The sequence below is a fragment of the Caloenas nicobarica genome, chromosome 2 (genome assembly GCF_036013445.1).
Source record: "Caloenas nicobarica isolate bCalNic1 chromosome 2, bCalNic1.hap1, whole genome shotgun sequence".
In the NCBI taxonomy this organism is placed as follows: domain Eukaryota; kingdom Metazoa; phylum Chordata; class Aves; order Columbiformes; family Columbidae; genus Caloenas; species Caloenas nicobarica.
In genome coordinates this window covers 86,302,543-86,436,863 of record NC_088246.1, presented here as the reverse complement: position 1 = coordinate 86,436,863, position 134,321 = coordinate 86,302,543, and the positions used below count along the sequence as shown (strand labels likewise).

The 134,321-nt window shown below is 40.0% G+C and overlaps 3 protein-coding genes across 8 annotated transcripts in view; all 3 read right to left on the bottom strand.

Annotated features, from left to right (window-relative positions):
- Positions 1–36,248: 36,248 nt before the first annotated feature.
- On the bottom strand, positions 36,249–46,279 carry ZNF622 (zinc finger protein 622). 2 transcript variants are annotated; one of them, XM_065628769.1, is made up of 7 exons: positions 46,169–46,279; positions 42,861–43,469; positions 40,786–41,040; positions 39,877–40,039; positions 38,967–39,079; positions 37,862–38,005; positions 36,249–37,253 (listed from the first exon to the last, which is right to left on the bottom strand). In XM_065628769.1, exons 2-7 carry the CDS (start codon positions 43,465–43,467, stop codon positions 37,126–37,128), a joined length of 1,410 nt encoding a protein of 469 aa, XP_065484841.1. In that variant the 5' UTR covers positions 43,468–43,469; positions 46,169–46,279; the 3' UTR covers positions 36,249–37,125. The 2 variants fall into 2 exon arrangements, with proteins under 2 accessions (XP_065484841.1, XP_065484842.1); XM_065628770.1 differs by having other exon boundaries at positions 46,173–46,279.
- A 906-nt stretch (positions 46,280–47,185) lies between these two features.
- On the bottom strand, positions 47,186–117,533 carry RETREG1 (reticulophagy regulator 1). 5 transcript variants are annotated; one of them, XM_065627325.1, is made up of 9 exons: positions 117,245–117,533; positions 101,739–101,845; positions 99,901–99,931; positions 60,172–60,298; positions 58,289–58,373; positions 57,616–57,753; positions 55,753–55,817; positions 54,490–54,616; positions 47,186–51,532 (listed from the first exon to the last, which is right to left on the bottom strand). In XM_065627325.1, exons 1-9 carry the CDS (start codon positions 117,484–117,486, stop codon positions 51,021–51,023), a joined length of 1,434 nt encoding a protein of 477 aa, XP_065483397.1. In that variant the 5' UTR covers positions 117,487–117,533; the 3' UTR covers positions 47,186–51,020. The 5 variants fall into 5 exon arrangements, with proteins under 5 accessions (XP_065483397.1, XP_065483400.1, XP_065483402.1 ...); XM_065627328.1 differs by lacking the exons at positions 99,901–99,931; positions 101,739–101,845; positions 117,245–117,533 and adding an exon at positions 79,991–80,078; XM_065627330.1 differs by lacking the exons at positions 99,901–99,931; positions 101,739–101,845; positions 117,245–117,533 and adding an exon at positions 76,313–76,468.
- A 14,883-nt stretch (positions 117,534–132,416) lies between these two features.
- MYO10 (myosin X) overlaps positions 132,417–134,321 on the bottom strand; it is a 159,504-nt gene continuing 157,599 nt past the window's right edge. The window contains exons 40-41 of the mRNA XM_065627669.1: positions 134,144–134,321; positions 132,417–133,860 (exon numbers count right to left, since the gene is read on the bottom strand). The exon at positions 134,144–134,321 is cut by the window's right edge and continues 14 nt beyond it. Coding sequence (XP_065483741.1) covers positions 133,750–133,860; positions 134,144–134,321 — 289 coding nt within the window. The 3' untranslated portion in view covers positions 132,417–133,749. The remainder of the gene's footprint in view (positions 133,861–134,143) is intronic.

The window sequence follows — 134,321 nt, the reverse complement described above, 5'->3', positions numbered from 1 at the left end:
ACAGAACTGTTGGAAAAGTGCCAGAGAATGGCACTGAATTAAAAAGGAATGAGATAAGAATGTAAAAAAAAAAAAAAGAAGAAGAATGGAAGCTATGTTGGCTATGGAAAGGGTGTGGGATATTCTTCATACCTCCTAACGATGGTCCTAAATGAGTCCTGACTGACACTCATATGTCCTACAATTCTGAATGTCAGCTTTGGTGATGATACCTGTGCAAGTGTGCGAGTCTTTTTACTACAAGCCTTTCTGCAAGTGTATAGCTGAGACTAACAAATTTTGCAGCTCTCTGCTTCCCGACAGCCCTGCTCAGCTACCACCTGTGTAGCCTGGCCAGGGGCTGTAGGAGAGACAACTCCACTAGCAGCTGGTGGGCAGACACAGAGCTTACCCACTACACCACCTACTTGTACATTTTTCCAGTCCTAAAATTATATTTGGCCCTTTGAAGGCAACCGCAAGACTGATGTAGCCCCGCTGAAAATGAGTTTGATACCCCTACGCTACACAGTTCCCACTCCACAGCAGAAGAAATAAATATGAACTGAAAATAAGAGGGGCACAGCACCACTGATTTCCCTTGTCTTCTGGTTTTGGTATGTTTTACAGGTTGCATTTTGTTATGTAAAAAGCACAACTCATTACGGTTTGCAGCCAGCTGATTTGTCTGCCTTGTTCTTTTCCTTTCCTTCCAGAAATTATTAAAGGCACACAAAACTATGAATGCTTTCCCCCAACAATTATACCAAAAATCCCCCTCAAATTATTAAATTGGCATTATCCTCTTTGGCAAATATTGGAAAAGAACAAATACTACAAGAGCTGGCTATGTAGCGTGCTATGCAATCAAGTAAGCAAGGATAGAGACTAACATAATATATGAGCATTTTTTCAAGTAGAGATTAGCATTCTCCATGTCTGAGAAGTTCAGAAATGCAGCAGAAAGAATAAGATATCAAGAGTATAATTTTCCTGGGCAAAGCACATACAATTGCAGTGGATTATTCGTTAAAATCATTGTACCTGGCACAGAAATGAACACATATGGCATTGCAAATTCCCCTTGCCCCTCAAATCCTAGTGCAATATTATTTATATGAGTACTTCTGGTTGTACAAATTACTCTGTCGATTTCCAGAGCTTTCACCATATGGAAAGAGTCACTTATAACTTTACAGATGTTGCACAGAGCACAGATGGCCACACACACAAAAACGGTGTTTGTAACATTTACATACCAGGTACTTTGGAAACATCACCATCTTGCCTTTAACCTTTAAAATATGTGCTCTAGTATCACTGTGCAGCTACCAAGAGTGTAATTAAATTTTCTGTGTGTCTTACAGTATTACAATAAGACTTTGAAACCTCTGATAGAAAATAGGAACACAATATGTTTTATTTCATAGCTTTTATCCTACAAGATAGTCACAATACTTACTTATATCTTGTTGCAACAAGATGGAAAGTGTCACAGTTTATTCAAGCACATACATGCCTCACCTCTTCATCATCTTGGTGATATTTTCTTTACCAGTGAGTCTTATATGAAAACTGATGAACCTGCCCCTATAAGGTCTGAGCAGTTTATTCTCAGTCCCATTCAAGGGCTCAGACAGAGGGTGTAAATATCCTGTCACGTTCCCAGCAGACTTTGAACATCCTGTTCTCTCAATGGCAGCTGTTATCAGCATGTTTGATGTGCCCCAGTCTGTGAGTAAATGAACCTCATTGTAGCTCCACAGACCTCCACCACCATCAGACAGCTGGCTGACTTACTACTGCTAATTAGCCTCACTAGCTGAGTGGTCAGTGCCAAGGGAAGTACGGCACCTTTGTGTTCTAGGACACATACCCAACTGGCTGACAAAATTTCAGCACTGTTAAAAATTACCTTTTACAATTTATGGAGAATGGGTGGCATTTCAGATAATGAAAAGAGTAAACGTTGCAAGTTTTAAAAAGAAAGGAAGTAAATGAGGCCAGTCAGCAAAGCTTCTGTTTCTGGAAACAGAAGCAGTGGAACAAGTAGCTAGAGGGACTTCTTGGAGGATAACAAGGAGAGAGTAAAAAAATAATGCCACTTTGTTGTGAGAATAGATTTTATGAGAATAATCCACTTTCCTTCTACGATGGGTAACAAATGATGCAGACAAAGGAAAAGCAATTGCAATCTTATTTCTTGACTTCAGAAAGGCTTTTGATGCTGTTGTTCATGACTTTCTCCTTAGCAAATTAGAAAACATTATGTAGATGAGTCTACAAGAGAACAGACACAACCCACATTGGAAAAGCCGATACTAAACACCTCTCAAGACAGTGGCACTCTCATTAACAGAGCTTTTAAGTAACAAACTAGAAAATAAGTATATTGAAAAAAAAACACAAGTAAGAAGCTAAATATCACCATTTTAACTGGTTGTTCTGGTACTCAGGGACCTGGGCAAATACATCTCAGACTCTCTTAAAGGTTCATTTAGCTTAATGCTCTGACTCTAACCATGAGAAACAAGGCAAATATAAACTAATGTACAGTCTCTGTACATGCCTTTTTTGCAGTTTCCCAGTTTCTGTTAGCTGGTTTTTCAGGCTGGAGGTTACATCTAGAGCTAATATCTCCTAATGCATTAATGAATTTTCCAAGTGTCTAATCAACCTGCTTGTAGTTTTTGACTGACAGCATGCAGAATTATTGCAATCTACAGGTTAGTCATGTGTGAAAAAGTATTTCCTTTTGTTTAATTTTAAACCTGTTGCCTACTCCTTTCACTGAAGTAATTTAAACCTTATCATGCACAGTGAGTAATAGAGGTGTGACTTACCTCAGGCAGAGGTGCTGGCATTGCTGCTACTTACCCCAGACTGGCAAAGAGAGAACATCCTTTGTGTTGTGTTTGTTCAACCTTTCAAGAAATGTTAGGGCACACCTGATGGCAAATGTCACAGTATCAGCTAAAATTGTCCTTAATTTTTCAGCCTCATTCTTTGCATTTCTTAATCTTGTGTCTCACAAATTAAAGTTCTACCCATCTGCAACACAGGTAGTTCACCTGTTGACTAGAGCAGCTTATCTAATGGAATCAGAAGTAGCAAGGAGGATCTGTTGTTCATTGTTCATTTCATGGTAGAAATTAGAGAATATCAGATGAAAGTAGGAGTAACGGTTTCAGAGCAAAAAAAAGGCAGCGGTTCTTCACACCAAGTATTTGCACTGGTGGTGGAGCGCCTTCCTGCAGGATTTTGCAGACACTAAAGCTTTCACACTGGTTTAAGAAAGGATGAGTCTATTCATAGGAGAGAAATCTCTTGAGGATAACTAAATACACAAGAGCCACAGTTGTCTTTAGGGGTCCCTAACTCTCAAATGGTGGGAGGTTGAAAGTAATACTAAAAAGTATCATAAAAGCTTGTCCAGTTCTTATCCCCTTCACAAAGCATCTGCACGTGATCATTAGCAGAGAGAGTCCTGGGCTAGAAGGACCTTTGGTCTGACCCTAAATGTCTGTTGCTGTTCCTGCAAATCGGTACAGAAGTATAAAGTAGCATGAAAATAAATCTATATGCTATTATTTTCTGTAACAACCTTGCTGTTACAGTGATGAGGCATGTGAGTCCTGCCCCCACAAATCCCAGACATGACCACTGACAGACACAGTGGTTGTTTCTGTGCCTGTGGGACTAAACGCACTCCACAGCGTGACTCACAGTCTTGGTCTAGTGCTCGTTCAGATCGAGGTTTTTGCTGGTGTGTGCTGCATCTGCCTTCCTGCCTGCATTCTAGGGTCTTTGCAAAGGAAAGGTATCACCCATGGCTCATCCTCATACAGAACCAGGCTGTTCCTGAGGAGTTCACCTGGTGTATCCTTCCCACATTGTCAGCACCAGTCTGTGAGTTGATGTAACCACTGCTTACCACATACAACAACATAGTCTTGTTGGTTGCATTAGCTAGAAAATGCAGGTATCTTGCAGTGTGTGGTGGGTTGACCTTGGCTGGACACCAAGTGCCCACCAAAGCTGCTCTATCACTTTCTTCCTCAGCTGGACAGGAGAGAGAAAATATAATGGGTTGAGGTAAGGACAGGGAGATCACTCACCATTTACTGTCACAGGCAAAACAGACTCAATTTGGAGAAATTAGTTTAATTTGTTACCAATCAAATCACAGTGGGAAAATGAGAAATAAAACCAAATCTTAAAAACACCTTCCTAGGTTCCACTTTACTCCCAGTTTTCTCTACCTCCTCCCCCCAGCAGCGCAGGGGGATGGGGAATGGGGTTTGCAGTCAGTTCATCACACATTGTCTTTGCTGCTCCTTCCTCCTCAGGGGGTGATTCCTCAGAGTCTTCCCCTGCTCCAGTGTGGGGGGCATCTCCCATGGGAAACAGTCCTTCACAAACTTATCCAACATGGGTCCCTCCCACATGCTGCAATTCTTCATGAACTGCTCCAATGTGAGTCCCTTCCACGGGGTGCAGCCCTTCAGGAACAGACTGCTCCAGCCTAGGTCCCCATGGGATCACAAGTCCTGCCAGCAAACCTGCTCCAGCATGGGCTTATTTCTCCAGGGGACCACAGGTCCTGCCAGAAGCCAAATCCAGTGTGGGCTTCCCACTGGGTCACAGTCTCCTTCTTCAGGCATCCACCTGCTCCAGTGTAGAGTCCTCCCTGGGCTGCAGGTGGAGATCTGCTCCAGCATGGACCTCCATGGGCTGCAGGGGACAGCCGTCCTCACCATGATCTGCACCACGGGCTGCAGGGGAACCTCTGCTCTGGTGTCTGGGGCATGTCCTCCCCCTTCTTCTTCACTGGCCTTTGTGTCTGCAGAGCTGTTTCTCTCACATATTCTCACTTCTCTCTCTGGCTGCAGTTTCACAGTTGTTCTTTTTTGCTTGGTTGGTTTCTTTCACCACTTCTTAAATATGTTATCCCAGAGGTGCTGGAACCATCACTGATGAGCTCAGCTTTGACCAGTGGTGGGTCTGTCTTGGAGGCGGCTGGCATTGGCTCTATGGGACATGGGGGAAGCTTCTGGCAGCTTCTCACTGAAGTCATCCCTGCAACCCCCACTGCCAAAACCTTGCCAGGCAAACCCAATACACAGTGTAGATGTATCCATAGTTTTTGCTTGCCACAAATAGTTTTGCCACACCTATGAGCATGTTAATATTTCTCTTTACATTTATTCTATCTTGGCTTCATTGTATGTCTAGATTAAACATAATCAATGTATTGTGCAATTGCACAAACAACTCTGTACATCCCCTGGAAATATATTGTACTGCAGTGTTAAGCTGGTGTACAAAAGAGAGAATATGCTACTGTATATTATAATTTCTTGCAAAGTAATTTCAGCGGAGTTGTACAATAGACTTCGAGACAAGCCTTAGCCCAGTGTTTTGCTCCTGTGCCTAATCTATGTGAGGCAGCTATTCACATCAGTAATGCTCTGCCAGAGGCTGAAATCAATCAATGCACTGCCATAAACTTTGAATTAGAGCTATACGTGGCCCTGTTTATATTTGCTATAGCTTTTAGCTAAAGTACTAACAAACCAACATTGTAATATCAAACTTTCATGTTCCAGAAATTCCTTCCTGCTTGCAAGAATATGTTATAATAACCATAACAACATTTAATAATGCATAACTAATCTTTATTTCTTTTTAAGGAGCCAAATTTTGCCACTATTTCGATGAGTAGCTCCTTCTCTAACAATGGTCCTCTTTGGTTTCATTTTCATATTTTTGTATGGTAATACTGATAGAAAAAATTTGGCTCAACAGGCATAGGAATATCAGAACCCGGACTGCTATGATCAGTAAGAAACCCAGGCTCATTAGAAAAAAAAAATTAAATCAAGATTTCATATCAAGATAGAGTTTCTCTAATGCTCATGTACACTGAAAATCTAAACGTAACTGACATTAAGAAAAATTGAAGTTTGCATTTTTCCCACACCCTTAGGCACCACGGTTTTGTGGAAGGGTCCCTTATAGGCAGAAGTGTTTTTCCTGCGTACATTACCTGGCTGCTTGGAGCGCTGTGGATCCTGCTTTGTTGGATGGACACCCAGTTCTAGGGCGTTACACCACTGAGTTTCACAACATCATGTATTTCAGCCTAGTGGCCTGAAATCATTAAAAAGACATTACATTAATTGTTTTGGATCAGCCCTCCTTGTTAATTATCATCTGACTAAACCAGGACTATCCATGTAAGAGTTGGCAGAATCCGCTTTACGCAGCTCCTGCAGCACTAACCCTTTGAAGACTGCTGTTGTCAAAAGTTGTTCGCAGACAACATGGAATAACCCAGCGACAAATGATGGATGAACGCCAGCTGACAGAAAGTATCAGTAATTTTTTATTCCAGTCTTTGAACCATGTGTTAATTGCAAAAAGATGTGTAAGATTGGTGAAAACGTGGAAAATACAGTCTGCTGGGCTATTCTGTACACTGATAAAATCTATATAGAACTAAGACATATGTCTTCATTTAATCTTATAATTGCCAAAGGCAGTTCGTGGGCCCTCTCCAATTCACTTCTCTCCAAAATTCATGGGCTGCAAAACCTTCACTGGCATGTTTTCTGTTCTGCCAGTTAGTGAAAGACTTTCAGAACCTTCTTGTTGTGACTAGCAGTATCATCTCATGTTACACCAAAGGTACAACATTTATTAAAGCTAGAAGAATGTACTGTGAAATTATATCCTAATTGAAATACAGATCTTGTTATGTCAAAGTTCAAGGATGAGTTCGTCCTATTTGGCATGTTTATATCAAGAGAATTGGATTTAAAGCTACCATTCTGACCAGAGAGTTTTACACAGGCAGTAATGACTAAGGTAAACTTGGTCTGCACCCTGTACTCATAACTCTTTCACCAAGTTCTCTCCCAAATGTAGCAATAGTGGAAATAAGTATGGAAATGAAAATCAAATGCTTTTACCAGACATCTAGGCCTAAACTGATCAGAATAAGGTGCAAAGTAGTGAAAGTCTGCAGCAAAATTTCTTTTCACATTCCTGAAAAAATTTTAAAAATTCATTTTCTCCTCCCCTTTTACTCCTCTTAATCATCTCATTGAAATAAGTCTTCTCACGTCTTTGTAGAACCTTTTAATGAAACCTTTATGTCATTGACCCTTTGAAATCTAGTATTGTTAAATATGTTTTCAGCTCAGCATGAAGTGGCTGCCTTGAAGGCTTCTGGGACTGGTTTTGCTTTTTTATCTTCAGTACAACTAGTGCAACACTGGGGGTTTTTTAATGAAAATAAAATCTTGTATCTGTCTCATCCTGTCTTCAAGGTCTACAAGCTGCTGTCACCTTCTCCTTCAAGTAGTGCTTCTACAGCATGACCCACAAGTCTTTCCTTTCTCTGGCACTTGCTGTTCCCTTTATTACACTCCCATAATTAAAATAGTGAGGAAATGGCAAGCATAAAGGCAGTGAGCTGCAGGAGATCACTCAAGCATCAAGACAGTGCTGTTTGGGAAGGTACAGAGAAGTGGTGTCTGATCTCATTGAAAGACCCGCATGAAAGAATATGGTTTAGCAATAGGCTTGGTGGGCAGGATCTATCCCGTTCTTTATATCTGCTCTTTGGAGCTACTGGCAGTTGTCATAATCTCTCCCAGGATCCTTCTCTTTTCATTCTCACTGCTAGAGCCAGACCACTTAGTGTCTCAAACACACAGACATTCACGCAGTGCTAGATCTCCTCCTCCCTCCCATTCTGCCTCCATCCATGGTCCCTCAAGCAGAAGTCGCCTGTTCAAACGAGACGGTAGACAAGGGGCTAACTGGGTCAGTCTGGCCTGTGATCCTCAAAGAATCACAGAATGGCTGAGGCGTGAAATGACCTCTGGAGGTCATTTGGTCCAACTCCTCCTGCTCAAGCAGGGCCACCTACAGCCGGTTGCCCAAGGTTGTATCTGGATGGCTTTTTAATATCCCCAAGGATGGAGATGCCACAACTTCTCTGGGCAGCCCGTGCCAGCACTCAGGTACCCTCACAGTAAAAAAGTGTTTCCTGATGTTCAAAAGGGACTTCCCGTGTTTCATCATGTTCCTGTTGCCTCTGGTCCTGTCACTGGGCACCACTGAAGAGAGAGCCTGGTTCCATCCTCTTTGCACCCTCCCTTCAGGTACTTATATACATTAATACAATCATCATAGAATCATAGAATCATTTTGGTTGGAAGAGACCCTCAGGATCATCGAGTCCAATCATAACCTAACTCTAGCACTAAGCCATGTCCCTAAGAACCTCGTTAAATGACTTTTAAACACCTCCAGGGATGGTGACTCCACCACTTCCCTGGGCAGCCTGTTCCACTGCTTCACCACCCTCTCTGTGAAGAATTTTTTCCTAATATCCAATCTAAACCGCCCCTGGCGCAACCTGAGGCCATTTCCTCTTGACCTATCACTTGCTACTTGGGAGAAGAGACCAACACCCTCCATGCTACAACCTCCTTGAAAGGAGGTAGTTGTAGACAGCAATAAGGTCTCCCCTCAGCCTCCGTTTCTCCAGACTAAACAGCCCAACTTCCCTCAACCGCTCTCATCGGACTTGTGCTCCAGGCCCCTCACCAGCTTCATCACTCTTCTCTGCACCCTCTCCAGTGCCTCAACATCCTTCTTGTGATGAGGGGCCCAAAGCTGAACACAGTGTTGGATATGGGGCCTCACCAGCTCCGAGTACAGTGGCACAATCACTTCCCTAGTCCAGCTGGCCACACTACTCCTGATACAAGCCAGGATGCTGTTGGTCTTTTTGGCCACCTGGGCACACTGCTGGCTCACATTCAGCTGGCTGTCAATCAACACCCCCAAATCCCTCTCTGCCAGGCAGCTTTCCAGACACTCTTCCCCAAGCCTGTAGCGCTGTCTGGAGTTGTTGTGACCCAAGTGCAGGACCCGGCACTTGGCCTTGTTAAACCTCGTACAATTGGCCTCAGCCCAAATCCCTCTCTGAGCCTTCTCTTTTCCAGGCTGAGTAGTCCCAGTTCTCTCAACTTCTCTGCATAGGAGAGATGGCCCAGTCCCTTTGTCATTTTCATGGCCCTTCATTGGATTCTCTCTAGTATGTCTATGTACCTCTTGTACTGAGTAGCCCAGAGATGGACACAGCGCTCCAGGTGTCGCCTCACCAGTGCTGAGTAGAGGGGAAGGATTAGATCCCTTGACCTGCTGGCAATGCTTTGCCTAATACAGCCCAGGATACCATTAGCTGCTTTTTTGGCAAGGTCACATTGCTGGCTGGTGCTCAACCTGGTGCCCACCAGCATCCCCAAGTGCTTTTTCTGCAAAACTGCTTTCCAGCTGGGTGGCCCCCAGCATATACTGATGCATGGGTTGTTCCTCCCAGGTGCAGGACTTTGCAATTCTCCTTGTTGAACCTCGTGATGTTCATGTCTGCCCATTCCTCCAGCCTGCCCAGGTCCCTCTGGATGGCAGCATGACCCTCTGGTGTGTCAGCTGCTTCTCCCAGTTTGTGTCATCAGCAAAACTGCTGAGGGTACAATCTGAGAGTATGCTCTCCTGGGTACTCCTCAGCTTATCCAGGGAAATATCAGAGTCCTTGAAACTGTGATCCCTGGCTTACATGCAATTTTTCAGCTGCTTTGATCAATAGTTATCCTTCCCCATATTACAGCTCAGTAAATCCTGACCATGTTCCCTCAAATGGAGAAAGAAATTGTATTCTTTTCTACTATACTCTCTTTTTTTTTAATCCAGTTTCTTTAAAATGCATTAAAAGACTTGTAGTTACAAAAATATGGACAGGAACTTATACATATAACTATGTAAAAGTGCTCTCTGAGACAAGCAAGAGTAGTTTATAAAAGCTTGAAAGACAATATTAGAGCCTCTGCTAAATCTCTGCAATTTCAGTATTTGTAAGATTACAAGAATAACTGTAGTGATGGTGAAAATTAGTAAACCATATAATAATTGCTTTGTATTTGCTGTATGTTACCCTGCTTAATTTAGTCTGGGAGTAACACATACCCTTCTGCTAAGCCCAGCTATAGGGAGAGATGCTTAATATTTTTCTCAGAACAAAGCTTTGGAGAGGGGATATGTGTTCAGAAATGAAAATCAATATTATTAGTTTAAGTTCTGTAACTTTCTCTGCTATTTGGCTTTAAATTGCCACAATTTACTGAGAAAATAAAAGCATATGTGGCTTCCTCAGCTTTTCTTCCAACTTTTCCTCATCCAAAGGGAGAAACACAGCCATCACAATCAGTTTACCCACATCCCCAGACGTGGCATCATCCTGCCAGGAAACAAACCATTTCAGATGAATTATAAGTGATCCCATAGTTCAGATAATAAAATCTCAAGTACTTTAAGTACTCCAACAGCAGTAGGAAGAAGCAGGAAGCAGTGCGATGAATAACTCCATCTGAATGTGACTCTGATGGAGCTGGTCACTCAGACACCCTGAAAAGTAGATTTTTTATTGTTAGCAATGAAACTGCTTACAAAGTACGGAGAAAGACCACCATACAGAAAGTAGTTGCTTCAAGCGGGATGAGATTAAATTAATCTAGTTTGTAAGTTATTCATTATAACCCATTTTCTCAGCTCAAACTATGGTTTTTATTAGTACTTCTTGTTAAATCTATTAGAATATTGAGATGCTGAGTGCAGCACAGAGGGGAAGCAATATGTCTGGTTTTGTTTGTAAAATAAATGCTTTCCAAAGCTCTGTGTGTGAATCCTGGAAAAGAATGGCTTTGATTTTCCCTTGAGAAATAGGCTGAAGCATTTTTGTCAATAGATGTCCTTTTCAGATAGAAACCTAATTCATTCTGGCCCTGCTGAATGGTTTCGGAGCCATGCACCCTGGCAGCAATAATACCGTCAGCTTTACTCTGATATTAAATTCACACTTGAGGAGCTGTAGATGATGAATTTCAGATTTCTCTAACCCCTGATGCTCTTTTCAGATTTTGAGTAAACTAAAGCAAAAGCTGCTTGCTGAAGGAAGTTGATAAAGAGTCTGTCGAGAAGGGTCTGAGCCTTGGGTCACAGAGTAAAACATTAAATATTTATATATTTATATAGGCATTGTATCAACTCATCTATAGGTAGCACAATGGCCTTCCTTTAGGCCAGCTTAAATCAGATATTTTAACTCTCTTTCCTTTTAGGTCTGTATGTGTACTACATTATATACGTAGTTCAGAAATCCTCAAAGAGAACTTAGGTTAGGGTCAACTAAATAAACCAAGGAGGGATCTGGCAGTCCGAGGACAGGACAACTAAGACATTCAAGTAAACTTCAGTTTTAATCCTAAACTTCAGAAAAACAGTATCTTTCTCCAGTCTGGTATGCACTGATCTCAGTGAGGGGGATGGAAGGGAGGCAAATTCTGTGCCTTGCATGTTTATGAAACATCTCGAACATTTAAACAAGAAGATGTGCCTGTCCAAGATGCAAGCATGATTGCTTTACACAGTGGCCTTGAGCTCTGCATTTGCTTTTCTGGAGAGAGCATCAGAATGAAAGCCCAGTGGTCAAAGGCTTGAGATCTGCATAAGAACCAGCATGGAGAGCACAGCATTCAGCTCTGGTGAGGAGTCAGGAGAGCGAATAAGGGAAAATTCTGGCACAAATGGCTCAAGCACAATTCAGAAACAGAGGCTTTTCCCACAGAAGCATTTCTATCCTGTTTGATGTTTTTTTCTTGTGCATATTGGCGTGGCACTACTTGCCTGTATGCAGCTTTCCTAGCTCAGCTGGCATAATTTCTCTCTCTTGAGCATAACTAAGTTATGAAAACAGAGGTAAGGTTATGTGTTTTGCCATTCACCAAGGAAAACAGAAAGAAAAGACATATTGAGAATATACGGTCACCTTACAGTCCTGCTCAGCAACATGTTTTTTTTCCCTTCTCGATATGAGCCAAAAACTCTCCCAAACCTTTACAATGTCTGTGTACACCAGACATTTCTTCAGAACTGAGCTTTGCAATTTATCAGTGGGGAATGAACTTCCTAGCTTTGCCTCACCTTAGGAACATGGCTGGATCTCAAGCGGGTTCTACTCAAAGGTTTTACTTCCCCCCTTAGGCCTCTTTCTTTTCCTAGAGCTATACTCCATTCGTGATTTACTGGACTCAGCACTTAGGCAGTGTACACATACACTTTAAAGACCTTACAATGAACGGTAAAAAAATGTTAGTAGGTTTCAGATTGCCAATTAAGTCTAAATTAAATAACCTTATAATATTCACTATTTAATAAGGCCTGTTCAAGAGAAGATTAAAATAAATATGACAACATCATTTCAGCACGATCACGGAGATAATTATATGATTTGTTTCAGTTTTGAGGAAATTCGACTCAGTGGGAGAATAAAAAAATTCCTCAACCGTAAAAACCAGCTGTAGCACTAAAACACGGATGATAAAATTGATTCCCAAAAAAAAAAAAACCCACATAAGTGTGTGAGGAGATGTTTCTTTGGAGTTTATGGAGGAAAGGTTGTAAACCTGTGAAGACTGGTCTTTATTTGCATATCAGAAGTCCTCAGAAACTATCCCCTTTGAACCTGAAATAAACAGAGTGGATGCTTCACATCAGCCTCTGGGCATCAGTCTTCACATCTGTCCTTTTACAGTACTCGGTCCACACTATGATGCTACCTCACAAATCCAGCCACCAGAGACACAAACCCATTGTGTTTGTACTCATTTTAGCCCTAACATCATAAAATCTGGCTCGTCACCAGAGTGTCAGAAATACTTGGAAGTACTGTCGGGAGATGCAATGCTTAGTTGTATTACACATTAAAATGGAAAACACTGCAATTCATTCAACAGAAAGTAGAAAGTACATAGAGAAGACTTTCCTCAAAGCACCAGATTCAGGTAACCCCAAGCTAACCCCAAGCACTGAAGAAAGCTGAGGCATGCTCAGTTGCCTAAACCTGTGTCTTAAACCAGCTAGCAGGCAGGTTCTCCCTACACCACAGACATAAAGATTCTGCAAAGAGTGTAAAAGTTTCCTATTGCACTGCAGGCAAGAGGCGAGGGAAGCTCAGAACCAGGCACACACGCAAATGCTGTATTTGCCAATGCCAATCCAAGTCTTTACTACGCCCAATAGGAAAATGATGCAAGCGAAAAAAAAAATCACAAAAGAAACAAACAGAAAAGGTTCCTGTAGGCTGAGATGCCCCCAAGCAGCACCAAATGTAGGGAAGCTTCAGAACAAGCTTCATGCTTGAGTGCACAGGCTTGTCACTGGTATTTGTAGCACTCAGACATGAAAAAAAAAAGAAAAAAAAAAAAGAAAAAAAGAGATTTCCTATCACTGAAATCATTCTTATGCACGGATGTTTGAGGCACTCCTAAAAAACAAGATGTATAGGTATCCTGGGTTAAACTGCTGAAATGCAGCATTCCAGGATTAAACATCAGCACCGCACAGTAATAAGGAGCACAAAACCGCTGCATCGTAGCTCCTGCTGCGCATTTTACAACACAATTGCTCATTCACTCTCCTCAGCCTGACTAGAGACAGAAATGGAGCAGCATCAGGACAATACTTACTCAACAGCTGTCTCTTGTTTTGTGGTTTTCTCCCTCTCCACATTTTAGCAGCATGTGGTTGTTTCTATTATTTCCTGATCTGAGTCCTCTCTGCATGTAGAGATGCTGCTAATGGCTAATTGTATTCATGAAATTCTAGCAGGGAATGCATTTCAGCATGAAATATACTGTATATCCTGCATTTATTCTTAATCAGGAAGCTCAGCTTCTAAGGAAGTGTACTGATATATATCCTTTCTTTTTATGTCTGGCACCTTACAAAAAAAAAGATTGGCAAGACCTCAGTCTTTACTAGATTGAGATTTTAACTCCTTCAGAGCTTTGTGTGAAGGAAAGATGAATCAGTTTGAGTAAGAAAGGTGTCCTCATCCTTCATGCTCTACATATGGAGAAGTCTAGTAGCCCTCTGAGGGTGGAATTTCAGAGCGATGTTACTTCTGGTTTCAAATGCAAGCAGGACTTTGAAAACGTAGATGTCACCAACCTACTCAAAACTGAAAGACCGTATCATAAAATTTCTTAATCTGCCAGCCAGGTTTCCTGATCATGAGAACTTCAGTTGCAACACTGCAGCTGATCCATATCTTTACATCTCTTGTGGTTTATGTATCCCTAGAGAGACACACATGAACTGAAGAAATCTATTTAGCTCCAAGTCAGGCCTTGTGAATCTCTCAAGAGGTGCTTAAAGCCCTCAAAAGTCAAAAAGCCACTGAAGTTTAGCAATTTCAGTGGAGCTATGCCATCATGTACTAGCTTGGGTGTAAATGCTGGGAGAAGCAGTTAACATTGTTTTTTGGACCTTCGGTAGCATGTCACACAGTTATTGAGAGGTTAGAAAAATATTTTTCTTAATGAAGTGGGTATCAGTGCAACCTGATAGTCCCTAACAAAGAATAAGGATCTAATACAGATTCTTCTGAAGTCATGGAGAAATCTGATATTGATTTCTGCGAACTTCACTTCAGACCCTCAGTTAGTGAAGAGTTAAAGAAAGGAAAAATTCAGATTTTTCTGTGGTGTGATGCAACGGTAGATCTGCAGGCATGCTGCATGCACCTACCTTTTCTTCCTCTTTTCTTGACTAAAATATTAAAAATAATTTGCAATTTGCAGAATTTACATCTGAGAGCATATTTTTTTCCTGCCACTATTAATTTAAGAGACTGGCAGATTTCTATCTGCAATATTTGCTTGAATCTTGTTTGGTTTTATATGGGTACAAGTCAGCAAGATTATGATCAACAAGTTGTCATATTCTGACATGGGCACAAACTGACCAAGTTAGAACCTGCTCTGTCATGATGGATTTGAGCAACTCTTAGAATGTGTCCTTTAACCCACTAAATTAGTCCAGTCATAAATGTTATGCTGAAAAACCTGAAGAGCCATGTTTACGTTTCTCAGAGAGGAAATCTCTTACTCCATGAGACCATGTATAGTGGCAGTCAGAAGGATTTCCAGGAAAATTGTTGTATATATGCCCGTTTTTCAAGTCTTTTAAAAAATTATAGAAAATGCTCTTTTCAAGCTTGTTTATATTAAATTTAAATTCCAAGCAAAATGTGTTGGGGAACAGTAAGTTTCTGCAGAATTACGCAGGCAAGTTGGGAAATGGCCTAGTTAGGACTGTAGTTCAGATCTGTAGTGTGTATGTCAATATACATGCAAGCTCACCTACGCGCACAGCTTTACGTATTATGCCCTTCAGTGCTGATCTGGAAATGCGAAGCAATCAGAAAGCATCTAGGACTGAGAAGCGGGGAGTTGGAACACACAGGGTTACAGTGGGCCACTTGGTCAGCCGAGAAGGTGCAGAAAGGACATCAAGACTCAGGCTGCCCCAGAAAGACCCCACACAGCTACCCTGGGGTCTTCCAACATTTAGAAAAAACTAACGAGAGATGTAGGAAGCAACGGTTACTTCCTAGCAGAGCTGAGCCATTGACTTTTGATTATCTAGTAGTGCTATTTCCACCAGACAATCTGCCATGCTTCAATAATACAGCCACCTCCAATATACACGATGAAGCGTTGCCATGAGCCCTTCTTAAGGCACAGACTTGGCGGGGTGAGCATATGGACAGTGCGAGTACTTGCACATAGTACAAACGGTTCTCCTCAGAGCTGCTCCTAAAACAAAACCACAGCTTCTAGATAATCTGTGTTTTGGCTGATAATCTTATTAGTATTTATGGGAATTGCTGTGTAAAGTTACACATGGTGTTCCTTGCCAAAGGATCAATTTAACGTTCTGCCCTTAAGGTGCATCAGTTGTCTGAATAGTTTCCTCTTTATAGATATGGGCAATATGAAACTGCATTTTCAGATATTCCTGGCTGGGATCCAGTCCAAGATTCACAAATACATTGATTCACAGAAGGAAATGAAGGAGATGTGGAGGAACAGGGGGAAGTACGAACCTGATCGTCTGTGTCAGATAGATTGAATCAGTCTTATGTTAGCGGCATTGGAGGGAATATATCAATCAAAGATATGCTTAAGAGATGGTTCTGAATCACTGAGCTCTGTTTCTAAGTAACCAGGAAGCTTATGTTGCTGGGATGTTTATCAACCTTTTAAAATTCTTCTTTAGAAATATGCTTATGATTGTGTCTACTACTCACCAGATTGGCACCTGTCAAAATGAATCTATCTTGGGCATTGAAGCAGGCTCCATTCTTCTCCCCATCTCATCATCTCCAAGCACCAGTTTCATCCCCTAATATTTCAGATGGATTAATCTACCCAGCGACTCTTCCTCAGGATCTTGAGTGCCATTTTTCACAATTTCCCCACCTGAAGTGGAATCACATTTAAGAACGGTGCCCAGCTTACGTGTCCCCACTGAGGCTAACTTACCATCCTCAATTTTCCCCTGTAAGTCTTTATCTCAGCTAAGGCAGGGAAAAGCCTGATATTCAGTCTGATTTCCTTGACTTGCACAGTGCCCACAAAGCTAAAACAGGAACAATAAAATTGACAAATTAACAAGAGAAGGAGAAACGCTGACACCTGCAAGATATTTGCAGGCAGGGGAGACTGTCATGAGCCATTAGACTGTAACCGGTCCAGGTACACCTGCTCAGAAACAGACATGTTTTTGTCAGATTTGATGATTCTTTCAGATATAAATCTTTGCTGTGTGATTTCAGTGGAATTTGTAGAGAAATTCTGCTAGACACCTGTCTGTTTTCCGCTGTTCTTCTGCCCAGCTCTGGGGTCGCCCTCCTTGTTGATGGACACTGGGAGAACGGAAATGCCTGTTTCTCAGCAACCCAAGATCCAGAGTGACCTTTGTGTCCATGACTCTGGGGTTTTCTTTCATAAAAGAAGACACATCATTTCATGAAGAGATATTGTTGATGTTCATCTCTGCACAGAACGATCCCAGATTTCACCATAACCCAGCTCCCCATCGGATGCAAAATTAATTCTCTCAGCTCAGCTCTCCATTGTGTCTCATGTTTAAGTCTTCAAAATGGGCTTAAAAAGCAGAATTTGGTCCTTAATGCTTAGAAAGTTGCAAGTGCACAGTCAACCCACTCAAGAACTTTGTATTAGTAAGGGAGAAAGATTAAAAAAAAAAAAAAAAGCCAGCTGTTGCTAAATGGTATGTGGAAAAATAAAATCTTTAAGATATGTTTGTGTGATACAACTGAGCTGTCTACAATATATACCACATGCTGCCTGACATGGTGCCAAGGTTTTAAAGAATCCTCTGAAAATTTAAGATGATGCTTTTCTTTTTTACTAATCCTTTTCTTGCTCATGTTTCATAGTGGATCAGGTAAAAAGGGTTTTCTAGCATCCTAATGAATGTTAGTGGTAAAGGAGTAATATAATGTCTTGTCCAAACACCTAATGCGTTTCGTGTTTATACTTGTAAAGGTAGATTTTATTCCAGATATTTTCTTTCTCCACAAGTATTTGCTCCTTTACATCTGTATTGATGTTGCCTAGCTAAAAAAAGATATCTTGCAGATGAACACATGCGTCTTTGTCCTCTGACTAGCCGTTGTTGCCACCAGAGCTGCATACCCACCCTCTGCTGGAAACTGAACCCTTTCCACCTTCTGGAAACCAAACTGTAATTAGACTTAATCTTGTGGCACTTCATCCACACTGCGGCTCCTGGAAGGAAAGAAATTGCTGTAGGATGGAAAGGGCAGGACAATGATAAACAGAAATACTTAGAAGCTCAAGGTCTGTCTTCAGCCAGATGAGCTCCAAATAGAAAATAACAGTGCTCTTCTTCTAGAAAATACATTACAACATTCTCTCTTTGGTCACAAAATGGCATGAGCACTGTTGTTAGATGTATCTGCAGTCAACTGGAATTAGCAGAATGGGAAGAGCTACTTAAATTCTGTGTACTGATTCCACAGCACCCCAGAAGCCACTGGAAAAGCGGGGGTGAGGGGGGGAGAAAAACTGTATGTGGGAGGGTGGCAAGGGAGAAAGAGAACTAGAAAAGTTAATTTTTTCACAAAGTGCTCTCATCCCTTGTTGGGTGTTACATTTCTGGCCTCTTGTTATTGACTTTCATGGATGTAAATGTGTACTTTCACGTGTTGCTGGAGGAGTCTGTCCTGCCTGTCAGTTTGAAGGAACTTCCTGCCTTGATGATGATGGGTACAGTGCAGCTTCTCATGGAGACTGCAAATATATATGTGGCAATTTCTCCATGTACTAACAAGCTCAGCCCAAGACATTTGAAACCTCTTTCTAAAATTGACAAAAATTTAGTACTTCACTAAATTGGCCACATTACCAATGAGAGGTACACCCTCTACAATATCTGAAAATGTTCTTAGGGTGAACAAGCACTGAGGTTATCAATGTTGCCTTCAACTAGCAGCACTACTGGGTGCAGAAATGCTTTCTGGGCTGTTTTCTTACTCACAGCCATCAGTTACAAAGGCATCCAGGCCACTCAGAAATTGATGTATATGTGTCAATGCAATGATAATGATAATAATTATGACAATGATGATGATGATGATAATAATAATAATAATAATAATTTGACATGGGCAGGCTATCGTAATGCTGCAAAGGCCATTTCTCCTATTGGAAGTCTAAAGGAAAAGACTGCCAAACCACCTGCCTTATTTCCCTGTAAGACACTTTGGTGCCATGGTGATAAATGCACAGAGAGGATCAAACATTGCTTTGCTATGAGATGAGAAATCAGAATCCTTTCAAGCAAGGGAAAAAAAATGTCCATATCATTAAAACACTTTAAAAGTGCAAGCATGTCTTTTCATTGCACAGCCTGACTGTGAAGTCCATTTACTATTATTTCTTGTTTTATTTGCCAGGATAACTTCCATAAAATCTATAGCTGCATTAAAAAAATATAATAATCATAAAAAGGCTGCTCTGCAATGGCAGCATATCAAGAACAATGGTCACAGGAAGAGCATTTAATAAAAGATCAGACAAATACCTTTGGTCTGGTCAGGCGTTTTAGCAGTTTCTCCAGGAAGACAGGCATCCTGGTGGAAGGAAAGATCTCTTGTCTCTGATGAGATTTGCCTTCCAGCTCATATTAGTGCCCTCTGGCAGCAAATACAATCTGTCAGGAAAGAGAACCTTTGAGGACAGGAAGAAGAAGGTGGTGGTAGTGGGTTTATTACTGGAAACAAACAGCTGGGTTTGTGGCAGCTGAGAGGACAGCATGGAAACTTGCTTGCTAAGCACCAAGGTATTGAAGGTTGGTGCCTAGGAAGGGTACAAGAATGAGCCAGGAGGTGTGTAGGTATGCTGGTACCAACAATAGGGAAGAGTAGGGAGATAAGCTGTAGTATAAGGTCTGGCTGTTAAGAACGAGACTGAAGCCCAAGACCTCTGTCCTGACTTTTCCTGAATACTTCTAGTTTCCTGGGAGAGACCCCAGGGACAGGTAGAGGTCCTGAGTGCCAGTGTGTGGGTAGAAAAGAGGGATTTGCACCTGTTAAGACCAGGAGACAGGAGTAACCTGTAAAGGATTCATGGACAACACCTTAACAGAAACAGATCTAGTTTGCTGGTGCAGAAAACGAGGGCTGAATGAGCTGATGGGCATGGAAAATTCTCTTTTTATAGCTGGCACACTCCTCAGAAGGGACGTGGTTAATGCTCATTGGGCCTCTGAAAAGGCCAGAAGGGAAATAAAAAGCATAATCACAACGAACAGAAAAAAATCAAGCTGCCTACAATGCCAATACTGAGAGACAGAGCAAGGACAGTACTCGCAAGTGCACTCACACCAACACTAGAAGTCTAAAAATGGCAAGGGGAGCCAGAATGCTTGGCACCAAATGGCAATCCTGATCAAACTGGCACCTTGGGGATGTAGTGGGAGGAAAATGGTTGATGGAAGCTCTGCCACACTACTCACTGTACAGGAATGATAGGGTGGGACACAGGGGTAGGGAAGTGACACTGCACATGAAGGACTATATGAGCTGTACTAGCAGAAATACATCGTAGGAAGGAGAGTCATTGTAGAATGCTCGTGGAATAAAATACTGTGGTGGTACTAACACCATGATCAGGATGATATTTACATTTAGGAAATGCTATTTCAGATCAGAAAACCTGAGAATTTATGACTGGCAACTGTAAAAGTCTTCAGTTACCTCTACACAAAGTGAATAAATGTAACATCAGGATGAGACACTGAATAAATAGTTTCAGAAAACACTTTAAGAACTTTTTCCTAGACTCCCCCAGGGGTGTGCGACCTAGTTCATGGCATATTAGTTAAAGGGCTGCTCTGCAATAGTACCCATAATGCTACTAGGTTTAACACTACAGTGGGAAAGAACAAGCCAAATAGAGTCAAGCTGTAGCTATTCAATTGCAAATAAGAGAGCTATGTAAAAATAAAGGAATTCATCAAACCTATAAAGACTGATTCAAATGCCTTCCAGTAGCCTGGAGACTGTCCAAAGATACTACACTATACTATATCAGAAACCCAAGTAAATGGTATAGCACGAGTGAAAAAGAGAACAATAAATACCCTGGACAGAAGCAGAAAATAGAAGAAAATAGGAAATAGAAAATACTCAGTAGAAAAGTCAGGTAGGTTACCATTGGAGAAGGGAAGTCAATACTTAAAAATGGAAATGCTCAAATGAGAACGAGAATGGCCATAAAGCAAGTCGGGTCAAATGTAAACAGGAAATTAAGAGGGATAAAAAAGAACTTGAAGAGCACCTTGGAACGGATGCTTATGCTGACAGCAAAAAAAGTTATGTAGATAAGCAAAGGCAGGAAGCACTAGGAATTGTGAGATGGCTGGATGATCAAGGTGTAAAAAGGACATTCAGCAATGAAAAAGCCATGGCAGAGAACTTCAGTTAATACTTTGCTTTTCTGTTTGCTGATGAAGATGGTGGGGAAATGCCTGCTCCCAGCCTGCCTCTGTGTAACAGATAGGTCAGAGAACCTAGCTTGATATTAGGTAAACCAACAGTAAGCATTAGATGAAATGAGTGAGTTAATGTTAACAAGTCATCAGGACAAGGTGGTGCTCACCTGGGAGTTCAGACCCCACACCTTGGCCAGCAATGCTGAACTGGCATTGCATGAGGTCTGCCAGGGTAAGTCCCACCTACAAATACAGCCCGGAGGAGGTTCTGGGAACCAGGAACTCATGACCCTCCCTCCCATCCCTGCTAAGAGGGACCCTGCCTTAGAAAATAAGATCTCAGAGCACTGGATGAACACAACCAGCTGGGCAAGATCCAGCATGGCTTCTGTAATGGGAAACCTCTGCACCAGCCTGCTGGGCCTCTGAGAGGGTGTCAATAAGCATGTGGACAAAGGAGATCCAGTCGGCCTCAAACTCTTGGATTTTCAAAAAGTCTTTTATAAGATTCCACATTGACGCTGTTTAAGGATGCAGAGCTGCCTTGAAAGAAAGCTCCTTCTGTGGATTTAAAGGATAGAAAGCAACAGGTTAGCTCAATGGTGACTTCTTAGGATGGACTACTGAAGGGCTTACCTAAGAACCAGTGCTGGGATCAGTTCTTTTCAAAGTTATCATCAGTTCTCTGGAAAAGGAACACTGAAATTTCCAAAATAATGAGAATCTTTCATGTAGCTAAATGCCAGCCTGATGATGAGGACCTTATAAACCGTGTGTGTGGGATGGGAGTGGGGACAGATGAGCTTCAGGGTAGATAAATATATGTTGAGGATCTAGGGGGGAAATAATCTAATCTACATGTACATGATGCTGAACTTGGAACCTGCAGTTATAACTTAAGGAGAATCCTGGAGTCATCACTGACAGTTCTCTGAAACTGGCTTTCGCTGGCTGCTGCACATTTAGCCAACAAAATGTGGGGAATCATCACGAAGGAACAAGACAGAAAGTCTACTTTTAGCCCTAATAAAGACTTTGCACAACCACAACCATCTTAAGTACTGCGTACAATCTTGTTTGCTGCATCTCAAGAAAGGGCATAGTAGAGTTGGAGAAGGTTTCGTGAAAATGAAGGGAATAAGGACCTGCCTTTGTAAGAAGACATTAACAGAGGCTGGGCCTTCACTTTGGAGATGAGGAGGTCACTCACAGAGAACCTCTGAAATGCCCACAGGCAGTGGTTGGAGGCCCACCGTATCAGTAAGCCTGAAGATCAACTCATGGACCATGAAGAGATACTAAAGGGAATAAACAGGCATGGCTCTTCAACACTGCTACAAAAAAAGTATGACTGCTGAGGAAATATGAGGAGAATGGATCATTGACATGACCAGGCCCACAGACTCTTGCTGAATAGTGGTGCCTATTGCCTCTGCTGGAGATAGTGTTCGGTTGGATGGGCCATTGGTCTGAGTAGACCTTCCACAACATTGTGGCTGCTACTAGAAACAGAATACTAGACTAAATGGAGTTTTGATCTGACCCAGTACAGATGTTTTTATGTTCCCAGAGAGCTCAAAAATTGAAAACAAACAAACAAAACAAAACAATATGCAAAAGCCCTTGTCCAGGTAAGACAGATCTGAACGAACCAAACTATTTCTTACTGGGGACTACCAGAAAGAAGCTCTGTGACTTGCTGCTCTGAAGAGATGAGCAACTGAAGAAAAGCTCAGCAGAGGTGAAAGTGCACTGCATTTGTGAGACTCCGGCTCTACAGCCAACTTCCCCGAGCACGGCCGGGTCAGCGGGCTGAGTCAAAAAACAGAGCAGCAGATGAAAACAGCTGTTGCCCCAATGTCATGAAGGACCCTGAGAAGAGTCAAACTTAACTTCATCAGAATCAGACAAGGGAGGATGTAACACCTTAGTCATCTGCTTATAAGACAATCATCACTATTCAACTGCTTCTAAGACAGACATTGGACACTGATGTAAAGGACTAAGGAGGGAGGAACCAGACTCACAGGTCTCTGATCTGCATTACAAGGTGTGAACAAAAAGACAGCCCTTGCCTTAGTGAGCATGAGTCTCAACCAGAAGACAACAAGGAGCAATACAGATGTGGAGGAATATAAGAAAACTGTAATCTAAGACAAGAGTTGTCCTGGGAAACCTACCCTTAGAAACCTTCCAACAATAGATCTGTTTTCACGGCCTTATGTCCTTGGAGATGTGAATTGAAGGTGCTTATAGGATAGAGCCTAAAGTACTGGGATGGGGGAAGGGAAGTCTGTGGTGAGCAGGTTCAGAGGAACCCACTTTCTTGAAAAGATGGCAAGAAAAGTGTATGAAGGAAATACACTTAAGAAACTGAGGCCAAAGATGACTGGAGCCTAGTGATAACTCCAGGCATGCAGGACATGAGGGAAGGAAGGCTGGCGAGAGTCTGGCAAGGTCAGCTTTAGCTGAATTGTCTATTCTCAGCCTGAGCTGGGAAAAGGGAAGGAAAACATTTATAGAAAGCTACATATATTTTAATACCCCTAAGCTTTTCCTAATACATGCGTTTGACCACCATCTTCCCATCTTCTTGACAGGTATTGACAACATGAATAACAACATGCAACTTGATATGTTGAGTAGGCTTGGAAGAAACTAAACTTACTGCCCCACTCAATCAAAAGGATACCTCCAGGATTTAACCTGTTTATTCAGCAGTTATCAAATAGATTTAGAGGAAGAACTGATGTGAAGGAGAACTGTACAGCTGGTGCAGGAAAGGAAATTATCTTAAGTGCAATTGCAGCAGTAGAGTAGTTGTATGATTTCAGAGGCAGGTGAGGAGCCTGTGTGAGATGCTTATTTTGGGGCAGGGTAAGCACACAAGTAGGAGACCTAAGGAGGAAAAGAGAATCAAGGTTATATAAAAAGCTTTCGCGCCGCTTATACAAACTCTCCCTCAGGTTTTTTGCTATACTCATGGAGCAGTGCTGCCAAAGGTTAAAGTCTTGAGGGTTTTAAAAGGTTTTCCATTAATTCTGTTCTGTCCTTCAGCATCTTGTGGAGTCTGGCCTTGTCTCAGAGATGATTGCCATTTCCAGTTATAAACTTGAGGACTTAGGAGGAAAGCTGGCAAAAGCAATGTAGTCCACTGTTACAGATTTTTTGGGGGTGTAGGGAAGGAAAAGAGTGGGGGCTGCTTCTTAAAGCTGAAGATTCATGACTGCCTCAACTCCAGGGAGAGCCTCAGTGGCTTTGGGATGCGGGGGAGAGAGGGACAGTTTATAAAAGCTCTTGCTTGTTTCTTTCCAGAGAAGCTTGGAAATACAATTCATATGCATCCTAGAGGTCCCTACTGGAGGAATGAGAGTTGGATTTGCCTCCTTTTGCTGTAGGGGAGGGTTTGGTATTCCAGAGAGTAGAGACTGAGATGTGCGATTCTTAAGAAAAGCTGCTTCTGTGACACCGGGGCCTCCTTTGTTTTTCATGGCTTTTTTCAGTGCCATGTAAAAAGAAAGAAGTTAATCCAACTTTGCATGAAAACATTTTTAAAGGGTTCTTGCAACTTTTCTGCTACATTTCCCTTTTATCCCAATTTAAAAAATGAAAAAAAGGATTTAGAGAGTGGAGAAGGTGGTACAGAGCTGCTGTTGCCACTGTGCACCTAGAACCAACCACCGTGAAGAGAGGGAACAGCACCAGAAACACCACTGGTCTGTGAAATGTCAGCTTTTATTAGTCTCTACAGTAATGTAAGAATGATTAAAGCAATCTTTTGTAGTCTGTCTTCTGAAAGGATTGAACCTTTTCCAGTGCTACAGGTATGTATTTTAAAGAATAAAAAGTTCAACAGGACAGATCAGTCCATTAAGACAAGAGCAGGGAGTTCTTCCCGTTTAAAAGGAAAACAATCAAAACCTGAAGTTTGGACTGATCACTCAAACTTCAGTACCAATGCACTTTAAGGTAGACTGTAGTGAGAAAATTAACATTCCTCTCGCTTTCCTTGGCTCTCCTTCAATTGCATATTAAGCCTGTGGGCTTGTAAAGAACAGACTTTCCACATACATCACATGTTATTCAGTATGTGAGACCGATTCTTCTGATTAACATATTAACTTTAGTTCCGTTGATCAATGATCATGTCTCTTGCTGTTCTGCATTACCTGTCACTTTCCCAGGGATGTTTTCTTGTCAAAATCAGCCACCGGTAAGCAAAATGTTGCTAAAATGCTGCAAAATGTCACTAAAATGCTGCAAAATGTCTTGGGCTTTTGTTCTTGACTTCAGTCCCGATCTCAGAAGAGAAGACTTCTCAGTGGGGTTGAGGGGATTTTCTGTAGATCCTAAGGATAACTAGGTCCTAGGCTGGATGGAGCCATTTCTCCAGTATTTCTTGGATTCCCCTCCCCAAAAGTCTTACATCTCTAGAAAAGATGCACAGGAAAAGCCAAGGTAGTGAACAAAGCTCTACTGCTGAGTATGGAGCCTGCTTATCTGCCCAGATGATGGAAGATGCTGTCAATGATTGTAAGTACAGCACATATGAAATGGCACTGGTAAAAGGGAACACCTAGTCACCAAGGCTACAACATTGTGCCTATTATGATAAAGTATTTAGCACAATTCCCATTCACAAATAATTCATGCTGATCAGCTGCATCAGTGTCACTCTTGATGTTATACATGCTGTTCTTCCTCTATTCAGTCATTAACTGCTTCAAGCTGGTTTAACCATGCTAATAATATGCAAAAAAAGTTTTTAGTTACATGGCTATCTTCTTAATATGAACATTTTCAAGTTATTATCACTTCCAGAATGTGGCTCCAAGTGAGATAAAAACTTGGGCTCATGAATATGGTTGATAAAGCTCTGTATGCTGATGAGCTGGGCTTCTGCATTTAGAAGCCAAATAAAAAGCAAGCCTAGGTGAATCAGCATATGCTGCACTACGGAGCTATCCAGATCTCATACAGTGACACTATTGACTCCTATTTAATCATCCAAGATGACAGTACCGAAAGGACATAAAAAGGAAAAAAGGGCATTCGTGAGCAGGCTACAAATCTAAAAGCTGCCGCAGTTGAGCTGGGAGGATGGGGAAGGTGTGCTGGACAGGGAGGCTGTATCGTTTCCTTTAAGATTACACAGGGTTTATGACTACTGGATTTGAACCATCATGTCCAGTTGGTTATTTCTCCAATCTTGCACATGGCTCTACTTGGAATGCAAAGACTAACCCTTGTTTTCTCTTGGCTGAAATTCCTAGGAGCCTGACATTCGGCTAAAGCCTAAGTGTGGTTGTGGACAAGCCGTAGGAGCAGAGTGGGGCAGATGGAGCCGCTATTTGTGAAACCAGGATGAGATGGGAGGAAGCAGCAGCGGGGGGCGCAGCCACACGGGTTCAGCCGCGCTGTGGGACCCTTTGTCACACGGGTGGGTGCCAGAGGCAGCGCATGAGCCACCGACTCACCGTGTTCCCCCGGCTCCCTGCAGGAAGCCTCAGCGCTTCCCACCCATATGGCGCCCGAGCTAACATTAGAAGCATTCGGCTTGCGGGAAGTGCCAGCTCAGGGAGACGGAACAAGCCTGCTCCTAACAAATGTGAAACTCTTCATCCACTTGCCCCCGCGTGCCATCTGCACGGTTCATCACCCATACGAGGCCAAGCTGGAAGTAGTGATGAGCAGCCCAGTGAAAGCAGAGAGAGCAGAGAGGAGACTCTGTCCCCAAGGGTCCTGCCAGCATCATTCGCCAGACTGGCATCATGACTGGTGTCGGTGTTTTCTGAAACACTTGTCTCAATACTACTTATTGAATATCAGTTTTCTGTTATGGTGGCAAATCATTTGGTCTGTCAGATGAGTGCTCCTACGTCCAGAGTAACACCAACATCTCAGCTGAAACGGGCAGCGTGACTGGCCACGTCTCTTTGCTAGGCAGAAATGCAATCACGTGGGTTGAACAAAGGTGAGGTGGTCTTTATCGCAGCTGGTTTTTTCCAGCCATGGGTCTTTCCTTTCATGTTTTGCCCCATTACCTCTTTTTACCTGCTTACCTCAGGGACCTCTGGGCAAATTCTCCCTTGTCAAAACATTTGCCCATGACTCAGTGTTGTTTCCAAGCACAGCTTCAGGAAAGTCAGATCTTTTATTTTCTGCTTTCAGGACAAAGAACTGAGACCCAAGAAGTCCAGCAGCAGCCAGCAGCCTCCCCTGGATTCTGCCACCATGTGTGTGATGCAGGTGCCCCGGTTGGAAGCAGAGGTGGGATTTCCTATGCAAGCCCATTAACTTCACAGGGTGCATCAGGTTAAGAGTATTTTCCCTCTCATGCAGACACTGCAGCGTAACAGGCTGTGATAGAAGCTGTCAAGGTACAAGAAGGTAACAAGCACAGAAGCTCTCACACTCCTGGTAAAACAGGCTGAGCTGCTTCCAGCCAGGTGGTTGTGGTTCACTTTGTGGTGGTTGACTTCTGGAGACAACTTATCCCCGCAACAGAAATGTTTTTGCTTTTTAACAGCTGTAGTACAGGTCACTGTACCACAAAGAGTAATAGTCTGCCCTGTCCTCTTGTTCCCGTTGTGGGTTATATTTGACTTCAAGGCAGGTTGTGCATTTGCTGTTGGTTGTGGACAGAAGCTGGTGTTTTCTGTGAGGCTGGTGAACTATCTCTGAAGTTTTTCACCTCTGGGCAAAACTAACAAGTTTTTGGATGTCAGAAAGCAGGTTCTGTCTCCAGGTGAGGCACTGTACTAAAATACGTAAGAGGCAAGCAACGGTTTGTCCCTCTTGAAGCCATTTCAAACGTACTGGGTCCTTGCAAAGATGAGTGTCTTCTGTAACTGAATAGACACGCTACACTGCTAGAAGTAAGCTTAGAGATCGCTACCCAAGGGACTGACCTGACAACGGAATCAGTAGGGTTTCTCCCATTTTAGAGTCTTCAAATACAGGGGTTACACAGACAACAGACGGCAAGAAGAAGAAAGCAATCAGGTGATAGCATGTCTCATGTTAACCAAAGGCACTGAGTAACTAAAATCCTGTTTGTAAATAATGCAAATTATGTTATGCCAGCCTCAAAGATCTGCTGGAGTTGGAGCCCTTCCAAAAAGCTAAGCTTTTGAGGAGAATACCCCCAGTGTTGTGTGGCCCTCCAAGCTGTGGAAGAGACCTTGGTCCCTACTGCAAGATTTATTTTTCCTTCTCTCTGGATACATTTACCTCTTTCTGGCTGTAACCTTGGATCTGTAGCTGCACTTCAGGCAGGACACGTCAAATAGGAAAATGAACAGGCGTGCAAGAATGCTGAGGCTTTTTGCAATATCATCATCTCGTTCAAAGAGGAAGACAGCCTTTCGAAACCTGCTGGATACTTGTTCATAAATTGATGCTGTTGTATTAATGAAGGAATTCCAGTCCAGTCTTCAATGGCTCCATAAAACAGCTAGTTATAGCACAGTACTAAGAAACCAAAAGCCTTGTGTACATGGTGACTAAGAAATAAGAGAAGCAAAGAAGTTAAAAAGGAACTAAATCAAATAAATTACCTCTACCTGAGAACCAGTCACGAATTCCATAGCTGGAAAATGCTGAAGTGACCACTGTTCATATTTTTCTGAAGCAGTTTAGTTTATAGGAATAGCTCACCTGCTTCTTCAATGGACTTACCATTAAGCAACTACTCTGTAAATATTACCCTCCAAAGATCCACTGGGACTCTTTTCCTGCAGGTTGCAAGCCTTTACACTTTCAGCACACAGGGGGCTTGAGCTGCACAAAATATCTTCCTCTTACCATACTACTTTTTTCTTTACCTCCAAACCCTTTAAGCTGTGCTGCAGATTCCGTTTTTGCGTTTGTTTTTCCTCTGATAACCTTGAGAGGTGCTGTTAGGCAACTAATGAATTAAAACAGGGAAGATAAAGATGCGTGTGTTCCTGAAAATATTCTCAAGAGAGTCCCTTTAAGATAGTAGCCCAGAGGAATGAATGCCTTTGTCATGCACACCTCAGGAGTATCCCAGATGTAACTGGTACACAATAAAACCCTGAGAAACAAGGATTTATTAAAAGACCAAGGTCTTAGCAAGGATGGAATGCTAATGAAGGAGGAAAGCACATCAACTACTCTTGTAGTGCTGCTTTTAGACAAAAACACAGAATGGGATCTAATCAAATATATCAAGGGAACCATTGCTGATTTATCTTCTTATGAAATTGTTTTGTGAGATGATTTGAAAAACCTATGGGAAAATGGTCCGTGAGAGCTACTGGCCATGCGGGCAGGTGGGGCACAGTTAGGCTGGATGCTCCTGACATGTGATCTAACATATTTGTATGATCCTCAGTCCTAGGCACGGCGACTTCTTGCACTTGCCCCTGGGCATCAGGCAACGTAGCCCATCAAAACAGGATTATTTCCTCACAATCAATGAGCCAGTAAAATATTATACGGAATAGCAGGGGATTTATTTATTCCCTCTGCTTGAATGATTTGCTGTTAATAGCTGCAGCTGTCACAGGTAGGAATATAAACGGGCTTGGAAGTTCACAAGCCTGCATGCTGGAATGCCTCGCTAAAGTGGGCATGGGAGAAGGTGAGCTGTGATCCGCTCCTGCTGACACAAACTGCAGGAAAAAAATCAACACGTAAAAAGGTATTTTTCTATTAGATTTCCTCTGGTTGTTAGCTGGAGTTATCAAAGGGCTTCTTTTACTTTACTTGGAGTTTGATCTCCTAACAGGGCTGGTGTCAGGGAACAAAGCACAGATTTGGGGCCATTCTACTGAGTTCTGGGAGCTTGATATGCCCTAGAAACAAGGTGACAGGAGCAGCAGCAAAGCAAGTGCACAGTGCAAGGGTATCTAACCATGAACAGGTGGATTTCCACACTATGCAATGCTTGGTCTGCTTGGTGACCTCCTAAGTCCAGGTGATCTTGCCATTGAGCCATGATAAATATTTTAGGTGGGCTGATTGCAGTTTCTGGCACTAATTTCCTGCACGCACGACCCTGAGTAACTTCGGTACACGCCTACAGCTTTGGCTGCAATCCCATCCAAAGTACCTCAGCTATTCTTAATGGCTGTACTGGGATCACTTATTGGAGCTATGCCACAGTACAGAAAAAAATGGATGATTCATGGGGCTGAAAGACCAAGTCATTGAAAATAAACCCTCAAAGGCATCTGGCCGATTTCTATATTTAACTGCCTAGTAACAAAGAATTTGAACAACCAGCCTATTAATTAAGAGATAGGTACCATCCTGCAAGCACTTAAATGTTCAAATCAGTTTGGGTCAGTTATCTGAAAAGCATCTGCTCTCAGGAGAGGGCTTTGCTTTGGATTTCAGCTGAAGATAGGTGCACAGACCCTCGGCCAAGGTGAGACATTGCATTAGATCTCTTGATTAGTTCTCGGTAGCTCCTTGCTAGAGAATTGTATGGCCTCAGCTGAGCCACCTGATCTTCTCTTTGTGCTCTGTAAATGGCTACAGGACTAAGCCATGATCATACTGCCCCTCCGCCTGCTATAAAATGCTGGTTTTCTGTCAGGAACTGTGTTGCAGAAAGAACCACAGTGACTCAGGTGTTGGCAAAGTTGAGGACACACTTAAGCACAAGATGCTCTCTCATGTAGCTATGGCAGGCATGGTTGAGTGAAGCAGAAAGTAAGTAAACAAAAATAGACTGTATAATGAACCGTAGCGCTTCTACCAACACCGGTCAGCCAATCTCTAAACCATTTGAGGATGATGGACAGAGCTCTGCACCTTCCAGGCCACTTTTCCCTTCTCTGTGGGACAATTAACCTTCTACTGGTGGGAAAGCAGATGCAGCTGGCAAGTGTCTTAGATTAAAGATGAAGAAAGATGACACCACTTACTAGGCACTTGGATGTGGGATCAACTTACCATATATCATAGTACAGGTTTATCCTGAGTCCGTGGCCAGTTTAAGGTAATTCCAGCTGGCATTGGTTAACACTTAGTGGAAAAAAAAAAACCCACTCTTGAAACAATTCTTCATCTGCTGTATTTGGAAAGTATGCACTTCATCAGTGTAGTTTTGTTAAAACATAGTAACTTGCGTTACAGGGTTTATTGAAATACCACGATCGTATGGAATTAAGGAAGCTGGGTATCACTGCACCTATGAAAGATGCCAGAAAATATCAGGATTTTGGAACACTTCAGTGAATATTTCATGAAGATTTTCAGTGCATATGTCATAAGCAAACACATAGTTGCCCTACCTGTTAAGGCATTAATGGTGGTTAGTGTAGCAGAATTGTGCAAGACCAAAGGCAGAACTTGCCCAGGAAAGCCAGATTGCTTTCACGTCTGCAAAGACTGGAAATTTAAGAACGGAAAGCCACCTAGGCCAGAAAAAAAAAAAAAAAGCCAACATATCTACAGATGACTGTACAAACTTTGCCAAGCCATTAACAGGCATTGGAAGGGGTAAGAAATGTGAAATTTTGTGTGGTGGGATTTGGTTGAAGTGGAGCAACGTAAGGCAAATCAGCCTTGAGGTTTACAAGCACACCCTCTTTTCTACCTTAAAAGAACCACAAATAACAGAGGAAACCATGAGAAGAACACCACATTTGGGCCTCAGCAGGTATTTGGGGCTGCACTTGTGTGTGTTGCCACACCTGTAGTGCGCTGCAGAGACTGAGATGCCCCCGGAGCACTGCAGCCCATGTACCACAGGGTGTGTGCTCAGGAAGGCTCCTTTCTCCTTCCCAGCTTCCTGGAAAATATGCCCAGAGCTGAGTGCTGGCCTGTCCTGCAGCACTTACACAATGTCTGAGGTGCTTGGCTTACACATTTGCTGTAGAAATGCAATTTCTATTGGTCTTGTGACTATTTATTGAGCCACTTGGTTTTGTAAACTTCTAGCAGGATCTTCCAGACATGCTTTAATTATTAATTTAAAAAAAAAAGTTCTCCTTGAGCTGGAAGAATAAAGAAAGGAGTGCTCCAATGATAAATGTATCTTGCTACAAATTTCATTTTGTAAAACATTAGGTTATTCTTTATGGTCTCTAGAGCTTGTAAGAAATGTAAAGGTTTTCTTCTTATCCCTCCTTAATCAAAAGCATTTGCTGCTGCTGCTAATTCAGGCCATTAAGTAATATTCAGGCTATTTACTAGTTCCCCCCCAGACCTGTTTCCTGAGGATCCTTCAAGAAAGGAATTTTAAGATATGAAGTCATCTGATGATGTGAATATGAACTTCTTCTGGGTCCTGGTACATGTTCACTTCTGTATATTAACACACAATGCAGGAGGAACAAACCCCTTACTTCCATACCCATGGTTCTTGAATTTACCACTGTAAATTCTCAGCAAAGATAAGGTTGAAAAAAAAAAAATCCTATAAAGTTGGAATCACAGAATCACAGAATCACAGAATGTTAGGGATTGGAAGGGACCTCAAAAGATCATCTAGTCCAATCCCCCTGCCAGAGCAGGAAAACTTAGGTGAGGTTACACAGGAAGGCGTCCAGGCGGGTTTTGAATGTCTCCAGAGAAGGAGAATCCACAACCTCCCTGGGCAGCCTGTTCCAGTGCTCTGTCACCCTCACTGAGAAGAAGTTTCTTCTCACATTTAAGTGGAACCTCTTGTGTTCCAGCTTGAACCCGTTACCCCTTGTCTTACTGTTGGTTGTCACTGAGAAGAGCCTAGCTCCATCCTCGTGACACCCGCCCTTTATATATTTATAAACATTAATGAGGTCACCCCTCAGTCTCCTCTTCTGCAAGCTAAAGAGACCCAGCTCCCTCAGCCTTTCCTCATAAGGGAGATGCTCCACTCCCAAGCAAATAAGACTTCAAAACAAGTGTAGTGAACAACAGAAAATGTCTTAATGTTAGACAACCCTTTTTCTTGCAGAGAACTCTACAAAGACATCATTTAAAAACCTCTTTAATGATCCCTTTTTGCTTTTGGGAAGAGTCACATAACTTTACACTGGGAAGCACTGATGACTTAGAGTAGCGTGATTCTGACTTGCTTCCTGCCTCAACTAGTACTTATTACTCTGCTTTCATTAACCAGTAGGAGTCAAAGTTTTTAAGATATATTTTTAATTTTCAATCAGATGTGCCCTAAAGCTTATCTCTAACCTCTCATCTGTTACAGATCATGATACTGAGCAGATGAGGCCCATTAGCACAGGATGCCTCAGTTTTAACAGATCAAAAATAACTCTCAACAACAGTAGCAAAGAACCTCATTCAGATGCCCCTCAAGCATCAGATGTTACCTGAGCAAATCACATTTCAGGCCCTCTACCTTGTGGAAACTGATTAGGGATCAATAATACATTCCTAAAGGAAGTGCTCACTTTAAATAGATCTTGCTGACTTGCAACTCTGTCATAGTAAGCTGTTAAGACGTTTTACTTATCTGACTTTGCCGTGTGTCTGTTACTCTACGGGCCATATGCTCCTCTCTCTTTCCCACCCCCTCCCTTCCCAATAATGGGTCCATGTTTTTCCCTCTAGTACCACTTGGGTTGCTTTTCGATAGCGTAAGTGCACAAAACAGAACTACTTCCAAAAGGAGATGGCAAATGTACTCTTATCAGCTTTGCCAACTCTTTCATTCTGCTGATTCATTCTGCAACGCCTGACGCAGCACCAGGACCACTTCAACATCCAGCTGTTACTGGATGGATGGGCAGGCAGAACTCCATCCCTATTCGAAACGGGAGACCTTCTCTGTGCTTCTTCACAGCCTTTCCTACTATGGATGCAGCAGCTTGAGAAGGGACCAGCTCCTCCTCCAGGAAAAGCACACCCACTGAATTACAACCACACCAGGAAATTCTTGCCCCAGAGTACTTACTATATGCAGACACTGTCTCAAATCTACATGGTTGCCTCTAGACTTTACTTTCTTCTCATTCTGATTGTAAGAGGCAGAAAACACAAGGTCAGAGCAGGGGAACACAAGCACAAGGCTAGGTCACACCTGGAAACATAGCTCCTTGATGGGAACCATCTTAATTTGCAATTCCTTTAGGAAACAAAAGACTGTCCCCAGCTATCCTTTGTACAGTCTTTAGGCTGAGGAGGAAGAGACTAAATTATAACACTGTGAAGCATATTTAATAACAATGCTCTCAGATGCTTTGACACAGCTGGAGTTACCTCCAAGCTGTGTAGACTGTAGCACTGCTGATGAACACTGTAGAGACAACCTGCATACTTGTCCCAGCCACCCTTTGCTAGCAATGCTCTCCCCAGACCTACAGAAAGATGCTAATAGCACTTCATCTCACAGAAGTCTAGTGCTAATCTTAACTCATGTTAGTGGTGACCTTTGCCTTCTCACCCTACCAGTATTCTGTATGAATGTACTCTTACTAGATTTTATTTATTCTCATAGTATACACAATTCTGGGAAGAGCTTTCCTATGCCCTCTGCTGGTTTTCCAAGGCACCCATTCTCTGCCTAGAGTTAAAACTTGTCCTTTAAAATAGCAGTAGGCTTCCCTACCTCTCCATTTTCTTCTGACTGAACTGCAGTAAGTAGTTCAGGACAGAATCAAAGGTGCACACTATACAAATGGCCTCCCTCAGCTTCTCTGTGGCTTCCCAAGTAACTACCAATTTTCATTTTTGTTTACATGCATTTATTTCTGAATTAAACAGTCCAGGAAATTCAGACAATCCCCATCTTTTCATAAGTAGCTGGCTTCTTTGAGCAAGTCTGCACAGGGAACAGTAATTTTCTTCGGTCGCCCCTTGACACTGAAGAGAGCAGCAAACTCCATGCACCTTCAGCCTGAACCTTACAGGCTTTAAGTTATTTGTCATTGGATCAATTACCTCTTTGTATTTCTGCCTTCACTGCCAAGACTAACCTACCTGCCTTAACACCTGTCCCTAAGACTTTGGCAACTATACATGATTATGCCCAAGACTTTTCCAGGACAATTGTCCTGTCTTTAAGGTAAGTTTCAGACATTCCATGACCATTTTCTGAAAGCTACAGGCTTAACATTGCTCTGATTCTCACTGCTAATACTGGTTTTCAAAGCCAGTGCCACCAGCTTCAAGCTAATACTATGGTTAAGAAGTCTAACTCTTCCACTTCTACATTTTGTGGCATTTCATTTTCCTCTATGTGTAAAGACAAAGTAAGTTGTCCACAAGCATAAGACCCTTTTATAATAATTTCTAACTTAAAAGATATAAACAGTTCCCAAGGGCCACATGCTGAGGTTTGACAAATACAAGCAAGCCATACCCTCAGTGCTAGGAAGCCATACCATAATTGCAACTTGGGCCAGGTTATGAGTGTAATAAAGGATATGATGTCTTAAGATTCACACAGCTTGTGTCACATAGCTGAGACGAGATCATTTACTTCCAACTTTGAGAGTAAAGCCCAATAACCCAGAGCAAACCCTCCAGAACAAATTCACACATGGGCTAGATGCAGCTATGGATACACAACGGTAGTAACTCTGCCTTGCCAGGAAAAAGCAGGTACTCATTCATCAACCTAACTTCAGTTTAAGATTTTGGATGCGAACACAGCCTTTCTTTAAAACTCTCTCTGCTTCAGTTTTCCCTTCACTCAAATCTGTACCTTTTTAAGGTATTCGTCACTTCATTTAGAATACTGTGTCAAATCTATAGCCTGCATTACTGATCAAGTTCTGTCTTCTCAGTAAAAGCAGGAACAACAAAAAAACTTCCAAGGCAGAACTTAGTAAAAAATAAAACCCACCAAACAGAAAAGCAAAACAGCATAGACAATCCACACAAGAATACACAGCATGCACCTCCATTGTGAAATGATCACTTTCCTAGGAGTTCTGTAAATATGTCGCTCCTTTAGAAACGCTGATATGCCAAAAGCACTACTTTTTCTGAACTTACATCTTAAGAGAGGCTTCAGCAGATTATTTTAAGCGGTCAAAACACAGTGCTAATTGACAAACTTTCCCCTATCACTCCCAGTGATATTACATGCACACCATTCACAGGAGAGGAAGAAAACTTACATTAAAGTGATGCCAATGAAAGCCACTACTAGGGAATCCAGAGTAATCCTAAAACATACAAGTGCAACTTGACCATACCCAGCTGCAGCTGCCTTCACAATGAACACACAGGCAGTGATCTTCTCATGGCGTACGCTCAGTGTTCAGCACACTACAGCTCGGGGCTTCATGAGCCAGCCTACACCTTTCTGTGGAACTGCTCACCTCCTTACATGAAGGTCAGAAGAACTGGTGAGGTCACGGAAGTGTTTAACATCTGCAACACTTGGACCAACACCAGAGCTGCTGCCTCAGCTCTTAACAGGCAAGTTTTCTCTCCAACTGCCTGTAACATTTCACATCTCCACTCCAGCCAACACATCTTGGGTCACTTTCCTTCAGCAAGATCAGACGAAACACCAGTACTCAACAGGAACAACAAAAGCTGACATCAACAGTAACTTCAGGGTTTTAATCAGGAAATCTTTAACAGATCATCAGAAATTTGTATCGACATTCATCTAAAAGTTACGGTAATTTTGAGCAGTTTTTTGGTTATAAAAATTCATTAAATTCAACATAAAACAATTACACTGTAAATTACTAATCCAGCCCTGAGCTGGAGCATAAAGCAAGTAGTCATCTTCTGAGGACAACATTAATCCCGGAATTATGTTTTCCATCAGTGCGTTTCTTCAAACGATCCCCACTTAACCTTCCCAGAATCTCCCGTCTCACATTTTCACCTCAACAGTGCCAGGCAGAAGTCCTAGACACCCAGCGAACTTACGTCTGGCACCACAAGTGAACACCTTCCATACAATCCATCTCAGGCTCTCAGATCCAGCATCCCCTCTTGGCCTCAACCACTTTGCAGAACTGCCCCACAGAAACAGACTGCACAAAGATGGGCAGCAAGACTATGCATGCATCTTTATTCATAGCCATGACTACTTTGCCACATATTCCATTTAAAATATTTTAAGTTAAGCCAACTATAATTTCACTGGAAGAGACAAACTCCCTGCTCTTCTCACAGACAGGAAGGCACACCAGCATACACATCCTCATTTGGTACGTCCATTTAATTAACAGAACCCTTGACTCAGAAACCATTAAATCCCCCTTCCCAAAACCAGTTGCATGAAGCAATCTTGAGAACTCAAAATCTGACTTGGGCCCGGAAATGCATCTGCTTTGTAGCATTGTTACTCATTCCTGTCTTGAGCATCCACTTTGACTTCATCCTCTGTAGGTACTGCATATCGCGCTTCTGAGCAAAGACTGCCCCTTCAAGGAGAGAGGAGGAAGAGAAACAGGGATAAATGTTTGTAAGATTACTTACTGCTTCAATGCAAACCAGCTAACCTGTCCACTTAAATCAGCAGTTAGCTGTATGTTCTCCTTCCCATACTGCCACACTTCTTTTCGCTTTTCTCTTGGGAAAGTCCAGTTCCCTCTATAGACACCCATGACTGTGATCAAGGGAAAAGGTTGTTTTGCATTCCAGTATGTGATTCTTTGATTTCAAAAGTCTGTATTGAGCACATCACTGCTCCCCAATTGAAAAAGACATTTTCTGTTACCTTATTAAAGAGCAAGAGCAGTGGTTTTGGCAGACAGAGAAAGGATTATTACTTTAGAAACCAACAAATCTTAGGAAGTCACCCAATATCACAAACATGAATGAACTGAAGGGCTGGCACGGAAGCTGCCATGGATTTTAGACACAAACAGCTTCCTGTAATTTATTCTGCTTGGCTGTCAGGAATGAAAGGGAACTGAAAGACAAACCGTTGCACAAAACCCCACGAATGTGAAACAAATTCAACCTATTTAATTGTAGCAATGACATTCTAGAACCTCCTCCTCTGCAAAAACCTCACATTGTCACTTACCTGTCTGACTTGTCCAGCCCAGAGCTCTGTACTGCTGCAACACCCGACCCACTGCTTTCTTATTTTTCGCAACAGCCACCGTTCTTGACAGACCAAACCGTTGCTTGTAGTATCTCATTAAAGAACGATGACCCACTCTTGCACCTGTTCAGAGGAGGGGTTATCTTATTATACATAACGAAGCAGCTTCTGAAATGCAGTAGCCAAGCATATTATGAAAACAGTGGAAAATCCCTGTGTGGAGACATACTTTTAAAAGGCCCAGAAATTAAAAACTTTAGGACTATTACAAACCCAATGTAATTCCTGTAAGAGCTACTGTGCTGCACTCTACCTTGCTTTTTTTTTTTTTTTTCAAAGAGTGCTGCTGCTCCAGGGAACCGCAGCTCACATAACAAAGAGGCAGTTATCAGAAAAGTTTAATTAGAGGAATCACGAGAGAGGCAATGTTGTTTCAAGTAACAAGGGTAACTTGCTGAAATTCAGGAAATCTTCTGTAACCACACAGTTGGCAGCACTTCCGAGAATGAAAGTGTTGGAGTCCCCTCATGCAAAAACACCGAAACAAAAAATTGCAAGCAAGGGTGTCATATGCTACACGAGGCAAGAGTAAAGTTGTTTAAATAAATCAATTTTACTGAACTAGTTTACTAAATTAGTTGCCAACTGCCAATCTGCAAAAAAACTGCAGTAGGTAACCTAAGTTATAGCCTCTTCAAGTTACACAAAAACAAGACATGGAAACTCTTGGAATATACCATGTGAGTCACATGTTAACAAAGATGTAAAGTGGGCAAAGGAATCCCCTGCCCCAGTCGACTAATACATTAATGCTGAAGAAGCTGAATTTAGAAAACAACAACAAAAAAAGAGTTCCCAGATTGTTTAACTACTGAAGTGTTTTGTATAAAATGACACACAGGTCTTTAGACTTGGTAGTGAAAGTAATGGAAGGTGAGGACGAAACCCCAGAGACACTTAGATGTAAAATAACTTTTTCCCTTCCCAAACAAAAACACTTACCATGATGACCTGTGCTTCAGGTAACAGCTGCAGCTATGAGAAATGCAGAGTAAGTACATTGTAACACAAATCCTACACCTACCTGAAGGAAGGATCAGCTCCATAGTGTCATCATCATAATCCAACTCTCTCTCTGCTGAGTGCTCTCCAGGCACCTCCACATCTTCCCCATCCTTGTGATCAGGGTAACTGCTCCTGTGGAAGAGTAGCAAGATGTGGTTTATACACAGCTACCCAGACCAACTACAAAAAAGAACTGCCATGCACAGCTACAGCAAGCCACAATCATTGTCACGTTTCACCTGCCTTGGTTTGAGAGTTCTTCCCAGTAGCATCCTGCCCTGAACAGAGGCTGAAGATGAGGACCACCCTTCCTCCACCCAGTTCTATAACCCACCATGGTTCTGCAGTGATTATGGTGAAAAGCCACCACCATGTAGCCCACCAGCTCTGCACAGCTACCAAACGAGCACTCCCAGAAGCTCCACTAAATCCAATTATCACTGTAACAGAATAGGGTGTATTTCTCCCCTAGGATGTATTTCTGACCAAAACAAACACAATTTAGGATAAATTACAGGAAGTGCGACAAGCAGCCTCTAAATCACAGCAGTCCTGTTTAACTCCAGCTACTTAAAAAAAAAAAAATCCACAGTAGGTATTAAGACTACAATCTGCCTAAAAGGTAATGGAAGAGACAGTTATGCCCTTTTATGATCTTTGCTGGTGCACTGAAATCTGTACTCAGTAACAGCAAACACACCAAACAGAATTCAAAACATTTTCATATAGGACTGGTATTAGTGATCACAGGAGAAGAAAACCAATCATGTTATGCTTACCTAGAAAAGTGGTAAACCAGCTACACAAAATAAGCACCAGAATCAGAAACAGGACTAAATTTTAAGAATTAATAATAGTTTCTGACGTAATGTTCAACAGTCCTTTTGTCTGTCTCCATCTGTGCTCCATTCAAAGAAAAGCATCCTCACCTGAAATCATAGAAGTCTGCAAACTCCAGAGCAGCATCTCCGTCTGTGAAGAGTTTGCAGTGGCTTTTGTCATTCATGTGAGCCTGTACTGCTTCTGTAGAGTAGAAGGATTTCCCTTTTTCATTGCACCAGATACAGATTTTTCCAACACCAACTTTCTCTCCTGCAGAAAACATTGACATTTACATTGGTCTGAACAGAGCCTCCCCAGTCAATAACTAACAATTCTGTGATGTAGCCTTCCCACCTTGAAGGTAGAGAGACCAAGGAAGAGCCTTGAGCCCCTCATTTCCAGAAAAGCCCTGCTGTTCCTATGCCTTGACCATATGGCTCTATCAGAGACAAGACTGCGTTTAAAAATTGCATAGGACAAAGTATGGATCATTATGTATTCTCAAAAAATTTCATACTTCGGACACAGTTTTCTCTTCAATACTCCAAAATTATTTAATTCCCATCATTAGCTGTACACTTCAAGAGTTATATTTTTTCTAGCTTTTAGCTCTCTCACAAGTACTGTAAACCAATGACACAAATACATGACTCATTAGTAGGATAAGACAGTTCATATGCACATACTAGTAATAGAGTTTTGTCCTAAATTTCATGTTAGCTGAACAACTTTCTCAACATTAGAGACCTCAACATATGAGACCTACAGAGTCCATGACCACATGTTTGCACAGCAGGTTTTCTCTCACTCTCTCTGGGAAGCCTGTGGTCATGTCCATGATCAAAATACTGAACTAGACAGCACTTGTTTTACACACACGCACAAAAAAAACCCCCAAAACCCAACAAAACACAAACACCTTTTAAGTCATATCCAAGTGAAAATAAGCAGTAAGAGCATATAATTATCTTGATTTAAAAAAAAAATTTTAAAAAAGAGAATAATTACAGGCATACCCAAGTATGCAATTAGTCCTCTGAGATCCACAAGGTACTCTATATCTGGAATGAAGAAACTGTGAACTTTTGTCATATGGGCCACATTTTTTGTGAGAGATCTTGAATGGTGAGGACAGAACAAGCAGTCCGTGACTGGTATGGCCCCAACAGCAGGAGCGCTTTCAGCTTCTGCCTGCTCCTCCTCTTCTTCTCCCACACTTTCCATCTCTTCTTCAGAGCCAATGTCTTCATCAGAATCCATATCTTCCCAGTCTTTCAAAGGAAGTTTAAAAAAAAAAAATTATATGATTACTTCTCCCAAGCAAAACAAGTCCCAATTAAGTTAGAAAAAGTTATCATAGCAATATTGCATTTTCTATTCTCAGAGCTAAGTGCCACACTGTCACTTCCAGGTGAAAGAATATACCATTGCCAGTAAAACACGTTTCTTTGTAATATGCACGGCAAAGCTCAAGTCTGCTCATAAAAAAAAAGTTGGTAGATTCAATATCCCCCTCCTCCATTTTTCTTAGCTATTAACACTTTATTGCTGTCTTGAAGCCTTAAACTTAATTCACCACAGGAACAGTTGCATGGCTCATTAAAAACAATTCAACTCTGTCAGAATCCTGAAAATACTCATTTGCAGCACTGAGGGAAAACACACTCCTGTTCACACATCCATCTTTAACAACAGAGGAGAACAAAGTCAACTGTCACAAATATACTATGTTATATGTTAGTATATACCAAGATATACTAACAATTTTACACATTTGCAAGACTACTGCAAAGCTTATTAATGGACCAGTAATCTGATTATACTGCTAGAAGGGTCCAGAAATGTTTTTTTAAGGAGTTCAGATCTGGGCAATGAGCATCTCCCAGTCCTCTACTGCTGCTGGTCCCCTTCCAACTGTGATGCCCAGAGTGTGAGAGAACAGGGAACACGGTGCTCCCCAGTGTTGTAGGCTGCTCGTTCGAGATCTTTGCTGTAGGATGTAGTTTAATAATTTTAACAGTCTGACATTGAATTAACAGGATGTGTGCAAAACATTCCTGGACAAACACTTAAAAGGAAAATTAACATTCGGAAACCTACCAAGATTTTAGCATTACAGTTTATGACTAACACATTAACACAAAACAGGTGCAACCTTGCTCCTTCTTTAGATGTTAAGATGCATGTTCAGAGGCATGTTTCTTCTACTATAGAATAGATTCCCTGCACTGCAACTGACATTTCTCCAGCATAAAACTGCTGTAACAGATGTAATAATGGTTTCAGTAATGAAGCTGGCACAGTAGGGTCCCACTTCATTCATACCTGCCCCCTTGCGGCAGTTTAACCACCCCATTCAACTGCTCCAACAGATGCGTTTGGAGCTGCGCTGTAAACTACAGAACTGAAAGCATCCAGGTTAAAAATAAGCCTTTTGCAGGAATTCTAAAGCTCTGGTCTTTTCAGTTGTCTACTTTGCAGGCTGACCTCCAACAAGGAGCTGCATGCACACAAGTGGTGAGGGTGAAGCAGCAGGAACAGGCAGTTGGGGAGGCAACTCTTAAGCCAATTTTACTATAGATGCCAACATGCTGAGAAGCTGTGCCACGAGTGTCAGCCTAAGGAGAAAACTTTCTCCTCTGCTCTTGATGGGCAGAGAAAAACAAAAACAAACTACTCTCATCTCCCATCAGAGCAGTAAAGTGATTCATGGGACAACAGCAAAAGATCATGATTGGATTTTTGTTCATCTATTTTTCAGAAGCAATTTCAGGGTAACCTGTTATGTTAGCCTCCCTTAAAGGAAACTTCTCCTGGAATTTTATGTGGGAAATAGTGCTCATATTAGTAACTGGGTAGAGGCAACCTTCACATGCATTAGTATTTTGTGCAGCTGGTAGTTCAGACACTAACACAGAGACCTTGACTGCAAGCTTAACTCCCTTGTTAAGCTGCAAATTTAATCAACAGGAAGACCTTTAATGACGTAAAATGCTGTACTACTACAGAAACAGAAGGAGGCTTTTACATAAAACCAACAACTACACAGCTTGCCCCAAGCTGTTTCTTGTCAGTATGCTTATTGCCTTACCTTCTTCCATATCTTCTTCTTCCTCTGCCTGTTGTTTGGCCAACTTCTTTGCTTGCTGTTCAAACCACTGTAGCCGTGGAGGTTTTTCCCATCGTTCTCTACTCTGTGGTAAGCTGGCACTTCCCATAGAAGCTGGAGAGCTACTTGCATCACTAGGAGGTAAAGGTGCCTTCTTTGGTGAGGAAGACGGCTGAGCTCTGATGGCTTGCTGAATAGCTGCGTTCATCTCGTCTTTGTTTACACTCTCTGGGGCCAGCCCCTTTTCCACGTTCTTTTCATTTAATATTTTCACCTTCTTGCTGACAGCTTGAACAGCTTTCTTCTCCAGCTCCAGGTGCTTCTTGGACTTCAAGTGATTCTCGTAGGCATTGAAGGTGGAGAATCTTTTGCTGCAAACTGTGCAGTAAGTGGCAGTGACTTTGTTCTGCTCCTCTGCTACTGCTCTCTGCGCTAGGACTCTCTCTTGGAAATTCTCAGCAGTGACAGGAGGCATGTCAGCAACCTTACGCTTCAGGTTGTATCTATGCCAGTCAGTTTTGTAATGGGCACGCTGAATGTCAGCATCCTTGAAAGCCACACGACAAGTAATACAAGTGTAGGTTGCCATTCCTAGAAAGTGGGGAAAAAAATAATAATCATGCTGACAAAGATAAGTAACAGCCACAAAAAACTCCAAATACACCAACGTGACAGTAGCCATGTAAGGCAGCATAAGACAGAGTTCTTGTACAGAATTAAGTTGAGTAAACACCAGCATTAGCAAACAGCACTAGAAGGAGCAAAATAAGAGAATATAAAAGACTTTGATCCTGTTATCAGAGATTACTCATACTACAGCAGCATCTGAGCACCCCAGCTCCGGACTCAGCACCCACTGTGCTTGTCATGGCTCAGACACATGAGGAGAGGGTTCCCAGCTGTAGCAGTGGTGCTTCCAAAGCTCAGCACTTTTTACTGAAGATCAGAAACTAAAGATTCTTATCACACTCATGTTCTGCCAACTACAGGCTTTTGAAGAGACTAGTGATTGCTCCAAAATAAGGGTAAAAGGGAAATCCTGCCTTCACGCTTGTTTTCCATTTTCCATAGCCTTATCGGATGACGAAAAAAAGTTACCGCATTTAAAAGTAAACCCCTCTCAGCTATTTTGGAGCAGTGCATATACTGTCAGTAACACTTTACCTCACAGAACTGTTAGTCTGGAGATGCAGTCAATCATGCCCAGAACTAGCGCTTGAAGCCAGTGCTGCCCCTGGTCTTCGTCCATTTCCCACCATGCAGATGAGCTGTGTTACTGGGGCTGTCACAGGACAACTGGAGGGCAGTGACCTGTCACTGATGCCATCCTTTCCAAAGCCACACATTTCCTTTCTTTTCAGGGCTCAATGAAACTTTTTTTTAAACAAAGTTGATGGACTCCCTCAAACACTCCATAAGTAAAGAGCAAAAAAAGCACGTTCTAAATGGAGACCACTAAAGCCACCTCTATCTTTTAACTAATTTTGAAAAACTACAGTTTAATCTGGAAAAAAAATAAAGAAATAATACTTCAGGAAGAGGCGGTCTGAAAGCAGGTAAACAGCAGCCTCTCCCAGAAGCTACCAACTGAGAGAAGCAGCGGTGAAAGACACAAATACATAGGCAAAGAGTTGAAAGGTCTTTTATGAAACACTCATTCCCCGGAGGAACCAGGCTCCTAATTAACTGCTGGTGCTATCTGTATTTCTATAGTGTCAGAAAATACATTAAGAGAAAATAACGGCTATACTATTTTATTTGAAATACTACAGGCGTCCATTCAGTATAAGAGATGCTTATTGTTTCCAAGGAAAATGTATTCTCTGCCCACTGAGAGATCTCAATTGCTCTCTGAAGCGTTTCCTCCCACCTGCAGAGCTTCCTATCCTTTCCCTGGCTCAAGAACATATTTTACTGCCATAAAACAATTGACACAAAGTCTCATCTGTTGTTAACCATTAACACCTTACGGAAACCTCAGGACAGAACAGTTTGATCCGGCCTATTACAGGTAGGCAGTAACTACACATTAGGTTACCCTGGGTGTGGTTAGCAGGTCGAGAGACGTTCTCCTCCCCCTCTGCTCTGCCCTGGTGAGACCGCATCTGGAATATTGTGTCCAGTTCTGGGCCCCTCAGTTCAAGAAGGACAGGGAACTGCTGCAGAGTCCAGCGCAGGGCAACGAAGATGATGAAGGGAGTGGAGCATCTCCCTTATGAGGAAAGGCTGAGGGAGCTGGGGCTCTTTAGCTTGGAGAAGAGGAGACTGAGGGGTGACCTCATTAATGTTTATAAATATGTAAAGGGTGAGTGTCACAAGGACGGAGCCAGGCTGCTCTCTGTGACAACCAATGATAGGACAAGGGGCAATGGGTTCAAACTGGAATACAGGAGGTTCCACTTAAATTTGAAAAGAAACTTCACAGTGAGGGTGCCAGAGCACTGGAACAGGCTGCCCAGGGAGGTTGTGGAGTCTCCTTCTCTGACGACATTCAAAACTCGCCTAGACGCCTTCCTGTGTAACCTCATCTAGGTGTTCCTGGTCCAGCAGGGGGATTGGACTAGATGATCTTTAGAGGTCCCTTCCAATCCCTAACATTCTGTATTTAAAAAAAAAAAAAAATTACCCCAAAACCAGATTAAAAAAGGTAGATAACTGAGAGGATCAAAACCCATAAGCCTTCATAGCTGACTAGTAAGTAGAGAAATAATGTCTACAATTCAAGGTCCATAAAGCAGAAGAAGCACCTGCAGAACCCCGCGTGGTGATGCCAACACCTGCCATTGTGCTTTCCCCCACCATTTGAACCCACAAAACCAAAGCACTGCGGGAGAGTCAGGAAAACAAACCCCAGACACTCAAAGGCCTTTGGCCCAAGACACGGCCGAGGCCTTCCAAAAAATGTGGTTCTCCCCACAGGGTCTCGATTATGGCTGATTTTACCTACTTGAACTTAAATTGAGCCGGTCCCCACGAGGCTGACACAAGACAGAAAGGCCTCACTGACAGGCGGCTGCTTATTACAGGGGCACCAGATGTGACAGCACAACTCAGATCCACGAAATAACACAAAATAAAGCACGGGACGTGGCGCAGGCGGAAGCCGCGAGCCCTCGGGCCCGTGACTCAGACCGGGCCCACAGGGAGACCAACCGGCACCCCGGGCCGCGCAGCCCACCCGCCGCGGCCTCGTCCTCCCCGCCACCCCCGCGGGAGCACAGCCGTGCCGTGCCGTGCCGGCCCGCCAAGCGCCCCGCCCGCCCCACCGCCAGGCCCCGGCGGACACGCACCTACCGCCCGTGGGGCGAAGGTTCTGCCGGCACCGCTGCCGGCGGAGGCCCGAACAGGAAGACGCCGCGCAGCACCAGGCAGGAAGGGAGCGGCCGCTTTTTCCGGCGAGGAGAGCCCGGCCCCTGTCGGCCCGGAGGCCCCGCGGAGCTCCGTGCCCGCCCCGCCCCGGCCGTGAGGCGGCACGGCCCCCGCCCCCCCCGCCCCGGGGCTGGGGCGTTGGTTCGGTGCGAGCTCCCGTCGGGCAGAGCGTGGGAGTCACAGCCTCGTAGAACAGTTTGGGTTGGAAGGGACCTTCAAAGCTCATCTAGTCCAACCCCCTGCAACGAGCAGGGACGTCTGCAACTAGATCAGGTTGCTCAGAGCCCCGTCCAGCCTGGCCTGGGATGTCTCCAGGGATGGGGCATCTACCACCTCTCTGGGCAACCTGGGCCAGAATTTTACCACCCTCATTGTAAAAAATTTCCTCCTCATGTCTAGCCTGAAACTCCTCTCCTTTAGTTTTTAAAACCATTACCACTTGTCTTATCACAACAGGCCCTACTTAAAAGTCTGTCCTCATCCTTCTTATAGACCCCTTTAAGTACCGAAAGGCCGCAATAAGGTCTACTCGGAGCCCTGTCTTCTCCAGGCTGAACATCCCCAACTCTCTCAGCCTGTCCTCACAGCAGAGCTGTTCCAGCCCTCTGATCATTTCTGTGGCCTCCTCTGGCCCCTCTCCAGCAGGTCCATGTCTCTCCTGCACTGAGGGCTCCAGAGCTGGACGCAGGACTCCAGGTGGGGTCTCACCAGAGCAGAGCAGAGGGGCAGAATCACCTCCCTCGACCTGCTGGCCACGCTCCTGCTGATGCAGCCCAAGACATGATTGGCCTCTGGGCTGCAAGTGCACATTGCCGGCTCATGTCCAATCTCTCATCCCCCAGCACCCCTGAGTCTTTCTCCTTCTCATCAATAAAGAGGTTTTTTGTTGTTGTTGTGGGTTTCTTTTTTCCCTATTTTGGGAACAAATTACTATTAGATACGGTGAAAGATAAAAACTAACACGTATTTATTAAATGGTTTTACAAACAATCAATATAATAATTCCATGTTTACAAAATAGTAATCAGGCTCGGTAAAGTGCTGCAAAATATTTTAAATAAAGACATTTTGTAATTTTCCAGTTTCTGGTTACCTGGACAGGCGGTGGTTACAGACTGTTACGCTGCTCGTGTGCTGAGAACAGACATGGAGACTACAGAGAGTTTGTTCAGAGGCTTAAACAGTCTGGAAAAAGTGCAAAACGAACAAAAAAACAAGTAAAACGAGTATTTCTTCAAAACCTATTACTTTGGGTTAAAATTATTTCCCCTCCTCTGCATAGAATATATTTTTTTTTCACAAACAAACTGAAGAATGGCAAGCAGATATGTAGTACGTACACATGAAAAGCCCCGTGTGCTAAAAATAGGTGCTTTTACACTGGATTTGGCACACCTAAAGCCACTGATCAAACGGCGATCACGTCCGTCACTCAGATGTACTAACAGAAGGGGAAATTTTCAGAGTACAAAGGACAGAACTGCGTCCCACAGGCGCTGTCCGAATACATGTTGCTTTCTTCCAGCAGGGGTGTGTGAAGAAGCCCCTGCGAGGCGAGGGAGGGCGAGCACTTCGACCGTGCCACCGCAAAAACGCGCGGCATCCTCCATTCCCTACCAGGTAAGAGCGCACCAGATAATGCCGGCAGCACCGATCCCACGCCGTGTTACCCCCCGGGCGCTTTCTCACATGTCCACACTCCAGTGACGCCCTCCGCACTGCCCATACTGCCTTAGACTGGACACTGCACGTAAGCAGGGTTTCCAGGGAACAAACGTGGGTTGCAAAGCTACGTGCTGCCTCATACTCACTGTTCTTCCTGCCCAGGTATGCAGCTTGGGAAGATGGGAAGGTGACAACAGTGCTTGGTAGGAAACACACTGTGGACCATTGTGACAGGAATTTTTAAGTAACTGCTCTTTTGTGGCAGCTGCTAGAATACAGCAAAATGAAGATTTCTTGAGGGATTTCCAACTGAAGGCAGCGTGGAAGTGATCTCACAAAGGAGACACATGTTTTCTTTGTGTTCTGCTGTCGAACTGCTGGCCGTGGAATGTGTGGTGTCCGAGCAAAGTGTTTCTTACATGCATTTATCTGGGAGGGAAGAGGTAATTTCCTGAAGAGAACTAAGCATCTTTCCACTACCTGAGGAAGAATATTAAATGTTACAGAATTACCTTCTTCCCATTACACAGTATTTAAGGGCTTGAATGTAATCGACTACCATGAGAACAGAAAAATAAAATTCTAAAGACACTCAAATAAGGAATTATGCCCCTAAACTTTAGTGATTTGCTTGTTCAAGTTTTGCTTTGTTTTTCTTTCTGGAAAAAAAAAAAAAAAAAATTGGCACTTGTGCTGGAAAAAAATCAATCTGTTTTTCTATCTTGAAACCAGAAAATGGATCATGTACAAAAAGTCAAAGAAGCTCCTCCAGCTCCTTTTCTTGCTTGATCTAATCTATTATTCTAGAAGAGCTCCCCTGTGTTACGTACTCTTATAGCCACAAGTACTCTCCATAAAACAACAATAAAGTGCACGCTGTTATAATGCCACCACCGACAGCCAGCTCGTCTGTCCCATCAATCCGCTGCTGAGAAGCCTGTGAAGGACGGACGGCTCCCTCCCGCCTCTCCCCATCCCGTAGCCTGGTTCCCCTCCCGGTGCCAGTGCTCCTCTACAAGGGAGCACGCAGGTGTTTGGGTGTCCTAAAACGTTTCATCAGCAACTTGGAAGTTGTTCTCTTCTAACTGTGTAGATCGTCCTAAACATGCAGCAAGGAAACAAGGCTCTTCACTCATCAGAGAAATTTAAGTGGCCTTTAAACTTAATGATTTCCCAGCAAAAGCATCTTTTATTTTTGTTTGTAGGTCGTGTGGTGGTTTTGGTTTTTGGTTTTTGTTTGTTTGTTTGTTTTCCAAATGCAAAGGACAGGCTGGGGGAAGCTAAAAAGGAAACTTAGATACCAATGCTGTGGGCCCGATATGGCTGTGGTTTTTTAATCATTTCCAGAAACTCGCTTTTAATGTGAAGATGATGTAATTTCAAAAGCTGCATCTTGTGGGATCTATATCCAGCATCCACTTACTTCGCAATGGATTTGATAATGAAGGCACAGGCTCACTTTTTTACCAGTAACGGACAGCAAACACAGTCAATAATGCATTACAGACACAAAAGCACAAGCAACAATAAAGCTAGTGTTAAAAATTCTCCCCATCTTTCCTTTCACTACACTGTTTTTGGCCATTTGCCTATTTTTTTTCACCTCAAAAGCAAAAAAAAAAAAAAAAAAAAGGAGTTAAATTTAAACACAGGTTTACCTACACATATATGTTGGTGAAAGATTTTTATAATCTGTTGCTGTACTTTCTGAGGGTCCTAGATGACAGTATTCACCTCTTCAAATGCCAGCAAATGGAAAATCACTTGAGTAGTAGTAGCAGCTGACATGGTCCCTCAACTTTGCTAACGGTTTATATCACATTAAAAAAAACCTAGCTTTACTTCTTCCTATTTCTTTGATTACTATTGCTTGGTATTGCAATTCAGTTTTGTCACAGGTGAACAAAAAAGCCCTAGAAAAAGTTAAATAAGTTACCTGCTTAAGACCCCAAGCCACAGACTCAGCATGTGTGGAGTTTAAACTGGCAAATAATTTAAACAAGCTCTTTTCTGTTTGTTTTAAATTACATGCCAAGTAGAAGATTCTGAGTGTCTTCTGTAGCAAATGACCTCACCAAAGACTTTTAAGTATCTTAATATATTCAGCTTGCTGCACAACTTTTGTTGCAAGTCATGGCAGCTGTGCTGGGGGAAAACAAAACAAAACCCACGGAATCTTGAATTAAGGAAGTGGCACCTAAAAAAGGCCTTTTCTTTCTTTCTTTACTTTTTTTTTTTAACCTCTAACCTCTATTCCAAACAATAACTACCCTCCCCTGCTCCCCAAAAGGTTGTTCAGTTTACATAATATTACCTCTTAAATATAAAAATGTGTTGGCTGACTTCACATAGGCAATACTGCCAAGGACCAGACTCTATCAAGGAACGCAGCAGGTGGTCAGTCAAACAGCATGCCACTTTACAACTCTACAAGCCTAAAACAGCAAAAAAACTTGGAAATGCATCACCATATCCAAAACAATTCAAAGGTTTTAAGTATGAAATCAAGTTCTTCAATAGTGTTGCACACATATTTAAACTAGGTTTGTGCTGGTTAATGTGTTTCATATATAGCAGATGCACTACACATAATGCTAACTGCAGGGATTCATACTTCCCGGTATGATTGACGGAGGTGAGATTTAGTTAATCTCATTGCAATCCTCTCATAACTTACTCTTGCTATGTGAATCATTAATTGTATTACATGGTTGGCAACCAGGAGTAAATAAACTGCCCATGTTGAAAACTTGGCTCAGGACCCCAAAATACATGGTTGGCAAAAAGATTAAAAAAAACCTCTCCCCCATCTCTTTTGAACAAGTGACCTTCAACACTCATCTGCAACCAAACAGTGGGTAGATAATTCATTTCCATGCTATTACATTGAGGTATAACTACCAGAAACATTAAGCTACCAGTATCAGCTGATATTTATCCAGTTAATTCACTCTGCATAAGGGAAATTATTACAACACATCTAAAGTGATAGTTAAAGCTTACAGCTCAGAATTTTCCTTTTTTTTCTTTTTTTTTTCTTTTTTGCATTTGATTTTTGCATGTGTTTTATGTTTTATTTCTTCTAGGTTACCAGCTGCAATTTCCAGGTTAATGACTTCCAAGCAGATTTGAAAGGAAGCCTGAAGATTTCTTCTTTTCCTGGGATTCTGCCTCTTGGCCTTGTGAAAGTCCCAATTCTTTCTCAATCTGCTCAAGCTCAGACTGGTCAAGCAGTTCAAAATCATCAGCTTCCTCCGTGTCTGTCTCCTCGCTCAAACTGGGCGCTGCATGTGAGGGAGCTTGCTGTGCGGACTGCAGCTGGTCTTTGATGGCCGCAGACACCGCAGCTGCGATGACGTCCCCAGCAATCCCGCTCATTAAATTAAAGGTTTGGTCACTGGTCAAAGGCAAGGAGAGCCCTGCAGTGGACGGTCTCTCTTTGCTCTGTCTGGAAGGATGATCCACCTGGAAATATGTTTGTTCGTTTTTTCGCTTTTGCTGGATGGGCACACCGATGCTTGAGTCATCGTCATCATTTGTTCCGGCACCATTTTCTAAAGAGGGAAATTCTGAAAGATCTCTAGCAAAAGCTTCTTCGTGATCGCTAGGTCGGTCTAAATCTGTTACAGGATAAACAGAAGGAAACAGCATTAGCAAACACAAAAGGCTTCCCCAACACAGCAGCCAAATGTGAAAATGCAATTAGTAAGCTTCCCTTCAAATACATTTACTAATCCAGAATGAAGGAGGCCTTCCATAGTCTTAATGGAGAGGAGCTTTGTGTTACGTCTAAAATAAAATGGTTTTGAGGTCATGAACCTACTACCACAAGTCACCTAGTATCACAACCTAACTCAGAAAGTTATTTGAGGACAATGTCTTTTTAAAATGGTATCCAGCTGTGTATGAAACAAGCCATGCAAATCTTCAGCACAGCCAGACCTAAATATACTAGCCACATGAAGTCATAAAATTTATAATGTCACAACAGGTCTTTAAACATTTTTCTTCACAATATATATAAATTACAAATATGTAAGTGTGTATGAACCTATGACAAACTTTTACAACACTTGTAGAATAAAAAGATAATGTTTAAATAAAAACGTAAAACCAAAGTAAAGATATAATTGATAACTTTTTCCCTTCTTGGTCAATGTTTGTATTAAATAGGAAACAGAAAATGGAAATTCTACAGATGACTAGGACAGTTTCACATTTTCAAGCAGAATGTAAATGAATAAAAATTAGATTTTAATGACTGCGTTAATGGCATGATATTTGTTATTATAAATGTGTAAAATATACTGACCATAGTACATGGCCTGTGGAAGAGGCCTAAATGAGCCTAAGGGAATATTTTGATCTAGTATTTGAGTGAGAAGGTAAAAAATAATCAGTTTGAACTTACTTTCTATGAAAACGAGCAATAAAAGCATTCGTAAGGGATAAGGAAATGAATCCTAACAATGTCTGGTACACCATTTTCTTCATTTTCTTTAGGAAAAACAGGCTGGGGAGGTAAGGAGGTATGAGGAGGTTGTGCTGTATGCAGAGTGGTGGCTCAAATGGACAGAGCTTTGAGAGGAGATGAGCCAGTCCTCAGATGCATCCCATCTGGTCTTGTTCTTGTGTGTATGTCCCATTTGCCGAAATGCTCCGCGGGGGAAGAAGAGTGGACGTTGTTTACTTTTCACTTGGCAAGGCCTCTAAGGCAGTTTCCCACATTACCCTTACAGCCAAGTCGGTGAGTGAATTGGGTAAGTGAACTGTAAGGTGGGTGGAAAATTGGCTGGACTGCCAGGGTCAAAGGGCTGTGGTCAGTGATACAAGGTCCAACTCGAGGCCACTTATTAGTGGTGTCTCTCAAAGGTACTGAAGCCAAGACTGTTCAATGTTTTTGTTAATGACTTAGATGACAGGATGGAGCACATTCTCAGCAAGTTCAAGGGCAGAAAGGAACTGCTCTGGGGCAGGCGTATTTGATATTCTGGAGGGCTGGGTGCCCTCGGAGGGAACAACAGGCTGGAGAAGTGAACAAGGCTGAAAAGGAACATTATGAAATTCAACAAAAGCAAATGTGAAGTCTTGCATCTGGGATGGAATAACCTGTGCAGCAGCACAGACTGGGGGCAATGAGACAGAAAGCAGCTTTCAAGAAAAAGACCTGTGGACAGCAGGTCAATGGTATGCCCTTGCAGCAAGGAAGGCCAACCATATACTGAGCTGTACTAGCAAGAGCTAAGACAGAAAGTCAATGGAAGGAATTTTCCCCCTCTATTAAGCACCTGAAAGTGCACATTTGGAGTACTTTATCCAGTTTTGACCTCTCCAGTACAAGAAAGACAATGAAAGACTGAAATGAGTCCCCTGGAGAGTCAGCATGGTTATTAGGGGTCTGGAGAACACGACATATGAGGAGATGCTGAGAGAATGGGCTTTGCTCAGCCTTAAGAGAAGGCAGCAAAGCGAGGAATCACATAGTTGTCTTTACCTAATGGGAAGGTATACGGAAGATAGGGCCTGACTCTTCTTAAAGGTGCACAGTGGAAGAATAAGAGTAAATTGACACAAGCTGGAACATGGGAAATTTTGACTCACTATAAGAAGAAACTTTTTTATCATGAGGGTGATCAAATATTGAAAAAGGCTGTCCAGGGAGCTTGCTGAATCTCTACCACTGAAGAAGCTCAAAATTCAAGTGGTCACGGCCCGGAGCAACTTGATCCAAGTTGAACATGCTTTGAATAGGAGGTTAGATTAGATGAACGACAATGGCTCATTCCAACTTACAACCCTGTGATTGTACAATGCTGTCTAGTTACAACTTGAAATATTAGCCAAATAATTTAAGTCACTAATTTGGCCTGTATAATGTTGTTAAGTAATATCACCCTACTAGTCATTTACAGCGAACTCTTCATAGAAGAGGAGAAATGCAAGATGAGCAGAACAACAAATCCACAGCTAAGATTACGCCACATTGCTGTTGCCCTTAATCTTTATTCAGGTGAAGTGAAAGCTTGGTCTGTGAAAAGTAAGAAGTTAAAGATCTGGCCAAGATCAAGATAAGTGCTGGAGAATCTTTTCCTAGTCTTAGTCTTCATGTCTCATTTAGGGTCATTGCTGGATGTCTTCATCAGCATTCTAGTAACCAAAACCTAATACCACTTTCTTTAATTGGCGGTTTAGCAATTGAAAGTATTCACTTTGTCTTCCTCAACTTTTATTTGTATAGCTTACCCACGAAAGAACTGGTACTAACTTAAAAGGTTTACTTGCTTAAAAGGTTTGGTGGAAAAGTGTGCTAAATCTGGCACTTATTGAGTATGTTGGTTTTACCCACCCCTATGTATTTATTTAGACACTTACTGCTATACTTTATTATTTCTAAGGTGAGGACAGCTCTTACACAAGATGTACCCAAAATTATACAAAACACTGGAATTAATTTTGAATTCATTTTAGGGGTGGGGAAAAACATCCCAAAAAACTTATGTCCTCAAATGTTCTAATAATTTTCAGGCAACTTACATGACTGCAATTCATCGATGAAATAAGTGAGACCATTACATACCATCAGATGTGTCTGTCTGTGGAGAATACCCCTCGGATAAATTAAAGGTCCCATTATCGGTCCAAGATACTTCTGATACATCTGTGTCAGACACTGACAGCTCTTTGGCAACAACTGCAGGACTAACCTAAATATAAAAAAGTCCCATACATGGTATTCTTATACTGAAAAAATTCACATGACAAGAAGCCAATGCTTAGATACTGAAAGAGCAGCCTCTTGCATGTCATAGCAATATAAATCATCTCTTATTTAAGCTTTAATTGTAGAAATATGAAAATAGGCATATACAATACTTAGAAGGGAAGCGGCACTCTTTGTAATAACTGAAAGCTGTATTATACTAAGGCAGCACAGAAAATTCTGATTTTTCATTCTGAAAATTATATCCTACTGTAATGAAAGCAGAATGAGCCTGCAAATACAAAATATGCATAAATGTAAAGAAATGCATAAACTTGGATCAAAAAACCCCCACCCATTATCTATCAGACAGTCAAAAAATAGCTAAATAAAAAATTTGTTATTTTTTACGAATCTATACAACAATTTAAATTATGTCAGCTAAAATTTTTTATCCCATGGGATATAACTTTTTTTTTCAGAACACAAAAACACTTTCAAAGCTATCACTGTCAAAGTCAGGCTCTATACACTACTGATCAAACACCGCATAAGAATTCCTATAAAACTGATTTTTTTTAATATGAACTAGTGTTATGATTATAATGGAAAATTATTAAGAATATTAAGAGAGAAAGAAGATATTAGAGTGTTCTCATACATGATTAGAAAGATATTTATAGATAATATACTGATTTACACTATTATTGAGAATGATCAGACAAGTGATTACAAAAGTATCTGACAAATTGTGTAGGTTTTCTATGAATGTTTCCCTTTTATATTTTAATTCGATACAAACTAACTGCAATTTCACAGTTGCAAATAAAACAGATGCCTTTGCTATTAAAGTCTAGTTTAATCACTTTACAGCCAGTACAAAATAAACACATTCTTAGTTTAGTAGGCCAAAGAAACCATTATCTTGGAGGCCTGCAGTTACAAATGCAGTACAAGTTAATTAGTATAACCCTAAAGATGGAGACTATGAATCACTTTTAAAGCACACTGCCTAGCTCAGGAACACAGCCTCCTGGGCAGATTGAAGTCTTCCACAGAAAACAGAGACAGTAGTCTAGATATTCTCTGTTATCTATACAGGTTTTAAAAGCAAGAGAGGGCCGACTGAAAAAAAGTCACCTTAGGACACAGGGCTGATATGTCTAATTCACTGTCATCTTCGGTGGGTTTTGTTTTTGCTGTTTCTGAAAGAAAAGAAAATATCTTTTACCCTACTCATGGCAACAGACTTTGAGGTTCAGTGTGCGTTCTCTGTCACGCAGCTTGTGTAGTGCAGCGAACTCTCACCTGTTGACACTGCATCATGTATGTAATATGCTACTAAGGTAAAGGAAAAAGGCTGATTGAAAGGCAGATATTTATCAAAATATATTGTGCAGCAGCTAAAGCAAAAGAGAGATTGTTGCTCTGGAAGATATTCCCACGCATTTATTTACTGAGTTTCAGAAGTCTCTGTTGCTCACCATAATATAATGTTCCCTGGCAATATATATCTATCTTTCAACCTGCACTGCAGGTACAATGCACAGTTGTAACATATCATTAAAGCAGGCAGTGTAGTTATCCCAGCACATTATTTTTACAGGAAAACATGCAATTTTCTGGATAATTGCATGTAATCTTCATTCACAAAAGCTTTCTTCTTTGCACCCTGCATTCGCAACATTTACATGCCAATACGCATACAAAGCATCCTCTGAAGTCTGGCAGAACATTGCTCCTTACAGATGAACAGAGACACAAATTTTGCCTCCTCTCTCTGTCTGAGAAGAGCCTCATGAATATTTTAAACCAACATAAGCTGAAAAACACAGTCATATTATTCTTGGTTGCCTATTTTTGCAACTTGCTATTTCCTCTCTTGTGCCAGCACGAGGGTTTGTGAACCATGTGGGGAACCCAAATGGCGAAGCAAGGTAGGGAACTTGTCTGGGTGACATTAAACCGGAGGGTCAGAGGCAGGAAAGAACAAACCTAACCCTCAACCATCTTCCCAGTGCTGGCTTATGAAATTTATGTAACAACGGTCTGATCTCTCTCTGCCAGTTTCACTTAAAAGTAGAACAAGGTAGAATAATACTTGAAAGAAAATTTTCAATGCATTATTCCTGTTTCCAACAACTACAGCATTATATGTAAGAGAAAGGGAAAATGCAGATGGTTCCTCTCATTGTGTCTAGGAACAGTACATTGTATGATGGGCTTTTATAAGAAATGCATGTTTTAAAGCAGATATGAATCCTACTGATGTAATACTAAGTAAAAAGGGCAGGCTACCTGCAAATCATGTGGCTACACCACAAAGGTTTAATTACCAAAACTGTAGCACACACGGAAAGCAAACTAAGCGTATAAATATTTTTCCTGAAAAGCTTTATTACTGAAAATCTCTAAATTTCCAGTGTTATAAATATTTTCAGGTGAGATGGCAATGTTTTGTTTTAAACTGATTTCTCTCCTTTCTAACTAAAAACTTTGATTAATTTGTTGCTACAGTCTTACTGCAGTTCTTAAATTCTTATTGAGTATTTGGGGAAGAAAATAAATTATTGTTGCTGTTGGGAGTGAAAAGAAGGCGGATGTAGGTGCTGGAAAAGAGCTCAGTCTCTTACTGAAAATGCTGTTATGTACTCTTTTTTTGTTCTTGAATGAGTCTCTCTCCTGGATAAGTTTGCCTTACCTAACAAGAGATAAGAATTGCATACTTTACAGTGAGTAGATTTTTCTGAAAACCTACAGGCAGTACATCTAATAAAGTATGAAGAGAACCATCAGTCTTGCCTTGTTTCCTTCCATGATTTTTTTTTTTACCATACTCAGACATCTGACATACATTATCACTCCTTATAAAGCTATGAACGGTTCAAAGCAAGAAATACCTTTACACTTGGCTTCACAGGACAAACCAAACTATCTGCAAGGTGAATGAAATTTTCTCTGCATGCTGAAATTCATTACTTGGGACTACACTTAATTACTCACCAGATCTCTCTTTTTTCTTCTGGTTGATATATTCCACTATTCCAAAATCTAGTTTCATCAGAAGAGTCTTAATTTTGTTGCACAATTTCTGTCCAAATTCATTGCACTTAAGGAAGGGACATAAAAAGGCACACAATACTGTGATAAAAATGAAGACAGAGAGAGAAATCGTATTGAAAAATTGCTTTATAAGAAGCTACTCGATAACAACTAAACAATGCATTAATGTAATATAACTACTAATTTTACATAATGCAATGACTTTTGCATAAAAAAGCACTCTGAAATGCCCATATCAAACAAACCGTTAATGTCAAATCCAGTTTCTAGGAGCCATTCCCACTTGTTGCAGAAAATACCACTGTATTAATACCAACTGACACCTTTTTTACTTCCAGTAAAGCACAATTGATGATCACTATATCATCTATCATTGTCTTGATTTAGTCTGATTTTCATATCTCTACCTGAGAAACGTGACTGTGCAACATTGTGACAGAATCAAGATGAAAAAACTTGTAAGCTGACTTCCATATGACACAAAACACTTGTCAGAACCTACATGTATATATGTATATATGTATGTATGTATGTGTGTATGTATAAATAAATAAATACTCTCTATACAGAAACCACATACATAAATCAAAATTGAAAAAGAGACTATACTTACACAGGACATAGGAGAGGACAACTCCAGGAATGTAACTTCCCAAGACAGTGAAAAATGTACATACACTGCAGACTAGCAGGCAAAACTGGCAAAAACATTTAAAATGGGCCATTAATACTTCCACTGTTTAAATATTTAGATCGTTTTGCAAAAGAAAAATGTTGCATGCTAAGTGAAATCTAGAATGTAGTGGAAAATGGAAGTTTGGTTTTTTAATTAGGAAATACTTCAACACATCTGGTGCAAATAAGCATCAAACAGTCCATTTTGGCTAATTAGGATGTACACCCTCTTATATTATAAAGATATGCTATTTTTATGCATTTACTGTAAAGATTTAACAAGCTCATGGTTATTGCTAGAAGTACTAGAAATTACTTCAACTTCATTACACAAAACAAGGCTAAACAGTTGATATGCAGGAAAAAAATGCAAATTACTAATTGAAATATTACAATACATACTTGCTGCACGTTTACAAAAGCAAAAAATCCTCCTGAGTAACAGTTCTCTCCCCTGCTGTGTTGCTTCATGAAACCATTTTCTTTCACATGCTGGCAAGCATTCTCTTCATGCTTGTAGGCTACTCTAGCATCCCCGCAACAACAAGACTGAGCTAAATTTTCAATATAAAACTTGAGATTAATTCTTTGCTGTGACTGAGACATATAGTGCATCTTTCACAACTGCACGATGCTGAATACAGAACTGATCTGTTGGAAGTTTACAGAAAGAACGCATTTGCTTTTGAATTGCAATAAAATGGTTCATTCAAAGAAATTTCGCACACAGCATCAGTGTCTAATTTGCTTGCAATTACAGCAGTAAAATAATGACATGGCTTAGAGAATGAGATCAGGAAAAGAAAGGAAAATGTGCTGTCAAAATTAGCTTTTCTACATCGGTATTAGATATATAATATCTTAATACACAGTTACTGTGTCACATTACTCCGTGACAAAATTATGTGATTGTGTATACTGATACCGCATTTCATTATCTCATTATACACCTACTTCTTTTAAATATAACTTTAATATCCTAAACATGCAACTTATTTTTGTATAATTTATTCATCTTTGAAATGTATTTCATCCGGATGCTCATCTGTATTTTTAGTCTAAACTAAAAATGAGTATGGTACTGCATACTTCCAATTTGCTAATTCTGAAGGGCCTGTTTGCATTAAAGATTTTATAGCAAAGTTAACTGAGATCAAGAGGGAAAAAACCTCCTAATCTCCATTTTAAATGTGTGTTTTTAGCGATACACAAATAAAAATGAAATCTACTACTGCCGTGATATACTTACGCGTTATTTATATTTTTATTTGGAAAAAAAAAGCTGCTTCACTTTTGGCGGGAACTACATAATAATCTTTTTCCTATTAGGAAAGCAGGAACATTACTCTTGCTTGCCTCTTCATGAACTGGGTTCTCAAGCTCAGTTTTTCCAGTGAAAAAACTACAAACAACTATATCTGTATAGAAGTAGCACAATAAAATACAAAGGATTCTCTTCTATCATTGAATACTTGTGCAGCTGTTTCTGAAAAGTACAATTACTTGGAAAAAATGCGTACGTTTAGGAACTGTGTACTTTTCCATTTTTTCAAGTTTTTAGTGAATTGTGATGTTTTAAATGACTGCAGAGGTTCCAGCAGCTGTAGGGGGAGGGACTGTACTGATATAAACTTTACTGGGGGCAGCCTTGCTCAGTGATGACCTACCTCTGTTCTGCATATGAAAAAGTTAGCAGAAACTCATGTCTGAATGTATCATAATGTGTATTCTCTTCCCCCCCTCCGCCTTTTTAAAAAAATAATCTATCTCACCTTTTTATTAAACAGTATCAAACTGTTAACCTTACTTGGGAGTGCTTACCTTGCCAGGGTTTTGTTCCTTGAAGTGGGACATTTCTTGAAGAAATACAAAGAAATTCATCAGTGTTTCTGAAATGCACTGATTTATTCTGGGTCTGTAGTCTTGCCTGGAATTGATGACTTTCCAGCTGAGTAAAACAAACAAAAATACCCAACAACTTTGGTTATAGCTCATATGAAAGTTGAAACTGGTTGAAAACATCATGTTGTAAAGCTACTGCCTCCAGCGACCCAATGGCTGCTGCTATGCTACAGAAACCTGTGTTTCCGCATATTTTATATTGGGCTAATTTTATCTTTTTTAATTAAAAAAAAAAATCATAGAATCATAGAATAGTTTGGGTTGGAAGGCACCTTCAAAGGTCATCTAGTCCAACCCCCTGCCATGAGCAGGGACATCTTCAACTAGATCAGGTTGCTCAGAGCCCCGTCCAGCCTGGCCTGGGATGTCTCCAGGGATGGGGCATCTACCACCTCTCTGGGCAACCTGGGCCAGTGTCTCACCACCTGCTCAGTAGTAGCAATTCTCAGTCCATACAACCAATTACAGAAGAAATTACTGCTTATTTACTCTGGCCATATGAAAACACTGAGTTCAAGGCACAGCTGTCATATAAATCAAGCAAGCCCAAACTTGTTTCTTATTTTTTTCTTAAAAATTATACCACAGTACTTTTCATTGCCGCAGGATGGCCATACATATTTATATGTTTAATGCATATAATCCTTGTACTTTTTCTTTTCTATTTTTTGTCTTGTTCTGCAAAGTCTGATGATCTGTAAGAGATTGTTATCCAACTTAGAAAAAAAGAAATGACTTTTGCAGTCAATGTTTACATTCATTTCCTTACTGAATTTTTATTTTTCTATTAAATTGAAACGACTGTTTCTAAAGCTTAGCTTATGACTGTACCAAAGAATTTGCTGAAAAACATGAGAACACATATGTATCTAATTTGGGGCTGATCAGTTTAGACAAGGTACTGTTTAAATGATCATATCATATACTTTTTTGGAGTAGACAAAACATCTACAACAAGGATGTTTTATGAAAAAAAAACAAATGAAAGGAAAAACATACATGGGCCAGTCAAAGTCAAATCAAACTGGTACAAAGTATGGATGTACCATGATGTAAATATTCAGAAGATGACTTTTACAGGGCTATCTTTTGCATAATTCAGTGCTCAGTACATACACTTTTGATCACAGTGAACGCAAGTAAGCCATAAACAATCTCATAGTCACTTTACTTGCATACATAATCTATTAAATGTCCAATACATCACTGCAATAATAGTAACATTTTGTCATAGGTGGGTCAAATTACAGGATAAATCAAAACCTACCCTATGATAAAAAGGGAATGTACAAGGGTCAGTGTGCAGCAATAAGGACGTAGACTGTCAGATCAAACTGCCAACTCATATTTCCAAATAATTACTCCTCTACTTATCTACTAAAACACCACAAGGCCCTGTTAGCAGTTCTTCTCGTTATTCAGAATACAAGTGCCCTCTGATAGTTCCCTGAGACAACTTAAATTTTAGCAAACATCAGCGATTGATGAGATTTTTGCTGTTTAAACTTCACCTTGTATGAACTTAATGTTCAAAGTAATATTGAAACATTTGCCATAATATTAAGAATAACAATATAAAGGTTGGGGGTTTTTTTGCAGTGAACAAAAGACTATAAAAAAAAATTATCATGACTTGTAAAAATACCTGTAGTGATTAGAGCTTCCACATTAATATTATCCTTGTTCAACAACTGATTGCCTAGTCATTTTAATTGGCACATATTGTAAAAGTTAAAAGCCATCATGAGTGCTCAGACTTCTCTCAGTTGAAAGCTGGTTAGTAGTTGCTTTTGTCTGTCTTCTCTACTGAGAACACACACATAACCTACCCTTGCTGTACTGTACTTTGTTAGCTATGATTTAATGTTCATTCTTACTAATAAGGCACCATTATGTTTTAGGGTATGAAGTTGTTTATGTCTCTTATGTCCTGATACAAGGAAAGCCATGAAGATCTCAAATTTTTGAATGTATGTTTGTATTTTTGTGAGCCATTAGTGATACTGATGCGCACGTACAACAGCCCTGATGTCCACAAGCTATCAAGACTCCTGGCTCAGGTGTTACTTTGGAGGTTTGTTCTCGTGACAGACAAAATGCTGCACATTTAAAATAAGAGTACTGCTTTTTAATTTCCTTAATACACAACATTTTTCAAAACGAATGTGGATCCCTATACAGCAAATTTAACCCTGCCAAAACAGGCTTATTTTTCTTCACAAATATTTTGTAGATTCCTTAGAATTAGTTCACAAACTTTCAGGAACCGACAAATCAAAAGTTGTTTTTTTTAAAAGTGCTTTAAAAAAATTGCTTCCTCATGTTATTTTTACTTTTTCAGTCTATAAAGCAAAAGTGTACAGTAATGTTTTTAAATGGGCATGAGTTCACACCCCACATGCACCAAGAACTGCAATGCAGATCTTTCTAGCAGGAACAACTGGTTTACTTACACAGCCCAAGGAGATAATGGTTGAAAGAAAATGGATTTGACTTCTGGAAGTGATTTACACATATAACTGCACTGGACTACAACAGATACATTGATTTTTCCTAAAAAGATATGCTTCTGACTTGCTTCTCTTTGCAGAGCTGGGGCTACATGCTGATAGTCCACTCAAAGTGAACTGATCTCTCACATGGCAGCGAGCAAGATATAATGACATAGCACTGGAGGGATGGTTATTAAAAGGGTCAAGTGGCTTAAATTAGGCAGAAGCTTTGATCTCTGAATCATGATAGCAAGTAAAATAATGTAGTCTGCACTGTTTATTACATTATAGCATCAAATGAAAAGTTGGGGATTACATTATCACCTCAGATTTCTGGTCACAGATTAATAACAAAACCAGGCAAATGATAGGTAACTATATATATAAATGTCTATTTCATTTTATTTTCCAACTATAAAAGACCTCTATTTATAACTTTTCAGTTGTATAACCCAAAAGATATGTCACTTCTATTTTACAAATGATGATAAAAAGAGAAAGTGAACTCAGAATTTCAAATCCAATGTCTCAGGAAAAAGAACACTATACTTAAGTTCTCCTTAAAATCTTTACCTTGCATTTCAGCCAAACCTCAGACAGCATGTCTGACATACAATTCAGCAAGGTCTAAAGCCCCTTTTTCTTACAATTACAAATTCTTGCTCTCATTTCTCCTGAACACACAGGATAAGAGGATTTGGGGCTGATGCTGAATTGTAGACTTTGGTCCAACTGCTGCCCACATTTAAATTTGTGAATTTTTACATACTTATATCTAAGCCAGGAATAAGTCTTTTCCTCCCACATATGTTATCCATTTTCATCCTACAGGGGAATGTTACACACCTTTTTCTTCTTTTGTACTGCAGACACATTGATTACTTGGAACCAGCTCTGCTAACATAATGGGGGTTAACTACCTTCTCCTGTTTTCAGACACATAGTCTGAGCAGCTTAATTTTTGTGAAAAAGTCAGGAATAATTTAGTCTAAAATGTCTAGTGAAACACACATGGAGAAACTTCATCTTTCTCTAGGCCTATATTCAGCTACTGTAGGGCAACTTCACCACGAGGTGGTGACACAGCCACATCAGTATCAGAGCAAGGTCTGGGAGCCACATCATACAGAACATAAATAGCATGCATGGGGGATTCATATGCAAACTATCAGATGCACAGTGAAGCGCACAACAGGACTTAAAAAAACCCTAGTATTTCACCCACAGTGTAAAACTACTTAAAGTTTAAAAGCCAAATTGTTGCCCTATTCCTGACTTTATTATACTATTTATAGTATTGTAGTAGTGTGATTTCCTCTTACATTACAGCTTTTGTAAACCATTCTGCAGCATTAATAATATGTATTTTAAGAGTAGCTTCTTTATTCTAGGCTTGAAAACTATATTATGACAGTATTCTGAATTACAACATCATTTTATAGGCTGTATTCCCATCCTTTATTTAAAATTTTTGACAATCATGATGGAACTTTGTGGAAGCCTGAAGAAAGAAAATGGATAGGCCTCAGGCCTACTATCAAAATAGAGCATTGAAATACATAGGACAATTGTAGATAGTTGGCTTACTAACTTCAAGTTAATTGCAAAAATGGAGGGGGAGGGGGGAAGATGAAAGCATAAACTACAATAATAATGCAAACTATTTTCATATTGGTAACTACCAACAGAAAGACAGTATGGGTTAAAGAGGAGGAGATACAATAAGGCACACCAGGATAACTACGAACAATTCAAAACGAACATGCAAATCATGCAGAAAAATTGCACATTTGCAGGGAAAGTTCTCTGGAGTTGCTTCTCTTGGTTGTTAATAATGCTTTCTTTTGCCAAGTTTAAAAGATGATGAAAGTATGAGCTGCAGTGCAGATAAAATGTATTGCAAAATGCTTTGGTGCTGTGGTTCATATGCGGTGCATTGACAAAGAAGCAGCCAAGCAAGAAGAGTGGATTGCACAGGCGAAGTTTGCTTCAAAACACTACAAACCCCCTATTAAGTTTGTCCTGCAAAAGAATACTTGGCAGTTTCTTGTAGGCCACAAGAAAACATGAGACACCTTTGTCACTTCTACTACAGCAACACTTTTCTATTTTACAAGGAACACCAGGGACTATTTTGAAGTCTTATTCTGATATTGGGTAACTAGTGGTGTAAGAAAGTCATCTTGCTGATCTTGCACATGCTGCTGCTTCTTGTTCACTAAATTGCCAGCCCCGGTAACATCTGTCCCTTGTCCCCAGAGCTCACTGGAGTGGCAGCGCTACCCAGAGGGGACAGCAACAGAGACCCTGGTGAAGGGGGAGTGAGAATGAAAGGGGGTACAATGTGTATTTGTACATATGCAAAGATAGAGAGGTTATGTTATGCCCTTGTAGAAACAGAGATAAACATTAAGCTTGCGTTAGATTAGAAGCTGACAGACACATAACAATGCACATCCCAGATGGATTTATTTTTCCATGATCACATTTAGAGACAAAAAGGAAAACAAGAAGATACATGAAGTGATGCAGATGATGAACATGGAGTGCACCACATCAGTTGACCAAGAAAATAAAAAAACTATTTCAGCATAATATTAGTGAAGTTACTTACAGTACCTTAATAAATTACTTAAATATGAACTCTATACTTCCTGCCAAAACAGCTTTTGGGACTCCTGTCCAGGTGCTTCTTTGATGATATAAGCAGCCAACTCTCTCTGAACACCCTCAAAGGGTTTTGTGCACAATTTAGAAAGAATAAAATTCTGTGCTCCTATCACTTATACTGAGTTAGATGTAAAGTACCACACCTCTATTCCAGAACTACTGTCAGTAAGACTGAAGGTGTTCAGAGAGAAAATTAATTATTCATATCCTTCTGACTACCTATGGCATTGTTTCTAAAACTGGGCGAATGTATAAACTGTTACTTAGTAGCTTCAAAAAAACCCCAAAAACCAAAAAACAAACACCACCCAAAAATGAAGAAAAAACAAACAAAACCAAAACAAACAAACAAAACAAACAAAACAAAAAGAAAAAAAAAGAAAAAAACAAACCACCAAACACAAAACCACCAACCACAACACCCTCCCGGCCCAGATGCTTCAACCCATCATAGTCACAAACTCCGGCCAGAAGAGTCAGTGGCATTACATTCTCTAAAAATGACTGATGGTGTCATGCTCTCATTTTGTATCTAGACATCTGTTCAAGTAAAGCCCCGTCACATTTCTCTCGTAAAGGTCAGTAGCTCTCATGTTACTGGTTTAAAGATCTCTTCGTGATGTGCTGGATTTTTTAAATTATGTGTACACAGTTTTATATGTATCTTCACGGAGATACACTACTCAGAACTGCAGCAGTGACAAAGTACACCATGATGTGGTGGATCTGAAGGATTGCACCTACATAAACAAAGAGTTAGTAATTACAGAGCTTCTAAACCTTCTCAATTTCCCAACTGTCACCACACACGCTTGAAACCTGTGCAGACTCTGTAATTTTAAGGGTAACTTAGAACTTACTAGTCAAGGTGGAAGAGCTGAAAGTTATACTCTCAAAGATATGTAAATCAAAATATAGGTAATGTGGCTATTTTGTAGTCTTTTTAAAAGTAATATTTAGAGTTTATAGAACTATACAGCTGTACAGGATATGGATATCTAAGGACAAACCTCATAGGCAACGAGGAAGTTAAGCATGAAACTTGAATAAATAAAATCAAGTGTGTAAACTGTTAGCAAAACCCAATCAGCAGAGATTTCACAGGTCTCTCCTGCGAGGAGAGCAATCACCACAACGCAGAAAGGAGTGAATATAATGATTCAGTTACCCTTCTTTGAAACAAATATTTTTATATCTGAAGACCTATGCAAAATATATTTTTTAAAATATGTCTTCTAAGTTATTCAGGTACGGAGATAACAGATACAAAATAGTATTTAGGAAAAAAAAGTTTGTGAAAAACTTTTTTTTTTTTTACATTTAAATTTCAGGTGACCACACACTCAAAATGATAGTAACCGTCCTTCTTTCTCTCCAAAATATAAAGTAGTGTAAAAAGCACATTTTGCAGTTAAGTATATTGAAGTCCCAATGGCAAAACCTCTAAAATCTACCACTGAACTAACTGTGTGGTAGAAAACAACGCAATATTGATTAGACTTATTGTAACACAATGTAACAAACTTGTGCATGTTATGTGCACTACATGGAAAGATGCAATAGCAAGCACCACTGAACTCACAGCATAGCATCTTAATGACCTTCGTGGCTAAATTAAAAGGTGATTATGTAGAATTGTGCTTTATCCTGTGCTACTTTTAGATGCTATGCAATCATTAAGTATACTAAAATAATTATATTTGTGTCATGTGGCTATGACCAAGTCAACAAGACTTGCAATTTAAATGAATCACTGGGGCACCATGTAAAATCCTGCTTGCTTCAGAGCCCCACGGAAGGATGCTGCATCACTGAAAGGACAAGGAACACAGGAAGCATCCACAAATACACTCTTCTCTCAAACTTGAGGGACAACCTTCATCTACAACCATTTTGCTACAAACTCTACAAAGCTTTTCTAACAGAAATCTCTCCAGCCTGTAGACATCCATATGCAATTTATTTCCCTTTGCTAATCTGTAGGTGCTGCAGAGCTTCAGGCTTTCACCACCACACAATATTGTGGCAAACATTCTTTAACCAATCACATTTGACATGCCTTCAATGTTAAGCCTTGGGCACAACTGGAATCTCTAAGATTTACAAAGTTAAACAGATTTTATTTCTAAATTGAAGCTGGAGAATGTAGTTATCAACCTTAAAGAGTAACTTACATTTCCCAATCCAAACATCTCCTTTAATTATCATCTCTCCTGTAGTTCAAATACATCATTTCTAAGACCTAAATGAATTCCGTAAATACCATGCAATGTTGCTTTTCAAGCTTTTAAAGTGTTTTCTTTCTTACGTCATCTATCTTCATTTGACATTCGAATTTTGTGCTTTTTATTAACAGTGAGTCGGTCCAATTTGCTGTTACTGTTTCTTTCAGGGGAAGGTGTGCAATAAAAAGCTGTGAAATCAGATGTATTTCAGATTTTTATTGAACTCTAACCCTAACCCCAAATCCTAACTCCTAACCCTAACCATGATGATTTTAATATATTACTTGTACAGTAATAGTACTGAAAAATATTATTGGTCAAGAAATAAAAGGGGCATTTGATGAGGTTGGATGGGTTTTTCTCAATGGACTGAACAGTAAACTGGTCAGGACATACGACTTTCAATAAAATATAATATGACAAATCTTTCATCCCTGACTCTATACACTTCTTGCACAGCGTGTTAAACTAAAGTCATAATGGTATTTTCTTCTCTTCAACTCATATGGAAACATTTTACCACTGGTGCTCTGCTAAACAATATCAATCCCATAAAAGAAGGTATTTGTTTCTTATATTACTAGTCAAGGATCAATTTCTGAAAATGAAAGCAATTCTGTTGTTATAAAAATACACTCCAGTGTTTTGCAAAGGGATAGGGGAACTCATCTGGTCCTACAGGTTGCTTAAAAAAAAACCTAAACAAAAGAAACAAACCCATTACTACCAGGATTTTATTTTGGAGGGAATGTGTTCATTTCTTCTACTCAAACATAGCATCAGTCATCTTATAAAGTCTTAATAAGGAACTGTATTGTCTTTCTTTAGCTCATCAGATACAAACTGGTTAACTCCCAACTTTTTTGAAGGTGATTCCAGTACACAAGTTCCCCGACACAGCAGAACATTCTAAAGGTCATTCAGCTTTTTGCTGAAAGTCCTGCTAAAATAAAATATACTCCAACTAATTTTGAGGCATTTCATTGTCCAACTCTTCTAGATAGACTCTTCTAAGGAAACCAACGGAGCAGCTCCCAGGGGAAACCCCTGCTTTGACCCGCACTGCTCTTGTCCAGCGCCCCTGCGGAGAACACCAGCTGCTGCAGCTCGAGGTCATTCAAAATGTGAAATGTGATCTGATAGTCAAGTGCTATTAGTTCAAAGTCATGACTCAGTCAATAAGCGTACGTTTCTTAAATGCTTCTTTGCATGAAAATTGAGTGTTTCAGCACCACATAAATACTATTACAGATTTGCTTTCTGTTTAGCAAAGACTATAATGCTATTACTATGTGCTCTTGTCTTTTTACCAAGACAGAACAAAGGTCAGGATCTTCCAAGTCAGCTTCCCATTTGTAACAAAAACTTGTGATACAAACCAGACGTTTATTACAATATTTTTGTTCAGAAAGATAACGAAGTCCTGTTTCTACCAATAGGAGCATGAAGTTCTGTTAACAGAACTTTAAACAGCTCTGCCCAGCTGTTGGAAGCAATTCTTTCACATTTATTTTGCTTCTGCAAAGACACCACTTTTAACCCTTTCTCACAAACTGAATTCATTTTCCTCCTTTGGTCTCCACATTCTTCAGCTGGGATACTCCTGGTTCAAGGCCTCTCAAAGTCAAACACCTAGGAAAGATGAGCTGAGCATTCCTGAGTTACAGAGCAGCTGCACAACAAAGGAAAAATGGATACTTTCAACTCACAAAAACATGCAAATGACTTTTTGTGTAACAGGGTAAGGTGGCTTTAAATCTGTCTGTGCAAAACTTCATCCTGATTCTTTGCGCCACGTTTTAATGTATTTAGTGTGAGCAGGAGATCGCTTACTTTGATGCATTACTGAGAGTTCCTGGCATGAGCTAACCACTCGTCGCCTACTTTTGTGCATTGAATTCAATCATAAAAACAAATCAAATACCTTCCACTTTATTAACTAATACTACCTGAAGAAACAAATATTTTTATATAATTACAAATCAGCATGCTTTGAGTAACTAAATAACACACAGATTTGACTTTAAACTGGATCTCCATTTTTCTAAGTCCAAGCACATACTGATGAAGGTCATGCAGTGCAAGACTGTAGTTCAGAAACAACTAGTTCAAAATAACGTAGCTTTCTCTACCATTTTTATTCAAGTCATAAAAGGTTCCTGCCTAACAGTTTAGTGCACCATCCTTTTCAATAATAGGCAAGTGACAGCAATTAGAATAACATTGTTCTGATAGAGGAAGCTAGACATTGGTATCTCTTTGAAGCACCTACAGCCAGATGCTTCTATCACTTCAGGACAGATTATTCACAGTATTTTTTATACATTCTTGACCATCATTAGGTTCCTTATGAGTTGCAATTTTTTTTTTTTTTTTTTAATAAATGATACCATCTTACACCAAAACTATGGGGGACCTGATGATAAAAAATACTAAGGGAAAATATTTTCCTTGTGCTAAACTGTTTTCAGTCCTTGACCTTCGACCACATCTTTCCTCACTGTTCTCGATCTGCTACTGCTCAGGATCATATGACAAAACAAAACACAAGTTATGAGTGGGTACCTAATCTTCACAACTCTTAGCTGTTTTGCCAAACTTACTAAGAAGTATTTGTGCATATGTTCATTTACTTATCATACATTTAAATTCACAGTATGACTCACAGACTATTGACCAATGCCACAACTTTAACTACGATGTTATAAACTCCATGAAATACACTTGTGATGCAATATTACATATTTTCTGAAGTAGGACATGAGCTCAAGACGGGAGAGGATCTAAGAACTATTTGTTTGCATCTGACAAGGAGCTACAAGGAGTGTAGTGTGCTTAGACTAGTCAGTGGACAAATCTCATTCTACAGCTTCTACAAAAATACCACTGCCCTCCTTTTTTAATAAATATAGCAGCAGCTTTGATTCAGTGTACCCTCAAAATTACCCCATTATTTGTGCAGGTACATTACTATCTCTTCTTTTGCAATTCTAAAATGCATTGCTCCAGTATAGTTCCCATATTACTCCAGTATAGCTCACATAGCTTCCCCTTCTATTCCCCCCTGTTTAACTTGGATGAAAATGTTCTGATGCTTTTTCATTTATTATTATGCTTTTTCAGGCTGTTGCTTTAGAAACGTTGACCCTTTTTGTTTAAAAACAAAACAAATTACTTTGATTCATAAAAAGAGAAGGCTTGGAATTTTAGGCCTAGTTATTACTTCTGTTTAACTGCCAAAGCTCACTACAAGCCTTTATAGAGAAAGGACTGTGAACAAAGGAACTTAGATACCACGGAGCTTGTATTTCTTGCATTCTTTTACACTGCTCCTTTTTTATTCCCCAAATCTGAATTTTGACTTTTTTTTTTTCCAAATTATTTTTCTTCTCAGCTGGTAAGATTTTCTCCCATCTTGATTAAAAAAAACAAAAACAAAACAAATACATTTTCAAGGAAAAATATAACCTTTACAAAATTGATTCAAAAGAAAGAAAAAGTGATTATGATCTGAAACCCTTTTTTTTTTTTTTTTTTTTAAGTGTCATGCACATTGCTGTTTTCCTGTACTGAAAAATATGCAATTTAACAAACTGAAGATCCAGCTAAACATTTTTAAATGGATAGCAGTTAACATTTTGATGGCTAGCAGTAATGAGTCGGCATTTCTTTAAAAATAAAAGAAAAAAATGCTACCTCCTACTACTAATACTTTTAATCTATGTCAAGCATAGGGCATAACTTAGATCCCTGCAAAAGGAAATGCGTAGGTGACCCCACCCTTGCAGAGACCCAATTATGCCACCGGGGGGCCCACTCACCCACACTCACCCCGACAAGGTGACCATACCTGAATATTCTGATCTACAATAGACAAACTGAAACGTCTTCTGTATTTCATTTAGCTTACAACACCACATTGACATGCACATTCGAAAAAACATCCACATAAATGTTCAAATTTAAATCTAACTAGAAAAAAACCAAATCCCAACCCAGGATGAAATGCTCACTTCTGATTCTTGTAATTTCTTAAATTTGCCTCTATATTCTGGCATCTTGTTAACTAACTTCAAAAAGAAGAAATTCTATTTCCACACACATGATTTTTTTTCCATATCAAATATTTTATGATCACCATTTTAGAGCCAAGATTTTGATTAGCATCAAGACAGTAAAAATCATAATTATGGAAAGACCATGTGGACTTGAGGAAATGTAAATTATAAACTCTGTCATAGCCAAATATCAATAACATCTACTTTTAAGAAAAAAATCTGTCTAGTTAGCTAAATTTAAATTAGTGCATTTATTTCACAAGAATGTGCTGGATCATATTTGAGAAAACAGTATTTCTTCAATTGTTGTTTAGATCCAACTGCTTTCTTCTTGTACTGGTCATGGGTTTTGTAAGCTACTTAAGATAAAAGCTGAACTTCAGAAAGACAGGCATACCTCAAAGGGACACAGTGCCCTATCTCACAGTAATGAGTTATGGTTCTGTCAGTTAACATGGCTCCAACTAAACTACTTGTCCCTCTGACATTTTCAAGCTTGTAAGTTGTCACACGGCTGGGAAAAGTGACCAGGTAGAAACCACCCAGTACTTTCTCCCCTTCAGCTTTAGCTTAAGAAACACCTCAGAGCTGTACTACTTAAACTCTCTGCAGACATTAAGATCTAATACTTCTCTCCCAAGAAGCCTTAGATTAACATTACAGGCAAACCCCTCAGGAATTTGATGAGCTGTTATACCACAGAGCAAACTGATTTTAGGCTGAGAACTCAGGAGCACACACAGATCAATCACACAAAGCCTCGGTCCGTCCCGCGCTGCAGAAGCCCATCAGAATCAACGTACGGTACCTTTCATCTTGTCCCAGATCTTCACTGTCTGGCATTTCAGATGGAAAAGGGAATTTTCTTTCTCTCTCTACCAATCTAGATAATCCAGGCAACAATCTTCTATCTGTTTTGTGTTTTGGAAGTGACCACCTGGGCCCCTGTCCTGTTCGCCGCAGAGAAGAGCACTCCTTGCTCGGAGAGCAAATGTTTACAGGACATCCTAAGTGCCCGCTGGTCTTGAATGAAGTTCAGAGCGTTTGGCTTTGATTGGCCGAGGCTATAAATAAACAGGTCGTGACTCACCTCACACACTATGACAGGGTGTTTGGTAGCAAGCACAGCCAAAAGCAAAACAGTTGTGTGTTGGTTTGTTTGTTTGTTTGTTTTTTCTTTTCGTCATGTGAGGGAGAATCACCACCAGTTAGTACATTTTATTTTTCTGCTTCCACTGGCAATCTTCCTTAACGTCTCCCATTTTCCTCAGGTCTAAATGAGCAGCAGCCAAAATGATAGGAAGCCAAATGACACAAACTGTGAAGTAACACACTTAAAAATACAAGAGCAAAGAGCTTACTGCAACTGTAAAAATATCCTTTTTTTACCTCCCCACAAAGTGTCAGTCATGAGCTGTCGGAAAAGCAAGAGTCTTCTCCATTGACTAAATTCAGACATAAAATAAAAACTTAGCAATTATTTTCAAATAAGGAATAGGAAAACCAGTTTTCAATTAAGATTAATGCATTTATAATATAATAATATATTATTATATTATAATATATTTATAATATATTATATAATTATAATATATAAAATAATATATAATATAATATATGTAATATATTGTATAAAATATAATATATAATATATAATATAATATAAAAATAATATAATTATAATATATTAATATATTATAATATAATAATATAAGATTAATGCAAAGATTAATAAATTTAAGTTCCAATTCCAAGCTTGTCTGCCACCAGCAGTCTCAGCTGTCATTGGGGTATCAGCAAATTCTACTGGAAGAGTCCTTGAAATGAAAGTATGCCAACAGGAGGAGGTTTTCTGCCAAAACACTTCTAATGCCTCTGTGAACAACCTGAAGTGAACCGACAAATTCACTTTCCTCATACTGCTTTTTGCTGTGTGCATGACAAGGATTCTGTCACTCCAGCCACACCAGCTACATCTCTATTAATTTTCAACACCCCAGCAACCTTATCTGTGCTGATGAAACTCTGTCACACAGCCTAAGACTCCAAGGATGACACATGTAGGTTGTTCAGCACCACTCCTTCATGTGGTTTCCTTCTTCCATTAAACAGCTTGACCTATTGTTCTTCATGTATTTTCAAACTAATATTACATCCAGAGATCTTCACATAGCAATCTTTTTTTCTAGGAGAGAAACCAGCAAGATTTAGACCCGCCTCTCCTGAATGAGATAGTAGGAACTGTCCTGGGGATGTCACATCTTTTAAAAAAAAAAAAAAAAAAAAAGTAAATCTGGAACAACAGGTATGCCGGATTAAAAAACAAGCATCCCATACCTTTCATTTGGTAAGATGTATTTGGTGCATTGTGGGTAATGCATCATTCACTGGAAAGCTGCTTAACTTTCAAAACTACAAAAGACTCCATCTTTTCTTCCTATTTTAATATAAAGTGCTTCAACATTACTAGTAAGATCTAGATAAAAATTGCATGATTTACATATACAGTGTGAGTACCTGAATTAACAAAATGATCTCAGGAAATGGTGAGAAAACGAAACAAAACAGGAACACTGGCTATCTGTGAATGCTAGGTTCCTTAACTCTTGTCCCAACATTCCAATCAGTTCCTTTTTCCTTTCCTTAATCTCATCTAATCTTCCGTGTTCATCCAATTCCTCAGTCTTTCACAAGACATGTCCTTCTTGAAGCAGTTTAACCATACTGGACTTTTAAAAGGAAGAAGAGAGAAGAAAACCAGGAATAAAGTCCTATATCTAAATTATGCAAGGCAATATATAAATATATATTAATAAATGTCCTGCCCTACTCAAGAGGGACGTTCCATGGTCACCTACACCTGCATATTCCAATAGCATCCTCTCTTCTTTCTTCTTTTCTTTCTCTACTTCTGAGAGTTATAGCTGAAATAATTGGAGCTGCATTTCCATCAAGCTTACCTTAAAATAACAGCGCTGTTAAATTCAAAACTCTTAATGAATAAAATGGTTTTGTGTGACAGCTTCATTTTCAGATTAAAATTCTGAAGTCCTCTAATTAGGAAAAGAATCAAAAGAAATAACTGACAACTGCAAACACACAAAAGCATTAAATGTAGCATCAAAAATGAAAGCACACCAAACAAAACCCTTGTGCAACCTCTGTTGCTTTTGTTTGTATACATCCATTGCAATATAGTCTTACGTAGCCATGTGCATTTATTACGTAAAATGACTTTTTAGAAAAAAAATACTCCTTTTTAATGCATTTGATGATCACACTCAGCAGCTGAAAAGCTTTCAGGACCGTGACCATCCCTGTATTTCAGTCTTGGAACTCCATATACTCCAAACTCTTCGAGTATGACTTTGGACTGTTCATATCTTTGTCTCTGTAAACAGTTCTCACCGCTACAGCAGAAAATTGTTCATTGTTTAGTTTTACAATTCCTTAGAACTTCTCTCCAGCCCTCGGTGAGATAAGGAGAATAATATCACCTTATTTACTTACTGATAAGCAATTCCTGGAAAGATTAGGTTCAAAAGTGTCTACTAAATGAGTACTTCTCTGAAATGTCAAGGACCTGTTAATTTGGAAGTAGAGCATTTAAAAAACACTTCAGTACTCAAAAACTAGTTTCTTGCTGGTATCCACACCTCATCAGTTTTGCAAATAAGACTTCAGAACAGCATGAGCGCATAATTAGCACAACAGCAATCACACTAAAGCATTTCGCTTAGTATCACAAAGACAATTATCTAGAAAATTAATCACAATTTTTTGAGCAGTCTGAATTCTCTGCACGTGAGAGAATTAGAGCTTGTGTTGGCCAACTGGAAGGTTTCCCGCAGGTCTGGCTCCAGACTATTTCATAGCTGCATGAGACATAATGACCTTTCCAAGTACACTTGGGTGGAACAGCAGCAGGTGAGCAGAAGTACTGTATTGAACCAGGCCAAAGGGCTTTTGGCATCTCCTGCTGTGTCCAAAAGCACAGCCTAGGGAAAAACATATTGCTGCCTTCTCCAAATAGTCTTCTACACTCCAATTTGTGGCTCAAGGGTTTCCCAAACCAGCAGTGATGTCTATATTTTTAGCTCTGAGTGGATTTCCATCCTGTAATAGCATCTGTAACGTCTTGATGCAAGGAGTTCTGCAGCTTAAAAAAATACCCCAAACAACCAATCACCCAATTTTGTTTGCTCTGGTCCAGCCACTTAACTGGTTTCTAAGAAGCTTTATAATGGAACAGGTAGATGAGAGTTCTCTCTCTTCAGCTTTTCACAGCTATCTATCATTTTTACAGCCCATTATCATATTCTTTTTAATGGGTCTGCAGAATTGAAAGGCAGACCTGCCTAGAAAAAAAGCTCACCTGGTATTAGAATTGCTAAAAATCAGTTCTAAACTTTTTCAATGTGGAAAACTCAAAGCAACTAGAAATGACAGAACTGCAGAAGGAAAAGTTCATATACCCTACCCATGCTATTCTTCAGGGAAGTTCTTACTTCCTTGCTTAGTTGCAGCTAATGTTACATCTTTCTCAACGGCAGTGGACTTTGGTCAGTCCTCTATGTCCTTGTATGTTCCCTTCTTGCCATCTCCAAGGCCTCACCTCATATGACTAATTCTGCTTTTCTCAGCAAACTCTTTGCTTGAGCTGCCATCTCCCAGCCTTGCTGCGTATCACTTCATCCAGCACTTTCTGAAATTTTGCTTCTCCTTGGCTCCGTTGGTTCCTCAACACAAGGGACAACCTCTGGCCCGATTACTTCTGGAAGGAATATAAAAACACTTGACTTTGTACTCAAAATGAAGAAGTTACTATTGATCACGTTTTGCTCTTTGTCAGCTCATTCAGCTTTAAAAGCCCTATTTTGCTCATTTGTTTCATGCACATAAGGGATTGCATGTCCTGAAACATCTTTGCTCTTCTTTTCAAAGGTAGGTGAGACTAGGAATGTACACCATTATTTCTGGTGAGGGCTTACTATTGATTTAAACATTTTGACCCTTTTTGTGAGTTGCTCCACATGCTGTGTTGGCCATCATTACCATGGTTTCAAACACAGCTTTCCAGAGTATATGGTCTTTATTTTATTTAGATAACTTTAAGAATCAATCCTCATTACTTCTGTTCATCTCCACTACCCCGTTCTTCAACTAAAGAGACCTTTCCTAGACTTTTCCAAAAACTTCCTTGATAGCTGCTTAGTAATGGCTCTCTTTACTGTCGGGTATTCAGATACCCCAAAAGATGTGCTGGCACACAGATCAGATGCCTGACTTATTGCTTGATTGGGGAATCTTACCAATTTTGCTCTTGCTGAGTAGAGATATGGACTGAGCATACATCATAATTATCAATTAAATGGCCTTCCCACTAAAGAGTATAGACATCTGCGTGAAATTTTCATTATATAGGCAGGTACCAAAGACCTCAGAGGAAGTCACCAGCAAGGGAAGAAAAATGAAAGCTACGTTCTTGCCAGAGACAAGGAAATAGCCTTACTGAGTAGCTACTGAGATGATCAGAAATCATGTCGGCGGCACTGTTTTACATACTCAGATAGCAAAGATGCTCAAGGGCTTTAGCAGGCGGGTGAAAGGCAGCATACTGTCCATGTGGAGTGTGAGGGGGATGGTCTGACATTGTGTGGTAGATGGTGTCCCCCACCCAGTCTGCAAGCTTTCAAAGATTTTAATTAGCCTGTGCTGTGCATTAGCTGGTCGACCAGCTCCAGAACTAGCCACAATCACTGCCGCCTTCTACATCTCTCCTCATCTAAAGGGAGAGTAAGATGCTGCTTTCAACATACGACTCCGTTCTAATTATTCAGCTATAAATGAGTCTCACTTCTAATAAAGCAAATGAAAAAAATAATAAACACCACAGTGTACACTTAAGGACATCCTAAAAAACCTCAACTGACTCATAGCAAAAAAAAAAAAAAAAAAAAAAAAAAAAAAAATCACACTCCAAATAGAAAGTCTAGTTTAGTTCATGCTTCCAGAAGGAAAGGAAAGGCTAGCATTTTATTTTTTGTAGCTGGTTTATGCTGATATTATTTTCAGCAAAAGCATGTGTTTAAAAATTACCGTCATTGTCACTGGTGTGTTTAGGATTAAAACTAATTTGAAATGCATGTTTCTGCTACTGAAAAAAATCATATTAGTAACATTCATGTAGTCCCCTGAAATGGAATATCCCCTCCTCCTCTTTTTCAATAGAGAAAAGTGAATATATTGGTCACATTATTGTGTGTGTGTGCAAGCATCTGTTTATGTATTTATAAGCACACACACATGAAAGTATACATTTTAATGTATTTCATCAATTTCGAAAATGCACGCTCGATTTTCCCATATTTTCAACATCCAAATGTGTTGAATGACACTTGTCCCAATTCTTTCTGACTTGGAATTGCAAATAATTATTATATTGAGATCTCTCCATACACTATTACATATACACAGGAGGCTTGTTTTAGGATAGAGGAAGCCTTTCATACAAGTGTAAATGAAAAATCAACAAGATAGACCTGCTGAACATGCTCAGTTCTTTGCTGGAGTATTATAGCAGGTATAACCTCAACCTGGTAAGCAGTGTGCTGAAAAAGCTTAAGACACCTATTACACATAAAACTTAGTTCTGTATTTATCTGTACCTAGGACTGTGAATGGCAAAAAAATAAATGATTACAAAAAAAAAAAAAAAACAACAAACTTTCAACAGCTGAAGACCAGCAAAAGCAAACAAAATAACTACTATGGAAAATTTTTCTTACTTCATGGAATCCTGCATATTATGCAGGACTGTTCTCTGTACCTGAATGAAATAACTAATTGTTAAAAAATGTTTAAATCACAAGCTGCATATTCAGGGGAAAAAGCAAAACCAAACACAAACAAACAACCTCCCTCAAAACAAAAACAAAAAAACCAAAAAAAAACCAAAAAACCAAAGCCCAAATGCAGCATTCCGGTCTGACATTAAAAAAAGTTATGCGACATTCAAAAAGCTGAACTAGATATTACGTGCAATAAATATTTATTCAGCAGAACAAAACACAAGAATATGTCTTTTTAAAGAATCATAAAAAATTGAGTATGAAAGCAACAGGACTATCACCAGATACCAAAATCTGATCTGTATCAGGTATGAATTGTCACTGTGAGGTATTAAGTGTTTTATCATAAAGCACGTGTACTAATGTGCCACGGTGCATGGGAGTATTTCTGAGTTTTCAAACAGGAGCAGAAAGAAGAGTTAAAAGAAGTAAGAGACACTTCAACTGCAGTTTAGAAAGCAAATGAGTACATTTTAGTCACATGAACACAGCAAATCTTCCTCTGGTACAAATATGACGGATCATGCTGGATTTGTGTGACAAACAGAGAAGAGCTGGAGACAGAGCAGCAGGACATCTTATCGCTAAGAGTAAAAATCTCAACTGCTCTGGGACTTTTTGGCCATGGGATATTGTCAAACCGCTATAAAAGAAACAGATTTTGGAGGGGAAAAAAATAGATAATTCATCACCTAGTAATGATCTGAGCAATTTCAGTTATAACTGAATATTTTTCCAAATTTTTCAAGAGACTCTTTACATACTGTTTCATGAAATTATTATATATTATATTATTTACTATACCACATTTCCTATTTACCCTAAGATCTACAAAGGTACATATGTAGCCGTTCATCTATAATCATGATCTGTAATTCAGTAAAGTCGCATTAAAATGCTTTTTTTTTTTCCTTCCTAAGCACACACGCTACTCAAGACTTTGAAACCTGCCCTCTACTTCTCTCTTTTGAGTTGTAGCAATCTGAGTCTGTTTCTTCACAGCATTGGCTTCTTCCCCCACTGAAAAGAGATGAACTATATGCAAGGCAAACCAAATAGCAAAATCCCTATGCAGTAAAATCATCTTGCATTGAACAAGTTGGTAAAAAGATAAAAAACCAGTTAAGAATGCATGAAGATTCGAAAACATTTTTCAAAAGTATTGATACAAAGAGTTAAAGTACAAAATTGACAAGTTTCTTGCGTTTTCTAAAATAGGTGTTAAACACAGCACAAAACAACACAAGACAGACTGCCAGCAAGCTACCAAGAAAAGGAGAATATTTAGAAGACAACTCTATAGGTCATTCCATTAAGAACATTAGAAGTCACTCAGTTACACAGAATCTCTACGATTATTAGGACACTCAGAGCCAGGTACTGACAATTCCTACGCCTAAAAGATTTTGCTGGTATGCTCACAGTTTGCTACGATGACCCACCCCCACTTAGACACTGCTATCATCTTCTGAAGAGGCGGATACGAGCCAGTTTTCCACCAGTCTTCTATTGCTCTGCAATGTAAGAAAACCTCACCAGAGAATGGTCAGTGCAATTGCAAGTCACATCTAGATCAAAGTCCAGGTCACCAGTCCTGAATTAGGCCTTACAGGCTTTGGGATGAATAACTGCAGGACTTCAAATACATTAAAATGGAAGCACAGCACATAGTCATACGTTATTAATAATTTTCATTGACATCAGCTCTATTCTTATGTCCCAGCTCAAAGAGTCAAAGTTCTTAATTAACATTCAGGATTGCTAGCCAAACATTCTCATACTAAACATAACTTCATCTTGCTTTCTTCAGGGCCACAGCCCTTTTCAATGCCTATATAATGAAAGTGAGACAGATTACCAAATTATACTGTCAACTTTTCTCATCAACTTACTCTCCAGTTCTTGGTTTACTGTGTGACAAGAGAGAATGTTTCTAGTGTTTAGTATGTATGATGGTAAAATTTCAATAATATTCTCCTCCTTTTAAAAAGGGCTTTTTTGTTAGAATTATTTTTATTCAGTCTCACTGTAGTAGATTGTGCAACTGTGACATAAAAAATATTAGATTGTCACTAATGTGACTCAGTTTCGAGGCCATATTTTTATCTGATGTAGCAATGGGTAACTTGTATGCTGTCACTACCTTGCAACTTCAACACATGTAACAGCATTTTAGCAAATATTAGCAAATCTCACACATTATGATGAAAGCAATGAAATGTAAATTTATATAAGCAAAGTTTAAAGTGTTTACAAACTAAAAGAGATCAGGGAAAATAATGCCAGAGTACATGCCATTTTATAAGGCACATACTTGTGTATGCAGAACAACCAGCTTGTTAAAAAAAAAAAAAAGTCAAAAATATAGGAATAGCTCACCACAGCTCTTGTTAGCATTTAATCTCATATTATACCTCTACCAGCTGGGAGGAGACACCAGACATATAACCTTGTTAAATGCTAACATCAAAACTTCAAGAAAATACTCCTGCATAATATCATAGGCAACAACATACAAGGGTAAGATCAGCAATAATGAGAAAAAGCAGCACAAAATCCATTATGCAAAGCAATGGCGTGCTTCATACAATAAAAATTCACAGACATACACAATTGCAGCTGGAAGGTACAGTTTATTCTGAGATGCACTGATGAAAACAAAACAAACTTCATCCTGGAGTGTCCAATTTCTTACCAGAGTTTCTCCGAAGTAAATACTTATCAAACCACAATCATTTTGTTCTTTTAAGATCCGTCCCTCTGTGAAATAACTGCAAATTTAAAGCTATGGAGGCCAATGGAACTCCACACAGCTCCACAGGAAACCCAAGGGGGCAGCCAAGACTGCAAAAAAGAACTCAACTCTCTCCCACAATCACACTTACCCCCAAAAACCCTACAGCATTGAATAGCTCTTGGGCTAATACAAGTCAAGAAAGGTTCAGACAAGGAATGATGATCAATGAAGACCTGCAGCTTAACCTGTTTGTCATCAAGGGCACAGGAAGATTTGTGGGTTAGAGGAATCCCCTGAACCAGCTAGGCAAGCGCTGCCAGAACACTCAGCCAGAAGTGCTGAGCACCCGATAACCTTCGCTCTGCCTTGAGGAGATGATAATACACATGACATTTTGCTGAGAGGCTGACAGCATGACTGGGAAGCTAAATTAACTTCAGTTCTCTAGACTTTTGCCTCAAAGTATAAAAGACATAAATTCTCCTTCCCCTCTTCCTTTACTAATAATCACTTACTAATTTCATGAGGTCATTTAGAACACATGTATAGAACACCTTGTTTTGCACAGCACAATAGCAGCTCCTGTCACTGTTAAAACTTCCTTTTCTCTCTTTTTTTATGGATGTCTAAAGATTTTTCAAGAAATCTTTTTGCTAAGCTGTAGAAAATACATTTCAATAGTACATTTTTATGCCAGAAGATTGAAAAATTGAGCTTCCAATTTAGAAGTTACTTATTTATACATGTATTCTATCTATATAAATCTGTAAAACGCATATTTTGTCCCAGCTTTTGCTGTTTCCTTCAGAATCTTGATCTCTGAGATACCTATGAGAAAGCATCCTTCACTTTGAAAAACCTTCTCTGCTCATATACAAATCACAGAATCATAGAGTATCTCAAGTTGGAAGGGACCCATAAGGATCACTGAGTCCAACTCTCTGGATGTTCCTACAGAGGACGGAAGTAGAAGGGTGAAAAAATAACACTTCAGACTTTTATTTTAGTCCAGTGAGGTGATTTTTTCTTATTAGAAAAAAAAAAATTAGAAAATATTCAGTGCACTTTAAACACATAATCTTTCAACTGCTTTTCAAGTATCCTGTATTTCTCTCCACTTCTTTTCAGTGACTGACAAAGAAAGCCCCAGAAGACTAATTTCCATATGCTAAAGTTAAACTTTACCAAAAAAAGCCTCTTTAGTATGTTTTTGATTACTGAATGATGAAGTAAATGTTTTCCAAGGTACATCTGGAAGGGTTTTGAGCAAAGCATTTGAAGGTTTAACAAAAAATTCTGTTTATGTGTCCCTTTCAGAAACTTCTTTATATTTCATTTATCATCAGATTAAGGCGTTTTCAGCTGAATTGCCACATTTTGAGACTTTGACAATAATACAAAATATCTAATTTAGCTAACAAGTTAGGACAGAAGTTGCCAAGCTGTGCATTCTAGGAGAATTGTCTGCTTATGGTGAACTCACAATACAACCAGTCCTGTTCCTGTACAGCCCTGACACAAGGACTTCATACAGTAATTGCTCAAACACATTTGGAGTCTTTGCTATTGATATGCAAGACAACAGTCTTACATGCTTTTGTCTCAGTTTGTCTTCTAAGAAAACCTATACTTGCACTCAGCTAAAAGTTCTTAAAAATATTCAGAACAATATTTTTTTAAAGATCAGATGTGTGAACCTCAGATATTACTGCTCTGATTGATTTTATTACTCTGATCTCATTCCTAAGTGCATAAAAGCAAGTTCTGAAGGTACACATTGACCTTGCAACTTCCATGGAATGTGGTGGTAGCAACAGACACTCTAAAATTGGGCAACAGCTATCTCATGTGACCTTGTGGGATGTCTCAGACTTTAATATTTATATACAATTTATTGTTAACATATACAAGTGCAGAAATAAATAGATGTATTTATTTCAGTCTTACTATGTCACTTAACTGAATAAAAAGTCAATGCTTGTAACGCTTTTAACAAGAACAGCAATCCTGGGTCAGGCAAATAATCACTGAACCCTGTGCCCTGTCTTCAACAGTTGCCAAAACTGAATACCTGGGGACATGTAAGCAACCGAGTAGGAACATGTGAAAAAATGTAATGACACCTCCCATAAAATACAATACAGCCTCCAACAATCTGCAACTCTGGGGGACCTGCAAAGCCAGAGGTGGTGATTTTTTTATTTAATAGCCTGCAAATAATTTTCTTCAAATAACTGTCCTGTAATTTATATTTTTAATCCATATATAGTTCTAACATCCACAACAATCCCGTGTCAAGGATTTCTAAAGCTTAATTACATCTTTTTATTTTTCCTCAGCCTACTGCCTGCTGTTTTGATGCCTCCTCATTCCAATAGCATGAGAAAGAAGGCATGTTCCTCATGGTATCTTAGAGACCTCTATTATATTTCCCCTTAATTACTCCTTTTCTCTTTTGAAATGTCCTACCACATTTACTTGTTCTTTACATGGAAATATTTCCATATAATCGCTCTAGTTTGTTGCTCTACTCTGGATTTTTTTCTCCTGTATCTTTTTCTGGGAGGCAGCAGATCAGAACCACACACACTATTCGAGATGTAGACATACAAAAAATTGTAAGCGTGGCACGTGGCTGTGCTTGCTTTTCCCTGTATGTCTTTTTTACTGGTACATAACAGGAGATTTAGTCTGTTGATCAGTGCTGGTTTTGTAAGACCACATCTTATTCATGAGTGGTTAGAGTCACCTTCTAACATTACTATTTTATATGTGAATTTAGGACTGGTATTCCTGCGTAACTTTACAGTTACTACACTGAATTTCATGTGCTATTTTACTGTGAAATAATCCTGTAAGGATCTTCTGAAATTCTTCACAGTTGGTCCTTGTCTTCATTTCTTTGAATAATTTGGTACTGTCAGCAGGCCTGGCCATCCCACTATTCACTGCCTTTTCAGGATCAGTTAGAATCATAGAATCATTTCATTTGGAAGAGACCCTCAGGATCATTGAGTCCAATAATAACCTAACTCTAGCACTAAACCATGTCCCTAAGAACCTCATCTAAATGCCTTTTAAACACCTCCAGGGATGGTGACTCCACCACTTCCCTGGGCAGCCTATTCCAATGCCCGATAACCCCTTCCACGGAGATTTTTTTCCTAATACCCCATCTAAACCTCCCCTGGCGCAACCTGAGGCCATTTCCTCTTGTCCTATCTCTTGCTACTTGGGACAAGACCAACACCCTCCAATGAGGGTACGAGTACATTTCTCAGAATGGTTCCAACACACACTGCTGCGGGACTCATTCTCCAACCTTCCATTAACATGAAGGCTAGCGATTTACTCTCACCACTGTTCCCTATATTCCATCTGGTTTTTTTATTCATGGGTGGATCTTCTCTCATATTCCAGAGTTACTTATTGCTTTTAGCTAATGCCTTTTGGAAACTCAGCTGGGCTACATCAATCTCTACTCAGCATTCTGTCACAGGCTTCTTATCTGAAATTTTTAATATATATTTTTAAAGAATGTTAGTGTTTTACTTTTAAAGTATTTACAAATATATTCCTATTATTTTCGTCTGGGTATTCTCTTAAGCAATTCTCTTTAAGCATTACCTCACACTATGAACTGACCTACAGTAATGTCAATGGCCACTGCTATGTCAGTGATCTACTAATTGTACTACCAATCCAAGCACTTGGTAAAAAAATGCTGAACTTTTACAAAATGATTAAGTCATTAAATATATTTCACACAACATCTCTTCTGCCAGTAAGAAAAATTAAAAGGAAAAAAAAAAGAGAGACTCAGGAAATGAATAGTATATGTTTGTTTCAAAACAGCTGAGCTGCTTTACTCAACTCTGTGTCGAAACACCTAAAAGAATATAATATGTTATGCTGCTGATAGGCTCACATGCTTCAACAAAACTGTGTGCCAGGACATTCCTTACTAAATTAGTGACTAATCAGATGCTGCGCTGGGAAACACACCCTCATGTGTTACAACAACCCAGGCATCTGCAACGTTAAAAAAAAAAATAAAAGGGGCACTACGACTACAGGTTCTCATGCCCCCTGTAAATAATTTCCATCCTGCGTTTTGTAATCTAATACTTGTATTTGGCAAACCAGACGCAATTAAAGGTCAAAACCCGGGTACTATATAAACTCTACTTACTCTGATCTTCCTCCTGACTAACATCGTTCTAAAGATTCCAAGCAAAGACGTCCTCTTCCTTACACAGCAATAACTAGTATATATTTACAAATACTTTATTCCAGTAATCCTGAATGCTTCTTGCTTCTTTTATCAAGATCTCAAATCAACTGAGACTGCCTGTTTCTTTTTCCTTTTTATTACCCTCAAATTTCCAATATGCTTTATAAATTGTTTAGAACGTGAAAACTTGTCAGGAATTGACTCAAATAGTATGTTAGGAGACCTGCAGATATTTTCACCTTGTGAAAAACAGCATTTTTACAAAACTGAAAATGTAGTATCTATATTTTTGCTGAATATAGAGGGCACATTGTGTATGGAAAAATGTGTAGCACTACAGAATTTACTCTTTGTTGTTCTTGTTGAGATACAACAATACAAAATATTATTTCAATCATTCAGTTTTTCAAGCCACATGTAACAATACAGAAAAGCAAGCTTCCTGTGCAGACAAAACAGACAGGGATTCAATGACCTGTGTCTCAGGTTCTGGAAACCTTGGCGTTGTCTAAAGAATGACCCAAAAGCTGGTCTCATGATGCTGAAATCAATGCTAAGGGACAACTGGCCCCAGAACCATTTCTGTACACCATGTGTATGTATTCTCACAATCAGATTTATGCTGATTTGTGTGGCAAGAAAAATTCTGTGACTGACAACAACTGTGACAAGTGACCACCGAAACAGGGAGACCAATGTCTCTGATAAATATGCCTATAATAGGTTTGGGTATTTTATTCAGTACTCATTTTTGTGGGGAATAAAGCCTATTTTTCTCCCCAAAATAATAAAATAACAAAAGCAGCATTTTTTCCAACAGGAAACAGATTATACGGACCAATATTAAGAGTGGGAAAAGCTATTTGTATTTGGCAACAGAAAAACATCTTTTAACTTTTTTGGTGTTTGGCATAAGCCATACCATTTGCTTTTCATGCAGTTTTTGGTGATAATATGAAAATAGAGAATATGGTTATGCTTGCTACCTGTTTTTATGGCTTTTTTTCCTAAATATGAATTGACTTTTATTTTAAAAAAACCAATTCCAAAAACGGAACAGTCCATTTTTTTCTTAACCTTAAAAGCAGTCTATTTAAAGTTACACTGGGGGCTCCCTGAATGCTATAGTTTATAAATACCCTTTAAGATGACAAGTCAAATGACTTCAGGATTGCGAGTTATCTCTCACAGTTGTTCAACTGTTAAAATGGAAAGTGGTAAGAATAGAATAAAAATACCCATGGTGAAAATGTTACATGTGCAATGGAATAAATATAGGGAACAGGACACATGAGCATTTTAACATTAATCTCCACTTAAATTTACTCTCTACCCTTTAAAAAAGGTCAGTTTTGTGAACTTCTCTCCTGATGAGCACCGTGAGGTCTGTCATTCTGTTCAAAGCTCCACAGCGATCAGATGCTTTTTTCCACTACTCATGATCTGTTGGTACTTGTTGCAATGATATTCTGCTGGTTTAGGCATTAATAACAATTTGATGCAACTCCTCTAGTTATATAATAAAGAACATTTTAAAATACACAAAAAAGGCAAAAGAATACGAGCATTACATTTGCAAACAGAACAAATCTCTGGTGTAGACAAAGATGTCGAACCCCTCTGTGGCAATCAGAGAGGCTGTTCCTGAACCAGGCAGTAGTTCAAATGTATTGTATGGTATAAGTCTACAATGAGTTACAAAAACGATGTTTTGACTGTATTTGAGATTTCCTCTTTTAACAGGGTTGGTACCTTGGTACTCGAAAAAACCACCAAAACAACAAACAAAAAATGACCAACCCAACTATCGGTTGGTAACCAATTCAAAGGTACAACAGTATGCAGCTAAGGTCCACCTGCCTAGAAAAATGGCTGATCTGTTTTACTACGTCTGCCTAAGTTCTTTGAAATCTTTTAAATAGAATAGAGACTTGCTACCTCTGAGAGTTGCCCTTAAAAAAGGATATTCTTCAGAAGGAACTGATTTTTTCAGTTTGCACTGTCTGCAAAGCCTTGGAACACAGCACCTCAACTTGAAAATAAGGAATTAGATTGCACTCCAAGCAGTAACCTAGCGTTAGTTTTAGTGTACTGATATGCAGCTACATCTACATAGTCACAACTACAAATTGTGAGACATTTGGTGTCGACTCCCATCATAAATTAGAAATTCCAGAGTACTGAATACGTTTTAAAAATGTTCATAACTGGAGTCCGAGCTCAATATGTGAGTTGAAGTACACCTGCCTAAGAACGAACATTACTTTTGGGCTGACATTTTATAAGAGTATTTCCAAACCTCTTGGATCCTTCAGCTGGAAGGATATTTATCTAGGATATGAGGGGTCTTTGTCACTTTCCCCCACATACACTTCATTCCAAGTTTCACTTTCTTATGGAGGAAATACCTGTCAATCACATCCTTGGACAGGTTTTCTTATAATGCTATTTAGGCCAGCAGCCCAAATAAGAGTGCACCCTTCTACACCCTGCCTCTGAAGCATGCCATTTTTAAGAAACAATTTGTAAATATAAACAAGTCAAAAAAAAAAGAAACAAAGCAAGGGCTTTATACTGCAAGTGCATTAGTACTGTTAGGGAATAGACTGCCTTAAAACTTCCCTAACAATACTCAGAATTGACAGCAATATATGAAGTGTGCTTGTCGGCAGCTGATAATTTCTGAGCAACTTTGAAAAACAAATAGGGAAATAATAACAGATGCTATGGTTAGCAAGCAGAATTCAGTATTTCTGAGAAAGCTGATCTGCTCAAAAGTGGTCAGAGAACAACATTTTCTTAGATTCAGGAGGTACTCGGGTATTGTCCCTTTTCTTTCAGTTCATTTGACACTCTCTGTAGAGGGTCTTGCGTCCCCCAACAAGCAAAGATTAATTGCTTCAAGAGGGATCCCTGAAGACAGACAGAAAAAGTGATCTGAGACGAGTGGTACCAGCACAATTCCTCTGCAGTTTTTCAGATACAGTTTTACTACAGACATGTTCACAGGCTTACAAAATCAACCCACAAATACGGGATAGATTAATAATTTAAGACAAGCTTGTAGCTTTCATTGTATGTCCAAAGTGAGGCCCACAATTCAACACAGAAGAGAGTATGTTTTGTTTTCCCTGTAATTAATCTTTTAAAGCTTTATCTCTGCTGCTGAAAAATACTGGTGCCAATATTGCTATATCAGTAAGAAACATGAAAATATTAAAAAGTGAAGGACACCTCCAAACTTCTCTGCTGAAAGCTGAGAGAACTTGGCAAATGGCAGGCAACTGCACTGTACAAATCAGCAAATTCAAATGCAGCACCTGCCATACTTGCTCTTGTCTAAGAAGAGTAGATCTAAGCACTTGTTATTGAGGTGGTGCAAAGCTGAGAAAGAGACAAGTGGCATAGGAGAGCTCCAGAGCAACATTCACCATTTTGGTGATTTTCTTTTCCTGCATCTCTGGTTCGTTTCTCCACCCACCTCCTCAACACAATTTTCTGTATTTGCTTTATCACTTTCCAGTCAACTCCCATCAGCCTCCAGGAGTTGTTTTATTTTCTTAGTGCTGGAAACAAGCTGAACTAAAAAAAACCACCACACCTGAAATTCTACATATCTTGTACTTAATGTACAAATGTACATTTTATCATTACAATAAACATAGCAATTAAAAAAAAAAAAAAAGTGAGACAGCCTAGATGATGGTAGGCAGCAGTGGGGAGGTCACATTTTTTCCCCAGTGATGATAATATAATACGGGTATTACGTGACATGCCAGTGAGCATGAACACAGAGCTATCAGAACTGGGTCAGCTCAGAATTAGCGGTTTTTAATGTTCACAACGAACAAATCCACCTGGCTGCGCTCACAGACACAGAACTGCATTTTTGATACAGCAGATCCAGAAGCAAAACTCTCATGAATAATTGAATGGTGGCTGCAGCTCCATGCTTCAAACAATTAAACACGGAATAGAGCTGGCTTTACTATACATTGAAAATTGCTGAAGAAAAACTGCCTTATGTTTAAATAACAAAGATAAACACTGCGTTTCCATTCTCCCATCATTACTGAGCTAGCATTTTTCAACTGAGTGTAACAGTTAATTTTTACCAGTGAGTAACAAAGGAAATTAATTACTGAGTCACTTTTGCACAGGATGCAGCACAGCCTGCAGTTTGCAAAGACTGCATTTATGTTGGGTAGTTGTTTCACACATTTAATCATGGATGCAATGACTTCACTTGAATGAAAGCATTTCAAATCTAGTTTATTTAAGCATAGCAAAAATACACATCTCATTGTGCTGATGCCCAGATGACCTGCTTTCCAACATGGAGGCAAAAGGGCAAAATGGTAGGATAAGAATTTTCAGAAACCTCCATATGAGGTTCCATGAAATTACTCCTCCTGACTTATTCAACAAATAGTATTGGTTTATGCCTGAGAAGATACACACAGAATGCTAAAAAAAAGCTTTCAAACAATATACTTAGAAATTATTACTGAAATGTCCTGTCTGCAAGAGATTAGTGAGACCAAAAAACTACTGTCAAATCAGACTATGTAAGGTGTTCTTCTGCATGGTGAAATTTTAACTAAAGATTTGTATAAAACCACTTCTGCTACCAGAAGAACAGAAGGAAAAAAATTTCCCTAGAGGTAAACAGAAGCAATCTCCTGAATTATTCCCTAGTATCTCAGTGCTGAAAAACCAAAATATACTGTAACATGTTGATCTTACAGAGCTCTCTAAATAGAATTAAAAGTTTAAAATAATCTTGATAATTTTGACTACTAGCCAATGGGTTCGAAAACATTATCAGAAGAAAGGAGAGGATTGTGGAACAAATAAAGAGAACAATACATTTCTAAAGGAATTATAGTTTATGAAGCTAAAACTAGAAAAAATAGGGCTAATCAAGCAACCTCAGATCAACTGCTCTTGCTTGGATACTCAGAGAGATACTGACCAAATTAATAACACAGCTGAGAAGCTGTTTAAAGCAGTCAACAAGGATTATTCAGTATCCAAATAAGTAAAAAAGAAGGCATACTTCTTCAAAAAAAGTACATAGCCTGTCCTAAAGAAAAGATAGAAGCATATATCTCAACCGTTGCAACGCTTTTGAAAATTTCCTATATGACACTTAAAAGCAAACTGCAAAAACACGGCTTACATGCAATCCCTATAAGAAAACTTCACATTTAATTGAAAAGCCATACCAAAGGGTCAGTATTAGAAGTGTCTTGTTATATGAGATTGATGGGTCCTTAACATTTTAATTCGGTATCCGCACTAATCCTTCAGATGAGTCAGTGGCAATACCCTGGGAGGAGTGGCAGACACTGTAGCGGACAGAATCAGTGTTCAAAGGGGAGCTCAACATGTAAAATTGCTTGAAAAAAAATTTACCAGCCAAACTCATGAGGAAAATACTATATTTGACAAGCCAAATGCATGAATGCAAAATGGGAAATTATTTACTGAACAAACAGTGTAGTAAAAAAGGAGAATGTTCCCAACAGAACAGAAGCTACTTGAGTCACAGAATCACAGAATGTTAGGGATTGGAAGGGACCTCGAAAGATCATCTAGTCCAATCCTACTGCCAGAGCAGGAACACCTAGGTGAGGTTACACAGGAAGGAGTCATTTGTATTAGTCTTAGAAAAAAGAAAAATACATGCCTAGGATGCATTTACAAGACATTTATGGTATACAGCAAAATTCATCTCTCTTTTACTCGATACTGATAAGGCCTCAGTTTGGGCATCAAGCTAGGAGCAATACAGATGCTCAAACATGAATGATCAAAGTTTCTGAAAACATAACTTGTGACTCAGCAAAGATTAAATTGATGGAATATATCCTTGTTAGAAGAAGTTAAAGCAGCCCCAGTAAATTTCTGCTAGTCCTTTGTTTCTGCCCTTACTTGCTCAGAAGTTGCTCTTTTCTTGCAGCCATGAGAATGTTTAGCCTTTATTTTTAACTAATAGAGGCAGAAGGAAATAAGGCTTACAGAAAGAGGAACACGATGTTTGTTTGGTAGTAGTAAGGAGGCTGGACAATTCCAACATTTTCTACTCATGTCTTCCATGCACTCTCCATAATGAAAGGTCAAGTTGACCTCCTGGAGGTGCAGAAGAAAATGCTTTGTGACGGCTAAGGCAGAGTCACGTTACAGCCAAATTGCTAGAGAACCACGGGAAGTGGGCCTGACTTGAAAGGTTTGCAAACCATTCTCTATGCAAGAAGAAACTGGTTATATGCAGCACACGTTATTTCTGGCATACATAAGCAAAACCAACCAAACAAAAAAAACCCCACAAGCCAAAGAAACCAACTATTTCTACCAGGGAGATACATAACACCTACAAAGGCTGTGCCGTCTCCTTCAAACAAACAAACAAAACAACCAACCAACCAAGGTGTGTAGGAAAATGTATTAAACAGTCTTCAGACATTAAGTGTAACTCTTTGGCCAAAGTTACAGCCTTTCTATTGAAGTATTACCATTTTCTGTTCCCGCAAGAAAATGAAAACACAAAGTTTTACCAGAATGCCAATTTTATCATTTATCAAATAAAAAAAAAAACCCTGAAGAACACACTAGTTGAGAAGTGAGCTAACGGTTTAGAAATAACTAGCAGGAATAATGTCACGCAATATATATATAAAAAAATAATACAAATGTCAACAAGTTTTTGCAATGTAGACAAATCTTTCTACAATCTGCAGGAGGTTTGAGCATTTATATATAACGTACCTTTGTGATTTGGAAAAAAAAAACCCCACCATGCATGTCACTAGTTATCTGAGTTGGGACAATGCATTATGTAAAACAAAGGATAATTACAATTTGATATCTGAACATTACATTGGTTACTGAATAAATAAAATATAGGTTTAAACTGCAAATAAAACTCAATTTCCATTTGCCAAAGCTACAGTTCTACAAGTATGTACTCAGTTTCTGCATGATTGCAACCACTACTTTATATTAAGAAGATTTGGGAAAATCATATTTTTAAGGAGAATTATTTGCAGAATGTTGTCTTGCTTTTATTCAGCCTTATATATATATATATTCCAGCACAAATTCATATAAAAATATGAGCGAAAATGAGCAGAACACTAGACGCCTTCAAATTACACTGAAACAACTGAAGGAGGAAATATTTGCACTCTGAAGCCTATTTTTATCTATTAGACTATTTTCTGCCCTCTGCCTTCCTGTAGGTCCACAGGAAGGTTTATTTTTTCCAGTCTGTTCCCAGATTTCGTGCTGTTGTGTACAGCCATGTGAAGAATGCATCTCCTCTGGATGACCAAACCAAGGCTCCGGGGCTGTGCAACAGAAACTGATGCTGACAGCCCCATGTTTCGGTACTGACTGGGCTGCATGCCTGGCCTTGACTTACATGAGCTTTGCTCCCATCTACGACATCAAGGAAATGGATTAACAAGCATAAACCAGAAACACTTCCATTACAACTGTGATTCTGTTTAGATTTCCTTATGGAAAAAGACTCTATTTCCTAATCCACTCATCTGCAAAGAGATCTCTTCACAACAACCTGAAGGGCAGGCAGATTTTTTTTTTGAGATACGATTAAGTGGCATATCCTTAAGGTCTCAAGAGTGATCTGAATACACAACCATACTGTGCCTGAGATTCATTTCAGAGAAACTGCTCGCATGCACACAGTTACAGAGGCAAATCAAGTCCTCATGCTTGTTTGCCAAGCCCTGCAGTTGTTGCTGCTGTGGAACAGTATTCCAGAATGTTGCTGCAAGAATCAGCTTCTTACTGTAACCACGAGCACCAGTCACTGGCACCCTTAAGACAAACAGGCCTTCAGATCAACAGGGAATAATGACACAAGGGTTGTAGTACATGTGTTTACTCAACTCACTACCCTATGCTTATTGTATATATTCAAAGGAAACAAAAAGTCACCATTAAGGTATAATGTACCTGACCAGCCTACAGGCATTTTGTTTAGGACAAGACGAATTGTGTTATATATCTCAAAGTACTTCACCTCTTTCTCCATCGATCACAAAATAAGAGTGCGCAGACTAAATCAGAAATCTTTACGCAAATGACTTGCACATTGTTTCAAGCCAACCCAGCAGGCAAAGCATATGTAAGTCAGAGGTATGTAAAGCTTCAGAGATCATAAATGAAGCATGGTAATTAGACGAAAGGGGGAATTGTGTCATTTATCTTTAGTGATAACGTTAAGAGTTTTTTTCCATTCCTGTCAGTAACATATTAGGAAGAATTTTGCACAGCTGCATTATTGAGTTATGATTAGATTCAAAAGATATCTTCTTCTTGGAAAAAAAAAAAAACCAAGAACCACATATTATGTGAAGTCTGCCAAGCTCTGAATGGTGCTAGTACACAATATTGTTCTTCAGAGTGCACTGACCATTGTAACATGCACAAATGCCTATGAGCTGGGCTGATGCAAGTTACAACCTGAATTTGAAGTTGATATGTCATGACTGGGATTTAGCATCTGCTGGCCCCATAATGGATGCAGTTCCCTACCAAGCAGTAACACTCTTTTCCCGGGAAGCAAGCAGCAACTTTGATGGCTCTGGGAGTCCACAAGTATTGCCACAGTAAACTCAAATGAAAGGAATCACTGGAGGAGAGTTCTGTTTAATCTCTTTATCAATGACCTGGATGAAGGGCTTGAGTGCACCCTTAGTAAGTTTGCAGATGACACCAAATTGGGTGGGAGTGTTGATCTGCTGGAGGGTAGGAAGGCCATACAGAGGGATCTGGACTGGCTGGATTGTTGGGCTGAGGCCAATTGTATGAGGTTCAACAAGGCCAAGTGCTGCATCCTGCACTTGGGTCACAACAACCCCAGGTAATGCTACAGACTCGGGGAAGAGTGGCTGGAAAGCTGCCTGGCAGAGAGGGATCTGGGGGTGTTGATTGACAGCTGGCTGAATATGAGCCAGCAGTGTGCCCAGGTGGCCAAAAAGGCCAACAGCATCCTGGCTTGTATCAGGAATAGTGTGGATGGCAGGACTAGAGAAGTGATTGTGCCACTGTACTGGGCTCTGGTGAGGCCACACCTTGAATATTGTGTCCAGTTTTGGGCCCCTCATCATAAGAAGGATATTGAAATACTAGAGAGAGTGCAGAGGAGGTGACGAAGCTGGTGAGGGGCCTGGAGCACAAGTCTTATGTGGAACACTTGAGGGAACTAGGGCTGTTCAGCCTGGAGAAAAGGAGGCTGAGGGGAGACCTTATCGCTGTCTACAACTACCTGAAAGGAGGTTGTAGCACGGAGGGTGTTGGTCTCTTCTCCCAAGTAGCAAGTGATAGGACAAGAGGAAATAACCTCAAGTTGTGCCAGGGGAGGTTTAGATTGAATATTAGGAAAAAATTGTTCACGGGAAGGATTGTCAGGCATTGGAACAGGCTGCCCAGGGAAGTGGTGGAGTCACCATCCCTGGAGGTGTTTAGACGAGGTTCTTAGGGACATAGTTTAGTGCTAGAGTTAGGTTAGGTTTTGGCTGGACTTGATCCTGAGGGTCTCTTCCAACTGAAATGATTCTGTGATTCTATGATTCTTAAATAAAAGCACAGGTCTTGTCACATAGACATATTTTACATGGGAGACAACCAGCTTTCACCACTTGAGTTATCACAGAATCACAGAATGTTAGGGATTGGAAGGGACCTCAAAAGATCATCTAGTCCAATCCCCCTGCCAGAGCAGGAACACCTAGATGAGGCTACACAGGAATGTGTCCAGGCGGATTTGGAATGTCTCCAGAGGAGACTCCACAAGCTCCCTGGGCAGTCTGTTCCTGTGTTCTGGCACCCTCACTGTGACAAGTTGATTCTCATATTTAAGTGGAACCTCCTGCATTCCAGTTTGCATGCATTACCCCTTGTCTTATCATTGGTTGTCACTGAGAAGAGCCTGGCTCCATCCTCATGACACTCACCCTTACGTATTTATAAACATTGATGAGGTCACCCCTCAGTCTCCTCTTCTGCAAACTAAAGAGCCCCAGCTCCCTCAGCCTTTCCTCATAAGGCAGATGCTCCACTCCCTTAATCATCTTCGTTGCCCTGCGCTGGACTCTCTGCAGCAGTTCCCTGTCCTTCTTGAACTGAGGGGCCCAGAACTGAACACAATATTCCAGATGCGGTCAAACCGGGGCAGAGTAGAGGGGGAGGAGAACCTCTCTTGACCTACTAACCACATCCCTTCTAGAGTTATGTAAATGAAAAAGAAGAGAGGCTACTCTTGCTTGAACAAGTCAATGGTGCTCAACGAAGATCAAGGAAGACAAAAAAGCAAGTGCAACAAATTAACAGTATCTTTACTGAAGGACTCTGATCTCTGATGCTTTGAATGTACGTGCTGCACAAAGAATGCATAATGCACACTAAATTTTTAAAAGAGTAATAATCAGTCATTCATCCTCCAACTACCACAAGCTTTAACTGCAAAAGAATAGTAGAAAGCATACCATCTCACTGCTAAAATTGTGTGATAGTGAGTGATTGATATTAATTTTCAAAAGCAGAATTACAGAACACAAAGGTAAGGCAGGAAACCAGTCTGTTCAGATAATTTGTTATTTTCTGACTGTATTTTTTTTTTTAATAAACTAAACAGTGTGTGGCAATGTTGTTGGGCACTAGAATTGGTCACTTATGCAGTTAAACCATTAAAACAGCTCTTGGCACAGTTTTGGTACATGCCAACTAGCACTTTCCTGAAGAATCCAAGGTAGTTTCCAAGTTGGTGCAGACCAGGAATCCTTCCAGCCTGCACATGGCCATTCCACATGGACCGTAAGGCAGCCAAATGCTACAGACACACTTGTTTTGGGCCTCAATGCCAGAGAATGGTCATGAACACATTTAATTTATTAGAACAGGCATTGCCCCTCATTCAGAGTACCACGATCTATCTTTTTTTTTTTCTCTGTTTGTTATTTAAGAGCATGTGATTCTCTCCTGAGTAGTGTTTTTTGTAAACAGAGAGTATGGGGATACACTTGACACAGCTTGATTATATAAGATAACATGAAAAGAGTTTTTCGTATCCAATCTTGAGTAAAATGAAAAGCAACCATGCACACAGACTCAATGTCTCATAGCAGTTCTTCTAATTTCAACCCCATTAACAGGCACATTTATATGTTAACATTCAGAAAAAAACCCACCACCCAAAACCACAAACACACACACAAAAAACCAAAACAAAAACAACAAAAAAACCCCAACAAAAACCAGAAAACAACTACCAAAACCCAGAAACCCACAAATATTCACCCACAGTGCTATCGTAAAGTCAAGTCTTAGTGCAAACTTACAGAAGTTCAAAAGGAAAGCTAGGGTACAACAGCTGAAATGACATTTATGCTAAATAACCTCTCTTAAAGCCACCTTAACACCAGAGGACTGTGAAGTGTCTAAAGCAACATCTATTTTTAGAGAAGGTATGCAAGCACCAGAGAACTGCAAACCGGTAAAGACTCTGTTCTGTGCAAACTGTCAGGTAATTAATAAAGGACACACATGCCTGATCCATGGCTGTAAAGGACATCACATCAAACCTTCTGTGCTTTCAAGAAGAGACTGGTCAACACCCTCAGACACATGCTGCGAACTGTGGGGTTGTCATATGCAGGGACAGGAGTTGGACTCAAAGATCCTTGTAGGTCCCTTCCAAATCAGGACATTTTGTGATTCAAAGAGTCAATCAGCTTGTAGATGAACACTGATAGCCATAAAAGTTCATCTGGATTTCTGAGACGAGTTTCAACAAGGTCTCTCATCAAATGCTCTTATGGAGACTAAGAAGTCATGGGATATGAGAGGAATTGTTCTGGTAAAGATGAAGACCAACTGGAAGGAATTGTAGAATTTTAACCAAGTATCAAGGGATTCGTTTGCAAAAAAGCAGATGAAACGTGAATAGATTCATATAGAAAAGAATCTTAAAGTCACATGGGCTTCAAGTTGACCTTCACTACTCAGGAACATAATCTTGAGAGGATTATCTATCCATGAAAACACAAATTCAGAGCTCAGTAGAGGTTAAAAAAGCCAATCAAGCACTGGTATTTATCTTGAGAAGAAGAGAAGGCATTCTTACAATAATGTATAGTCCTATGCCAATGTGTAGTCCAAGGTCTCACTGAATGCTGAGCACTGTTTCCAATTCTGTTCTCCTGACAAAAGGGATAACAGAGATGGAAGAAAAGTGCAGAAAAGCACAATGTAGGTATCAAAGCTACAGAAAACTTTTATTTTAGGGAACAATTAAGTAGTCATGGACTGAACAGGACAGGATAGTGGTTTATCAAGTCACAGGTTGTTGGAGTATATTAATAGAGAGTGATTGCTCGTTATTAGTTCCAACACACGCACAAAAAAAAAAAAGTAGAAAGGGATTAAGAAACTATTATATAGCAGTAAACAAACACAAGGCTGTGTTTACAAAACACACAGTTTAGCTATGGATATCTGCAATGAGACAAATTCATGGCACCTAAAACAGCTGGTGGGAGGGAAAAGAAAAAAAAAAAAAGACCACTTCTGGTATGTAGAAGTCCTTTTACTGGAAGCTGCTGGAGGCTAGGAAAGCACAGGAAGAGAAGTACCTCGCAAACTTGTCCTGCTTTTATCCAGTTCCTGCAGCCATGTTTGTCCTGGTTGGCCACCTTCAGAGAGCAGATACTGAGCTAGACAGACTTATGGAGTGACCTTGTGTTCTTACCATTGCAAATGATTTTACAGAGAGACATACAACACTTGTATTACACTACCCAGTAGCACAGGCTACAGTGAGCTCATCAAATTCTCTTTTCTGCTCTCCCTATAGGGCTTCCCACAGAACAGCGAGTCAAATACAAGATTCTTGACACCTGAAAACCTAAACCCAAGATATTTGTACTATTTATAGTCTTTTAATGAAGATCAACTGTTCTGGCTTTGGGATGTGATGAGCGAGCGAGTGAGATTAAAAAAATTGTCTTGGGCTGCAGAATTATTTTTTCATGGAAACAAAGTGCAGCTAAAAACCTATTTTTCCTTCCATTCCAGGAGCAATCTGTTTTTCTTTGCTCACCTCCTCTTTAATGTAAACAGACAGGTAAATTCAGATGTTAAAAACCAAAAATATAGTAAGCTTTATGTAAATTTATCTTACAAACAAAAGAATGAAACACAAGTCATGCTAAAATCTTTCAAGCACTGCCGGTCTACAGAGATACAATGAGTAGCACTAGCTGCGGTAAAAAACCAAACCAAAACCAACCCAAAACCAACCAAACAAAAACACTCCCAAAAAAAACAACCCATACATAAAAAACCCACTGCTCAGTTAATGAACTAACCTGTTACCAGTTCCATACGGTTCCACTTCAGGTGGAAAGCCTGAAGATAGTTCATACCTCTAGAAGTTTAGGAACGACTGCGCATCTGAACTGCTTTCTGTAACTGCCATTATATCAGTATCTATGCTATGTACAAACCACAAGTCTGCATCTTCTCTTTTCACCCTTGGCAACTTTGCGTTACTGTTTCTTCACTGTTAGGGTGTAATACAACAGTGTACTAACGGCTATTTCTAATGCAACAGTTTCTTTCAAATTACATCAGGTCCAGTACAATAATTCCCGGTGGTCTGTTTAAAAGAATAATGCTTTAAGTATACAAACCTTTATTCTGAAAATGGATTGTCTGTAAACCATTTAGAGACATTGTTTATATTGCAAACAAATTAAATCAATTATATACTCTACAGTAACAACATTATGTAAACATTTGCCTGTGAACTGAGACAGCTCAATGGCAAGTCAACAGACTTCACAATTATTAATTTCTATTCCTATGTATCTCAACTAATATTTATTTGAAATGACAATGATCACCTATCTGTGTTGGCTACTACAGAGATAAAGGGAAACCTCAGCAAGCTTACCCACTTCTAGACAGCACTAGTGTAATGATGTTCTGGAAGTAAGCTACCTTCTTAACCAACACAGCGTTTTTCCCTAATAACCAACGTCAAAGAAAACAACAATTCCCAGAAAACACAAAACCTGATAATCCCACTGTAAGAAACAGCATTTCTAAACGTATTTTGATATGTTACTGTATATTTGAATATAACTCAAATCAGAAAAAAATACACTTTCTACAAAGTTATTAACAATTATAACAAATGAACGAGTAGTAATAAACTTAGAAAATATGCTAAGATAAAAATAATCCAGGTCTACATTAATTAGAGGGAAAAGAGACATTTTTTAAAATTTCAGAGTAACTATAAAAAATATTATATAAAATAACCAATATATTAAAAATAATGTACTTACTTGCCAGTGATGGTCCTCCAAAGCTGCGCACCTGAAATTGTGGGAATGTAAGATGAAAAACAATACACTAAAACAAAACCAGTATTATTTTCTTCTTTATTCATAAGGAGTGTTCAAATTAGGGACAAAAAGAATAAGAAAGTCTCTGTAAGGGTTAAAACAGGAAGGGTATATTAACTTACAATAACAGTTCTTTAATTATTTTCTGTTAGCTTAACATACCAGTTAAAAATATAAATGCAAAAAAATCAGTATTAAATATTGATACATTTTCACATGTAAGGAGAAGATGACCAACAGAACTTCCACTTTACATCCCCAAACTGACAACCACTTTCTATATTCCTTATGAATCTGTAATAGTCTTGCCATCTAGTGGCTGGCTGGAAGTGTGAAGTAGCAACACAGAAGTGCTACACTGGGAAGAATTATTTTCTGCTTTATGGAGTGGCACTTAATTGATTTCAAGTCACTACTACAAGGTTTCTACAGTATTACTTCAAGAATCTGATTGTTCTTGAGCTCTGTGTACAATGCTATCAAAGGCAATAGTGAATTTTTTTAAAAAGTTAACTATACTAAAATAATCATCCTGTAAGCTGGGAAACATGGGTCTTCTTAGCCTCCTCTCTATAGTGAATGGTAAAATAACCACAGAGAAACAGGAGTGAAACAAATGGAAATGGGATGGTATTGCTACTCTCTTAGCTTGGTCAATATCTGTACTCTTGGATTTGGTCAATACAAAGACAGTAGTAATTACAGCTAACAGAAAACTTAGGTAAAACACTACCTTCCAACTAGTGAGGTGTAAGCATTAGTGGTGGTTTATACAGCAAAGAGCCTAAACATCAAATTCTGTTAAGCTTTTCAGGTTGGCCTCTGAGCTCACAACACTCAAGCAGGAAACAGAACGGTAATGAAAACTCTGGAGAAGGCAATGACATTAAATCATCCTTCAAAAAAGGTTGCAGATAACTGCCCTAACTTAGTAGAGAACAAAAGCCTGTGGCAGTCAGAAATGATGTGGTAGTACCTCAGAGAATAATATTATGCTTTTCCAACACCTATTTCCTGCTTTTGCGCTATGGACAGGTGATTTTTCAAACACTTTGCATGCAGATTCAACAAACAAATGGCAAAATGAAGACACTTTTTTAAAAAAAAAAAAATCTTCCTGACTGATGATGAGCATTTTGCCAAAGAATTTTCAAGATGGTAAAGAAGCAATTAAAACAAACAAACAAAACCCATCACACAACCAAAAACAAACAAACAAACAAAAAAGGAAAACAAAACACACAAACAGCCCAGCCAATAAACTCAAAATCCCATTCAAACTTAGTTGTATTCACATAAGACTTTATAGACACTGGAAACTAAACACTATTACATAAAGTAGGAAAAAAAAAAAAATACCGCTCACTTCTTATTTCAATTGTGCTAAGACAGGTACTTTCTCAATCTGCTTACAAAGCTGATCAATTTATATTGGGTCACCCAAACTTTCCAAGAATTATGCGATTAATGCCAGAAGAAGTAGAAATGTTTATGAAAACTTTGTATTTAGAAAATAATATATTTCTAGACCTAGCAGTTAAGAAAAAAGAATGACTGTTTACTGATACCAGTTATGCTAAAATAAATCTCCTAATAGTTTTTCTATAAAATACAGCAAAACTTCACTAAAAATAGTAATAGATCATCACAGACATATTATTTCTCTCTGAAATTAGCCAATACTTTTACAATAATCATAATGTTAAAGTGGATTTAGTAACAACATGCTCTGAATTGCAGGTGTTTCAGCAAGGAACTCTATCAATATATTGCCTTACCTTTTATCCTTGAGAATACCAAATCCTTTATTATCTGAAGGATGAGTATTCCAAGTATTATGAGAGAAGTCAGATGATACACTCTCCAAGGGGTCAGTGCAACAAACCTAGAATGTCAAGAAGTCATAAATGTTGGATACTTTTAAACTTATTGGAAGTATACGTAAACTGATAGCTACTATTAGTACTGAAAATAAAAGAACAAAAATAGACTGATTTTACAATAATTTAATTTACTTTCTTCCCACAACCTTTTCACAGGAAGCAAACACTGAGAGTTCCAAGCATGACAGTCTCATTTGAAGATGCAATCGCTAAACACACATTGAGTTTGTAGTAGATTTTTGTCCACACTTTTCTATACTTCCTCTGTGCTTAGATAAAACAAAATATTTTAATTACTGCATAAGACACATTACTTTTAAAATTAATTATGGCTTTATTGACATAAATTGTCTTGGCAAAACAATTTTCTTTTTTATTCATATACCAAAAAAGTGGGACATTTTCTTGTGTTTCCTATAGGACTTACGTTCACACAAGACTTTTATACAGATTATTTCATATGCAAAGATGAGGTAAAACTCATGGTATAATACTAAAACTTGTCTTCATAATGAGCTTTTGTGAATTTTGATTTTCATTACATTAAAATTTTAGAACATACCTAGTCAAGTCAAACAGACCTAGACTCAGAATGTATGTTCTATGCTGACTTGGCTATTCAGGTTGTGTTTGGAGATTAGCTCTTCTCTCTGTTTTACTGACAAATATCTTAACTCATAAAAAAGGATCCAAAGCAAGTACAAATTAAAATTCAATTAAACAAAAAGAAAAGCTGAAGTAGTTTAATAGCTTGTTTCAAACACACTAAGCCAGAGATCCGAATATAGCTAATGAGTACATTAGTATCTTTTTCAAGGTAAAATAAAAAACAATTAACTTAAAAAAAAAAGTTTATGATAGCCAAAGCCACTAAGAAGCTACCTTCCAAGGGAGTGGATCAAATGAGAATACCAACAGAAACAAAATCATACAAAGTTGGGAGGTTTCCAAGAAACTTCAGATTTGAAAACAGGGCAATCGGCCACCCAACTAGTTGCTGTTGCAGAGTTTTTCTGCAGGAAAGAGGGAGGAGTGAAAGGGAGAAGCAGGTATGGCCTATGGAGGAAGCCAAGAGACACCCATAAAGCACACTTGGATTTTTAAAAATAAAATTGTCTTCCAGGTGTTTCTAACAAGCTCAGGATACAATGCAGTTCTTGAAAAACTGCTCCAGTATTCCTTGCAAAAAAACAGGATTGCGTAAAATAAAATGTATGTGCCACTGATTTTCACATTTAACACAAACTCATAATACCCAATCACCCTGAGGAGGCCAGGATACAATTTCCAGTACAAACAGATAAGCTCACTATGCAAGTTTTTCTGAATATGAAGGGTTTCTACATCTGTGCAGAGTTTGAATTATAAGACTACTCTATCAAAAACAAAACAACATCATCAAAAAAACACCAAAAAACAAGTATGAAATCAGTACTTCTGAATTATTTCAGCCAGCTCAAGAAAAGCAATAGAGAAGTTTAGAGAAAAATTATTATGAGTTAAGCTCTTTCAAAGCTGCCCAAGCATAGCTCATTAAATCAAAACTCCTAAAAGCTTACATCATGTTGTCCCACTGTTTTTCTTGGTGATAATCTTCACCATTAAACAACTTCGATTCTGTTTAAGGATCAAGTTTAACTGCACTGAAGACTTTGCCTAACCTACTTTAACTTACTGATAATGGAGGAGAGGAGATGTGACACCGTAGAGAAAAATCAAATAAAGAATTTTTCATACAACTTCTAGGCATCAGAAGTTCGTAACAAATGCAGACTGTTATGTGAGCTTAATAACATGCCTCTTCTATAGGTTCTTCATGGTGGCTTGTGCGTTAATATTTTACAGAATCAAACAGTATGCCCCAACTTAGCAATTGCCATTGGCCTGTCCTCAATGGTTTAAGAAATACATCAATACTGAAATTTATGTATGTGTGCGTGTGAATGCATGTGCATACATGCAGACACATTTTATTAGTTGTTAAAGGTAAGATCAGATGTTTACTAAGAGGGTTTAGCCTGTCTTTCAAAAAATATTCAGAACATGTTTGACCTACTTTATGCTCACAGCTAAACTATACTCCTAGTTTCACAGCTGTCATCTGCTGTTAAAAGCAACTGCACTAATGCGGCCCAGGATTAGCAAACAAGGATTAACAAGGTAGCATCCTCTCTGAAAGATGCTTCCCAGTTATGTCTACCTTCTCAATACTGAAGTCTTTCTGCTCCATATCTTTTGGGGAAAAAACCTGTAATCTAGTTGGAGCAGCCAATGTAGTAGCCAAACAAGGGCTCTCCACTTACTTGGAAAGCTTTGAATTGTTGTGACTGGACTTCTCATGCCTTAACATAATAGGCTGTCACACTCCTTCCTCCCCTACTCCAGTAGCGTTTATTTACACTGTGCTGTTCGCAAGGAAGACCATCTCTTACAAATTCATTCACAGCTAGCGTCTCGGCCCGCAGGTGCTCCAGCTATGTGGATTAGCAAAACTGTTTGCAAGCCATGTCAGACAGATCTACACCCTTGAAGCCCTTACTGGTTAAAAGCTGATAAGGTCCCCTTGCAACTGTTTGTTTTTCATGTCTACCATAAACTTATAAAAAAAAGCTGGGATCTGAAAACAACTTACTATGCTAACAGTGTAAGGATTCAAAATTCTTACAGGAATTACAAACATGATGCATAGCAACCAGACTAACAAAAAGCTTCAGTGGTACTTTTGTTTATTATTAGGAGGTAAGGCTTTCCCATCCTCCTTATTCTTTGTAAAGAAGAGATTTTACTTAAGTATTTCTAACACATACACATATCTGACAAAACCAAAAGACTCCAGAATGACATGATCATATACTGCACAAAATATTTCTGTTTAGTAAAAGAATTAATAGCTATACTTATCCAAGAATTTTTATGCTCTCTTTTTAAGCAATAAACTGAATTTCAAAGTGTTTAATTTCTTCTACAAGTAGAATGGAAGTAACAAACATCAGTAGAGACGTAACAAGATTTGTCCACCCACGAAATTTTTCAGTATTTTGAGAGATAGGTTTGTGGTTTTTTTCAGAAAGCAAAGGTTAAAACTATGTATAGAATTATGTATTTTACTTAATGACTTAGCAGTTAAGAGGGCAGCTTGCATGACAAGGGGGCAAGAATCTGTACTGCAGACAGCATGGGACTAAACAAAAATGTTCATGAGGTGCCACAGGGCTCAGTCCCCAGCACTGGCTGAAATAGGAATCCCCAGCACAGGAGAGGCCTCCACTCAGACACAGCTCCAGAGGAAGGACACAGCCACCTGGTTTCTGGGCACACAACAAATGCCTCGAGCCTCTCCCCTGGTTTGCTGGTACCAGTGGCCTCACCTGTTAAAGATGTGTGCTGGCTGACGTATGCAGCAGCCAAGTGAAAGAGTTACTGGAAGCAGTAAGCAGGAGGCAGACCACTACGGAGTATGATCTCCAAAACGTGAGTGGGTAAGCAGCTGAGGAGCTGACTGCACCTACTCTGAGGAGGAGTTCAGATGAGCTGAGCTCCTGCTGTCCTTCCAATCTATATTCATTGGTGCAGGAAGAATGTAGGCTTGATGGAGCCAAGCCTGCTATTGACCTCCACTATGAGAGACTGAAAAACCATTATTATAAAAAGAAACAGGAGAGACAACTATTGACTGTTCGGATAATTAAGCAGTGGTTGCCCGTAGGGGTTGTAGAATTTCCATCCTTGAAATCTGTTAAGACAAAACCCTGAGCAACCTGTTCTGAATTAGGTACTGATCATTTTTGAGCTGAAGGTTGTACTAGAGACCTCCCAAGATCCATACTGATCTCAACTATATTTTCACTCTATGAAAGTGACTGGCAAATCCTTTTCTGTAAGATGCTGAACTTAGAACTTTAAGGCATAACTGTTTCTATTTCTCGGTCTGGTTGCACTGCAGCTAGACCAAAATGATTCTAAAGAGCAAAGTTAAGAGTCAAAACTTGACTACTTCCACAATTAAAATCCTTCAACTGTGTAGTGGTAAAATATTTCTATTGCAATTTTAAAATAATACATATATACAACACTACATACGAGTGTGGGATTCACTGAAAAAAAAAAAGTACGCCATTCTGAAATTCCACTGAGAGCTACCTTACCTGCTCTTCAGCATTTCAGTCACCTTCATTTCTTCCTACCTACATACAGCTACAGAGTACAAAAAAATTTACCCTAATAACATAATGCGACTTCTCTTAGCAAGTCATGCTTCTTTATTTTTAGTGTCACACGAATAAGCACGCGTTGCCATTAATCTCTATTGCCTATTCAGAAGTTGCTAAATTTAAATGTAACCTTTTCAGTATTTTGGCAACTTCCACATTTTGCTGAAATGTTGCATTTAAGTTCAAGAATGGTGCTCTGACTAAAAATAAAAATAATTAAAAAATAATACCCTTTTGATAAGCTTCCCATAGCCATGAAGGTCAGATGGAAAGAAAAGATGAGACAACAAATGCAGCTGAAATCCCAGTGGCAAAAGCAAGACTGTACGTAGTAGAAGAGCAACACATTAAAAATAAAGATTAGGCCTAATCTGGTTACGGAACCCCTTTACTTGCTCCTGGATGTGATATTACCTAACACTGCATCACTTAAAGACAGAAAACTACGCTAAGGTACCTTGTCCTTCTTGTCTTTTCTCCAACTCTTTATAATATGGGATGGCCATATGTCAATACTGACAAGATGTGTTAAATAACACAACAAATCATCCATTGGAACTGTTACATCAAGAAGTAGCCACCTCCCAGTGCAGAGCTCCTGAGACAATTAGCTGCACAAACCTGACCATACAGAGTCATCCAAGTGGCGCAAGTCAGCTAAGAAATTTCAAGAGGCAAACATCGCCATGCAACAGTGTAGTCTGTAAACACAATGAACTCAACATGGCAACAGCTATTTTTAATTGTACTAGTGAGATACAGGGAAGGCACAGATACCCTAAATTACTTTATAAGTCAAATATATCAGTTTGAGGATATAAGCCTTGTTTCAGCTGTGAAGGTATATTTTTTTACAACATATTCTAGAATTATTAATGATTTGCACTTTGCGAATGCAAACCTAAGAAAATATTTCTTCAGGAATTCAACAATTTAGATTATCAGTCAGAGGTAGTTATTTCTGGAAAGCCTTAGTAGGTGCACTTTTAATAATCATGTCTCCTTAGATGAATTCCAGAAATAACCACATAAATACATAAAAGTTGTGTATAACATAGACATGAACATGGAGCTTTGCTTCACCATCAGCTATTACAACACATTTATTGGCTGCATAAGTGATTTGGAGACTTCAGTTCAGTGCTCAAACAATACCTGTTTACATCTTAAAACCAGAACTAAAACTATTTTTGTATTTTTGTTGTGTTTTAAATATCATAGGTTAGTATTGAGTTGTTTCCTCATTAAACACTAAGGTAAAAATCTACTAAACACCTTCTAGCCATAGTTTTCCATCTAACCAGTCTTATTCCATAAGACACAGCTATGATGCACCACCCAACAAAAGTGAGAACTGTCCACAGGCTATGAGACAAACCAGCTATAGAATGGCTCTCACCTGTACAGATCAAGTATTCCTAGGGCATTTTGAGAACGCTCAGCTGCTAGCAAGGGATATTCTGCTTTTTTGTCTGCTAATTTTAAAGGTATGTCTACAGCTGCTCTTACAGGGAGTTCCCCAACACTGTTTCAGGTGTCCGCAGTGATGGCATGTAGATAATGAAAAAATGTGGTCATAACTGTTTCCTGCTCGGAGCTGAATGTAGACCATTCTTCCATGCTTACTGCTGGAGTGATCAATTCCAGTCTGGCTGCAACAAATTCTGATGCCTGTCTCAAGCGAGAAACCTGGAGAAGGGGAGGAGGGTTTGTTTTCTTCTAAATACACCATGAAATAGAATTCCTGAAGAACCCTGCTGAAATACACTGCAAAGGCAGCATCGGGAAGCTCACGCTTTTACTCATTACCGGCTCAATAATTTTGTTTCCCTTCTTGTGAATCAAGAAGCAATAACATATATTAAATTCAACTATATTTTATTTAAATGTAATTTAATACTTTGACTCGCATAATTGAAAAAACATCCCAAAGCAGGTTTGCAAAACCTGGTTTTTACATCTATTAAACATGTGAATTTACAACTTCTATGTGCATTGCTCTTAGATGTAAATGATTTTCATATTAAGCCTCTGTAAATATCAAAATGCAGTACCTATAAATATTAAAATCCAAATGCTCAGGTATTCAACACATTTGAAATCCAAAACTCAATAATCCAGTATTTGGCCTGCTGTTCCTTTAGTACCTCTTGGTCTGAGCCAAAGTATTTAGATACTTGTTCAAGAATTACAGTGCAAAAATCCTTTCCCCATGCCTGCACAAAAGCTGTAAATACTCACTTAAGGCAGAACAAGTTATGCACACTTTTATGGTAGAAACTGTTTATAGACTAGAATTTGGTAGAATCTTATTATATTTATATGGTATTTAACTGTCAATCCGCATGTCTGAAAGATACACAAAAACTGTGGTACAGCAGATCACCAGTCGCAGAGAGGGAAACACATTACATGTAAGAAAATACATTTGCATATCTGCTGTCAAAAATTTTAGAATTAACAAAGACTTTATAAATTATCTCTAACTAGCCTCCTCACCCCTAGAAAAAGCACCCTTTGTTGAGTAAAATAATTTCAAAACCCATTTACTCTACATATTCTGTAAAACCAGATTTAAAATATGCATGCCATCACTTTGGGTGCCTGGCAGCTTGAACTCCAATAACTGTATATCTGCTTAGCTGAAAACGCGAAATACTGCAATAGCATGCTTCTTGAAATACGTACATTAAAAGTGTTTAAATTACTTTTAACTTAGTGAAGAAAACTGTTAGTTTCTGTATAGACTAATTAGGAAAAAATACCTTTTTCACTTTAAGTTTTTTCTAAGTAAGAATGCTGCCCAAGAACTTAGAGATCTACAATTTTTAATAAAATATTTCAACCAGAATAGAATGAAGAATGGGAAAGCAGTTGATTCATTACTTATGTGCCAGCCAGCAGTGTGTTTTCCACTGGATAGTGCCTAGAAGAGTAACAATTTTAACGTTAAGTACAAAACAACAACAAAAACACACACACACACACAAAACCACCACCAAACAAACAATACTACAACAAGAAAAAAAGCAAACAGTAGAGGCATGATTCATATTCTAAAACTTACAGCATTTTCCTTAATTCTTTCTTTGTTAAGGCAAAGACAAGTCAGTCATCAGCCCTTTATTCAAGAGGCTTATTTGTCAGGTTTTATTCAAAAGATTAAGATCATATTTGTTCAGCCAGAAAGCACAGATCAATTCAAACCTGGACAGCTGTTTTTTAGAAAACCTTCTAGAAATTATTAGGAATAACGACTTTGGAATAATAAATAAACCTCTTGTCATAAACAGACTTCCACAGACTTAAACTACTATTACTTTGACAGCCACCTGTGGAAGCTGTAGTCCTCTCAGGGGTCTGTGCACAGGTTGCAGGACAAGAGGCAAAGGCTGCAGGGCAATTCTAAATAAAGTTAGGAACACATAGGATAGGAATTCAAATTGAACATACTCTCTACCCAGCTAAAAGAAACAACATTTTAAACTTATTTATAAGTCTAAATAAAAATGAAAACAATACAATTCTCTAAGCAAAAAATATTACAAAAAAAAATCTTTAAAATGCTTTGCATTTAATCACCAAAGAGAAATTTGCTTATAAGGTGGTAAACTTGGAAGTATATTAGTGGTCAGGGAAATACAATCAAGTCAATAATAAAATGTCACATTGCAAAATTATGTCCCGCTGTTTGCAAGGAAACCTCTTGGAGAATGCAGTAATTATCAAATCATGTTTCAACATTTGTGGCTTATGGACCAGATTTACTGTAACACTGCATTCAGAGGGGTATATCAAATAAAAAATTGAGAAAGAGGAAGTTTAAATGACTTAGCTAAAAGACATACCTTCTGAGTTTACTATGACATCAAATGCTACTGTTACATCAGTGACAACAGGGGATGGTATTTCCATGGAAATTAAAATTATTTTGAATTGAATATCAAAATACATCAAATAACCTGGCTGCCTTTATTTTTGCAGAAATATGCCCAGATGACCTTAATTAACCTGTACTCTGGCAAAGTACAGAAGAAATCTTAATCCCATTTTCTCATACAGTAGCAGCAGTTTGATGTTAAACAATCCACCTCTACCATGTTGCCCTAAATCTCCTTTAATGCTCTCATTAGTCCTGTGGCATCTACCATGGAGCACAGCATATCCCCCTAGAACTTCCATTGTTTTCCAAGTTCTACTTACTATTTGAAATGTCTCATTATTTTGAGTTAATACATTAAGAAACTATCATTTCTCTCTTAGGACAACTGCTTTAGACACTATTTCTAAGTTTTGGCAAGACAGAACAAGCCCAAGCCATGCTGCAATTCATCTATTCTCCTTTGTTTGGGATTTCCACCTTCCACAAAGTCCTCATCCTGGATTTGGTCCTAAATTGTTCAGTAATGCTCACTTTCCCTCAGTTCCTCAATTATCCCATTTGATTTCTTTCCTGATTGATCCTGTTTTCATCTTACTGGTTGAAAAATGTTGTAAACTGTCCAGGTTTTTATGTAACACTGCCTGGCTCTTAAACAATGTCAACTTTCATTCCTGTAAACCAATTTCTCAGCCCAAACTATGCAAACTGTCACTAAAAAGCTGTTGAGGTAATGGCTTTAAAATTTTTTGCTAACTAAATTAAATTAATTTAACTTTCTGTTCCACTTTTCTACCTCCAAAGCCTTCAAAAGTTTTAATAATTTGTATTGGAAGAGTGAACATAAGCATAAAACCACCTGAGTGAAAACAACTAGACCCTAAAATTACATCACAACTTGTGTTGCCATCAAAATTTTAGCTTTACCTGAGAAAGCGTATTTCGGAATATCACCTTCTAGGGGAGAAAAAAACCCCACAAACATTTTTTTAAGCTTGCAGAACAAACAGCAAATTACTGTACTGTAGTTGGGTATAAGAAAATAATCACAATACCAATAAATTACAAAAACTTGGTAAAGGGCAGCAAATTGAAAAAGCTAAGAATATCGGACTAGAAGAAACAAACTAGCACCCCTGTAAGAAAACCCATTCACATGGATGCACAGTGAATTTCAAAACTGCCCATGCCAGAATTTTTTCTTCTCTTTTCTGATAATGAAAGTATTATAATTACAAAATAAATATGTCAATACATAACTTATTCTACTACTCTTATTTAAGGGATAAGAGAGAGAAATTCTTATTAGAGTTTGAGGCAATCTATATTAAATTATCCACTTGTGTGTTATCCTGAAACTTTAGATTTTGGGAAGGTAATCCCAAAATTACTAAAGAGGTAGCTCTAGGATCTACTGTAACAAAGACAGCTGAAGACTGAAATTTCCCAAATTCAAAACCACATTTAGCATCTAGTTGCTATAAGAAGAAAAACATTTTGTCATGTACTCTCCCAAGTTGGGAGATACTACAAATTTAAGATAGTGATCTAAAGGCCAACATACTACAAAGTGGCCTCAAAATGTCAATACTCCTTAATCCAATCCACTTAATTTTCATGCATTTTTCTTTCTCACTGAATTTAGTTTGCTAATCTCCCTCCTGTCCAGCACCACTGATGAATCTCCCACACATGTTCTAAATGAAAGCAAGTATTTTGGACCAAGTAGTTTCTTTGTTAGGATTTAAATTTGGGCAGAATTAATTCCTTCTGTGTTAATTTTGCTTAATATGCTCTCAGATTGGAGTGTAGTTTTTGGAAAGCTTAAGTCTGAGAGGGGAAAAAAAAGGGATTCTGAATTACTGTGTAAACTGAATTAAAGCAACAGGGAGTAAAACACATGTTGCAATTTGCAAATTCAGTAACTTGACTCATCAAAAATCTAGAGCTGTTCAAGTAAAATTAAAAGCTGAATTTAGATAGCCAATACAATCTATACAGAGTCCCTGTGAATTTCTTAGTAATGACACCTGTTGGCATGCTGGTAAGGAGGAGTGGCTTGTATAGATAAAAGCCACATGATCCTACAAGGATCAAGTGAGTCATCCTTAAAGAAGAGATCACACAAATTGCTGAGTAAAACAACCACCAACCTCAAAACCCCCAGGCAGTACTGCTACAGTGACTGAAAAACACCAATGATCACCACACCAGCCTTCTAGGAGTAACATCACTAGCATAAGAAGACCACAATACAGACAAGACCAAGAAGAAAGTAACATTTTGTGAGTGTCGTGGTTTAACCCCAACTGGCAACTAAGCACCAAGGAATTCATTCACTGTTTCCCATGGGTAGACAGGTGTCCAGCCATCTCCAGGAAAGCTGGGCTCCAGCATGGGTAATGGCTACTGGGAAGACAAACGCCATCACTCCAAAAATCACACCCCTTCCTTCTTCTTCCTCCAGCTTTATATATTGAGCATGAAACCATATGGCATGGAATATCCCTTTGGTCAGTTGGGGTCAGCTGTCCCAACCATGTCCCCTCCCAGCTTCTTGTGCACCTGCAGCCTTCTTGCTGAAAATTCCTTGACTTGGTAGAAACATTGCTTAGCAACAACCAAAACATCAGTGCAATATAAACACTCTTCTCATACTAAATCCAGGAAGAAAATCAACTCCATCCCAGCCAAAACCAGGACAGTAAGCAGTGGACTTCCTAAAAGTCAGGATGCCAAGTTCAGCAAGATGTCTTGTTTGACTGAGCAGTTCCCTGAGGACTACATTTCCAGCGGTACCACGGTCAATGTTGACAGCAGGCAGAAATGCAGAGTCCCCTTTCTCAAACACTCAAAATGGAACATAATGACATAGCCATACCAAACATGTATAGAATTATGAACGGCTATACAAATGCACATGCTGCATCTCCAATAGCTTCTTTCCCGTAACAAAGAATAAAAATCTAGATGCAGGCATGGACTGTGTATACGCACTGCTCTGAATGTGCAGAAACTCTGCTCTATAGGCAAGCTATCCATCAAGATGTAGCATGAGCAGCATTTACAGTTTGTGTGCAAACACCTGATAAATGCTTGGCCCAGTACTATTTTCTTACGTCAAAAGAATAAATTAGTGAAAAGCACTTTGAGATCTCTCCATGGTAAGCATTATCATTGCCAAGCAGAGATTTCAAGTAAGAAACATTTCAATAACAAATCTTAAAGCAAATTGGACACTTAAAACAAAACAAAGCACACCAAACCTCTGAATGTGGTTTTGTTACTAACATTTAAATACCAGTTAGGTTTTATATCTGGAATAACCTGCAATGCACCTGGCCAGTTCAGTTATAAGAAATATTGTTTCCTCCCTTGATGAATTAATTATCCCATACAATAAAAATACTCATTAGGTCTCAAACTAAACAACAATAAAAAAATCCGAGTACAGATGATGACGAAAGACACTATTTTTAATGGTAAATTTGACTACCACACCTGTCTAAATCAAGGAATGATACTTGTCCTTTACACAGTTGTTCAGTTCATTTGTTCATCCAATACAATAACATCATATAATGTTGTTAATAACAGACTGCAGCAAATATGTATATTTGCAATGAGAATAGCCAACAGAGTAATGCAATAAATTCTTTCCACAAGGAGAAAGAAACAGAAAAAACCCATTTATTACATTCGAGTCTTTCTACTGCTGCTCTTCCCAAGAAACCCCAAGGAAATCAGCGATTTGGGCAACTGGTGCATCTAAGGATGAACTTGCAGAAACACAGGATATATCTGCAAACTACCAAAGACCTTTAACGGTACAGAATTACTAAAAATAAAGTTGTCCCCGTGACCACGTAGAAATATTTAAAATGACAGATTGGGAGAATAAAAATGAGAAGCTGCCACTATCCCTCCTACCCCATACACACATACAAAGTAATAATTAGGCTAGAATGCTAACTTAAAATCTGAGATTGACTATGAATATTTGTCTAAGATTTAACCTAAGACTGAAAGTTATCAGTCAGCAGCCTAACACTTAGAATACCTGGACTAAACTTCTGGCATCAGCATAGAGTTTCTCTGCTCTGGGGCAAATCACTCATTTTCAGTACTATGTGTGTAAAATAGGGAAAAAAAAATGTTATTTTCTCATGTGGTATTTTGACTTCAGTTTATAAAGTATGTACAACAGAAAAATAGAATTCATATCACATTTCAGATGATTAGGTGCTAAATAATATATATTTGAAACTTATTCTTTGTATAGATTTTTCAATTAGGGTCATTTGGGACAGTGGGCTTAAACCTATTCATAGTGAAGAAATAAAGGGAGTGATAAGTGGCAAATGTTTTTTCAATAACCAGATTTCTTTCTACTTCAACTGCCAGCCTTGTTTCATTCATTTTAAATAAAATTTTATGAAATGTTGATTCACTAAATATGCCGGTATATCTAAAATTTAAATTGTATTACAAATAGTATTTGATACATTTATTCAAAACATTGAAGTAAAGCATATCACGTTAGCTTTTTCAGGGCCTGAAGTTTAGCGCAGCCTTTATGTTACAAATCCAAGGAAAATGAAAAATGGTACAGTACTGCCTAGTCTAAGAAGGTCCTGAAGTCACAATCAAGAAGTAGTTGTTTTAAGCCTTGTTAAAGAGTGCATGATGATTTGTTAGAAATATTTTTTAAAAATGAAAGAAAACAGAATGAAATTAAATGTATTGTACCTATGAGAAAATTATTTCAGTAGCAAACATCAAAAATGCATTTATATAGTGTCATGGTTGAAAGATCTTTAATGGGAAAGAGGTTACAATCAAATACAAACAAACAAACAAACAGAGGATTTTGTGACATCAGATAAATAGTTGACCCTCAGCAGCTCCTACTGCAACAGTTTACACATGAAGTGTTTTGAATGCAATACATACAAGAACTAAACTAACTGTGAGGGAAAAAGATGATCCCACCAAAATTCAAGGAATGGGAGGAAAGAACTATCACTGCTTTCTCAACTTTTAGAAAAAAAAATAAACTTCACCTTCCCTTTCTCTTTCACCAATGCTATTGCTGATATAGTAAAAGAAGTCTCTTGTCCAGCCGTACAGACTTTTCAGCTTTGAGAAATACTGTGATTAGAGGCCTGACACACTGGGAATGCAAGTACCTCTGCAGAGGGATGGGGATATCTTCAGGCACGCAACAAAGTTGAGGCACATGAAACAGTAACTGGGAAATGCTCCTTCAGCCTAGGCTCTTGTTAGGAGAGACTTCAGAGGCAGCAGAGGAGAACTTTTGTTCTCAGTCCTGAATCAGTAGTGCCTGGCTGAGTCATCACAAACCAGGCTGACCAGATGGATCTCAAACAAGAAAAGGAGAAGGAGTAAACACACTGTGCTGCAAACACGATGCCAACACCAAATCAAGGCAATGAGAAGCTGGATTTAAACAACTATTTCACTTTCAAAAGTGTCAGGTTTCATAGGTTTGCTAACAAGATCCTTCCTGAAGATCTTCAGTCTCAAACCACAGAAGTTTACTGGCCGTCATAACTGCCTCTACATATTTCCTAGTTTGTCTCCACCTCTGAAATCTCCCCAGCACTAGAATAGCGAGCTTCCTGCTGAGGTACAATACTACCAAAACAAAAGCAATCCTTGCCCTGACTTTTGCCATTCTGACTCATCTTGACAGTAAGAAAGTAGAGTGAACTACAAATTTTGATAAAATAACTTCACATACTCGTCACATAACAAGCTGCCAGCAAAACTATCACAGGAGATTTCCTATAGGCATTACATAATAATGTATACACTATATACCCTGCTCATGATCCAACTCGGACAAAATATCAGCAAACAGGTTGCTCAGCAGCTACTATTCCTTGAGACAAAAAAATGTATTCTGTCAGATGCTGTCCTTGAAAATTTTATCAGAGCCATTTCACAAAGCAACATAAAGCATTATCACCCTTCCAAATCACTGAAAGAACAGAAGATCTCTGAGGTAAGCAGAGAATGAGAGCAAAACCATGTAACTTCCTCAATGAAAGGATTTACCATGGATATTTAAGAGCGAGACAGATAGTAAAAGTCAACCTAAATTAGACATCACACACACTGCTCCCCAGGATTAAAGAAGATGAAATGATTTTGAGACATTTTCTTGTACAAAGCAAAGCTTCAGAAAATTATCTTTCCATGGATTAGATCTCATGTTTAAACATCACACTGTTACGGTTATAGAGAACTAAGTGGAGTTTGCAACTAATCCACCTCTTCACTTGTTTGCTTTTCATTTGCTTAAGAGGAAAGGAGGCAATTCTAGCCACAGGAGACGAAACACAACTCGGTTTTAGAGTCTTAACAGTATTATTAGACAGAGCCCTAACACATAAATTGCTTTACATGGGCAAGTAGGCATACAGCAACATTTCAGGAGATCAGAAAATGAAAAACATTGGCATTGGCAGAACATAAGATCAAGGGAAAGTCCTGAAGAAGTTTCGCATAGAAAGACAAGTTTTTCCTACAGAAACAACCAGAAGAGTTGTTATAACAATGAACACGTCCCTTTGTTCATGTCTAGGTTTTACTCAACAAAACTGTATCTGACTAAAACAATCTTACTCAAAAAAAGCGAATCAGTGCACTGCAGTTATATTCCAGTTGTCCCCACTCCGCAAAGCCTCCACTAAGTAGGCCACCAATTTGGAAAAGCACGCACACCCAAGATGAATTCTGAAGTAATGGACCAGCATCAGCAGCGCAGCTCTAACTCCAGGCTCGAGGCCTCGTTTCAGGAGGGTTCAAAACTCTGTACAGAAACGCAGGCCCAGCGCCCATCTCCGCTGCAAGAAATACGGCTTCTCGGCGGGGCGTGCCGCAGCCGCCCGGGTCAGCCCGGTCCGAGGCTCCGCGCTGGTCTATGACATAGAGGGGAAGGGAGAAAGCGGACACAGAGGGCGAAAGGACCCGGTGAAGCAGATGCACACAGCGTCGGGGCCATACCCTGCCCGGGAGCGGCTGCCGGGGCAGGGCAAGGGATGGCGCGGGTGAAGAGCAAACCAAGACCTTCCCTGGGGACGAGCAGGGGGACCGGGTCAGCGCCCCTCGAAAGGTGGCCGGGGGGCGCGTTGGGGAAGGGGGCCGTAAAGCAAACGCTCCTCCTGGGGGACGAGGGGTGGGGTATGAGGCGCCCGTGGCCGGGCGGGGCGGCAGCGGGCCGGGGCTTTCCTCGCCGGGGGGGCGGTCCCGACCCCGGCCCCCACCCGGCCAGGCTCGCTCACCAGAAAAGCAGGTTGGCGCAGACGAAGCCGCCCAGGCTGTGGAGGGGCCGCTCCCAGCTCAGCGCCGCCGCGATGCAGCAGCCCACCGCCAGCCCCGTCTCCCCCAGCAGCGCCGCGGCCGCCCCGCCTGACACCTCCGCTGGCTCCGCATCCCCTGCCGCGCCCCGCTCCTCGAGGGTCTCCGGCCGCTCCCGCCCGCCGCCGGGCTCCCCGCGGGGCTGCGGGGGCGCCGTGCTCGCCATGGCTCGGTGGCGGCCGCCGGGCTGCCGCTCGGGCAGGCGGAGCTGGGCCGGGCCGGGCCGGGCTGGCGGGAGGCGGGGCAGGGGCGCGGCCCAGCCGGGCAGCACCGGGGGGCGGGGCCCGGAGCGCAGCCGTTACCCCCGGCACCCCACCCACCCACCGGCGCCTGTGACGTCACCGCGAGCCGCGCACCCGACGCTGGCGGCGGGGAACCGCCCTGCAGGCAGGTGTCGCGAGGGGCTGCGCCTGCGCGTGGCAGGTGCCGGGGGGCGGGGCCGCGGGGGCGGGGCGAGCGGCGGCGTTTGACGGTGCCGTTGACAGTTGGTGCTGTTGACAGTGGGTGGTGGGCGCGGCCCCGCGCCCCGGGCCCGGCGGTGGGTGCCCGGCCGTGCGGTGCTTCCCTCGGCCGCGCCGCGCCGCCTCTCCGCAGCCTCTCCGCAGCCTCTCCGCAGCCTCTCCGCAGCCACGCTCCCCCGCGCTGTCCCGTCTGTCCAGGCCCTGAAACGGCGGGGCGTGGAGTTACGGTGGGAGTCGATGCTCCGGGCTGCCTGTGTCTTCTGTGGAGGGCTCGTAGGTGTTCACCCAGGTTGCAGAAGTGAGCAGGCGGGGGTGTGTGAGGATTTTGGTTCCCGGCTGGGGGAAGCTGGAGAACTCGTTGCCTTCTTGATTCAGGGAGTGGTGTGGTGAGCTGTGTTTTGTTTAAAAACTGTGGTTGATGAGACCAAGATTCTCGAAGTGTGAAGAAATGTGGGACACACAAAATTGGGAGCAGCTGAGAATGGAGAGAGGACATTTACTGTGCAAGTACCCAAACTGCAGCCCCAGCTGCTGCCAGGGCGTGCTGCAAACTGTGGTCTGTACAGCTCAGGCTGCAGGAGGGCAGGGGATGTGTCAGTGTGCTCTAGAGAGGGACAGTAGCAAACAGGTCACTTCACTTGAGGGTAAAAGGTAGAAATTGCTGGTGGCAATCTGTGGGGAGGACAGTTGGGTGTGATGTTGGGTTTAGTGCACTGACAAGCTCCGAGTGAGGAGTGGGCTCGGGTAATGCCTACCGAGAGAAAACTGGATTGTGGGCACTGAAATGGCAGGGCATGGGGCTACAGTGGGAGTAGATGCTCCAAGCTGTCCATGTCTTCTGTGGAGGGCTCGTAGGTGTTCACTCAGGTTGCAGAGGTGAGCACGTAGAGGTGGTGAGGATTTTGGTTCCCAGCTGGGGAAAGCTGGAGAACCCATTGCCTTCTCGATTCAGGGAATGATGTGACGATTCTATGACTCTGTGAAACTTACTGGAAGATGTTACTGCTGCTGCTCCTTCTTCATCTCTTGCTCATGTATATCCCCCAGCTACACAACGATCTCCAAAATCCTCAAAAAATTAGAAGTAAATTGTTGTCACAGTGCTAGGAACTTCTCTTGAACAATGCAGGAGGCTACGGGAGTTTGATGGCTCCCATCTGCAAATTAGGTATCTGTCACCGTTTACTGCAAGGTGACAAGCCTGGCAGATGCTCCCTGTTAACCCCTCGCCCTCCCCACCAAGGAAAGGCAATAGGAAGAAAAGGGAGAGAGACTTGCAAGGTGGAAAAGTTTAAAATGTTTTACTAATGCTACTAATAAATAGATAAAATAATACAAAATATACAAAACCAATCTTGAATTTCCCGGGGCAGTGCAGCAGTTGCCCGCGGCAGAGCTGGTGCTGCTCCAGCGGCTGCAGGGCAGGCACCCGGAAGTCCTGGGCTGGACTCCGCAGTAAACCGGAACTGGATTCAAGGATGCAGGGTCTGCAACGAGGCCTCGGATCGCAGGCACGACAGGCAGGGTCCTCTTCAGATGCTGGCCGTGGTCGAAGAGAGAGAGAGACCCTCGTGATCTCCCACTTTTATATCGTGTATGACGTGGATGGGATGGAATACTCGGTCAATTTTAGTCACCTGTTCTGTCTGCCCCTCCATGCGAATACTCCCCTCTCACTTACGGGGCGTGCAAATTTCATCAGCAACCTTGGCTGCTATAGCAATAAGTCTAAACCTGGGCCTCTTCTGCATACCATTGCTACCATTATGAGCTCCGGAGTGCAGTGTTTGAAAAACATGCAGCCAAATTCAGAAAAGGGCAGTTACTCAGAAGAACTTAGCTGAAAGGAAAATTCACTAAAAGAGGAGCTGGTCTTGTTTTTAACAAAACCAGGACAGTATCCAAGAAACGTACTTGAAAATCTGTACCATGTTGTCCTGTCATCTGCACTGCTAAACATCTGGCCAGCCTCAGGCTCATGATGGAAGCTTGACACTATCTTTAAGGTGATGATGTGTGTAATAGCGGATGTGATTATTGGGAAGCCTAATTCTGGAGAGTGCGCCTGGTGAGAAACAGCACTCCAGCATCTGTTGCTGAACAGGAACAGCCAAAAATTGTAACCAAAGAACATGTCTCACAGTGTAAACTCCATGAAATTAAATAACTTTTATTGCAAGAGCAAAGTAACAAAAATAGAAGAATTTTGGATTGGGAATTAACATCTGTTTCTACCTTAATTAGGTACATCCTGTTAGCTTGATTTTTTTGAAGGAAAAGAAGTCATACTTGAAGGTCAACATGCCTTTTCCTCTCTGAGGTAAAAGAAGACAAAATAAGACCACAAAATCAAGTTTCAATGTTAACTGTGGGTTGCATATCTGCTGTATGTTTTGACCAGATGACTTTGGGAAGGAGTTACGTTACTCCTCTAATTCCACATGGTCTATATAACATATGGATTGTACCCAAGGGGAAACATACAGGCCATTATTCTACATAAGCAATTAAATTTTTTCTAAGGGACATTTTAGTTTTATGCTAATTTGTTGTACTACTATACTCTTACCTCTGAGAACCTGGAGCCAGGCAGACCTGCCTGACTAAAAAGCCCAGCTAAGAAGTAAGTGTTGTCTAGGAAGGTCTGAGAGAGCAAAAGGAAAGAGATGGGCTCCCCTAGTAACCCAAAACACATGGATGGAAAAGAAAGGCTCTGGGAAGTAGCTGCGGTAAGGCTGGAGAAAAACTTTGTTGTCTTGCTTCGGTCTTGTGCTGACAGACAAAACTTTGCCCTAAAAAGACTTGGTCAAAACAGTAAGTGCTGAAGAGAAAAAGGGGGGAAACCTGCGAACGCGCAGAGAGAGCCCCAAGGAGCCGGCTGATCTTGTGAGTGGGACTGACACAGAGGAAGCATTGCCAGGAGCAACCTCGGGAGCTTTAAATGGCCCCTAGGGAGTGAGGCTACCAGGAGTGTGGCAAACAGGGTGCGGCAGTTAGCGTGGCAGTTTGTGTAGCATTTCGCCCAGGGAGGACAAGCAAGAAGGGCCCTGCCACTTCAAGCAGGCTGCAACCCACTAACAAGGAGCTAAGTACAGCAGGAGGTATGGTATGGTATGGTATGGTATGGTATGGTATGGTATGGTATCCACTCAGCAAAGAGCTGTGCCTTCATAGTCCCTCACAGCCCCTCCAGCTGCAAGAACTGATGCAGCCACCCAACCAGAGCTTGCAAGGGAACATGTAGCTGTTGAAGTCCCAGGCTGCAGGGTGTGCCCAAGTTTCTGCTCAGTCTCTGATGGCAGCAGTGAGCTCACCTGTGGGTGATGTGCCCAAGTAAAGGAGCTTCTCAGCCTAGTGGCAGAGCTTCAGGAGGAGGTGTCCAGGCTGAAGGGAGTCAGAGAAGGAGATTGACTGGTGGAATCACACTCTACCACCTACTAAAAGCATAGGAGCAGGCAATTCCAAAATGTCGAAAGTCAAGCAGGAAAGGCAATAGGCTGTCTTGGCTGAGCAGGAGTCTTCTTCTAGAACTACATCGAAAAAAGAAAGTATATGCTCAGTGGAAGCAACGTCAGGTATCATGGGAAGACTACAGAGATGCTACTTGCCACTGTAGCTGGTGGCAGTCTCCTTCTCCTTGCTGATGTTCACTTATTTCAGTAATGTAAGCTGTTGTATTCAGCGTTGAAGTCTAGCTAACTCCGGTTACTAGATAAGTCTGGAAAGAATTCAGGTGTTCTGTATGCACTTTTAAAGTGACCATGGGATAGTTAGCCCCAGAAAGCACACTAGGGTTAAAACGTTTAGATTTGGGTTTAACCAATATCAAGTCTTGATTTGTACTGAGTTTGTGAAATGTGGATAATGGCAATGTAATCCTATGGCCCTAAGGATTAAAACCATGGCAGGTTTTAGGTGATCAGCTCTTACCACTTTATTTTACAAAACATTTGAGTATGATTGTATGCCCCCACTCCCCCATAATTTATATTCTGTGCTGTATTCCCTTCAGGCACAGTCACAGGAGTTCCAGAAACCCCACTCTCCTCAGGAAAGAGGGAATGGAATCTGGGAGGGAAGGATGAGGTGGAGTTTCCCTGAGCAGGGTAGACTAGAGAAGTGGGAACTCTTTCAGATTTTGATTAAACTTGCATCTATTCTAGATTATTGACCTCTGCTTTCCTGGCCTGTACCATGAAAGGATATGAACAGAAATTAATGAAAAGTTCTTCCAGAATAGGTTTTGTAATTTAGCTAATGGAAAAAATGCTTCAAGTATTGACAGATACTAGCTCTTCTTTTCACTGTTGATCATTACTGAGGTGGGTTTATATGAATGAGATAACTGCAAGTACTCTGGTATAAACACCAGTGTGAGATAAGAGCTGGATCATTCATTCCCAGCCATTGAAAGTTTACATGTCTTTTTCAGAAAAATAGTAGTAAATAAGTTGTCTGGCTTTGCTCTTTCTGTATTTTGATGTTTTGCCTGCCAGGGTTTAAAGGGTTTATGTGCTGTTTGTGAGTTTGTGCTGGGTAAGCCTAGGACTAGCACCCAGTGCACAATTACATGTGTGAACTGTAATGCACAGAATTAAGTTAGGGACTGCAGTTCTGGCATCAGGGACTACAATGTAAGTGATGGATGAAAACTGAGGAGAAAGTTTTCTAAATGGTTGTATCAAACAAGCTTACCATTATGAAAGCATTCTAATGCTTCTGAAATATATTTGAAGATTCTGATGTCAGCATAGAGTAACATTGTTGAATTCAATTGAGGATTCCAACTCAAAAATGGTATTTTTTTTTTTGTTTTCCTTTTGCTCATTTCATCACAGGATCACAGAATAAGTTAGTTTGGAAGGAACATCTGGAAGACATTTGGTCTGATCTTTCTCTCCACATACGCGCTCACTCAAAGCACCTTGGCAGTTGGTTATGACAGGTTGCTCCATGTCCTGCCCAGAGTAGTTCAGAACATCTCTGAGGACTGGGCAACCCGTTCCAATGTTTCACTAGGTTCAGTGTGAAGAATATTTTCTTATTATCTATGAAAAGTTTCTTCTTGCTCTGCAAGTTTTGACCATTTCCTCTAAAGTTGTTTGGTCTGTACCTCATAGGGGAGGACTCTGGCCCCGTCTGCTCTGTAACCACACATCAGGTACTTGGCAAGTAGATCCCCGTTAACCTTCCGTCCTTCAGATTAAGTGAACGCAACTCTCTCAGCCTTTCTTTCTACATCATGTCCTGTATGCCACTGACCTTCCAGGGGCCATCTGGACTCCTTCCAGCATGTCAGCATGTGTCTTGTACTGCATTGCCCAAGACCAGACGAAATATTCCACATCATAGAATACCAGGTTGGAAGGGACCTCAAGGGTCATCTGGTCCAACCTTTCTTGGCAAAAGCACAGTCTAGACAAGCTGGCCCAGCATCCTGTCCAACTGAATATTAAAAACATCCAATGTTGGGGAATCCACTGCTTCTTTGGGGAGATTATTCCAATGGCTGGTTGTTCTCATTGTGAAAAATTTCCCTCTAGTGTGCAGTCGGAATCTCACCCGAAGTAACTTGTACCCATTACCTGTCATATTTTGCACGTGACCCCTTGTAAAAAGGGAGTTTCCATCTTCTTTGTAGCCACTCTTTAAATAGCGGAACATAGTGATGTGGTCTCCCCTGAGTCTTCTTTTCTCAAGGCTGCACAAACACAGTTCTCTCAGCCTTTCCTCACATGTCAGGCTTCCATGTCCTTTGATCATCTTTGTGGCCCTCCTCTGGACAACCTTCAGCCTGTCCACATCTTTTTTGTAAAGTGAAGACCAAAATAGGTGCTGTCACAAATGACAGGAGGGGAAGAATCACTTCTCTTGTCCTACTACTAACCCATAGTTAATGCATGATTATTGACTCTGTACCCAGTCATCTCCACACCACTTCCTAACTTGTCTCTGCTTTGAAGAACTGCATCTTAGTCATTCTTCATATGGTAGCAATTCTGTGACTTTGATCACCCTTGTTCCCCTTCCCTGAACCTTTTCCAGTTCTAAGATAACCTTGTGCAGTTCTAGTCATGTCATTACTGCATTCAAAGTGGGAGCAGGTTCTGGATTTAAGTAGTTTCGTAACAATGCTCTGTGGTTTGCTTTGTGCCTTTTGTAATAATTTCTAGTGTCTGATTTCCACTTTTTCCCCTTTTCTTTCTAACTGGTGCAAAACATTGAGTTGATATTTTCCTGGAACTATTAAAACTTCACAATATTGTCCCTTAGTGCTAATGATCAGCTCAGAGCTGCCTGTACAGCTGAATCTGGGATTTGGCTTCCCCCTCCACACACCTCACCTGTCTCGCTTTATCTACTTGGAATTTATTCTACCATTTTGTCTTACAACTATTCAGTTTCTTAAAGTCATGCAGTTCTTTGGTTTGCCCTTGTCCTCACTTTCCTGAATAACTTGATGTCATCACTAAACTTTGAGCTTGCTGATCATCATTTTTGCAGTTCAGTGTTGAACTGGCTGAAGAGCACAGAGCCCCTGCAGAACTTCAGTGGTGTTTTCCTTCCTTTGTTGAGAATGGACCATTTGCTCTTATTGTCTGTTTGGCATGTTCTAGCCAGTTATTTCACCACATAAGGACTTGCCTTCTTATGTGGCTATATAGCTTCCTTAAAAGCCTTAGGTGATGAATTTTGCCAAAAGTTTTTTGGAAATCTAGGTGAACTGGATTTCTCACATTCACAGGTCTGCCAAAGAACTTCAGCAAATTTTTAGGCTAGAGGTTTATTTTACGCAGCCTATGCTGCCTCTCCACAGTAGATCATATTTCTCCAGATGTCCACTAATTATATTCTTTATTATAATATTTACTAATTAACATTAAAAGTTGCCTAGATCCCTCAAACTCTTTAAAGAATGATACGACATGTAACATACATACCATGTACCTTTCATTAATTCTATTTTCTGCCTGCAGCTTCATGCGTGCTTTTGCAAACTTTCTCAAGGGTCTCTTCTCTAAACTCTGATATCTTTTATAGGTACTGTTCAAGTGTAGAATAACTTTGCAATTAATAATTGGCAAACAGTTTTCTCCTTTGATGCACATTCTCTTAGCCTTTCAGTATCCAAAAGGTCTTTAATGTGGAGCATTGTTGAAACTACATCCCAAGCTGTTTATTTTTATTTAACTGTAGTATATCATAAGCTATGGAGCAGGAACAATTTAAGTGTTGTCTTACGTTATGCAAAATGCTATTAGGACTGGGACACATCGTTTTAGGTATTTTACATACAAGTTTGTCTATCAGTTAAAATGGCAGGCGCTCACTCCTATTCTACTCTCATGCCCTGCCGCATGCTTCAAAAACACAGTATTCAGTTTAATATTTGAGGTTTGGGGCTTGAGAACAGCTATGTGGGTTGTTGCAGCTAACTAACTAACTATACTTAAAGGAAATGAAGGGAAATTCTGAGGCATAATTGCCAGTTTGTCTCAGGGAACATCAGTTGTCTCCCAGAAACACTATTTCAGAGGTTGCCCTCTGCTGTTTCTTTCAGCCATCAGCTTTCTGGCTTTTTCTTTTAGCTTCTTGAAGTAAACACAGGATAGTGGAATGAACATGGTTTGAAGTTTTGTGTGTCAAATCCAGCCAAGTACATCTTGTCCCAAATTATCTTTTACAAAAAGGACTTCAGTCAGCATGATCTTGTTTGGTATTGATTGTGTGTTGTTTTTTTCTTATTGTTTCCTTATTTTTACTTTTATGTTCACAAATGTGTGTTTTCCTTCCTTTATCTAAAAAGGAAGAACAATTTATTGCAGAACTTATTTTTTAAAAAAAACTAATACCTTGTCATCAGTAGGATGATGCTGTTGAGAGTGCTCACACTGCCTCTGCTAAAGTTATGCCAGTCTGGAAAACAGAGCACTGGTTGAGGGTGAGGAGATTCGTGTTCTCCTTCAGTGCTCCCACTGTCCTGCCACGCGAGAGGGGAAACAGTGCTTGGACCTTCCTGATCCACTTAATACTCCTTGTATCTTCCTGACCTGGTCTTTGTCTTCTCCGTTTCACTGAAGTCTTTACAGATGGGGGTGACCTCATATGTGTTTGTGCAGTGCCAAGCCTAAGCAGGGTACAATCTCAAACAGATTTCCCAGGTACTTTCCCAATATAATGAATGAAAAGCAGGAGAACTTGTAATTTACAAATCAAAACTGTGGCTGATTTATAAAACAAGTCTTAAGAGAGGTCTGTGCTTGCAAAAGCTTGTAAATGACCTTAAGATGAAATACTTAGTTGCTTGAGGTTATGAGACTGCTTAGCATATACATAATTATGCTTGGTTGTGGTAGACAATATTAGTCGGTAGGATAAAATTAAAACTTGGTGCTTTTAACATGAGGCCTGCAAAGATGTATGTTTAGGGGAAAAATACATTAAGGAGCATAGCATGCTGAACAAAATTAAGTTTCCCAATTCGGACTTCTCAAAATGCTCTTCTGATAAACTGAAATGTTTGTTTGTTGGGCAGCTGGAATTCATGGGACCTAATTGGCCTTGTAAGCTAAAACTACCAGATTCTAAAAGACAGAAAAATGTAACAAGAGTGACAAAATTATATGAATGCTGATGTTGCTTCTTATCCAGAAATGTTAGTGCTTGGGGTTTTTTCCTGACTGCTACATTATGCTGTTTCTTAATGCCCATCAACTCAAAGCTTTAAGAGTAGAGCCCAACAATGATGTAATGTATGGAAGAATCAGGCTTTGGTTTTAGTTTTTCTGTAATACAGATCATGATCAGAATGCTCTGATACCTCTACATCAGATATTCCTTTTTGTATGGTTAATGTGAGAACAATAGTAAATGTTCCATTCTCAAATGTAGTGTTGTTCTTTTCTGAATTTTTTATAGAGTTGAGCTGATGTAGCAATATATATTTCTGCGTTTTGAGCTGTTAGCGTGGCATTACATGGATGATAAAGACAGATCGACTTTAAATTAGAAAGGTTCATATCTCTAACCCAAGACAAATGAATTTGCAGAAGAAAATGGATGTTGACAGGCTCAACAGCTATAGCCAAAGCCAGTTAAGAAACAAAGCAAGTGTTTTTAGCTCAGAAATAGTATTGTACAGCAATCTCGTAAAATATTTATACAACAATTTATAGCTGTGCGACACCAAACTGTGTTGCTGTTATTGTCTGTTTAATCATGCCATGTGGAAGATCAGTAAGAATAACTGATTTTCATGGATCTAATTTTGGACCTAATTACTGTAATCTCTTAGATAGCGTTATCTGTTTGAATATATGTGACAGAGAGTCAATAATGACTTGATAGGTTTAGCTCCACCCTTTGGTCAGCTCCACCTGAGTGCAGGCCAAACAGGCCAGCAACCTTTTTGAATCTAGCAATTGCTTAGAATTTATGAAAAAGATAACCTCATATGGGAGTTGTCATTGATTGGCAAGGAAGCATAAAATAAAAATTGCTGGGAATCAGCAAATTCACATGTGAGTCTTTTGGCTTTATTTGTAGGGAGAGTGATCTAACCAAAACGTTAGTATAGTGGCAAAACTATACAATGCCTTAAATATTGTGGAGAGGAAAGTAATTAGATGCTTTTGATTATTTCATTGACTTTATGAACTTTTTAGCACAGATTGTGTGGGTGATCCATCAAGAGTTGGTTTGATGCTGTGCTTTGTTTAAACCTGTAGTTCATGAGACCAAGATCCTCAAAGTGTGAAGAAATGTGGGACACACAAAATTGGAAGCAGCTGAGAATGGAGAGAGGACATTTACTGTGCAAGTACCCAAACTGCAGCCCCAGCTGCTGCCAGGGCGTGCTGCAAACTATGGTCTGTACAGCTCAGGCTGCAGGAGGGCAGGGGATGTGTCAGTGTGCTCTAGAGGGGGACAGTAGCAAACAGGTCACTTCACTTGAGGGTAAAAGGTAGAAATTGCTGGTGGCAATCTGTGGGGAGGACAGTTGGGTGTGATGTTGGGTTTAGTGAACTGACAAGTTCCTAGTGAGGAGTGGGCTCAGGTAATGCCTACCGAGAGAAAACTGGATTGTGAGCGCTGTACCGAGAGATCTGACTGTGGTAGCATGGGGGTGGTGGGGAAATACTCTCTCAGAGCGGGGCATGTGAGAAAAAATGTTAGGGAAACATCCTTCAGAATGCAAAAATGATACAGTCCCCTTTATATGGAATTTATTGGAGTGCACACAAGATCCTGCATTATAACTGAGAAAACAGACCTTGGAGATGGGGTTTCAAAACAAAAAGACTTTTGGCATCTACCATTTTTTAATTCTGACACAGGCAAATGAGAAGACGTTTGTGATCTTATTGTTGGTCAGTTGGTAAATATCAGGATTGTGACTCAGGTCTGCCAAGGAGATGAGTGTGTGGGTGACTAGCAGCAAAGGAAAATTAAACAAATAAACCCTTACGGGAGAAAAAGGAAGTTACCTAAAAAGCCTGAAAATCACTGTTTAAAGACACAGAATATAGGAATTCTTACAAAAATGTGTAGGAAGGTGGTAAAAGGGAGGTTTTGTTTGTTTAAGAAAGGGAGCTTACTAATATAAATCACTCAATAATGGTGTTACCAGGGATGTGTTGGAGATCCTTTAGATCCTTTAAAATGTTTTTATTAGCGATATGATTGTAGGAACACTGTTTTGATGTGGATGAAGCAAAACTAGGTAGGATAATCATAAAGGAGAGACTGGATACTCGTATGGATAGGAGTTAAGAGAAATAAAAGTAATAACAAAGAATGAAAAATCATATGCTTGGGAACTAATTTAAAGAACTAGTTGATAACTTGTCAGTTGATTAATTTGGGTCCTTTGTCCCCTCCTTTTATCAGTCTAGAATTCCCATGCAGAATTAAAGGGATGTCACTATGAACAGTACTAGTGAGATTATAAAATACAAGTAAAGTGCTTCTAATTGATAAGAGTTTTAGACTGTTGTTATAAAGAAACAGTAAGGTGTTCAGTACACTGTAACATTCCCATCTCCTTTGTTTTTAAAGAACTGTAACAGATGCTGAAATATGATGCTGATTAGGGAGAATGGAGAACTTGCTTTTGAGAAAAGTTTATTAAAAAAAAGTTTTAGCTTGAGTAGTCTTGTAAAATGAAGGCTGGAAGGTGATGCAAATAATTATACAACATATTAGGAGTGAGGAGTGACTAAAAATTATATATGGAGGAAAAATTATTAAAATCAAAAGGCTGTGCTGGAAGAGGAACAAATAGTCTAGTCAATAATCAACTTTAGACAAGAAATTTTGGAAAGAGAAGTTCAGGAACAGTTTTCTGAAGAAAGTCAATAGGGGCAAGCAGTATCCCCCCCGCCCCTCCCTCCACACAATGTACATAATGTATCCATAAAAAAGGAGTGACTGTTCAGTTAAAAACTTGCGACTTTGGTCTTAGAAGTTTCATTCTTTGTTTTGTTGGTGTTCCGTTTCTCCAGCCCTTCTGATGCTTCATGTATTTTTCACTTTACGGTTGCCCAGAGCTAGAGATGGCAGGGGGTGCTGGCATGCCTGAGAAGCAGCCTGAGTAGCTGTTGCTTGTCCTGATCATATGGCTTGTGGAGAGCAAAAATGACAAGAGGAACTCCTCTTCCTTCTCCTACCCAGCCTCTTGTCTCCTGATAAAGACCAGGTAAACTCATACTACAGCTGGAACTGCTCTCCATATGGTTCACTTCTTTGGACTGCTGCTGCCCTCTTCTGCTTGCTTCTCATGACTGTTGTAGTATGTGCAGTTCCTGATGTATTGCACTAGAGGCCTTGCGTCTGTTGTGATGTGTTGTGGGAGATAATTCAAACTGGATTCCTTCAATATTAAGCCTTCTTAGATGTTTGCTTGTGATGTGAGTTTAACCAGCATTAATAGCTCAGTTGTTCAAAAGAAATGAGGGTAGATGGAAAGTCCGATGAACCAATTGCAAATGCCCATCCCCACAATCTCATCCCCCTTGCCGTGTGTGTAAGTACGGTTGTGCCACGGTACAGCTAGTAGCTGTATTCCTGTCTCTGGAGTGAAATGCAGTGGATTTCTAGGGCTGGGCACCATGCAGAATTAGTTACATTGAGGACAGTGCTGTCATATTTGATTGGTACTCTGTATTTACTTCAGAGCTGGAAATGATTTGGAGTGCATGTGCTGTGTGTGAGAAATCATCTGTCAGCACTGAAGAAGCTGCCGCTGTTCCGCCCCATTAAAAGGACTTAACGCCAGCATGACTTGCAGTGCTGTAGCACGTATGTGTTCAGTGTTCATACTGGTGCAAACCTGTGTATACCTGTTACAGCCATATGCCTCAGAAATGTAGGGCTTGAAACTAGGTTTCTGATGTAACACTTCTTGGGTGAAGCAATTTCCTCTGCATAACTTGTCTAATTAAGTTTATTAAGAATTCTAGCACCCTGACAAATGTATGTGTATGTATTATGAGGTACAGGGAAAGTGCCAGACTAAAGCCTGAGGCCATAGGTGGAACTGAGGCATGGCCAGCTTTAAGGTGTGTAAGATGATGATAAAACAATTGTATTTCCACTGCAGCTGCTGCTCTGTTTTTAGGCTAGATGGCATAGTGTCTGCCCAGCCTGGGCCCTTGCAGCACATCTGGCTGCTGCGGTCCTGGGGCTTTCCTGGCTGTGACTGTATTCAACTGGGTGCAGCCAAAAGGTGCGGGAACCCGCCATGTGCTCCCAGAGGGTTTTCATCAGGGTTGGTGTAACTGCCTGGGGGTGGCGAGTCTCTGCAGCTGGGCTGGTCCTAAGGGCAGGATGGGCATTGGGTGGCTCCACGACCACTGGGGCCATGCCAGCCGAGAGTCCTGGTGGCAGCTGATGGGCAATGGCGCCAGAATGGCTGCTCTTTATTCTCTCAGAAAATATGTGAGAGTTTCAAATCCTGAAGACCACAACACGTACAGTAAAACTCCCCTTTGCCCTAGAGGGACTGGACAAGGAATGGTGTTTCTCCTAGAACCCTTCAACTTCTAATACTCAGTTCTTTGTGATTTCTGATGCATTCAACCTACACGGTGTAGCAGTTGCGATACTGTGGCCTGTCCAGAAGTACAGATCTACTCTTGCATTTATAAGTAGTGGTAAGGTCCTACATTGTTTGTTCTTTTGAAAACACAAACCTTTATTTCAAAACAAGAATAAAAGTAAAAATGTATTCTGATTTGTGAGAAAAGTTCCCCTCCTCTTTTCAGATACACTCAACTGCTACTATAACAGAAGAGATCAGAGGCAAGAGAGAATTTCTGGCTCTAGCAAGAAATTTCACGTATTCTTGGAATAAGCTTTGACAGAAGCAAAATAATTTGCAAGAGCACATCAACTTCTCAATCAACTTGAAATATTTTATACTTTAAGGAACACTCTTGTCACTTCCAAACCCAAGTATATCTACTGTGCAGTATTTATTTAGATAAACTGTGCATTCGTTCTTGTATCACCAATTATGAAAGCTTTTATTTACCTCAACAGCAGTAACTGAAGACTTGCACAGCAGGTTGATGGAAGTGGCATGAATGAAGAGAAACTCTTAGATGTAGTGACAGGTGCCTCTGTATATTGACTAAGAGCAAACATCCCTCCTAGTGGTTGACAGCATCCAGAAGTCAGTCAGGAGATAAATGAATTGTGACTGGACAAGTGGCATCAGATTCCCAAGGCTGTGACTCTGAACAAGATTGTCACCTCTTATATTCCTGTTTTTTCGACCAATTAATGATGATAATGTGTCAGGGATTCATAGAATCATTTTGGTTGGAAGAGACCCTCAAGATCGTAAGAGTCCAACCCATTAACCTAACACTGGCACTAAACCATGACTTCTCTGAGCACGTTTACGAACAGCACATAGATAAAACTGAAACTACCTGCTGCGCTGGCTGATGTATAAATGTGTCATTTCAAGGATGCCTTGGCTAAGAGCAAAAGCCAAGTTCTTTCTGAAAAACTTGCATATGGAAAAAATCAGAAATTTTACAGTCTCAGATACTCTCTGCGTATGCAGCTATACCTACTGGAGTTACAGCTTTCTCATTTTTCTTGTCTTCCTTAGATAAATTCACCTTCGCTGGGAGGGTGGGGCCATGAAATTAGTAGTGTAATTTAGCAAGTATTTAGGGACTAAGGAGCAGTATCACAGATGGAGTGACTAAAAGTATCTGCCAGTTGGAGGATTTTTCATAGCAAGCCTTGCAGTCCATAAAGGCCATGCACGCTTGCGAGGGGAGCACGTGCTGCACTACTATGCTGGGGCTGGCTACTGAAAACAAGCCATCTTACATCAGGGCTACACAAATAGCAAAAGCTTTACTTGCACATTCCCTGTGGAGTGGAAGTGCTCAGCAGTCCTTCCCCTTCGCCCTGTTGGTGTAACTGAGACGTATCACATGATCAAGGAGGTAGTTGTGATCACAAGAGGGAAACCCCCTCCATTACAACACAAAGCACGTGTGCCTTTCCAAGCAAAGGCATATATATAGTCTACGCTGTGTTCCTGGCTTGGCTCCTGAGAAGACAGATGAAATTAGGGCTTTGCTGCGAGTCTGTGAAATAGAAGCAGAGCACATCACGTATATTTCCTTTATTGCTGGACTTTTTTTTTTTAAAGTAAGTCGGCATGATTCCTTAGAGGCTGAGGTTTTTAATAACAGTAAGGTTTTCCAGGTTTCTTTTTTTTTTTTTTTCTGTGGACAAAAAGATACCTTTGATCAAAGTTTTGCCTTATATTACAGTATTTCTGTACAAAAATAGAAGTCCAAAATCAGCTTATTATTAGCTGATATTGCCCAATTTATTTACAGGGTAGCGTGAAAAACCTTCATCAGGCAACCACGTAAAACAGAGAACTCGATATGAAAGCAGTTGCACTGTATAACTTTGCTTTCTTTAGTTAACTCTGAAGGGCTCTGACCTTTGGCAGTCAGTCTGGGTTGGAGAGTCCAGCCAGAATTATAAAAAAGTCATGTCCTTAAAAGAAAAAATAATATTAAAAACTTAAGTGGACATTATGGAGTACTGAACTGATAATTGTATTTCCATATTAGGGTAGTCTATAAATATTCTCAGCTACATCTCTCTTTATAATACAGCAGATACAGAATGCAGACTTCTGCTACTCATATGGTAATACATATTTGCAATAGTAAAATCAATGTATGAAAATTTTGGAATTTACTTGTTAATAAAACGGCTTATAAAGAAACCATACAATTGTAACAACTATAACTCTGAACTATTAAAATGTACAGAAAGACTGTTTACACCATTGCACATACTTATTCCCTTTGCTTCAAAAGCCTTGTGAAATACAGAATAAAATCCGTCAAATTTTACTGACAGCTCAAATACGCATGCACAGTGTGCACATCCATGGAAGCAAGGGGAAACAAAATGTTGGCGTCCATAAGGAAGGCTGCCAGCAGCTCTCCAAAAAAATATACTTTGCTCTTCTTCCCTCCCCCTTCCTGCATGTATACAGGCCAGTAGATTGGTGCAGAATGGATGAATTTACCTTTGTTTTCAGTGTTCTGGAAGGACAATAAAAAATCCTCTTGACTTTCATCATCAATTTTAGGTCAACACAAGTTGAATTTAATATTGTAAGGCACTTATTACTGCTTGTATTGCAGTGGATCGAGTCTTAAGGCATGTGTTACATCAACTGAAGATGATAATGCTTTGGAAAGCTTTGAACGAGTCAGCAGTTCTAGTATGTGACTATTTCAGTTGATTTTCCCCTCCCCACCCTGTGGTCTTTATAAAACAATGTTTGAAGATGTTTTCTGTGGAAACTCTGGTTCTTTGTTAGCTTGTCAACAGATGTGATCAGTATCATCAGGTCATTTGGAGGCCAAGCAGCGATATGTTCTATTAAGAGCACAGCAGAACTGTTTTTGTTTTCACCTGGAACTGCCCTGACTTCCATGACTACTCACTGATCGAGAGGTGCTGTAGCGTTTTTTCACGATCATACTGATGTAAGCTTTCATCAGCTTTGCAATGTCAACCACCTGCCAAGAGAGTATAAAGAGCAAAGTTCTCAGTGAGGTAACAGTACGTGAATGAATTTATTTAGACGCTAACAATATAAAACTGTCGAGCTTTCAACAAAACCCTTTTGTGGTTAAAAAAATAAAAATACTCAGCACTTTTATCTATCTCACTATGTCTTCCCTTTAGCTTTACAGAGATCTTGAGTAAATCTGTAACAATTGCAGCAATTACTTACATTACTAAGTAGCCTGGCTATCAGAACAGGAAGACCACAATAACAAAATTCCTTCTTGCTCTTACCTCACTAGTTTCAAAAAGCAGTTCTCTCTCATCCACCACGATCTTGTAGGTGTTGGCAAGCGGTGCACCAAATGACAAGATATGTTCATACTGAAACACCTCCAGAGGCCTTCCTTCCCCACGCTTGTAGACAGAAACCGCATCAGCGCTGACTCCAAGCCACAGCTCTTGCGGGAAT

Excerpts from the sequence above, each read along its gene's own strand:
- ZNF622 (XM_065628769.1), bottom strand. The coding sequence starts at position 43,467 with ATGGCAACCTACACTTGTATTACTTGTCGTGTGGCTTTCAAGGATGCT. Across the intron at positions 40,040-40,785 it reads AGGACTAATTGCATACTTGG|GAGAGAAAGTTGGTGTTGGA; the intron begins GTATGCCTGTAA and ends TGTTTTCTGCAG. Across the intron at positions 38,006-38,966 it reads GGAGCTGATCCTTCCTTCAG|GTGCAAGAGTGGGTCATCGT; the intron begins GTAGGTGTAGGA and ends TCCTCTGAACAG.
- RETREG1 (XM_065627325.1), bottom strand. The coding sequence starts at position 117,486 with ATGGCGAGCACGGCGCCCCCGCAGCCCCGCGGGGAGCCCGGCGGCGGG. Across the intron at positions 101,846-117,244 it reads TGCGCCAACCTGCTTTTCTG|GTTTGTTGCACTGACCCCTT; the intron begins GTGAGCGAGCCT and ends TTGACATTCTAG. Across the intron at positions 54,617-55,752 it reads TATCAGCCCTGTGTCCTAAG|GTTAGTCCTGCAGTTGTTGC; the intron begins GTGACTTTTTTT and ends TTTTATATTTAG.